General features: G+C 57.9%; 23 protein-coding genes across 23 annotated transcripts; 9 read left to right on the top strand and 14 right to left on the bottom strand.

The window, feature by feature from the left end:
- Positions 1-2611: 2611 nt before the first annotated feature.
- Positions 2612-4879, bottom strand: CGCA056_v008596 (Sterol uptake control protein 2; the record flags this gene model as incomplete). The annotated part of the gene is made up of 6 exons (XM_037323843.1): positions 2612-2903; positions 3027-4003; positions 4055-4091; positions 4145-4372; positions 4424-4723; positions 4770-4879. 6 exons carry the CDS (start codon positions 4877-4879, stop codon positions 2612-2614), a joined length of 1944 nt encoding a protein of 647 aa, XP_037178219.1.
- Positions 4880-12806: 7927 nt separating this feature from the next.
- On the bottom strand, positions 12807-13154 carry CGCA056_v008595 (uncharacterized protein; the record flags this gene model as incomplete). Its single annotated transcript, XM_037323842.1, has 1 exon — positions 12807-13154. One exon carries the CDS (start codon positions 13152-13154, stop codon positions 12807-12809), a length of 348 nt encoding a protein of 115 aa, XP_037178216.1.
- A 9870-nt stretch (positions 13155-23024) lies between these two features.
- ssh4 lies at positions 23025-24602 on the bottom strand (the record flags this gene model as incomplete). Its single annotated transcript, XM_037323841.1, has 3 exons — positions 23025-23929; positions 23985-24290; positions 24347-24602. The coding sequence occupies 3 exons, from the start codon at positions 24600-24602 to the stop codon at positions 23025-23027; spliced, it is 1467 nt and encodes a 488-aa protein (XP_037178217.1).
- A 4741-nt stretch (positions 24603-29343) lies between these two features.
- Positions 29344-29769, top strand: CGCA056_v008593 (uncharacterized protein; the record flags this gene model as incomplete). Its single annotated transcript, XM_037323840.1, has 1 exon — positions 29344-29769. The coding sequence occupies one exon, from the start codon at positions 29344-29346 to the stop codon at positions 29767-29769; it is 426 nt and encodes a 141-aa protein (XP_037178214.1).
- An 861-nt stretch (positions 29770-30630) lies between these two features.
- On the bottom strand, positions 30631-32810 carry CGCA056_v008592 (uncharacterized protein; the record flags this gene model as incomplete). Its single annotated transcript, XM_037323839.1, has 2 exons — positions 30631-32478; positions 32526-32810. 2 exons carry the CDS (start codon positions 32808-32810, stop codon positions 30631-30633), a joined length of 2133 nt encoding a protein of 710 aa, XP_037178215.1.
- Positions 32811-33322: 512 nt separating this feature from the next.
- CGCA056_v008591 (uncharacterized protein) lies at positions 33323-34477 on the bottom strand (the record flags this gene model as incomplete). The annotated part of the gene is made up of 1 exon (XM_037323838.1): positions 33323-34477. The coding sequence occupies one exon, from the start codon at positions 34475-34477 to the stop codon at positions 33323-33325; it is 1155 nt and encodes a 384-aa protein (XP_037178212.1).
- An 822-nt stretch (positions 34478-35299) lies between these two features.
- CGCA056_v008590 (Phosphatidylserine decarboxylase proenzyme 1) lies at positions 35300-36859 on the top strand (the record flags this gene model as incomplete). The annotated part of the gene is made up of 2 exons (XM_037323837.1): positions 35300-35730; positions 35779-36859. 2 exons carry the CDS (start codon positions 35300-35302, stop codon positions 36857-36859), a joined length of 1512 nt encoding a protein of 503 aa, XP_037178213.1.
- Positions 36860-37147: 288 nt separating this feature from the next.
- Positions 37148-37759, bottom strand: HBN1-1 (putative nitroreductase HBN1; the record flags this gene model as incomplete). The annotated part of the gene is made up of 1 exon (XM_037323836.1): positions 37148-37759. One exon carries the CDS (start codon positions 37757-37759, stop codon positions 37148-37150), a length of 612 nt encoding a protein of 203 aa, XP_037177551.1.
- A 2615-nt stretch (positions 37760-40374) lies between these two features.
- Positions 40375-42225, bottom strand: CGCA056_v008588 (putative FAD-binding protein; the record flags this gene model as incomplete). Its single annotated transcript, XM_037323835.1, has 1 exon — positions 40375-42225. One exon carries the CDS (start codon positions 42223-42225, stop codon positions 40375-40377), a length of 1851 nt encoding a protein of 616 aa, XP_037177550.1.
- A 6798-nt stretch (positions 42226-49023) lies between these two features.
- CGCA056_v008587 (uncharacterized protein) lies at positions 49024-49519 on the top strand (the record flags this gene model as incomplete). The annotated part of the gene is made up of 3 exons (XM_037323834.1): positions 49024-49053; positions 49158-49414; positions 49480-49519. The coding sequence occupies 3 exons, from the start codon at positions 49024-49026 to the stop codon at positions 49517-49519; spliced, it is 327 nt and encodes a 108-aa protein (XP_037177553.1).
- A 2527-nt stretch (positions 49520-52046) lies between these two features.
- CGCA056_v008586 (Cytochrome P450 monooxygenase ATR2) lies at positions 52047-53719 on the top strand (the record flags this gene model as incomplete). The annotated part of the gene is made up of 4 exons (XM_037323833.1): positions 52047-52253; positions 52305-52590; positions 52643-53248; positions 53298-53719. The coding sequence occupies 4 exons, from the start codon at positions 52047-52049 to the stop codon at positions 53717-53719; spliced, it is 1521 nt and encodes a 506-aa protein (XP_037177552.1).
- Positions 53720-55876: 2157 nt separating this feature from the next.
- Positions 55877-57979, bottom strand: CGCA056_v008585 (uncharacterized protein; the record flags this gene model as incomplete). Its single annotated transcript, XM_037323832.1, has 1 exon — positions 55877-57979. The coding sequence occupies one exon, from the start codon at positions 57977-57979 to the stop codon at positions 55877-55879; it is 2103 nt and encodes a 700-aa protein (XP_037177555.1).
- Positions 57980-59577: 1598 nt separating this feature from the next.
- Positions 59578-61204, top strand: CGCA056_v008584 (uncharacterized protein; the record flags this gene model as incomplete). Its single annotated transcript, XM_037323831.1, has 9 exons — positions 59578-59704; positions 59749-59925; positions 59971-60141; positions 60188-60250; positions 60296-60406; positions 60452-60559; positions 60607-60647; positions 60692-60852; positions 60898-61204. The coding sequence occupies 9 exons, from the start codon at positions 59578-59580 to the stop codon at positions 61202-61204; spliced, it is 1266 nt and encodes a 421-aa protein (XP_037177554.1).
- Positions 61205-61803: 599 nt separating this feature from the next.
- On the top strand, positions 61804-62703 carry rhlG-4 (Rhamnolipids biosynthesis 3-oxoacyl-[acyl-carrier-protein] reductase; the record flags this gene model as incomplete). The annotated part of the gene is made up of 2 exons (XM_037323830.1): positions 61804-61910; positions 61956-62703. 2 exons carry the CDS (start codon positions 61804-61806, stop codon positions 62701-62703), a joined length of 855 nt encoding a protein of 284 aa, XP_037177557.1.
- A 60-nt stretch (positions 62704-62763) lies between these two features.
- CGCA056_v008582 (Carnosine N-methyltransferase) lies at positions 62764-64025 on the bottom strand (the record flags this gene model as incomplete). Its single annotated transcript, XM_037323829.1, has 2 exons — positions 62764-63886; positions 63934-64025. The coding sequence occupies 2 exons, from the start codon at positions 64023-64025 to the stop codon at positions 62764-62766; spliced, it is 1215 nt and encodes a 404-aa protein (XP_037177556.1).
- Positions 64026-64585: 560 nt separating this feature from the next.
- On the bottom strand, positions 64586-65776 carry CGCA056_v008581 (uncharacterized protein; the record flags this gene model as incomplete). The annotated part of the gene is made up of 1 exon (XM_037323828.1): positions 64586-65776. One exon carries the CDS (start codon positions 65774-65776, stop codon positions 64586-64588), a length of 1191 nt encoding a protein of 396 aa, XP_037177559.1.
- Positions 65777-67404: 1628 nt separating this feature from the next.
- CGCA056_v008580 (uncharacterized protein) lies at positions 67405-69186 on the bottom strand (the record flags this gene model as incomplete). The annotated part of the gene is made up of 1 exon (XM_037323827.1): positions 67405-69186. One exon carries the CDS (start codon positions 69184-69186, stop codon positions 67405-67407), a length of 1782 nt encoding a protein of 593 aa, XP_037177558.1.
- Positions 69187-72499: 3313 nt separating this feature from the next.
- On the bottom strand, positions 72500-73390 carry CGCA056_v008579 (uncharacterized protein; the record flags this gene model as incomplete). The annotated part of the gene is made up of 1 exon (XM_037323826.1): positions 72500-73390. The coding sequence occupies one exon, from the start codon at positions 73388-73390 to the stop codon at positions 72500-72502; it is 891 nt and encodes a 296-aa protein (XP_037178197.1).
- Positions 73391-75275: 1885 nt separating this feature from the next.
- Positions 75276-75986, top strand: CGCA056_v008578 (uncharacterized protein; the record flags this gene model as incomplete). The annotated part of the gene is made up of 1 exon (XM_037323825.1): positions 75276-75986. The coding sequence occupies one exon, from the start codon at positions 75276-75278 to the stop codon at positions 75984-75986; it is 711 nt and encodes a 236-aa protein (XP_037178198.1).
- A 1774-nt stretch (positions 75987-77760) lies between these two features.
- On the top strand, positions 77761-83191 carry CGCA056_v008577 (uncharacterized protein; the record flags this gene model as incomplete). Its single annotated transcript, XM_037323824.1, has 2 exons — positions 77761-80718; positions 80762-83191. The coding sequence occupies 2 exons, from the start codon at positions 77761-77763 to the stop codon at positions 83189-83191; spliced, it is 5388 nt and encodes a 1795-aa protein (XP_037178194.1).
- Positions 83192-92833: 9642 nt separating this feature from the next.
- CGCA056_v008576 (putative xanthine/uracil permease) lies at positions 92834-95006 on the bottom strand (the record flags this gene model as incomplete). The annotated part of the gene is made up of 8 exons (XM_037323823.1): positions 92834-93161; positions 93206-93811; positions 93854-93963; positions 94009-94366; positions 94412-94505; positions 94549-94645; positions 94691-94780; positions 94827-95006. The coding sequence occupies 8 exons, from the start codon at positions 95004-95006 to the stop codon at positions 92834-92836; spliced, it is 1863 nt and encodes a 620-aa protein (XP_037178426.1).
- Positions 95007-99138: 4132 nt separating this feature from the next.
- CGCA056_v008575 (uncharacterized protein) lies at positions 99139-101132 on the top strand (the record flags this gene model as incomplete). Its single annotated transcript, XM_037323822.1, has 4 exons — positions 99139-99526; positions 99583-99865; positions 99908-100401; positions 100447-101132. The coding sequence occupies 4 exons, from the start codon at positions 99139-99141 to the stop codon at positions 101130-101132; spliced, it is 1851 nt and encodes a 616-aa protein (XP_037178195.1).
- A 2365-nt stretch (positions 101133-103497) lies between these two features.
- GCR1-1 (G-protein coupled receptor 1) lies at positions 103498-104935 on the bottom strand (the record flags this gene model as incomplete). Its single annotated transcript, XM_037323821.1, has 3 exons — positions 103498-104302; positions 104350-104616; positions 104661-104935. 3 exons carry the CDS (start codon positions 104933-104935, stop codon positions 103498-103500), a joined length of 1347 nt encoding a protein of 448 aa, XP_037178196.1.
- Positions 104936-105332: the final 397 nt, after the last annotated feature.

The following is a 105332-nucleotide window of genomic DNA, read 5'->3' as shown; positions in this document are numbered from 1 at the left end:
GATTGCGATCATCGACGCAATGTCAAGCACGCCACCGGCAGTGTCTGATCAGAGGTTATGTGAGCTGGACTCGCGGCATCTTGGCCTGAGATTATTGTCAACGAATGTCCATAGAAAGATGGACGACATGGTCAACAACATCTGTCCTGTCTTACCAAGCTCCTAGAACGTTTCCGTAGACCTTCATTGATGCTCTTGACTATTCAAAGTATCGTAGGATCGATACAATACAGTTTTGCACAGAAACAACAATTCTGTGCTTTTGATATCTTGAAACTGCTGGGGCCAGCCGACTTAAGTCCATTGGCACAATTTAGGAGCGCTCACGATTATCATTCAGCCGAGTTGGTTAGAGTCACAGTCAGTGTTCTCCCGCATTTTCGCTTGATTGGTAGCATCGTATACGCAACAGACCGCCTGAGGTTCTGGCAAAGTACAGTCCCGTCTTCAGCTTCATTCATAAGCCAGAGCGTAACAATGGCTGGGATTTATATGAACCGTCAATTGACTCAGACGATGATCAGTTGTCGAGTTGTGGAACAGAGCCTCTGATCTCACAGGCACGAGCTAGCTTATAGGTTCTTCATCCAGCAATTACTATGTTGCTACCGAGTGGCACCAGATACTTTGAAGCAGCCTTGACAGCGATCAGACGGCAGCGCGGACAGATTCAAAGCTCTCTCGACATCACTCGCCAGATCCATCAATATCCCGAGTCTGCTCAAGACACAACTATAGGCATAGCGTAACGTCTCAGTTGCCTCTCCTGGGCCACTTCAGTCATCTTCTAGCACTTCTTCTGACTTATTGACAGTTTATACACCAGGCTTCAAACCGAGACCATCAACAAACCGCAAGACTCCTGAATTTGGGGCGAACGGAAGAGGCAAGATATGGAAACACCACACAAGCAGGCTGTGGATGCGACCCATCAAATACCTGAACGCAAGTCGACTCTAAAAGCATGTGAACGCTTACTTTTATAATAGCAACAAGCTCGATCCACGATTTCAATGAGGCTTCAGACAATACTCCAAGCTGTTCGTTGCCGCTCGGTATAAGAATATTCGAAAGTGCGCTTAGAAAAAGACTGGAAGAGAAATGCAACTTCAATATTTCATGTAACGATTTGACAGCTGTCGAGAAACGTACCTGCTGGAGAGCCAGAGTGCCAATCATACTCCTTGGCCTGGTTCTGAAAAACCACAAGCTTCCACAATACCACAGTCATTGATACCATCTTGAGAGTATCATTCCCAAATACCGAGCAAGAGCAGAAATGAAAACACGCCAAAGGCCTCACCTCCAACACCCGCAAAGCCTCGAATCAACCTACCTGCCCAAAACCAAGACAAACAAACACAAATACAAACGACCACGCGGTATCCAAGACACGCCAACCGCCTCGCCTCGCCACAAAAATTCAACCCGCGCCCCCCATCCCGCATCCCGTCCGCACCTACCAACCCCCCACCAACCCTCAGCTCCCCCGCCTCACCAGCAGGTCATATGCAAAACCACCTCAACCAATATCGCGAGACGCCAAAAAGCAAGCTCGTCCACGGCAAAACCCTGCCGTCGATCCCTCAACGTGGCAATCCAGACTTGGCTTCGCTTAGCCGCATCCAAAAGACGCCGCACTATGGTGACAGTGTCGGTAGATCTGATTAGGGAAAAGAAACGACTGACCCTCACCAGCTGAGATCTAGCAGGGACATCGTCACGTCGAAAATTGGCCGGCAAAAGCAATGGGGGCTTCCCCAACAATTCGACATTCACACAGGTCACAGGCGAATCAAAATGTAACGTTTTGTTTTTGCGCGTCGTCAATTGAGTATATTCTTTCCACCCACACAGCCCGCTCGAGGGGGCGCGCATAGAGCCATGTAACTCATTACAATCCAACTCCCATCCGCACAGTTGCTGATCCCTTTGCTTGCTCCTCTCTCAAAATTCATTAATTCCAAACACTTTGCTTTCAGCGCGCGCACAGGTCCTGCGAGGCAAGCCTGCCTCGTAACAAACAAATAACAGTGCTATAAAAATCATTTCAAACCCAACGCCGCCTAATGCAGTTCGTGGTGCGGTGACCACGGAATTCCCTTGTTTGGTTCCCGTAAAACGCCGAGGTAGATTGTGTTGTGTTGAGCGTCGAACACGTGAAACAGTCGCTATGCAGTTTGGATTGCGGCCAATGTAATCCGTAAGGAGTGTCTTTTTCTTCCGTCTCTTCCCTTCTATAATCCGGAATGCTTTTTTGGATCGTAACGTCATGATAAGGAGTGTGATGCAGTGGGGTATCATCCGATGCCGGTAAGGAACGTCTAAGGTTGTCGGTATGTGTTGTGTGTCGAGGGGGGTATCTTGGATTAAGGAGTGTAGTCGTATATTAATGTGATTGATCGTCCGTGGTTGATAAAAAGGAATGTCGTGGGGCGCGAGTCGAGACTAGCTCGGGCTCGCAGCGGCCGGGCTTTTGATGTCTTCAAGGAGCGTGGTGTACATTGGCGTCTGTGTCGATGCAGAAGCAGGAATTAAAGGTGTTTCAAAATCAAGGGTCCCAAGCGATGGTGTTGAAAAAGAACTGGTCAAGATGGAGGGGGGAGCGGAGCTATAGCTCTCGCTCCTTGCCCTTCTCGGACTTGATGTGGACAGTCGGCGTCGATCCCAGCCATTGGTTGCGTGGCGGGAAGGGTGCGCTGACGGACCGCGGCGACTCCGTGACTGAGGACGACGGGGTGTGTCGGTGGCGCAGAGGCAGGTTGGGAGGGATGGGTGACTCGGGGAGCGGGAGCATGCCGAATTGTTCCGGGTTGAGGAAGGGCGAGGGGGGCACCGTGTGCGAAGACGATGCCAGGAGGTGCTGGTCCTCGGGCGGCGGGTATGTCGGTGTGGTTGGCATCCTGAGCGGCGGTCAATCCGGAGTTCTTTCATGCGAGTTGTTGTGCCGCAGTGGTTATCGAGGGTGCCATGGAGAGAGGGCAGGGCCTGTTTAAGTCCACAAGGGCTGGGTGGGAGAGACGAACCCGACGCCAAGTTGGTTGTTGACCGCGGGCATACCGCTCATGTCGAAACGCTGCTCATAGCCGTAGTCCTCGTTGTCGCTGTACACGATGGAGCCCTCAAAGGTCGAGGAGGCCGGGCTGTAGCCGCCGTAGTTGGGGCTGGGGATGTTGAGGTACTGCGAGTGCACAAAGGGAGACGACAACACCAGCGGCGACATGTTGTTGGGAGGCGCGGCGGCAGTCTCGGGCATCATCAGGGACTCGGTGCTGTAGCTGAAGGCCTGGGTGCCGTACGGCATGTACGAATCGGTGACGGGCGGCAGGGGCACGGGCTCGTTCAGGTAGAAGTTGGGAGGGTTGAACTGAGGGAACGAGGGTGTGCGTGCAGGCTGCGTCCAGCCCATCCTGTGGCGGAACTCGTTGACAGTGTCGATGGGGAACTCCATGAGCGTGAGGGGGGTCTGGAGGTCGCCGTCTACGGTGCCGGAGATGTTGATGGACAAGAGGCGGCGGGCAATCTCCTCGACGGGGCCGATGGACAGGCTGCCAAAGTAGGCGGCGCCAATGTCGGGGAACAGACGCTCCGTCACGAGGGCCACGGTGTAGAAGTGAGCAATGACGACCAGTGCCGTGGGCGATCCGCCCGTTCGCTTGAGCAGCATCACGGGCAGCCAGAAAAGCCAGTTGCGCAGGGGGCTGAGGCGTTCAAACTGCTGGCTGATGGACAAGCCGGTGTTGAACTTGCGGGCGCCCTTGACGAAGCTGACCAACTGCTGGATCATCTTGACGTGGCTCTCCTCCTTGTTGTGCTTCAGGTGAATCTCCAACTTTTGCAGCTGCTGCAGCGTCTTGGTGAAGGCCTCGGTGTCCTCCTTGCGGGGCTGGCTCGGCTTGTGATCCGGGCTGGGCGAGCCGGGCGCGGTTGGGAAGGTGCAGCTTTCGGCAATGAAGTCGCCGAACTGGGAGGTGTGCTTCCATGGGTCCATGGCCTCGATGACCTGTGACGGGTTAGCATCTTGAAGCCTCGCGCTGTTGTGTGGGTGGCTTACCGATGAGGTTCCTTGCATGAGCTGGGTCCAGCTTTTCCTGTCAAGGTGTGTTAGCGCGCTGCGGGCGGCTAGGTGCATAGTATTGCCTACCAATCCGTAGCTTGCCACGAGAGAACCAGCGAGGCGGCCAAGACGGCGTCCGACGTTTCGTGGCCGAAGGTGCTGATGGCCTCCTGCAGGCCGTTCATGGCGAGGCCGCGGTGCTCGGTACCCATGTTGCCGACCAGAGGACAGTCGGTGAGGAAGGCAATGTGCATGGCCGCGAAGCCCAGGAGAGCATGCATGACATAGCTGTGAGTGACTCCGATTTTGATGATGCTGTTTAAAATTAGCAAAGCTAACGGATAGGTGCATCTGTCAGGAACTCACGTTGGCATCTGGCGGGTCCAGATGGTGAAGCCGTTGTAGTCGAAGACGGCCAACTCATCACAGATCTTTGCAACGTGGTAGATCAACCTGAGATCCTCGACCGAGTAGCACTGAGGATTCGGCTCAGGGTAGATGCCCAGGTTGGGGAAGGGGAAGATGCCGGCGCGCTGCCACTGTGCGATGGCGGCCTCGATCTCGGGGGTCCACATGAGATCGGGCTTGTCGGGGGTTGTCGACCTGTCCTCGGGGATGGGCATGTCGTTGTAGGGGCAGCGAATCTTGTGCTTGGTGCAGTTGCGGCTGGTTCACGTTAGTATCGTACGGGACGGGTTTCCGGCAGACATACCATTGAGGAAAGTTCTCATCACATCTGATGTGGCGGCGCTTGCAAGTATCACAGCCCTTGCGGGACTTGGTGTGACTGCGGCGAGGAGGACCACCTCCGGGACCGGCCATTGTGAGCGAGTTGAACGAAAGAACTGAGACGTCAGCCAGGCTCAAGCCGCAGGAGTCAGAGGTAACCAACAAGAAGGCACACGGCTTGAACCGTGTGGAAGCGAGTGTAGTGTCGTTACCGGGGAGCGAAGCTGCCCAGACAGAATTATACCGCAATGAAGTGAGGCACAACCCGACGGAAAGCCGGATGTGTAAAGCAACTGACAGGAGCGTCAGATGTTGAGTGGCAGAAGTTTGCAAAGAATGCCCGAGTACTCGATATCGACTCTTGGCGGGTTCCTCTCTCTTTCTGGTCGTGGGTCCTTTTCTTCGAGCGGATTCTTCGGTCTCTTTTTCCCAGTTCCTGATACTAGTAGCGATCGTAGTTGCGCGGGTTTTTGCGATTTCCCAGTTCCGTCTCTGAATCCTCTTTTTTCCGTAAAGCGAGTGTCGTTGATCAAAAGACCAGTGGTTTAGTTGCGAAGCATTGACTGGTTGTGGTTGTAAGCCGGGAGGTGGGCGGTTTGGCTAGCGTTCCCGAGGGATGAGGCTGAAATGACCAGGGTTGATGATGTAGCTTCGAAGCTGGGGGGCGTGTTGGTTCTTGGAGGGTTATAGTGTCCTTTTCTCTCTCGAGTATCTGGTGGAAAAGGCCAAGGGTGGTTTGTTGATGTTGTTGGAGGAGGGGGGAGGGCTTTGAGATTTGGAGGATGGATGAGATTGTTGGAAAATGGAAGAAAAACAAAAAGCGCGAAAGCGAATGACAGGAGTCAACGAGGACTTCCTAAAGGTGAGAGTTAGGAAAAAGCGAATGTGGTTGAGGGCGGCACGAGCAGCTCAACGAGGCTGATATTTGATAGATGTTGTGGTGTAGGCTGAAGGGGGAGACAAAAAGGGCGGTAGTAGATGGGCTGGGGGACCGAATCAGTTAAATAATTCCATGTTCCAAGAAGAGGCCGCAGCAGATGCAGGAGGAGGGATGGGGACGTGTGGACTGGGGGAGACTTTGGCACCACACAGCACGGCCGTGGAAATGGCACAGGCACAGGCAGACGAGGCACTGACTGGACAGGCTCAGACTCAGGCAGAGGGAAGGGAAGGGAAGGGCGGCAGGACAGGACAGGACAGGCCAGGACACACACCCAGCTGCACCTGCTGCACCTGCACCTCCTGTCCTCCAGTCCTCCAGTCCTCCAGTCGAGCAGGTGCCACTGTCCACACCCGGTTCGCCCTAATCGGGTAAGACAGAGCCGCCGGGTGGGAAAGACGGGGGTAGGCGGGTGGTAAAGGTGTGGACAGGCAGGGGGGCGTGGTGCTTGCTGGTGTCCAATGTACATCTCCATGGAGCCAGGAAGGAAAAGCAAGGAGGATGGATGGGGGAGAGAGAGAGAGAGAGAGGGCCACGAGAGCGTAGACTGTGCATCCGCCAGACAGCCACCAGCCAGCATTACAAGCGGTGCAGGTGCAGGTGTGTGTGCGTATGTCTCTAGGATCAGTATCCTATGCTTCCGCAGAGCATGCCATGCTTGTTTGTCTTGTTGCCTGTCCTCGTCCTCGTCCTCGTCTTCGTCCTGTGCCTCCGGTGCCCTCGCTCTCTGTCTCTGGAACATGCAGAACCTACCGTGGTGACTTTCGGCTTGTGCAGTGGTGGTAGTGTAGTGGTGGGTGGGCTGTGGAGGAGAGGGGAGGGACCGCCCGTGCTGGGATCGTTGCTAGGTTTCCTCCGTACGTACCGGGTGCTAACGGGGATGGCTTTTGAGAACGGCCAGTTCCTCAGTGCTTCGCTTCTGCTGCAAAGCGAAGCGTGACAGAGGCCGAGTGCCGCAGCAAAGCAACAGTGACAGATTCAACTCTGCCAGGACCGCTACTCTTCAGACAGGGTTCTTTGCGCGGGATATGACACACTGGCCTGGCTGGGGTGAGGCCTGTACCGACGGGTCTGGTGTGGTCGGCGGGAATCGCGCGGAGCTTCTTCTGCTTTCTGAAGGAGGAGCACCAGGAATCGTGATGCTGCTGATGGGATGGGATGAGATGGGACACCTTGAATGGTGCCGGGGGACTGTGTGTGATATGAGCAGGGGTCTTGAACATGGGAAGCCAGAGAAAGACTTACACAAGGTGACGTGAAGAGGTGTGTGTACCTGTGTGTGTGTGTGTGTAGTTTGTGTGGTGGTGTGTAGTGTGCGTGTGTGCATGCAGTGTGTGTGTCTGTACTTTAATGCATGAGGATTGGGGATAATAAGGTATTGGTAAGAATGGGGAAGACGGCGACTGGCGGACGAGGATGGGACGGGATAGAAAAACAACAAGGGAGGCAAAGATACGTATCGACCAAGAGGACATCGACGTCGAGCATCAAACATCAGACAAGGCCGTACCGAGAGACTGCCCGTGATGTGCTGCTGTTTGACGTCGTTTCTCAATCTTCTGCTCGGCGTCTCTGTCATTCAGTCAGCAAAAGATGGTGTCTGCACATCTCATCTGGAATAGCGGCACAATTCTGCTGCCAGTCCAATCCCCGTTCATCCGCCCGCCCAACCCAACTCTACCTAAAAAGAGGCAGAATTAAAAATAGGTTTCAACCTGGCCCCTCCTCCCGTGGGTGAGCCGGCTTCTTGGGCCCCAACCAAAGACGGCCGCCAGAGAGAAGAAAAAAACTGCTTAGCAGAGGCTAACGCAGAGAGAGGGAGAGACCGGGGGCCGGGGCGAAGAGCCACTTGCCAGCGGAGACAATCGTTGACCGACTCACATTCGAGGACTGACTGCTAGTGCAGAAAGCGGGTGACCTCTTTGGGTGCCTCACCTCACCCTCGAGAGACTTCTCCCCACGCGTGATGGGGCTAGTACATGTATGGCCTGGTGACATGTCGGAATGGCCTCCCATGGCCTGTGCCTGGCACGCCTCTTTCGCCTTTCTTCCTCCTCACTCCCCTCCATCAAACCACTGGGAGTCTTTCGACGAGAGTGCTGCGCCTCACGTTTCTGCTCGCGCTGCTTGTTCCAAACTTTGACGACAGAAACACGCTCAACAGCCAGGAGAGTCCGCACCACCCGGCGACTTTCTAGTGCGTTCCTCTGCTATGCCCTTCACAGCTAGCCTTGCGCGAGGTGGCTGGTTGGTGTTTGTCCGTCCACAGGGCACCGTTGCCTCTGTTACCTCTCTGCCCTGGGAGCCCGCGGGCTACCTACCCTATGGAGTCGGTACCGAGAGATGCCTGTAGTTCGCGGCTGTTTCGTTACTCTTTCTTCCCTTCCCTCCCCCGCTACCGACCCATGATCGCATCACCGCATCGCGCCGCTGATGCCTTGCCATGCCACGCTCTTCATGCCGCTCCGTATAGCTTCTATTCTCGATGTTCGTTTCCTGCCCGTTTGCGCCGGAGCTGAAAGAGACAAGCCCCCTCCCCCCGACTCGGAGAATAGGGGCCAACGGTCAATCTTGTCCTGATCCAGTCAGTCCAATGCCACGCTGCCGGCAGGGAGCTAGTCACAACACAATCGAGGCGAAGCAATCACCAGTCAGCGACTCTGCGTCTCTGCTCGTCTGTGCCTCTGTCCGTGCCGGTGACTTTGTGTGCCATGCCGAGCCAGTCATGGTTCATGGGTGTCGTTGCCATCCCATCCCATCTTTCTGTCTCTTGTCTATCCGCCCCTGCGCCTGGCTCATGCAAACATGCCCGTGCTCTCCTTCTCGTGCAACCCGTCCATTCAGCGGATGACAGAGCACCGCTCACCGTCCTGTCCTAAACACACCAGCGTCAGCTTCATGCGTGCGTACGTTCGTTCTCTGGCAGCAGCCGTGGCATCCTTCAGCGAAAAGGCAATATTTGGCAGAGTCCCGTCGTCAGACGATCGGAACCCGGGCGGCAGCTCTCATCCGCTGCTTTTTTCGTCCGTCCCAACTGCTGCTGCTGCTGCTCGGCAATATCGATGAATGACATTCAGAATTAAGGGGCATTAGACTCCAAATGTCCAAGATGACAATCCCCATACCTCACTGTAAGCTTCAACTTTGAATCGCGCGGGTGTAAATCTCTCCGTGGCCCCATCTGTCGGATGGGCCTCTCTCGTCAAGCTGTGACTAAGGTCATCTCCATTGGACCTTGTTCGGTCGACCACCGCTTCTCCTTGGCCTTGCCTTAGGTAATGGTGAAGACACAACAGAGTTGCGGGGCCTATAGCATGAAAATAGGTAGTAGGCGGGAGCTATCGCTCTCTCTCAAAGGTCGACGAGAGAGCACTGCCCAGAGTAACAATCCATTGCATTCGGTACTCGCCCCCTTGCCTCGGCCTGCATCCGACTAGCCCCCCGAGGGCTGAAAATGAGTACCTCTTGTTTTTTTTCTGCCCGGCGTTGATTCGGTCAGAGCCCGACCGGGACCTGGAAACCTGGAGAGCGACATCGTCATGTGGACATGTTCATCTTTGTCGCCCCTGGCCGTCCTGCACCTGTTGGTGTGGTGACATGCAGAGAACCCTACACAAAGGTTCCATCATCTTGGCCCATTGCCGCACTTGAAGCGGTTCTCTCCGTGTGTGCGCCCACAGCGAGAGTGGCCCCTCTCTCCATTCCCAACGACACCCGATATTTTGCTCGCTGATGTGCTGCCCGCCCTATGACCCCAACTGGGCGGCCCTAGCACTGGGTCCAACAAATAGCCTCCCGACATGGGTGCTGTCTGCTGTTCTCTCAGCCCTTGACTGCTCTGAGGAAGAATTACAAAAAATTCATGAGCCCAAACCGTGCCGACAGAAACTCGATCCTCCCGAAGTCGCACACGCAATCGTCTCAACTTGGATGACGACTCCAGAGTCTCGGCCGCAGCCGCGTCGTCGTTGTCGTCCTCGCCCTTCTCGTGGCTGACAGAAAAGAGAGTTGAGCTGCAAAACTTCTCATCATGCCATGTCCTTGAGCTTCTCGCAACAGCTGAGATGCTCGACTCTCGACTCTCGGCTGCTGCCCCGCCCCGGCCCCTGTCTGTAGAAAACCAACCTTTCCCATCCCCACCGGATGAGGAAGGACCCTGTTCCCATTTCCAGCCCACTAGAACGACGAGCGAACGTTATGCGGTCATGGATCATGGGCATCCGTGCGCTTCCTCCCCCTTGGGCATCCCATCACTCATGCGGGCCTTTGCCCCGTGGCAGGCTAGGCCGAAGAAGGCGAGAGAGATGCGATGCGGCGGGCGATGAAAAAGTTGAGCGCGCTGCACGCAGCGTGCCAGCCCAGCAAGTGGAGACCGTCCTGAAGGCGAAGCTCTCCCACTCGACCAGTGTGTGAGCTTCTCCGAGACCAAACCCGCGACACCAGAAACGGCCGGCGCTGCCAACCGACCTGACGGCCACTCAAGACATGTTTTCAAGCCTCTGTCCATGGCCCGTGGCGTCCGAGCTTTCGAACCACAGCACTCACACAAGTGCCGACCTCTTGTGAAGATTCACCGTCCACGGTATGGATCTGCTGCTGCCGCTGCCAAAACAAACCATCAATAGAAGCTTGTGGTTTGTGCTCTGCTTGAATCAATGACACGGCATGCAACCATTTGCCGTGCAACGGTTGGGGGCATGTCATCTCCCTTTGTTATTTCTCCGACTCGCGTGCCATCCTGGTAATCCGCAATAATAGCATCAATCTGTTGTCCGTAGTCCGTCCAGATGCACTGCGGTATTCGTACAGTCTTCTTTGCCCCTGAGGCTGAGAGAGAGATCCCCATCGGCAGGAATTCCGACACACTTCAGTTGAATCCCGGAGGCAGCCGACGTGCCGCAAACCTTGGGAGGGCCGTCCGGTCGGATCTTGGAGCCAAGGTTTGAGGTTATTGCTCTTTGTCATAGCCATTCCGTCCGAAGGTCTCTTGCAAAATGCTTTCACGATGTGGTCCGCTAACCTGGAGCTTTTACCTCGGTGCATCATTAGCGCAGCTCTGCCCTGTCCGCGGTTGCATATCGCGCAGCGAGTCAGAGCTGGTTGGACGGTGGAGAAGGCTAATTCAAAGACACAAAACGTTAAATTCCATCACCCCGGCAAAACAAGATGCGATGCTTTCGCCTTTCGTCTCAAGTAGATAGCAATTTGTTGGGGGATCTCTGTCTCTCCCGGATTGCCTTGTTGCATTTCCTCCGAAGGGCTTTGGAACCCGTCCCCCCGTTTTCCCTCCTCATTCTGCCCTGTGTCTGGGTTCAGCAACGGGTCGCTGCTTTTCCAAGGGTCTCTTGGCTTGTCGGTGTTGTTTGAACGTGCCTCCTAGCATTCTGCAAGGGGCTGGGAGATCGGAGTTGCAGGGCTCCTTTCTGATTCTGGTTGGCTGAAACAACAGTTTCTCGTGTCCATTTTTGGCCTCTCTGCCGGGGGTACCAGCCATACCCATGTGCTTCTTTTCCAGCCCTGGGGAAGCAACTGACGGGAGCGGGAGCCCATCAGAGCCAGCCTTCCCGAACCGTCGACAGATTGTCATCTCAGATGTCCGTCACAAACCACGAGGCAGCCGGTGCTACGGAGCTAGCGCGGGCGCGACAAATCAACGTCGTCCCGCCGGCGGACTGACGGTTGAGCGGCGGTGGCTGTACTGACGTCCAGCGCGCGTAAGGGCCGCCTGTTTCTGGCCCGCGTGAGGTCTCTCTCTTTGTGCCTGACCGCCCTCACATGTCCCCTGCCGACCCTGTTCAATTTGTCAGGGATGGCCTTTCATGACGCCAGGCGCCATGGACAGCGCACCAAGAAATGTTTGACATGGGAGTCCAGTCATTTCCTGCGCAGCGGTGTGAAGAGACGATAATATTCCGACGATGTATCGCGAGTGGGCACGCCTTATTGCGCTGGGGAGCGGGCCCAGGTGGCGAGTGGGATATTGGAAACAGAGCGTATCTTGCTGCAGATCTTGAGCAGAATCGAGTCAAGGCGAGAGCCCTACGTGTTGATCACGAGTGGAATCGAGTCAAGTTTAGAAGCCTTGCGTGTTGATCGCAAGGAGAATGGAGTCGAAACCACAGCCCTATCTGATGAATCCGAGAAGGGGTCGAGTCAAGCGGAGAGCCTCATCTGTCGACATGCTCCGTCTCCTTTTTTTGTCCTCATCATACCTTGCGGCAAATTGTACCTCGGCCTCATCTGTTGATACGAAGCTCGAGCAGGTCGAGTCGAGCCTTGTCGTTGATCCGCAATGCAGGAACGAACACGTCCGTCAGGAACGAGAGCACGCCGTTGCAGGTACGAATACCGCACGTCTCAGGAACGAGTACGGACGCATCGTCGTCGTCGCATGAACATGCAGAGGTCGGCGGTACAGAGCTGAGGTGTGCATTATTCTGACATCAACCACTCGGCCCGTCTGCGTCAGTCGGTCCAAACGGGGCTGTGAGCAGCACGGCGTCACGATACTTTTTCCCTCCTCGCCCGACGACTCGATGGAAGTCGCTGTGTGTCTCAGTCCATTGGCCGGCGAATGACGGCATGCGGCCTGAGGCTCTCTGAGGTGAGCGCCTCAACCATTATCCATGCGAGGTCATCACCGCCATGCCGGATAGGGCAAGGCGGGATTCTATTCTTAAATAACCTTCTTTGCCTGTTGTCTGCGAAAACTCGGTCAATTACACCGCGGACTTTTGTCTTGTCTCCTCGGTCGCCGGGACAAGTCGTCGACGGCTCTCAGGGTCCAATCTCACTTTGGATAACGGCATATGGTAAGCTGGGGCCACAAAACTTTTTTTTGTTTCTCTCGCTCTCGGTACAGAGCGTGCGGCGCAGACGGTCGCCCATGGCTGAGGGAACGCAACGTTCCATACTCTATCTTACTGATGGGCCAGCATGGTTGCCATTTGGGCTGTTATGCGAGACGGCTCGCTTGCTGCCTACGCCGTCGCTCACTCCGTCTTGACCGATCGACGGTAGCCGGTGCTTTGATTTGGGCGCGAGAGAGCTGCCCACGCTTAGGACGTGTCAAAGTCTCGACTAAAGGGCGACGGGTTCAAATCGAAATCGGGCCTGCAGATAGCTGATCTGACATGTCTCCACCTCGGCCGTCACGGCGAACTGGTAGAAATTTCTCAGCGCGGGCTGATCGCTGTGTGCTATGCTGAAGGCGCGACGGCCATTGGCTGCGCTGGCGACTGGGCAAAAGGGAAACCCTGTGCGCATCATTGACCCGCATATGTACGTTGAACGTTGTGCGAGGGAGCCGCCGCGGCCGAACGCGGTGAGGAGGGCATGGGGGTCCCAGGTGAGAGAGATCTGCCCGACAATCCATACGCGCGCGGCGCCGTCTCTGTTGCCGTCACCGTGGCCGTCGCCATCGACCATCTCGCGCACAAGTATTTTCCCACTCTTTTTGTGGTTTGGCCCATCATTCCGTGGGCGCTCTGGTGCGGCTACCGGAGCACGCGAGGCTCGTCCTCAGGTCTGTGGGTTACTTCATTCGCCACGAACTAACGGAGTCTCGGGTTCATCTTGTCTCCAGGCGAAGCACAGCAGGTCGGTTGCCGACGACATGGCATGGCGCGGGAGTCGATAGACAACTGACGGGCTGGAGGCGGTGAAAAGTAAATTATCGAGCTACCGCAGTGTCGACGATAACGCAGATTGGACATGGAGTGATCAGCCACAGATGCAGCAGCAGAGTCACAGACGGACGCATGGGCATGCAGGTTGCAAGCCTCAAGCGTTGCTAATCGGCAGGCGGGCCAAGATGATTTGCCTGGTATGGCGCATGACCTCGAGATGCTGGGTATTTTTTTTCCCGCCTCGTACGGTTGGGGGGAGAGCCCAGGAGCTGCTCTGTGCTCGTTGCCAGGGGTCTCCAAAGTTCGCTCCGCGTCGAGAACAATTCTCGGTGCGGAGAAGATGCAACTCTGCGCGCACTTTTGCTGATGAGGTAGTTTATCCGCTGCTGGACAAAGCAGGGGGAGGCATGTTTTGACAGCCCTGGGGATTTTTGATCTTTGGCAAGTGTCAGTGACCGTGTCAGTGTCCAATCGGCCGAGAGAACTGGAGGGCTAACCTCGTCGCTCTCCCTGCCGGCCGGGACCACGACCCATGAGACTGGCAGCATGAAGCACCAATCAATGGCCTCATGGGAAAAGTTGGCAAGCGAGCTGTGCGAATTTCGCTAGGTCCCGCAAGCGCAACCACAAGCGGCGGGTTATGGACAAATTATGGTGCAAATTGGTGGCAGGTGGCAGGCGTGCTGTCCCGTCGTCTGGGGCGCTGGGCTTCTGGAAACACTGTGAAATGCAGGGCCGTCCATCTCCACCGCGCTTTTGACGGCACACCGGGCACAATCGGCAGGGGAGGCGTCGGAGTTCCACCGCTTGGCGGAGCGAAGGAATGGAGAGGGAGACCAGCGACGGGGGGCCGTATCAACGTCCTGAGTGGTCGGTTTGCGGTGCGGGTGACGGTGATGGGCGGCGGTTGGTTGTTGGCCTGTTCCACGAGTACCTGTCGAAAGAATTGACTTTTTTTTCCTTCTGCTGTTGGTACCAGTCGGTACAGCATTTGTTTGGTACCTTTCCAGGTTGTCCGAGATGTTGTGCATAAGGTATCGACGTGAAGCCCAGGGCGACGGTGCCGGCGGCGGCGGCGGCCACTCCTGTCGCCTCGACAGATATGCTTCTGCGCCGTTACCTGTGCCGTTGTTTGTTAGCAGTCACCAGCCACCACCACCAAGACCAGGACCAAGACCCAAGACCAGGCCCAAGAAACGTGAAGCCCACACCACTGACTAGCAGCAGAAGCGAAGCGAAGCGAAGCCGAGGAGCCAAAATCAACGCCGAGGCACGGCAGAGGTCGGCGGTTTGGCGCTGGTGTTAGGTAAGATTCGCTTGGCCCATCGTCCCATCATGACGTCTGGTCTTTGGTTCTTTGACATGCGGGTTGGAGATGGAATCATAGGTCGTGTGCCGGACGCTAATGAGCCGCGGGGGAAAGGGCTGCTTGCTGGATGTCAGTGTCTGTCTGTAAGGGTAGACGAACAAAAGATGGCTGCCCGTTGCCCGGGTCTTGGCCTCATTCGTCCAAGTTGGACTCCTAGATGGAAAGGTAACGTACCAAGAAGGTTGTGTCCTTCCTACGACCAGAGACTGCACCTCGAATGGTGCCGCAGGCCCAAAGGTGGTTAGTCCCGCCCGTCCCCAGCGTGGGAAGGTACATAGTAAGGTAGGTAGGTTCCTCCCTGCCTGAGTAGGCACGGAGCAGGCACCTTACCTAAGGCAGGTAGGTCCAGGTAGCGGTAGCTAAGGTAGGTAGGATAAAGCCGATTTGCCGAGCCCCAGCTTCCCTTCTTTTTCCTTCGAAAGAAAAAACGTATGGATACTTTGTAATGGCAATAAGCGGAAAGCTGCCGACCCCTGATTGGCTTCTACCGAAGGTGCACCCCGGTCATGGCTGCCTGTCGTGAGCTATTATTAGAAGCACCCCGGTTGCCTCATTGGGACGGGCTAGCCAGTAGTGGCCGGTCGGCGATGGGTCCCCGGGCAGGAACAGGTGAGAGTCGAGTGCACCTGCCGCACCTGCCACCTGCTGGCTGCTTTTTTACCTCACAGCCCTTACCTGGCTCGGTCTGGCGCCAGATGGGAAGCTGCGCTTAACCTTCTCTTTCCAGCCTCTGTCCAGTGACCAGTCCCTTTTTTGACGTGCCGGAAACCAAGCAACGCCAACTGCAACCTCACTTGGGAAGGGAGAAGCGATGTCATGCTCTTTAGAGCAAGCCTTGGTGCTTGACAACGTCCAAGCCGACAACACATCCGTACGGATACCTACTACCCAGGGAGGTAACTAGGTAAGTAATCAACCAGACAAGGCTCACGATGCTAGGCCCAGGCTACGGATACCAACACATCTCCGGTAGTCGAGGGGACCGAATCCGAGATCCACCGTCAACCTCCTCTCTCACAGCTCTCTCTCTCAACGCCGCTCACTCCACCACCCTTCTTTCATGATCCATCTCCATCTCGCCCCTTCATCCAGCTCCATCTGCTGCTCGCAACCCCCGGGCGCCGTTGCCAAGCCCCGGCCCATGTGACAGCTTTTGTCGACGCCTCGGAGGTCATCGCCGTTTGAATCCGCGACCTCAACGTTGGATCCGCTGATGGACACCCCGATGTCTCCAGCCCGCCCACTTGTCTCCGTGGGCCGTCGACCCCCCGACCGCCCATCCTCGTCCTTATCCCCATTCCCTGGGCACTATCATGTCGTTAACCTCGGCCTCGCGCAGCTATGCGAACTCCTCCTCCAGCCCCCTTCCCTCCCTTCCCTCGACGACCGTTCTCGCTGGAGCCACCATCATCGGCTGCCTGCATGCATCCTATGCGCTGCGAGACAGAGGCTGAGAAAGCCGGCCACCTTCTCGACGACCATTCGCAGAAGCTTTCGATACTGACCCGTGACTAGGGCTTGCACAGTTCACGACATGACAAGTGCTGCGAGCTAATGGCCACCAGCTGCTGCCCTCGTGGAACGGCCAACGAACCACGCCCACCGCTTGGCGCCTAAATTTGCCCTCAACGTCTGTTATGATATGATCCGGCTTGGATCGACGCTGTGTCTCTCTGACTCGACCCTGCCGGGCCATATTATCCCTCATTATCGACACTGTACTCGCCGCAACTAAACCTCACGCCGTCTGCTTTTCCGTTACCCACCGGCTCCATGGGCTATCGCAGGACAGGCGCACCCCGCGGCCATCGACACACCCGTCTCTCGCCTCGAGCCTCCCACCCTCGCTCGCCCTTCTGCTGCTGGACGCCAACTCCCTCTCCCCAACACGCACTAGTCGGGGGTTGCCCTGCCCGCCGTCACCCTGTTGCCTCCACGTGCTGGGCAGCTAAGGCGGGCTCTCTGTTGGCTCTGCGAGCAGCGTAAAGTCGCTCCGTGCCCGACTTCAAGGGGGGCCCCTGCTTCCGGTTCCAAGATCTTCGCCGCGCGCAAAAAAAGTTCCTGATGTTTTTGTCGGACGACATTCCCATCTGCACCTCCTCGAGAGCAGCAGCAGCTTGTCACGGCATCCGCCATCCGCCAATCGTCCTGCGACAGACCAGCGCCCAGTGAACCCCACCTTTTTTGTTACCCTGCCTTGTCCCCCTTTGGGTCTCTGCGTCCCGACCGGAACGCTTAGCCCGATCTCGCGGCGGCTTCTTGCACCCAAGACTCTAGATCATCAGCAACGTTGTACCGCCGCTGCAGTGCCACAGATGTCCAACACTGGGAGGAGAGCTGAGAGGCAGGCAGAGCATTCAGCGCTCAAACTCTTCAGCACGCCTCGTCCACCGCTCGCCGGCCATGTGTGTGCGGTGTGTGTCTGCTGCTGTCGCTAGCATCCACAGCTGCGAGTCCTGCATGCCCCGAGCCCAAGATTGGCGAGATCATCGTTCATCATGATTGCGACGGCAGACGGGTGAAGCCATATGGTGAGACGAGTTCAGAAGCCCGATCCTTGAAATGCATGGCCCGTCTCCGATAAAGTACGGATCTTCTCTCTGCCTGCCCAGACTGGTGGTGGAAGCCGTCCCTCGGTGATGATCAAAATTGATCGTGATCTCTCAGCTCGCGACGTGCCGCCGCTGCCAGACGTCTGAGAATACCGATATTGGGCTTGCTCAACGCACGTCACGCTGTCACCGCAGCGGAACCCCGTCGGGTGTAATTCACAGAGGGATACACAATTTCCAGCATCTCGGACCGGTGCCTAAACCGAGCCCTATGCCCTGATTCGACGTGCCCAGAGCTTGATGCAGTTAAAGTTCCGCCGATAGGGACCAACCGTTTGCCACCGCGGGCCTGTCGTGCCGTCTCCAGAACTCTCGCTAGTGTTTGATGGGCGTGACGGACAGCCCGGTGAGAATCCGCAGTGGCGTGAACACCTCTCGCGCGTCCTCGCGGCTCGCCTGTTCAGGAGAAGCGCACTGTTAGAGGGTCGTTATGCTTCCCCGTCGACGATGCCGGGACATGCCAACTCAAGATTCAGATCCAGTGCTATTTCCATCGCCAAAATGGGGGTGTGTGTTGTACTGCCAAAGTATGTGTGGGTGGGTGGGATGGCATGATCCCCCTCCGTCATATCAAAGACGGGCAACACACACCTGCCGGGTGATGAGGCTTGCCAACGGCGTTGCGGTGTGGCGCATTACTAAGGCCATCTTCTGTCAACCGCACCAACCATGCTGTTGACACCGCCACAAGTCTTGCCAGTTTGTGCCAAACTATCGGACAAGTGGTAAACTTTGTGTCCTGAGACGCTCTACTCTGATGGGCGGGATGTCGTTGCCTACGCGCGCATAAACAACACACCCCATTATTCTTCTAGGTGACCCCGAGTCAGTTGACCGACCGCATCCGAGAGTCTGGGTCAGCAAACAGCACCGGCATCATCCATCGAGACAGAGGGGAGGCTGTAAGGCTTCGCCGACGATGACACACGGCCCCGGCGCATCCCGTTATTCTTCCTGGCCTGCTGCGGAAACGCGGGCGGCGGCAAAGGGGCCATGAACCCGGCGGGATGGATCTAGACGCGGATGGACGCGGGGGTCTCCCGTCGTCGACATCGGATTGAACGCGCTTCCAGCCCTTGGCGCTCGTGCCCCGGATCGCGAGAGGGCTGAATCTGAAATCTGAATCGCGCGGGATAGCAGGATTTGGGATTGTCAGACATGGACCGTCCGTCATTCCTTTCGGACGCAGACGCCGAGATCCAGGGGCTGGCGTAATTGCAAATGATTGAGCAGAAAGAGAATGATGAAGAAAAAAGTCTATGTGAAATTGCCGCCGCCCGGCGTGGCTGACGTTGTCTGCAATGCAGTACTCGTTCGACGCTGATGACTGTAGAGCGGCAAAAGGGGGAGAGGGGCAGCTCTAGCTCCCGCGGAATTCCGTCGCAGCGGAAATACAGTTTTCAGTCAGCGCTCTCGCTTTCGAGAACCACATGAGGCGAGGAGGATCTGTAATGGCAGTCAGCGTCGTGGCCGGTCAGAAGCCATTCCGGCAGGCGAAGCGTGCGTCTTGCCTGCCCGCCCGCCTGTCAAAGTAAAGTGCCAAAAGAAGTGAAATTGAGATCAGCGTTCCATTTGGAGGCTTGAGGTTCTTGGGCTGGAACTAAGTTTCAACTTTCTCTTGTTCGTCGGACGTTGTGCTTGTTCGGCCCCGAGTACCCCGTCGTGGGCCCGCTGCGTGGTGGGTGCGGCTGATAGGCACGCAGAGTTGGGGGCACAGCAACAACAGCTCAAATCCCCGATGGCACAATTGGCTAGCGCGTCAGACTGTTAATCTGGAGGTTGGTGGTTCGAGCCCACCTCGGGGAGATTCAGTGGTTAAAATCCACCATGCCTTGAGCGGTTGTTTTTTGGATTTTTTTTGGTAAATGAAGTTTTTTCTTTCTTTCAGGTTTCAACTTTCCTGTGGGAGAGCTTCTTTAGGTGCAGGTTATGATTATCTGTGCAACTTCCAAGGACTGCATGCAGCATGAATGCCGACTAGTTATTGCGGCTTGTATATTTCAAGCCAACCTCACGATCAGAAAAATAGGCGCTGGACAGCGACTCGCAGGAAAATATTTTGGCTATTCCTAGCAACTCAGGTCAATTGCTTTCAATAGTCAATCAACTTGCAGATGGAAAAGACTTGTTGCGCTGAAACTCAAAACGCCCAAAGACTCAGGGAACTAACCAGGCATAGCTCGACTCTTCTGACAAGTACCCTCTACAACTTCCTCAAGTACTGTCAACATCTTGTCAAATCTTTTGAAAGGGCTTACTTAGTCTCAATCTTAGCAAGCCCGGATGAAACTCTGAGTCGTCGTTGCCTACGCACTTTCGCAACTGTTAGGGGACGCGTGCTGCAGACATATTTCACAGACATATGCAGGACTAGCAAAAAATGCAGCCTGCGGATTCACCGAAACTGCTTTGAACTCTTTACTCAGTTCAAATATAGCTGGATGCACCGCAGCGGGCAGTCTCATTGACTGCAGCCGATGCAGCAAGCCAGATCAACGCAACACGCAGTCCATTTGCCCAAAACTTGCGTCCAGTTGACCGGCTCTGGATCTGAGGCACCATGCATGTGTTTAGGCAACAGAGTCTTCGAACATGGGCAGTAGCGGCGTGGCCTGGCTTTGACCGGCTGGCTTCTCTAAAGACACACTGGGCGAGGAGCACAATAAGGAGGCTTCAGGCAGGAATCTCGATGTGCCCTGGCTGGATCGCTGCCTTACCGTCGTCTCCGAGGATCATGACCAAGGTCCAACAACTAGACTGACCGCAGAGACCAACGAACCTTGGTCTTCTTCGTACGTGATTATGGATAAACTGCTGACAATGCATTCGCCTCTATGCACGATATTGATCAAGAAGTCCATATCCCAATGTTTCGGCCCCAGAGCCGCTGTTCTTTCATTATCATATGGAAGTTCGCGAAGTGTCGTTGCTTTAAGATGCCGATTGACTCAGTTCAATATTGATATTCCATCATCCATGGTAGGAGGCTATGAAGCGTGGCACAGCGGCAAATATTGCGGTAGCAGACGGGAGGCGGCCTTGACACAAAATGCCAAAATTGACACGCCATCCCAATTGCTGGTTGTGGCATGTCGTGTCAGCTAGAGACACGTCCCCTATGCAACTTTCCTTCTGCCGCCTGCCGCCGCAATTACTCGTCGCCAATATTGGCCCTGAGGTATGGATGGAGGTCTCCCCTGCCCGATACAATAGCAACAGGCGTTGCATACGCATGAGGGCTGCTTACGGCGCTGGCAGGTCATGTCTAGTTGGAACAAGTCACGGTGCGTTATCCGATACCTCTTTTTTTGATTTTCAAAAGAACGACCGGCCAGGGACACAGAGGCATGGGGGCACATCTACACCCTCAAAATGACTGGCATGCCAGCGACTTCCAGACCTCAGGATTGAGAAAGTACGCCCGGAGAGCCAGCCCACACCGAACGCAAGGCGGCTTGAGGCGTTTGCAAGATGGCGCCAGAGCAGTTGACCGAGAGAACTGAACCTTCCGGCAGACGTTACTTCGGGGCGTCTCCCACGTTGAGTTTGGCTTGAGCAACCCACGAGGCAGCTTTGAGTTCGTTCCCGCTTGGATGATATGGTGCGCCATGGCAGCATTCTGATGGCTACGCTCATAGAGGTTCAGAGGTTGCCTTGCGCCAATGCGAACATCTCAATGACATTCAGAGGCGCAGCCCACAGGCCCACCACCTTGATATCTCGACAAGAGATTGCCGCGCGGGTAACGCCTCGGCACTTGTCGCACTCTCGACACCCATCCGCATCACCGCCTGATGAAACTCGACCAAGCTACGGTAGGTCCGCCGTCATGCCCAGAGAGGTTATGCCCAGCTGGTTGTCTGCCAGGCAGATAGGTCACCTTTCTTCCAGAGAGTTCCAAAAGTCACACGCACACAAGGTTGTTAGCCGATAGCCTAACGACGCCGACCGGCATACAACCACGGCGCGTAGCTGATCGTGCTACCAAGGGATGAGAAGGATACATGACGGATATGATGAGCAAATTTCGAGTCCACCCAGGCTTTCACAATAGCGGGAAACGTATCCAGGGGCATACATGATAATACATGTGCCATCCACCGAGCACATAGATGACCTTTGGCCGTCCTCAGGTCTCAAAGCAAATGCAACTCATCGTCTCTGTGGTCGAACAGTTCGAGTCGTGGCTTTCAGGGAACCCCGAAGTCCCCCGAGTTGTCGTTCCGTTCTCGTTGTCGCTTCAGATGTGGAGTGCACAAACTCACTCAACTGATAGATCCACCGCATTTCATGGACATGGGCTGATGAATTGATGAGGCTCTATGTGATGAAGTTCATTTACGAAAATAACAACAGACAGGGAGTATAAGAGACTCATAATATACACACGCATATCCGCGCAGCCTAACAGTATATTGCATTAACCCTACTATGTGACATTTTCGTAGACGAGCTGCGAAACTTTCTCAACATACCCCCATACAATTGACTGGCTGTGTTCTACTGAGAAGGGGATATTGTGAAAGTTTCATAGCTCAACTGGTAAGGGAATTCACAATATCTCAAGGAACCGAAGGGGGACACTGCTGCCTTTGGCATTGTTATTTTTTATTTACTAGTATGATATCCAGACCTCCTTGACGTTCAGTTGAGATACTTTCACTCCTGTAAAAGTCAAAGTCAACTGCCCGTCAACGACATTAGTTTCACTCAAGAATCATTGAATCTGTCCTGAACCTCCGCGAAGTCCAGTCGCGGTCGGATAACTTTGCAACCCGTCCCACCCACGGCCATGGCCAGCCCCTAGGTCCTCGGAGTAAACGCATAAAAACCAAGCAAAACGACCAAACCAGGTTCTCTCATCACCTTACTCTAGACCACATGTTGATCCGCTCATACTGACGTCTGCACTCAACTTCGTTACATGTCTGAACGGCCTCATTCCTCGATTGATGGTCCAGACTTCACATTTAAGAATATTCGCCCTCCCCTGGCCCCAGGTTGCATGCGCACTCGCTACGTCATCGTTGGTCGAAGAACGGTCTCGTGAGCCAAGTCGGGAGGGTGGGAATGTAAGCTTACTCGTCTGCGTACCGTAGCTTCCCCTCGAACCCCCCGCTGTTCTTCAACACCAATAAGCTGTCGTGCAACACAACACCACCAAGCCCCAGCGATACACACCGCGTAATGACAGACCGCACTGGTATATTGATGCAGATATCTGTGTACATAGTCCACACGCCTTGGCTGCAGACTTTCGACGCCTACTTTTTGGTTCTTTCATACAATCGGAGCGGAACAGAAGGTGGGAGCAAACGCACCAGTCTGAACAAAAGAGAGTAGATGCGTCAATTCGATGCGGGTTAGGTCCAAAGGTATCATGACGCTCGCGGCCGGACCAACCTCCTTAAAAAGTCCCTCCCCTCCCTTTCCCAGTATTTCCCTTTCAACGCGCGCAGTAAAAAGAAAAAGAAAAAAGGCCACACGCAGCGTCCCATTCTATTCCAAAATGCCAAACTCCAAGATCGCCAGGCTCGGCAGTGTCCCGAACCACACATTATCACGGCCTGGAACCGCTTACAAACTCCGTGCCCCGGCAACGGCCGCAGGTTCGGTTGCCGCCTGGGCTCGTAATGCTTCGGGGGGTGTCTTTGGTATCACATCGTCCTGCCCAGCAGACTAAAAAATTTCATTGCGCGCTCTGCGACCTCGACCGGTTGCCGTGCCGGCTGGGCCGTGGAGTGCTGTTCCCCTCCCGCCCGGCGCCGGCGCGCACCGCGTCGGTGTAGCTGGGTATCGGGGGGTGCGAAGGGCCCGCCGCTGATGCCACCGTCGCGCCACGGCTCCGGTTGAGCACGCGGATGAGGGGCGTGTTCTCGCTGTCCGTGCTGTTCCGGCGGCTTCCGGCCTCCGAGGAATCAGGACTCGTGTACTCGGGGGGAGGATTCAGGGCGTCTTGAAGCCCAAGCCCTACGACGCTTTCCCCTTCGTGCCCGGGGTTGCTGCCGCTCGGCTCGCCGCCCTCATCGTTGGGCACGAAGTGCGTCAGGGAGATGTCAGTCGGGCTTCTCACGGGACCGGGGCTCCTCGGTGGTAGTACTCTGAAGTTTCCGCTCCTTGTGCGTCCATGCTGAGGACCCAGTCCACTCTGCGAGTACGACTGCGACTGCGTGTGCCCCCGCTGCTGCGTAATGCTGCCCGTGTAGCCGTCCTTGCGCCCGGCCTCGAGCAGGATGTCGCCCTGCTCGGAGCCGTACGGCGGAGGCGGCGCGAGGCTGCCGGTCATGGGGGCGAGGCCCCACTTCTTGACGTTGGCCTCGATGAAGACGAAGCCGGCCTGGCCAAAGTTGACGTGGATGATGCAGGGGCCGTTGGCGCCGACGGCGGGGAAGAAGTTTTGCGACTTGACACCGTGAACGACGTCCTCCAGTTTCTTACCGTTGCGGGTGAAGAAAATGGTGCCCGTCCGCGGGCGGTAGCCGACGCCAATGACGTCGCCCTGGACGTACTGCGGTGCGTAGGGCGTCGCGTTGAAGGGCTGGTTGCACCGGCGCTGGCCCGTCGACAGATATGCGGCGGAGTGTTTGTGGAAGCCTAGACAGTTAGTGCGTGCGGGAGAGGCGGAGAAGCAGGGACGGGTCAGGCGTACCGGGTAATCTGAACAACGGGTACGGCTTGGTGGCCATGCCGATGCTGATCAATGTGTTTTCGGGCTTGTCGTAAATCTTGGCCTCCCAGTAGTAGACTTCGTTCTGCTTCGGGACGGGCAGGTTGCTCATGACGGTGCATTCGGAGTCGAAGAACTCAATCTCGGTGCGGGCCTCGACGAAGCAGTTGGCGATTTCGAGCTCGGGCTCAAACTCCCAGGCGGAGACGCCCTTTTCTTGGATGGCGAGGTACTGGGACAGCGAAATGTCTGTCTGGACGGAGTCGGGCGGGTTCGCGTTAATGAATGCTGCGGGCTGGTCAGTGGTCTGTCTGCGGATGGCGCGGCAGGTGTTGGGTAGTTACCCTTTGCTCTCAAATACTCGGTCCGCTGCATGTCGTCCATGGACTCGAGGGCCTCGGCCTCTTCCCTGGCGAAGGCCTGCTCATCGTCGTACTCGCCGGGGCGTCCGATGCGATCGAGAAAGATGCGACCGCTGGCTGTGTATCTGAAGAAGTAGATGACGAGGAAGATGACGGCGATAAGGACGGCGGAGCCAAAGGAGGACAGCAGCCCGATGACGACGCCATTAAGGGCCGACGACGGTGTTGTCGGAGCCATGACGGGCAGGCGGGCGGCGGTCGTCGAGTCAATCCGGTCGGTCGGTTGGTCGGGTGAGGGATTGGAATCGGTCGATCGAGAGGAGGGACGGCTGGCGTCACCGCCGCGAAAGCAGCATTCGGGGGGGGGGGGGGGGGGTGGACTCGGCTGGCGGGTGCGAAGAGGAAGAGAAGGCGCGATAACAAACAGGTGGCGTGAGAAGGGAAGGAAAGTCGACGTCGACGGACGCAAGGGTTGAAAGCGAAGGCGAAGGAGAGGGAGAGATGCGGATTGAATCGGGATCGAAGTGGCTAGGTGAGGTAGGATGGGTCAGACGAGCTGGTCGTCGATGTCGCCGCGGCGGTGGTGGTGGTGGAGGTCGTTGTTGGGCGGTTGCGTGCCGCTAACAGCAGGGCACCTTGAGAGCGGTGCGTGCAGCAGAGCAGTGCAGATGGCTGGCGGTGGTGGTAGGTCTAAGGTACGGATAGGTAGGCGGCAGGTAGTGGTGGTGGTACACAGGCTCCGACTGTCCCAAGTCGCAGGTTGATGGGGCCTGGGGGTGACCAGGTGCTCTTTGGAGTTTGGGTGCCTCCCGTCTTGTTTGTGGCGGGTCCTCAGCTGAGATCGGACTCTGGGCGCTGTGCGGCGCAGTGGCCTGGTCTGGTCCCGTATCCGCAAGGTGAGGTGCAGGCAAGGTACGGCAAGGCAAGGCAAGGTATCCGTAAGGTTAGTGTAGATAAGGCGGCGCGAGGCGAGGCGGAGGAAGGACTAATAAGAGGTGGACAGGGCGGGTATCGATATGCTATGCCTATGCAGGATGGACGGCGTGCAGACAGAACAGTAGTCTGTCGATGGGATGAATCGAGGGAGAGGGGAAGGCGGACAGAAAAAAATAACGTCGTGAGGGCCGTGGACCAAGGTCGGCCGTTGACGTTGATGCAGCGCAGCAGCAGCTAATGCGTCGGTGTGCGTGTGCGGTGTGTGGTGTTGGACTGCGAGGGGCGTCGGCGGGAGGAGGAGGTGGAGGAAGGGAGGGGAAGAAAGATGATGACAGGATGAAAAAAGCAATCAAGATACAAGCAAGGGGCGACACACACTCAGCGCACGGCGGCACAACTAGAGAAGCGACTGATGGGTTGCAAGTTGCGCGATGCTCGGAGAAAAAAAGGACAAAAGATGGAGAGGAACATTGAGAGAAAGTCGTCGTCAGTTCCAAGAGCGACGGCGGCGACGGCGACAGCGCTGGTACAGGATTTCCCTGGAGATGTACGGCGCAGTTCTCTGTACACAGCAAGGCACGGCAAGGTACATGGTCATGGGCAGCGAACTGTTAGAGGATCGCGTCTGCATTCGGTGTCGCATTCTAACGGGTGGCGGGGGCCATTCCCGTACTGCGGAGACGCCGCGCCCAGTCGTCGCCCGTCGTCCGCTGCGGTGCCCAGTTCCTGCAAAGTACCTAAGGTATCATACCCATGGTACAGGCCAAAGATGACGCTGACTGACGGGTCCCAGCTCCAGCTTTCCAGGCCCGCGCAGCACGCGGTAGGCTCCCCTTCCCCCTCGCGACCTGGGGCAGACCTGGGCCAGGTACATGGCCATGCACGTAATGCCACCGCGGACGGGAAGTACCTTGAGGACAAGAGACAGGAACGGACTCTGACAACTCACCTCACCTTTGCATTGGAGCTGCTGCACAGCACATTGGACCATCCACCGAAGAGAGAGCCCGACCCCCGACCCCGACTCACCTCGACCCGTTGACCTGCAGCAATGCCATGGCCTCCGGAATCTGCGCATCCTTCTGGGTCGATGGGTCGCTGGGTCGCTGGAAGCACCGGAGACGGACGGGGCCATGTTGCCATGCTACATGCTACTGTGCTGCGTACCCGCGCCGCCAGAAAAAGTGACGGAATCAGCCAACGGTCAGTGTGTCACTCCCGGTGCCGAGTGTCAACATCCCGGGCAGCGTCGTTTTTTCCCATTCCTGTCGTCGCGTGCCCAGCAATCCTCGACCCTCCTACACTACAAGTTACCCCTCCGCCACCACTCCTCTTGTCGCAGGGTGCCATCTGTCTGTCTGTCTTCATTGTTCGACTCCAACCATCGACCATAAGCCATGCCGCCTCCGTCGATCCGAAGCCTTCGACAGCCCCTTTTTCAGCCATGGCATCCCGGCTAGCAATCAGCGAACAAGACAAGCCCTCCCAGGCACCCACGCGGCGAACGCATAACCACCGCCCGGACGGTCAAGCCTTAGCCCAGGTTGCCTAGGTAGGTAGGTACCTTACCTACCTTACTTGGGAAGTGGTAGGGCCAAGGGCAAAAGGGACGACCGAGTTGCTGTGTGCTTGTCAGGAGTGGCTGGCAGCCCCGGCGCAGCCCACTACCTTAGTTTCATCGGACAGAGGGCGAGGCACTTTTCGCATTGGGTTTCATGCTCTGGCCGTCTTTGTTCCCAAAGAGTTCCCTCGTCGTCTCGAAGCCGCCCGTGCTCAGCCGCAACCCCCCCCCCCCCCCCCCCCCCTTTTTTTTCTTTTCCAGTGTCTTGAACGTTGGTTGTCCCATCTGTCCAATAATGCCCCGTCGCCTTTGTTTTCGTGAGAGACACGCCGCGTGCCTGGCCGGCCGGTCTCATCGTCCAGTCAGAGCCGCCCCCTATTGCCATTGTCATGCCTTCCATGCCTTTCCTTTCAGGAACGTTATGCAACGGCTGCAGCAACTCAAGGCATTCTGCATTCCTCGCCCGCATCCCCATCCGGCCCGGAATCGTCCAAGCTGCTGCTCTATCGGTCCACGGCACCCCCATTCCAACATCCGTGGTCGTTGTCGGGTCCGGCCAACGTCGAAGCCATCATCTAGGATGCAAATGGTCAAGATGCGGCGCCGTCGCCAAAATACGGATAGGTCCCCCGTCAGTGCTTCATCGCCATGGATCCCGCCCGGGCTTTTCCCTCCTGTCAAGTTGTCAAACCGCCCCCTCCCCCCCTCGACGGCGCCCGCGAACGGCGACGGCGCACTGTCGCTAATCGGAAAGGCGAGCGGGCGGGCGGGCGCCCATCTGTGATGCTACACTCTTTTTCGTTGCGTTGCGCGTGAAGAACCCCGCCCATAAGGCACCCCTGCAGTTTCCCACTTTACGGGAGATCGCCGGCCGGCATCTGGAGGGTCTCCACACCGGAGCCGGCCCCCGCTCCCGATCACGACGCCGGTCTCTTTTTGTGCACGGTGAATTTGCAACTCCACCCGACGGCGACGACTGCGTGTGACACACTTTTTTTTTTTCCACACAGGCTTTTCCACACAGGGGAGTGGAGATACAGCAGCAAGGTGTATATGGACGGCATGCGAACTGTTGTGGCGGCCAAAAAAAAAAAAAAAAAAAAAAAAACATGACAGATGAGCGAAACTGGGCTTGACTTCACTCCGGCCCCGTAATCACCACTTCAGCCTTCGTACCGACGCCGCCCAAGTCCAGAAGGGTTTTTTGCTTGTATTTCCCGTTTGTTGGAGTTGCTCACTCGGGTTGCTCACTTGGGTTGCCCACTCAGGTTGAATCACCCCCACGAGCAAACCAGATCTGTGTTTTCGGTGACTGGGAGACCGGTAGATAGAAATCATTGAGTGCCGTTGCATTTCTGAACTCAAGTTGTCGTGACGTACTCCAGTCAGATACATTATTCACTAGAACGAGACCTTCATTCTTTCTACCCCCATACTAACCAAGCAAGCCGTGGTGTCCTCTCCCGCAGACTGCCAGAAATCCATCCGTTCTACGCACACAAACAATGCCTCGCTCATAGTCATTGTTTCCGGCAAGTATATATCCAGCTCGCTGCGTCCTGGCAGGATTTTTCCCCCTTTACCCAACTCGACAGGCTTGAAGGTAACACTCCAGTTGACCAGCCAGCCATAACTGACCAAGTCTGCTTCGTTTCTGCTTTTGCTTTCTTCCTTCTTTGCGAGTTTTTCACATTAAAGGTAAGCTTTCTGTTTCATTTTTCTTCCACTCAGTCTCTGCCAAGTCCGCTGCGTCTTGAGAGTGTCTTCTTTCCAGAGTCACCAGTCTCAAAGGCAAGCTTCTTATTTCCTTATTTCTTTTAACCAACTACTGTCACTTGTATACCCAGCCCGCTAGGAAACGTCTTCTTCCTCACCTTTCCACACGCGTTTTTGTCTGACACGTACATTCAGTCCGCAGCAGACAGCCAGGATGAACACACAGCAGGGCCCCTGGACACAGCAGCCGGGCTCTTGGGTACAGCCGGGCCCTTGGGCACAGCAGAGCATCTGGCTACAGCAGGGTTCTTGGCCAGAACAGAGCTGGTCACCGCCGGGTTGGACATCGCCGAGCTGGGCACCACCGGTTTGGCAACAGGTGCCTGTAAAATGCCTCGCCCACGGTCAATCAATGTGTCTTCCCTGCCAACAGTGGGTTCTTTGTACCAGCCGGTCACCTCCCGTCCCGCAAATCATCACGGGTGGTCTCCTCCACGCAGTAAACCAGAGGCCAACATGTCGGCACTACATCAATTACTGCTGCGAGAGGCCGGATAACTGTGACTTCCCCCACAGACACATTCGGCGCTCGCCAGCACCTTCTGAGAAAGACATCTGCAGGCACTGGTACAACAACAAGAGCCGATTGAGTAGGTGTGGGTACGGCGTGGAAGAGTGTGATTTCCACCACCCTTACAGAAAGCCAAATGAACGTCGTCTCCCCCTTGGCTCCTTTACGTGGAGGGGAACAACATACACCCCGACGATGGTGCCGCTAGGCTTCTCACCCCCGGTCAGCTATACCCAGGCCAGCTATACCCAGGCCAGCTATACCCAGGCCAGCTCTCCCGAGCCCGCGGCCTCCAGCACCGTCTCGCAACCCGAGCGCTGGAGCCAACAATGCCCGCTCCTGGACAAATGCCCGGGCTTCGAAAAGAGCTGTCCCCATAGGCACAGCATCATTGCCTACGGCACCCGCCAGCCAGAGGCCGCCGATGACCGCGCAGTTGGCGATAGCAGCCAGGCAGCCCAGGATGACGCCAGCGACAGCGAAGCTGGTCAATCCGCTGAAGAAGACCAAGACGACAGCGATGACGACAGCCAATACGAAAAGCCACCAAGTCGTGGTTGCTGGTCAGACGTCAGTGAAGAGGAAAGACCAAGTCTTCGGCGTACACGGTCAATGGAGTAGTTGCTCCCGCCGGCGGAAAAGATGACGAGATCGCTGACCAGGGGAGAAAGAGGATAACTTGGACGGGACACACAGTACGATATGGATTTCTTCGAGCCCGGATTTAGGACACAGGAGCAGGCGGTCGTTTCGAGGGCATCTGCAGTTACTAGAATGCAGCACCGGTTTTCTTTGGGCACTGTTTTGGGCTATTAGTTTAGGATACCCGGCAGCCATACTGGCCATGCCTCCTTTTACTTGTATTTGTCGATTTACGCGGTGTTCGATGGCACATCATGGAGATAGCACCATCACGGCATTACTTGGCCGGAAATAAAATGAATTCATCAACTCCTCTTCTGTGTAAGCCCCGTGCCATGAACCAAGCACAATCATCGAGATGCCATGAAACAAGTGGCGTGAACCACCACCGTCGAGCAAGTGCCACCAGGCACCGCACAACCTCCTCCACGCCTGCAGCCCTACAGAACGCCACCTCCGCAGCAGAGTTTTCGCATCGGATACGAGAAATCGCGCAGACGGAAAGGTGCAGCTCCTGCGTGGGGGCAGGCCGCAGAGGTGCAGAGTGGCTTACACTCAAGGTCTGCCTGGCAGCGCCCATAGGGCCTGGATGAGCAGACGGCTGTTCACGGGTCGGGCAGGGAAGTGCTACGGGAAATCCAGGAGGTCTTTAAATGAATAATACATCACTAAGAAGCAGATGCCTAACAAAGAAGACTTGTTGATGATCTAAAAAGATGCATGTGTTGATTCCCGATGCCAACGCTCTACACCCGACTCCGTGCGAAAGGAATGCTCGCGGCATCCACTGGGTAATCTGTATTTTACAACGGTACTCGCTTCATCCTCGCAGCTTCATCCTCACAGCGCCACCAACGGCTGCTGCTGCTGTTCCTCCTGTCGCTGCTCACCATGATTTTGTTGTGCCTCGCTGGTTCCGTTCTCTGTTTCATTCCGTGTCTCAGCCGTCTCCTCATTTTGGGCTTCCGTGTTCTCGGCGTTTGCTGCTGCCTCCGCGGCGGCTGCTCCGGCTGCCTCTGCCTCCTCCCTCCGCTGACGCTCGGCGCGAGCCTCAGCTTCAAGGTGGGCAATGTGGCGTTCTGCAACGCCTGGAGCGATGCTGGCAAGGAAGAGCAGGCCCGCTCTTTCGAGCCGACGCACCTGATCCATGAGCCAGTTGCCGTTGTCGTGTCTGCGCTGGTCCACCAGTCTGGCAGCTGCGCGTGCTGGGTCGGGGCGGCCGTCTGCGCCAATGATGGCGTCTCTGGCTCGCACCGGCTCGTTGGGCTGATTCGGCGCAGCCAGGGGGATCAGATTCTCCATATGACGTCTGACCGGGCCCACGGCCTGGTCGAAGAAGCCGTTGAGCAGCCCCGTGTTGAGGACAAAGATGCTAAAGGCGATGAAGACGACCGTGAACCATCTCGACCAGCTGGCGTTGGGCGACGTAAACCACCACACAAAGAGACCAAGTCTAACGATGAGCCAAAAGTGCGGCCACACCTGCGCAATCAGCGGGGCGATGCCGGGGTTGTTGGGATGCGCCGGCACGGCGGCAATGGGAGGCTGTCCCTGGGGATGAACCTCCGGCTGCGGCGGCGCCTGGACGGGGTCTGCAGGTTGAGCAGGCTGGTGCTCGTCCTGCTGCGCTTGAGGCGTGGCGAAGGTCGGCCACGCAACGTGCTGGGGCCGGCCTCTCATTCTGGCGAGGGCCGACGCCGTCTGGTGGAAGGTTGAAATCGGCTGGTACGGCATTCTAGTTGTAGGGGTATAGTACGTCTCTAAATTGTTGTTGATAAGAACGGCACGCGGGCCCTGGGGAGAATTCAAAATGTAGACCTCGGGGCCGCTTGGTGCTTGGCGCTGCACAGAGTGTCCGCTGCCGCCGCTGACGGACCGCGCGGTAGGGTCGGGCGTGGCCCGTCTGCTGCTAGCCCTGGAGCCCGGGGGATAGAAGGGGGTGGTGACGCCGACGGAGCCGTTGGCGAGGGACGTTCCCGAAGCACTCCTCTGCATGGCGTTGGTCATGGCAAGCGTCGCCTGGCCGGCGTCGGCGCCTCGCAAGATGTTCTGGACCTCTGACGCTGACAGCGGCGTCGTGCCGGGCTGCCCGTGAACGTTGAGCGTGCCGCCGAGAAGCGTCTCGTTGACGGTCACGCGGTACGGCTGGCCGTTCGGCATGACGCCCTCCCTGACGTAGGTATGCGTGTCTGGGTTCGCCGGGCTGACCCGGCCGCGCGTCGGGTCGGCAGGGTTCGCCGGCGCGTTGGGGTCACCGATGCCGTGCAGACCGAGAGACGCCCGGAGGGACTGGTTGTGGTTGATTTGCTGGTTCATCTGCTGGTTGGCCATGGCTCTGTTCATGGCCTCTCGCTGCAGCCCGTTCATCCACGCCGCCATGCTCTGGTGCTGCTGCGCCTGCATCTGCTGGATCTGCTGCAGGGACAGGTTTGAGGGTATCTGCGAGGGTGTCGGGAAAGGCAGGGGGTTCGACGTCGGGGGCATTGGGGTGCGCCTGGTGAAGGCCGCCGCCGTTGGCTGACTGCCATGCGGGTGCGCGTGGCCGGGGTTCACGGGGACGTGGAACTGGGCGATCGGCGGCGCCGGGCTCGAGCCGCGAGCCAGGGCCGGTGTTGGTGTCGTCGAGCGGTGCGTCTCCGCGACGTCTCGGAGAACCAGGTGGATGGTCTGCTGGTCGGTGTTGCGAATCTACTCGGTCAGCATCGCGCACAGCGTCAGCAGGTGGGCCAGCTTACGACTTCCTCGCCGATGACGTTCAACAGAGTGTCGCCGTCCTGCGACAGGGGCCGTCCCCGATAGATCAATCGCTGCTGGGCGTCGGTCGGCTTCAGAGGCAGAGCCTGGCGGATCCTCTCCTTGACCTGGCGGACGGTCGTCGAGGCCGGGAGGCTTGGGAATACCAGGGGCCGGCCGGAGCTCGCGGCGGTCGACGGTGACAGGACCTGCAGGTTTACGGACAGGTGGTCGGAAGCGGCCTCTGGCGCAGGCTGCGCGGTCGAAGACGAGGCTTCAGACGCCATGTTGACGTCCTATCGGTCATGCCACGCAAAGCGCAGCGCGGCAGCTCGGTCGAAGCGCTGTGATTGTCGGCGGGAGAGGTCCGGTGTGGTTGCGCGCGAGGACACGATTCTCATGTCACCGTGCCGTTGGTACTGGAAATTTAGGACATGTGTTGCCCTCCGAATGCAGACGGCAGGAGGTAGGTAGCTCAGGTACAGGACCCGCTGGCCTCACTAGGACGGGGTACGTACCCGGTCCCTGGGCGCCGGAAAGCCCGACCCATGCGTGCCTGCCCCAAATGGGGAACGGTGACAGTTGGATTATGTAACGCGGATGAGATGCATCTCACCATGAGGCCCAATCGTTTGCATGTCACTCACGTCGGGGTGTTTGTTGTGAAGCATAAGTCCATTTGATGAAGCTACTCTAAGTGTACTGTGATCCTTGGCTTCATCCTCATTTTCGCCTGACCCTGAATTCATCTTTCTGTCTGCCCCGTCTCATCAACGGCCTCACTTCGAACCCACATGATTCATGACAACTTCCCTCCCTCGCTCGCGTGCTCCCACTCTTTGAGGAGCCAACGCACGCCGTAGCAGTGCTTGACGTGCTCAGCAAAGTCCGTCTTCGCGTACGGCCTGGAGGCTGCGGCTTCCAAGACAATGTGAAAGTACTGGTTCCCTCGCAGCTCCGGTGGTATCAGGTGCTCCGGCACCGGCGGCATCGTGTTGAAACATGCGTTGCTCAGCTCCACGCATCCTTTGCAAAAGTGCCCGTGGTCAGCGCCAGAGCCGGAGACGAAGGGCATCATAATAGCCGCCATGCCCTCGAAAGCGTCCTCGACTCTGTAGGAAAACATCGGCACCGAGTGCTGCAGCTTGTGTGGCAGCCTGCCAAGCAGATTCAGGTCACAGCCGGGCGGTCCCAGCCTGAGGTGATACACGTCCCAGATGAAGTCATCCTCGTCGGTATCCATCGTGAGCATCGGCATCAGCTCGGCCAGCTTCTCCTCTGAGGAGTCGTGGATCCGAAGCGCCAGTTGCTTGAGATGCTTCACGCTGACCAGCCGGAGTGGCTTTGACCAGGTTTTTGACGTCCAATATCCATAGTCTCCCGGGAGAGTATGCATGACGGGAATTTCGCTCAATTGCTCACCAGTGAGAGAGAAGCACCTCCGCGCCAGGCTTTCCGTCGTCATCAGGAACGAGCGATTCAGCATCAGGCACGACTCGCAGACCCTCTCGCAGGTAGGCAGATACAGAAAGTCGCCAAACTGGAAGCATGAGGCGCATCTTTTCGACCTGAGCACACATCGCAGGGACGATGCCGGGTGATGACGGATGAGATTGGTCTTTGCGAGACCGACCAAGACGCCCGGCGCGTGCTGCATCATGTCCGCAAAAGCCGGCAGGCCTTCGACGGTGTCCTTGGCTTTCCTCGAGGTGCGGAGCAGACGTGAGAGTGATCGGAAGTCGAGTTGCTCCATGAAGAGAAGCAAGAGCTCTGTGGGGAAGCAGTCAAGCGTTCCGAGGCTTGAGTGACGGGACCCCAAGGGTAATGTCGACGGTCTCGCGGTTGTGTCTCGCTCATCGAATTGGATGCAGTGGATTTTCTTGATGTTCTCATGGTGATCGAGCTGTCTGATGGTCTGCTCCGAGAGCGCCAGAGGAAGAGTCTCGCAAGCCATTGTAAGAGCGGGTGAAGTGTGAAGGTTGATTGGTGAGTGCGAATGCGGATGTTGAGAGGTCCTTAAGTTGTCAGTTGGTTTACACACCAATGGATTTATCGGAAAGGTACCCCAGATCTGATCAATCAAGTCTTCGCTCTCATCCGAACGGGATCTTGGACAGTTTTACGATGCGAGTGGCAGCAAAAGGGGCAGAAGAAATTTGTGCCATCTAGATAGATTGATGGCGCAGCACGAACGCTCAGAAAGGAGCCAGACCAGGAAGACGCAGGAAGAGGGACCCTTGCACGCAGCTAAGTGATGGATTTTTCAGCTGGCAACAAGACAGCCTCACAAATGCCATTGCCAAGTCAAATTCGCTAGTTTTCTTGATATTTCTTTTCCTCGAGTCCCTTGACAAATAATTCTTCATGTTTTACACTGCCTTACGAGCTGAGGTCTTGGGGACTCGTAGCCACGTTCATGCTCAAGTCATAGGTTCGTGAACATTTACCCGTGGGAAAGGACGAAAACTCAATTGAATCCATTAATTAACACATAATCTTCAATTGAGCCATTTCGAACTACAATTCTTTTTTCTTCTTCTTTCACCACAGGGATACGTCGAATAATTTCATGGTGTTGAAGTTCATTTTATGCACACTTCCCAAAACAGACTAGCGCCTTGACATGGTTCGCGCTGCGTCATGCCACAGCTAAAGCTCTACTCGCAAGATCTCAGCAGAAGCCTCGCCGCCCGCCCCAGCGATTTATCGTCCCGCAAACCCGGCAGAGGCTCGCGGTTCGAACCCTCTCGACCTGATTGAGGCTTCCCAACACAAGATGGCCACGCTGTACGCGCGACCGAGCCAGCTGCGGGCCAACCTCCTCCACGGGCCCTTCTCCTCGACCCGTTTCTTCTCCCAACACCACCACCGCCCGCGCTTCTCCGACCGCCTACGGTTCGCCCTCAAAAACTCCAAAGTGCAGTGGTACCAGATCCCCGTGGGGGTCGGCATCGGCTTCCTGGGTCTCGTCCAGTTCTACAAGGTTTCGTCGCGCGACCGAGAGAGCCAGGAGAGGAGCGAGGTCCAGGATGCGCCACCCAAGAAGCGCGCAAAGATCAGGCCAGACGGCCCATGGCAGGTCCAGGTCATGTCGACGCTGCCCCTCAAGGCCATCTCGCGGCTCTGGGGCCGCTTCAACGAGCTGACAATCCCATACTACCTCCGCGTCCCCGGTTTCAAGCTCTACTCCTGGGTTTTCGGCGTCAAGTGAGTCGAGATTGCCGCCGTGAGAGGACGCTGCTAACCCTTCGACAGCCTGAACGAAGTCGCCGAGCCCGACCTCCACGTATACCCGAACCTCGCCTCCTTCTTCTACCGCACCCTGAAGCCCGGCGCCCGCCCCCTCGACCCGAACTCCCACGCCCTGCTATCCCCGTCCGACGGCAAGGTCCTGCAGTTTGGCCAGATCCAGGGCGGCGACATTGAGCAGGTCAAGGGCATGACGTACAGCGTCGACGCGCTCCTCGGAAAGAACACCCCCAGCTCCAGCGTTGCCAGCGGATGGACCACGCCCCAGGAGGCCGAGCAGAACGTCTCGTCGGAGGAGGACCTGGTCAAGACGGACGAGGAGTTTGCCCGCGTGAATGGCATCTCCTACACCGTGCCCAGCCTGCTGTCCGGCGCCGCCATGTCCCAGCGGGTCGGCTCCCTCAAGGACGAGGCCGCCGGGCCCCCCTCGCCGTCTGCCGTCTCCGAGGTCCGCGCCGACCTCGCCCTCGGCGAGAAGCCCTGGTACCAACTGCTGTCCCCCGAGAACAAGACCTCCCTCTACTACGCCGTCATTTACCTCGCCCCCGGGGACTACCACCGCTTCCACTCCCCAACGAACTGGGTCGTCGAGCGCCGCCGCCACTTCGCCGGCGAGCTCTACAGCGTCTCCCCCTACCTGCAGCGCACACTGCCCGGCCTCTTCACCCTCAACGAGCGCGTCGTCCTGCTCGGCCGCTGGCGCTACGGCTTCTTCAGCTACGTCCCCGTCGGCGCCACCAACGTCGGCTCCATCAAGGTCAACTTCGACCGCGAGCTGCGCACCAACAGCCTGACCACCGACACGGCCGCCGACCGCGCCGCCGAGGACGCCGCCAAGCGCGGCGAGCCGTACCTCGGTTTCGCCGAGGCCACCTACGCGTCCGCGAGCAGGGTCCTCGGCGGCCACGCGCTGCGCAGAGGAGAGGAGATGGGCGGCTTCCAGCTCGGCAGCACGATTGTGCTGGTGTTTGAGGCGCCCACGGAGGGCAAGACGGCAGAGGGCAAGAGCAGCGGCTGGAGATGGGCCGTCGAAAAGGGCCACGCGGTCAAGATGGGCCAGGCGTTGGGATACATTGACGAAGAATAAATGTCTAAAAGGCGGATGTAAACATATATAACGACATGTCAAATGATACAACACAATTGATACAGATCTAACGGAATGTGTGGCGTCGCGAAGGAATTGGATCCCGGGGGTTGTCAGATGCTTATTTCAGCCACACGGTTTCAATTGGTCGCGCAAAATCGCAGATGCAAGTGTAATCATCCAATGCGTAAATTCGTTAATCGCGCTAATCTATAAACCAAGCGGCCGCTTGTGTAACTCCGCCGAATGCTGCTGTATCTTTTACTTGCACCGTCTGTCTATGCACATCTAAGAGCTGAAGGTCTTGAAGATCTCCTCAATGGGCTTGAAGTCCTTGGGGCCGGCGTCGCCGGTCTTGCCGCCAAAGACGAGCTGGGCGTTGAGCTTCCAGCTGGCGGGGACCTTCCACTCGGCGGCGACCTGCTGGTCGACGAGGGGGTTGTAGTGCTGGAGGTTGGCGCCGAGGCCCTCGGCCTCGAGGGCGGTCCAGAGGACGAACTGGAGCATGGCGTCGGACTGGGTGGCCCAGCCGGGGAAGCGGTCGGCGTAGAGCTGGAACTTCTCCTGCATGCCGTTGACGACGTCCTGGTCCTCGAAGAAGAGGACGGAGCCGGCGGCGCCCTTGAACATGGCCATCTTGCCCGCGGTGCCCTCCCACTGGTCGGCGGGGACGATGGCCTTGAGGACGCCGGTGGCGATGTCCCAGAACTTCTCGTGCTCGGCGCCGTGGAGGACGACAACGCGGTTAGACTGGGAGTTGAAGGAGGAGGGCACGTTGGCGAGGGCCGTCTTGACGATCTCGTCGATGCGCTCCTTGGAGATGGGCAGGTCCTTGGAGAGGGGGTAGTAGGTGCGGCGGGCCTTGACGGCGTCGAGGAAGGCGTTGGCGTTGCCGGACATTTTGAAGGTGGTTCGGGTGGTGGAAAAGGGTCTTGAGGATGTGGTTGTGGTGGTGAAGAGTGGACGAGCGAGTCTGCGAGTTGCTTGGAATGCTGTTCGGCTGATGGAGATCATGATTCTTGCCTATTCATGAGAAGAGAGGAAGGCCTGCTTGGTTATATACTGCGACCTGAGCTGCTGCTGCCACCTGTTTTCCGGACCGTCTCAGAAACCATTGGAAACCCCCCACATCGACAGCGCAGCAACCAGCATGAGAGCTCCAAGATGGCGGGGTTCTACCGCATTGGATCCTACCTAGGCAAACTTGGCTCCATTCTCCAGCCGGGCCTTCAGGCGTCCCGATCATCAGACGGGGAACCTTAGACGGAACTGGGACCCCCATCGCGGGACTGCCGCCCATGACTGGCGGCTTTGCATTGCGCTCGGGCGCGCGGTATCGGGAAGCGTGCCTGGGCATGGAGGCTGGCCGCTGAGCAAATGGTGTGGTAATCAGGGATTCGATTACCAATGGCAGAGCAAGCACGCAAAGCACGCAAAGCACAATCGATAACGTGCTCCTGCCCCGTCAGAGAGTGTCTCTCTGGCGGCGGATCTTTTTTCGACAGCTGCAGCGGCGCTGAAGAAGACGATCCGTGTCGGTTCCTGCCGCTTGGCTTGTTTGGGCAAGGCGGCGATGACAAAGCGGGCAGACCGCGGCTGACATCATTCTTTTGGCGGGGTACCTGCTCGTTTCCTCAGAGGTAGCATCTGTATTCTTCAGCTCACCTTACTCGCCATCGGCCGAGTTTCGGTACAGAAACTCTACCGATTCATTCTTGAGTTCTCTGTTCAAACCCGGCTAAAAAGCAAAAGCGGATGGTTAAGCGACGAACAGAAAGAATGGCCCGGCTGGGCGACCGCGCGGGATTGCGAAACCACTGTGTAGTGCGCACCCACGAAAATTCTAGAAGGGTGCCCCGGCCCCCAACACCCCTCGCTGGGCGGTGAGGGTACCACCACACCTTCAGTCATCCATCAATCAGCTTCCACGCCTCCAACCTCCCGCCAGATCTCAAGCGCCAATACTGATGGCAGACCCTACACTACCTTGGCCATGCGCAGCGGCTGCTGCACCACTATTCTGGATGTCCCGCTGCAATAAGCACCCTAATGAACCCACCCACTGGGAGCTCGTTGCTTGGGCGACCTGACCCTCACGATCATCGAATGATGCCCGCGGCCGCCAGCCTTTCGGGCGGTGTGAACTTGTGCCGCGCAGAATGTCTCCCGTGCTGTCTCCCGCGCGGCTCGGAAACGTCAGAGCGACCCGACGACCTTGCCTGCATTCACAAAGACGAGCCGCATGCTTACATATCTGCAGGTGCCGCCGTCTGAAGGATATGTAATCGTACCGCGCGATTCAATCCTCAGCGCATCGCTCCTCTCGTCAAGCTCCCCTCCCCTCCGCGCGCGCGCAGTCTCCTTTGGGCAGGGAACGGTGGCGCTCGATGACTGGCAGCTGAATAAGCTCCCGCGCGGGACAATCCACCACACCTGAGCCCAGCGCCCACATCTCGATGGCGCCGGTCGTGCTGTGGCCATGGACCCACAGCTGGCTTCTGTTGGCGGCCATAGCCGGAATCAGTGATCGGAGGGGGCGCGGGTTGAGTTCCGATTCGGAATTATAATCGTTTCCCGCCGGAATTGCAATAACGGGACGACGAACTCGGTCCGAAGGCCGTCTGATGTCGACGCCGGAGCACTCCAGCGGCCGGTAACCAAGAGGGCCTTGGACGGAGACACCCCGTTGGTCAACCACGTTTGAAGCCGGCGTCCGGAGTGTGGAATGCCAGCGTGCGCTCCCGGTCTTGGCGCCGGTCACGAGGCTTCACGATCCGGAACACGGCCTGTGGGACGACCAGACGGCCGGTCTTCCGGATGGGTGTGATTGGAGTGCGGCCTCGGTGTAGGAGTCGGCGCCGGCACACCTAGGCTAATCCCACCGGCCGGCAGTGCTCACCAATTTCGGTGATGATGCTGAGCCCGACACAGCGTATGTCCGCGACGCGTAGTACTAGTGACAATTCACCGAAGGATGCCTCAGCCACGACGGTTGATGAAGCCGTTCCAAGTAAACTCCGAGGCCGGCTACTTATTCACGTGAATCACGCATGACATGTGCACCAGCGTCGCTTAAGAACCAGTCATGATACTACATATGTACTCAGCGCTAAGCATCAACGCCTGATCCAACGAATGCTTGCCAGTGGCCCAGGGCCGTCTTAGATGCAACCCATAGCCAGTAACCCCGTGTAAAACCCCTGTCTCGCAACAGTACAAGTCTTGCCGAACAAAAATCAACCCACCCGAAACGCCGTCTAGGTGCTTTTTCCCGCGTGGTATGTTAACCCCCCATGCTCTCGTGTTTTATTTTTCGTCGCCAGGCGCGGCTGGATGCTTTTAACATCTTACGTCCGATGACCGAAGCCGTTCCCCGAAAAAGCCGAGTCCGCGGCACAGCAGTGATCGACCGCGTCAGCAGTCAGGCGCCCCCATTCATAAACCGCTTGCCCCCCGAGTCACACTATTCGGGACATGCGGGCACTGCGTCTGCATATAAAGGTTGCGGCCCCGCCCTACCACGTCTCGGCGATGTACTGGCCGGCCTCCTTCTTCAGCTCCCAGTACTTCTTGGCCTCCTCCCGCTCCAGGTTGCCCTTCTGCATGGCCACGTCGACGAGCGCATCCTCGACGCCCTCGCCCATGCCCCTGGAGCTGCCGCAGACAAAGACACGACCGTCGACGGCGTTGGCAATGTACCAGACGAGGTCCGCCTGGTTGCGCACCTCCTCCTGGACGTAGCGGCTCTCACCGCGACGGCTCTGCACGACACGCTTGACCTCGTCTTCGTGCACACCCCACTCGCCGCTGTAGATCTCATCGACGAGCGAGTCTCGGATGCCCTGGAGCACCCAGACCTTGTTGGCGCAGTTGGCCGTCTTCAGACGACGCTGCACGAAGCCCCTGAAGGGCGCGATGCCGACACCGGCGCCAATGAGCAGCATGGGGCCGTCGGACACGAACTGCTTCGCGAGCGGGTTGGCCATGAGGCCCTTGAACATGGGAATGTACACCTCGGGCGTCTCGCCGGCGGCCTTGGCCTTGAGCCATCTCTGGGCCTGGCGCTCAAAGAAGCCGGAGCCGATACCGGTGCGGAGACCGCGACGCCAGTCAGCAGTCTCATGAACCGTGACGGCAATCTCGATCAGCCGGTGGACCTTGCCGTCGCGCGTCTTATAGGCGTCGTGCGGGTCGTTGGAGAGCGAGTAGAAGCGGGGCATCAGAGGGTTCAGGACCGACAGCAGCAGGTCCAGGGGCGGGTGCGAGCTGGGGAATGCGTTCAAGAGCTGGGACAGGGAGACATGCGGGCCGGTGCGGAAATCGCAAAAGACGCCCTGGCCCTCGGCGGCGCAGAGGTAGGTCAGAAGCTTCTTCTCGTTGGGGTCTGCGGCGTACTCGGCCAGGATGCGGAGGAGCTGCTTGGTCGGGGGGTACGACTGGATGTCGGAGCACCAGGTAAGCAGGTCACGGCGGGTCGTGGCCATCTCGCGGGCCTGGTCGTCGCCCCAGACGGTCGGCCAGCGGCCCCGGGTCGTCTTCATGAGCACCGGCTTGTCGCGGATGAAACGGGGAATCATCAGGGCATCAAAGACGTCATCGACACAGGCCTTGTCGTTGGGAGCCATCACACCGATAGCGCCGCCGACTCTGAAGTCCATGTCCTCCTCGCCGGGATAGCTTGTGATGTCGAGGTCGAAGTGGTAGGTGCGCTTCTCGGCGCCGGGCTTGGTCAGCTCGCGGGTCGAGTCGATGCGGGCGGCGTAGACATGGTAGGGCGGGTGCGGCTGCACGAACTTGGGCGGCTCCCTCGTTGTGTCGATGCCATCGAGGGTAAAGTCCTTGAACTTGCTCTGCAGGGTGGCGAGGTCGTCCTTGGGGGCGTCAGCACCCAGAGAGATTGCCGAGTCTGTTGGCGAGGGCACGTTGACGGTGGACCTCGGTACTGGCTCGAAGAAGACGGTCTGCTCGGGCATCTCGGCAATGTTGGTAAGGGTCGTAGGGATCTCGCCAATCTTGAGCGCGAGAGACTTGTATGCGTCATTGTCGGGGAAGGTGATGGCCTCGTACTCGACGCCCTCCTTCTTCTTGCCCAGCTTCATGCAGCAGCCGCCTCCGCAACATCTCTGGATCAGCTCGGCGGTGGACTCGCCGGTGATGCGCTGGATGTCTGCAGGGCTTTGAGCAATGAGGCGTGTAGAAGCGCGTCGTCTGCGGGGAGGCTGAGGCTCTTCATCTTGATCCTCTGACTCCTCGGAGTAGGTAAGCGAGGGGGCAGCCGAGGGCGCAGAAGGCTCCTCGGGAATGCAGCCGCTGGTGGAGCCAAGCAATGACGAGGCCATGGCAGTGGTGGCCATTGTGCTGTGCATCGCGAATGTGTTGTGGTTGTGCTTGTTCAAGTGGCGGATGTGACGACCTACGTGACTGTGGTGTGCGACAGGGGGGTTGGAGATTTTCGCGTGGAGGATGGCGTAAAGTGGTCGCGAGCGGTGGTAGTGGTGGTAGGATCGGGGGGCGGATAGTCAGTAGTTATTTAGCATGCTGTGGCAGCGTGGGTGTGTGTGTGTGTGTTGACGTTTTCATGCAGTGCGTGCGTGCTTGGTGACTGAAACCGGTGGGTGAATTCTTGATCAGATAAGTTTGATCAGATAAGCGGAAATTTGTTGTTATATCAGCGAGGGGAAGGGAAAGGAGGGAAAGGTTGATTCAGGTGGGAGGGAAGGAAATAGATGTAAGGTTTTGGAGGCGTGGAGGGCGATGAGGTAAAAACGGAGAGGGCCCGTCTCTGGCCTGGAAAAGAAAAAGGCCCTTGAATTTGTCGATCTCGAGCCGAGGACGTCGTAGCTCCTCGTACCCGTACAATACTAAGTTGATTATGATTTTTCTTGCCTTTTTGCTACGCAGCTGGTATTTTTCTTGCAGCGACGAGGAGGCAGAATGCAGGCAATGGGCATCGGCAAGGCGACGGAGGGGGCAGCAAGGAAAAATGACAGTCGAAAAGTCTCCGTTTTTGGGCAGACTGGGGACCCTGGAGTGCCCCAGTTAGGCCTAGCCGCCACCGGCGTCGACGAGCGGACGATAGTACCGTGACCCTTGACTGGCCGCAGCCGGACAGTGTCCTGATCTTTGGAGGGACACTGTCTGTCCCCGAGCACCTTCGGGGGCTTCTTTCAGCGTCCACAACGCTGTGTCGGTAGACTTTTTGGGGCTTCTTGGCGGCGGTGGGAGTGGGCCGCCGGCTACCATGCATCGGGCTGGGCTGGATTAGTGGGCACTTATGACACCAACGACCTGGCATGATGACCAAGGGATTCGCCGAGTTGTCTGATGTATTACACGAGCACAAAAAGCAATACGGCAGGCTGAATATGGCCCGCCGCATTCCAGCACAGGCGCCATCGTCAGCATTTGTCTGTGCTGTGTCACAGTTATCAATCGCATCGCATCAGTGCGTGTCTTGCCTTTGCTTGGAAAGGTGAAGGTGCAAGGAGCATGAGGGGCCAGGACGACGTGTCCGATGTCGCTTCCATGCCAGTGATAGAGCTGGCTACTGCGTCAAGTTGGGCAGTCATGCTCCTGCTGCTCCTGCTTCCGTAGACGACTGCCATATCAGCTGCCGCAGCCACTGCCATCCGTCACTGCCACAAATAACCTAAACCACGGACTATGGCAAGTGCATTGGATCGGTGCTCCTATCTTTTCTCCTTCCACATTCCGATCCGCTCCTTCCACCCCACCTCTCCCCTTTTCAGGGCAACTTACCCGCGCCTCATTGCCCCTTTGCCGGCTGTTCTTGCCCGGGCAGCTCCTGCTCACAGTGCAGAAACCAGCCGGGCGTGCCCTTCCCCCATTCTCGAAAGCCAACCGAGGCGTTCTTGCCCTGAGCCGGCGCCCGGGAAGAATTAGAGTCACTGTGAGGTGCCTTCCACACCCACATTTGTTGAGGTGAGCAGTCAGTCACTGCTGCTGCACCGCAGTGGACTCGTCCCGCACCGCTGGAAAATGCGACGACTGGCATCTCGCGAAATCCAACATCCGGCACCAACACGGTGAACAAGCGTGTGGGGTTCTGCCATCACCAGATGCGCTAGACTTCAACATGCTGCACTCCGGGTTCGCTGACCATTGAGACGACCCCCATTTCGCCATTCCCCCTCTCAATCACGCTCTCCACGATGCTCTGCCTGCCATCTGCCGCCGCCATCTCAGTCGTGCAGCCGCTACGCACGATGAGGTGGCCGCATCCATGATCCTCCACCTCATGTCTAACGAATACGCCCTAATTCAGCTCCGCCCGAGGAGCAGGAGCACTCCATCGACTGTCAATGGGACAGGGGAAGAGGAGCTCCGTCTTGCGTCTTCTTTTACCGTCCCCAGCGTTATTACGCTATCGCAACGTCGCCGGCATATCAACATGCCCTACGTACCACGCTACGCACTCCCAATCTATACCGTACAGTGTGGCCCAGCACGTTGGATCAGCCACCCCGACGTCGTGTGCTCCCTCGGTTGCAGACGGTACGGTTCGTCCGGGACAGCGGCCCCCCCGACTTTTCCCATGGGCTCAGCCCCGTGTGTCGACGAGGCCACGGCTAATGAAGCAATCTCTCTCCGCGCACCACGCTCGTTCGATGACACGGCACTGACAAAAATAACAGATCAATATCCTATTCATGCTCCCTCACCGCTCACCGAGCATCAAACGATAAACACAAGCATAACCAGTTGCCGGGAAATCTCTTCCACTGTCAGACCACTACCCGACCCATTAGCCGTTGAGTCGCCACTGGATTCCGTCACTTTCCACCCCCGATCCAGACCCTGGACACTGTCTCGCACACTGTCTTCCGATGCCAGTCGCGCAGTGGATCTCCGTCTGATGCGTGCCAATTGTTGCGCATCAACCGTCATTCCACAGCCCAGCCCAAGCACCTTTGACGGCAGTGTTGGCGCACCGCTGACGAAAGAAACCCTCGGAATGCGACACTGCACAACCGCGGAAGGATTGGGGGAAATTCGCCGGTTCGCGCAGAACGGCTGCTTGGTACGGATACCCAGCCCGCGACCGAACCGAGCAATTCCGTCCTCGACCCTCCACGTGCCCTTTGCTGCTCCAGTCCTGCTCCAGCGCCGCTCCGCTCAGCACCCGTATCTCGAAAGTGGACGGCAGCTGCCCCTCTTGCAGGCTCGGCTCCGTCGGTGTCCTCCGCCGTCCGCTGCCGTGATAAGCTACCCGCGCGTCACGCATCCACGTCACAATCCCTTCGTTAAGCGCATACGGCATCCGCTGCCAACACAAACATCACACGCCAATCGAGTGGCCGCTCCAGACCGAGGATCGCCGCAAACAGGTCCAATTGCCAAACGGAATGCCGACCCTGCCGTCCGATCCCTGTCCGTGACCTTCGTCTAATCACACTGTCTACTCAGGTTTGACTTTCTTTTGGTCTCTGGTCAAACACGAAGCCACAATCTTATCGCCCGTTTATCAATCTCATCAAATCAATCGCATCTAATCTGATTTCATCTCCGACACCGGTCACACCGCAACTCCCTGAAGCCACGTCAATCCTCCCAACGCAAACGCCAAACCTGAGATTCTGGGCCTGTCGTGGCCAGGACCCGCTCGTGTCTCCTTACGCCAAGTCACTGTCGCATCCTCATTTCTACGCGTTTGTCGACGCCGGCCTGGGCTAGCTGCTCCACAAGACGGTTCGCGGCCCAGCGACACGGCATGGGCAAGCATGGGTTCGATCTGATAACTTTATTCGCTTGTCTCTCATCAAACTGATTGCCCGATCAACGCCTCGCTACTACGGCCACCCACCCAACCGCTCACCTGATCGGAAAGCAAGTTTCCACCGTAGCCCTGTCTCACGCGCCCAACCACATTTCGCCGGCTCGCAGTCCTGCTTCCCCGGTGCCCCAACTGGGCTTCAGACTTTGGAATAGAATCTTGTTTGCGGTTGCAGTGGGAGCTGAAAATTTTCAAATGACAGCCAGAACTGTCGTCGGGCATATCGCTTCTAGTCGACGTCAGCCGCATACCTTCAATCGACGTTCCCGTGCTCCCAATGCCGGTCTGCAGCGTCGTTGCTTTTCTCGCGCCCAAGACCGCATTCGAAAGCGCCTGCTGTGTAGCCATCACGTCAAGTTGATCCCAACAATCAGACCCCTGAAATCATCGGGCTTCCCTGTCCGCCCCAGCATCCTCGTCTTCACACGTGAAGCTTCCTCCAGACAGCCCACCGGTCCGTCGATCTCTCACAGTGCAAAGAAGCGCCACTTGACTCTCCACACCGATGGGAAAGCCGCTGTGAAAAGCACGCATTCCTGCGTTTCCGGGGACGTTGTCATAGCTGCCGGTCTATAAAGCCCCCTAGCTCGAACCAAGTCTGGCTTTATTGCGACCGCTGCCCGGTCATTTCGGGTCGCTTCCGGGACCGCTTGTCTGGACTCACAAGATGCCAGCCTTCCTCTTCCAGCCACTTGGTTGAAACAGGCTGTCGTCAAGCCCCTGGCTCGCAATCATTTCGACACGTCTGGAGAGCTTCTGGAAGCCGGAGAACCGAGATGACGGTCGCATTCGTCGATCTGGCCTTCCCATGTACCGCAGGCGTCCTCCGTCCATCGACCGATCAAACTCGGACCGAGCAGCTCGGGATTCGCTATAGGCTCGGCGAAACGATTAGATTACTGCGCTGGCGGTGCTGGTTAGCAGATGTTAGCCCGGCGATGCGTCCGTGGCACGCTGCTCGAAGAAATGTTGCAACTGGCAAACGGATCAGTTCGTTGATGGCTGTAATTCCAGTTCCAATGCCGCCGGTTGGTTGTATAGCATGGGGAAAGGAGGCATCTTGCGCCGCCCCATCATATGCCGAAGCAACCGCTGTTCGATTCGCCGCGTACCACGGCGCCAATCTGGCTTCATGTGTGAAAGGAGTTGCATTGATACAGCAAGTACCAATGGTTGCTGAGACCAGCAAGCAAAAACAAGCACCCCTCGCCATACACTGGCATGGAAGCTCGGGCTTCTTCGTCTACGACCTTCCTCGATTTATGTACTGCCTCGCATTTCCGAAGAAGAGACGGAATTGCGAGTCAACATATGCACGTCGAAAGTCAAGCCTGACTAACGGAACGCAGAGAAAAAGCAAGCACGTCGAAATTCTCGGAATAACAGCTGCAGGGTGGTATGATGCTTTTGCGCCATCCAGACCTGCATAGGTTAGTTACATCCCGTTCGTCTAGAGTCATCAGCACTTGTGTTCATCAAAAGTCGTTGATGTGTTGATACGGCCGAGCTGCCGACCCGAGCCATTCCGATGAGGGACTCCCGGGCCGCGGCCAAGTTGTCAAGTGGCGGTTGAACGAAAAGAAGGCACTCAATTCAGCAGTCGGGAATTGATGCTCCGGTCGTTGGCGTGCCCATGCGTCACCACCACACGCCAGCCGCAGGACATTGTGAGGACATGTCCAAAACCATTTCATCTGCTCAGGTCGACAGCCCTGTCTTTGAACAGTCACGGAGGCCATGCGAGTGCAGGGCGGCCGGAAACCGAAGATGGCTGCGATCCAGGAATAGCACCCTTCAAAGACGCGCGTCCCCGCATTCTACGCGGCAGCCGGATCGTCTGGAGGCACGAGAACAGCAGATAATTCTCCGACAGTGAGGAGATTTGCGTTTTGCTCAATGGTCGAGCTGGCCCGTGTCGTAGAAACCCTTTCCAGCCGTCCCAAAGAGCGGTGGTTCTCTTCCCGCATTGGTTCCCGCAGTCAGGGTCTCACGGGTCTCGCGACGCACCATCGTGGGCCACGAGTCGGTGAGTTTTTGACACGAGCGTCGAAGAAGGTTTCCTCGATCACGTTTTGTTCTTTGGAACCACACACAAAACTGCCAGTAGGCATTGACTGTCTCGACGGCGCGTCGAGGCCTCTGTTTTGAGACGGCACGACGCGGTCACAAGCTTCGGAACCCAGTCTCAAGTTTAACCAAGCCATCGGGTATTGTTTCCACCCGCAACAGCTCGGTCCCAGTCAGCTCGTCCCCCGAGTCAGGCCCGGAAGGCGCCCGAATATCAAAAAAGAACAACGCAAATCATGAGACGGACCTCACGCCCACGACGCCGTCAAAAAGCTGGACGATCAGGGAATCGAACCCTGGACCACTCACATGCTAAGCGAGTATTATACCACTAAACCAATCGCCCATAGGATGATCTAGCTCGGACTTGAACCGGAGACCTTCAGTGTACCAGGCGAGGGCATTCAGAGAAGCGCTCGACCTGTTAGACTGACGTGATAACCAACTACACCACCAAACCGGTTGTCGTTGAAGGCCTCGTGGGCAGGGAACCACTAAGGGCAGCGCATCGCGAGCTAGGCGGTGGGCGGAGCGGATGGGTGGGGTCCAGGGTCCAGGGCTAACGTCGAGATCCAGATGGCTGGGAGAGAAGACGGCCGAACTCGAGTCTGAAGAGAAATCGCAAGTTGAGTTGTCTCTGCTCTTGTGCCATACCTGCAGGAGGCTGACTCGGCCATGTCCAGACCTCGACAGCTCGTCAAAGAGGTTGCAAAGACAGTCGTCTTGCACGACTAATGACACGGGCGATGTGGGCAAGAAGTGGAGGGAGGCATTATATCGCTCACTGCGTCCGGCAACTGCCGAAGATCATGGCGGACATAGCTCAGTTGGGAGAGCGTCAGACTGAAGCGGATCACGATCCGAGAAACTTCATTCAATCAATCTGAAGGTCGTGTGTTCAATCCACACTGGCCGCATTTTCGTCTTTTGCCAAACGCGCATTCTCTTTTGGAGCATTCGTTGTGGGGCCAAGACGTTTTTGTCAAACGCCGTTTCTGGAAACATTTCCTGGGCGTGCGTGCGTGCGGCTCAATCACCTGCGGCAACGTCACGGCCGCTGTTTTGATACCGGGCCATACCATTCCTGTGGCTGAGCCGCATCGAATAAACAAACCAGTTGGATGGCGACAGACGAGGCGACGCGAGGCTGGTTTATTTTTGTGCTGTGCCGTCATCAACCTGCGTCACCAGCGAATCAACATTGCTCGTCCGGTTACGTAGCCGATACTTGGGATCGGGTTCAGATGCAAAAGTTCAGGTGTGTTCGTTTGGATTTCCATTTGAAGGAAAGGCGCACAATGCCATGTCCAGAAGGCATCCCCCAACGAGTCCGGTCAGTGCCCTCCACAAACATCAGCCCAAGTCGCGCATTGTAGCAGTGAAGCCGCGAGACAATGTCTATCGGAGACTGTTGCGGGCCATCTGACCAAGGCGCAGGACGGACCGACGGCGGCCGAACCGCTTCTTGTTTTCAGATCCAAACCGTTTGCCAGTTACATCGCAGGTCGTTGGTCGGCACTTGAGACTGCGAAAGAAATCCCACGGGGTTTTGTGCACGCACTCCTCCTCGGAGCCGACGACGGCACCGCTCCCGCCTTTGGGGGGCTCAAATGTGTAACTGCAACAAGCTTCTCGCCGGATGCCGTCTTGGCGGAGAGAGACCCGCATGGTCATGGGGAGCTGCAGCATAATAGGTGAGCATGTTTTTTGACGCCCATCACTCGACGACGGCCCCGACGGTCCTGAAGCGGGGTTCCAGGAGAACCAGAACGACGACCAGGGTCAGGCCGCCTCCCTGACGTGGACTGCGTGTAGTACGCGCTCAAGGTTGCGGGAGCCAGGCTCCTAGCGTGTAGATTACCGTGAAGATCCATTCGATTCCTCATTGTTTGGAGAGGGAGGGCGGCATGCACACGCGGCCACCAGCGCAAACCGCCTGGCCTGAAGTCCGGTAGCAGGTGGGCAGGCCACTGTGCATCGCCATCCCTGCGGCTCGTTGCTGCAGCGGCGGCGGGCAGTTGCTAGAACACATGGATGGAACGAGCCGGCGACGATGACAGGCAAGCAAACAGCTAAGCATTGCGGGTTGTCGTTTAATCCTGCCTTGCGGAGGGTGACCCATGTGCCTATTCTTGGACATCATCTTGGCAGGCCATGCGTTTCTCTTGGAAGCCGAGGGCAGCGAGGCATTGGATAATGTTGCTCCTGCTGGCGTACTCAGGAGCACGGGGACTTTGAGGTGCAGGTTTGATCAGTCGCAGGGAATGGGGATGACGACGGCGCCCATCCAAGGCCCTCCTAACCCCTCCAGGGCGGATGGAGACAGCGACGCCCATGCCCATGGCGGCCGCAACGACAGCCCAGCGGCAGGTTCCGAGACGCAGGGCTGTTGATATGTCGTGGGATGCTTGATGTCGTTTGTACGGCAGCGAAGGCGTCTGGGGAGCGGCTCAGGCGAAATCCTTGGGCCGCGAGAGATGTCGGACTCTTTTGTTTAGAGTTTAGAACTTGGCTTGCAGCAAGATCTATAGGCTGGTTCATTATCGAGTGTGCGAATCTCGGGTTTGCCAGAGACGTTGCGTTGCATTGGTGGGAGGGGGGGTCAGAAGGAACAGGACCAGGGCAGATCCGAGGGAAAGGAGGTCCGCGCAAGCATCGAAGAAGCTTACTGTGAAGCGTATAGTTGGTTCCTGGGAGTCGTGGGCGGCGCTTCGAGAAGGTGGGTTGAGGTCAGAAGATGGTCGGAGATGGGATGAATGTGGAGGAGTTGCGCTACACTAACAATTTCTGGCGCGTCTCGGCCAGTAAGCGAGCCGAGAAAGCCCCTGTCGGGCCAGCATCCGTGCCAGAAGGGGCAGGTGGGGAAGGTACACTAAGGTATCCCGTTGGCCGCGATGAGGCTGAAGGATACTGGGGGGTAGGTACTGTAGGGGCTCTCTCTCGCCCCTGGGATAGGGATTACCTAAGACGCCTGTCTGAGACGTCGGTACCTCGCATTTTGGTTACAGAATACCTTATCTTGATCTTGATCTTATTCGATCACTTATTCCACCTACCTTGCTTGACGGAGGAGACCAACAACGGCTGGCAAAATGACCCTATGCGGATGATTCAACTGCGCCTAATTGCCACAGCGCAATGACGGCTAATCAAAACATCCGCATCAACAGCAGCAACATGAACATGTTTGGGACTCTTTTTCTCTTTCGAGGCACGGGGTGGGCAGCAAGCTAAAAATCCGGAGGTGGCTGCTCCCGAACGACTCCTGTTGACCATCCATGTTTCAGATGCGCCTGGCAAGTCCGCGAAACCGCCAGAGACGCCCAAGGAAGCAGAAGTCGATCACGTCCCAGTCGGTCCAAACTCCCAAACCCTCCAGATTTCACCCAGCGTGCCCGGCCCAGGCGCAAGGTCAAGCTTAGCGGTCCCTGCCTTTGTCCTGGGTCCTCCAGGTCACAGGTCGCCAGGCCGCCGCCCCGATGGATACCGATGGGAGGAGGTCGGGAATGGCTTGCGTAGCGTCCTGCGCTGCTGTCGGGAAGGAAGCGGGAAGGCCTGCTTTGCGTTGCATGTCGTCTGTGTTTCTGGTGTGTGCACTTGCGCGCGCCGCCGTTGCTGCTGATGCAGGGTACACACTGCGATGCAAACAGGCACGCGCAGACAAGCATCGATTTCCGACTTTTATCCTTTTTTACCCCTTCCCTCTTTTTGTCTTTGGTTCGTTTTTTGCTCCTTGGGTTTTACTTTTTATCATTGTAGAGTCCCGTCCCTTTGCACCGTCACTCTCATCTGGGCTACTGATTTCTTCCTGGACCACGGGTAGCACGACGGACAAGGTCAACAACGCTCAGCAAACCGAACTCGACGACGACGCTGGACGACGCTTGCGAGACAGACAGAGAAAAAGAGACGGGGACGACGGACGGGCAACGCGGCCACAGGAACTCGGAATCCCGACTTGGACAGCCGTCATTCGTCCTTTTTGACTTTTCCCACTTCCTGGAGCCGCCAACCTTGACGCCATCGCATCGTCGACCCTCCGCAGGGCCTGGCCGGGTACTCTTGGATTCTAATGGCCAATGTCTTGGAGGCATACCTAAGTCGTCGCCATACTTCCCTCTCCGCCCCGGGAAGTCTCCATCAGCAGACGACTCTCATTGCGACCTGATCTCGATCCGAGTTCGACTTTACCGCCTCGCTGGCGTTGTACCTTTTTTTTTTTTTTTCTGGTCGTGTTGGCGTGTTGGATTGATACCCAGCTAGATTTGCTTTTGAGGATTGCTTTCTTTCCCTTCATCCAGCATTCCGATGAATCAGTCAACCACAATGTCGTCGATGCCCATGGAGCTCAACCTGCCCCAGGTGGTGCCGGGGGGCAAGCACATCAGCTACTACGTCGCCATCAGCGCGATGCTGGTGGTCGCGTGGCTGCTGCAATCGCGCAAGCAGAAGCTGCCCATTCCGTTCTACAAGGCGGCAAAGACCAAGTGGATGTTTGACGCGGAGACGTTGATTCGCGACAGCTATGGCAAGGTGAGGCTCTTCGATTGGGCTGGCGGTGATCATGGCTGACTGTGCACTTAGTTCCGCGATACCGTCTACCAGATCAAGGCGACAGAAGGCCTGCAGGTCCTCATCCCCGCGCGACTCATCGGCGAGCTGAGAAGCCTGCCAGAAGAAGTGCTCAGCGCGACGGAGGCCGTTGACGAGGCCATGCTGAGTCGGTACACCAACTTCACGCTGGGCCCCCACGCGGATCTGCTGTCGACTCTGGTCCGATGCAAGCTCTCGCAGAATCTGGCCAGGCTCGTGCCACAGCTCAAGGGCGAGCTCGAGTACGTCGTCGCCACCGAGTTTCCCGACTGCAAGGGTATGTCGTGCTCCAAACCTTGTGTGCCACGGTTCGTGCTAACCGACCTTAGACTGGACGCCGGTTAAGTTCCAGCCCTTTGCGCTGCGAGCCATCGCACGGATCAGCGGCCGGGCGTTTGTGGGATCTGACATCAACCGCCAAGAGAAGTGGATGGACATTAGCATCAACTTTGCCATCCACGTCTTTGTCGCCGTGGTCAAGATGCAGCTCTTCCCGGAGTGGGCGCGGCCCGTCGGGCAGTACATGGTGTCGGAGCTGCGGCAGATCACCAAGGACATCGACCTCGCGAGCAACATGCTGAAGCCCGTCATCGAGGAGCGGCTGCGGGATCTGGAGATGCCCAGCTGTGAACAGACCCCCGACGACTTGATCCAGTGGCTGGTAGAATCGCTGCCTGCAGAGGAGAAGACGGATATCAGGTCCCAGGCGCACCTGCAGCTCATCCTCGCGGCGGCGTCGATCCACACGACGAACAATCTCGTCACCGACTGCATCTACGACCTCGCAGCCAACCCCGATGCGCAAGAGATGCTTCGCGAGGAGGCGCGGCAGGTGCTGGAGGTCGAGCACGGGTGGGCGAGGAAAGAAAGCATGGCCAAGCTGAAGAAGCTGGACAGCTTTATGAAGGAGACCCAGCGCCTCGCCGGCAACATCAGTGAGTGGCAGTTTTGTTGTTATTGGTGCACCAGACTAACATGTCGCAGCCTCCTTCATCCGCAAGGTCATCAAGCCGATCGACCTGTCCGACGGCACCCACCTGCCCTCGGGCACCAAGCTGCTGGCACCGCAGGCCGGCATCTCGCACGATGAGCGATACTTTGAGAACCCAGACACGTTCGACGCGCTGCGCTTCTACAAACTACGACAGAAGTCCGACGAGGACGCAAACAGGTGGCAGTTCACCAGCATCAGCGATACCAACATGAACTTTGGCGCCGGCAAGCACGCATGTCCGGGCCGCTTCTTCGCAGGGAACGAGATCAAGATGATCCTGGCGTATTTCCTGCTCAACTACGACATCAAGCTCAAGGACGGCGAGACGAGGCCGAAGCCCATGGTCATGGTAATGAGCAAGTCGCCGGATCCCAACGCGGAGATTCTGTTTAGGCGACGGACGGTGGCGTAAGGGTGGACGAACAACAAAGGATAAACCAATCTCTACGGAGGAGACGGTAATTAAAAAAACTACACATACGAACCATGGACAGTATTCCGTGCACACAGACACACACACATCTTTCCGGCGTCGGGGCCTGGAGCTCCTGGGTCTTGGATAGGCTAATTGGAGGCTACTACCCATGGAGGAGATACCACTGTATATTAACCACAACACACATACCATATCTAGTCACGCCAAAAAGGCGACATTAGAGGCGCGAGCGGTTGTTTAGTGCGCGTTGGCCTATGGGCGAATACATGAGTTGCATTTCATCGCGGCAATGTGGTGCAGACGGGAGGATGTCTCGCGGTGGATCATAAGCCGCGATTTCCGCGGCTCAGTCATCAAGCCTTGTTGGCTAAGTGGTATAGCGCCTCACTAGTAATGAGGAGATCGGGTGTTCGATTCACCCACGAGGCAACAGCCAGGAGCATCTCCAACCGGCCGACGATTTCTTTTTGCGAACATACGATGCATTCTTTTTGGTGTTCTCATCTCACGAGAACCAAAGCTTGTTTCATTTTGACTCCCTGAGCTAAAAACTGCCTTTTAGAGTTAAGCAAGCCGCTGCCGCGCGTTTCCCCACCTCTCTCGCACGTTTCAAAAAGCTTCACAGCAATCGCGTCTTGCTTCAAACCACACGCTCACCGCCCCAAGCCAAGCCACTCCCGGCTAGGTTGCCGTACAACTTGCGGCAGGCTCTGCAATACCGATTCTCGTAAGGAAAAGCGCTTTGCTGGCAGCGAGCAAGCTAGCTGACCCGCTTGATCGGTTCGTAGGGCTGGGGCGAGCGATACAAGGCATTCTAGCTTGCCGGGGGACCCCGTCTGCATCGTGAACATGCCTCTTTCCCTGATCCTGGGTGCGACTGCCTCGACGAGAACCAAATTGTTGGCCGCCACGAAGGGATACGATTGCGCTCAATTCAAGCAAAACAGCTGGGCCTCTTTCTCAACTCGCGGAGGGGAAAGCTGTCCCTCACAAAATCAGGCTGAGCATCACCAACAAACCCGTGAACACACACATCATGACAACATATCTCACCCCCCATCCTCGATGCAGCGCAACCACGGCGCGAGCCTGCCTATCCGTCGGTCCTTGCCGTCGGCACAGATGACTCCCAACGTGGCACCACCGCCGGCGCCCTCCCGCCCGTCGTCGACGCAAGCGATCTCACATTGGAATTCCGACGGCAGGTTTTGACCGCTATGGAATTGTACATGCTGCTCTCTTCAGCCCTATGGCCTTTTGATTCGCCACATCCCACAAGGCAACCGTCGGCGGCACCTCCGTCAGCCGCCGCCGCTTCTGAAATTCCAAAGAAAGACACCACTGTTTACAGCGTCTGGTTGGCCAAGTTCCGCGACGTAGTTGTTGTGTGGCGCTGGCCCATCAATCGTTTCGCCATGGTTGCAACCCGCTTCTCTGGCTGGGGGGAAGACCATCGCGCTATTCGCCAACAGAGAGAAACACCAACGAAAGGAAGGAAAAAAAAAAAAAGGCGAAACCAAATTGCAACCCCGCGCGAGCATGCATACAATTCCCAAATCCCCATGCAGCCGAGCGGGACCTTGTGCGCGTCTGAAATCACATGCTGCGCTCCTCACCCTTTACAGACGCAGGTGCATTAGCCTCGAAGCCGATAGCGAACTTGTACCCGATACCTGTCACTGCTGCCAGCACCTCTGCTCCGCCGTTCTCGCGAGTCGCCATGGCTCGTCCCGAGCAAGTGTGGGGATTCTTTTTAGGATCCCGCGCCGCGCTAGGCGGGTGGTGTTGAGTGCTAGAACACGAGCCGAAACGGCTTCTAGCTTCGCGCGGCACGGTGCTAATTAGCACGACGTTTCCCGTGAACCGGTGGGCACGCATTGTGAACAGTCCCCATGTATTTCATAATATCAACACAAAAATGCAAGCCAATCCTGCGACGCAACGGAGTCCGCTACCACGTAACCAGTCTGAAAGGGGGTATCAAAAAGCCGCCTGATGGTTGAAAAGGACATGAAAACCAGATGCGTCCAACCCGAACAACTCTACCGATGCCGTTCTGTGTCCGCCATCGTGCTGAGACACACGCTTGCCAATAAACCAAAGTAAACCTAGTCGCTCGCTAACAAAGTAATTTCAATAGACTTCCATCTGTCGGCCCCGCGTGTCTGACAACGCCTGTTCCTCCTCGTCTAGGACCGGCGTCTGCGAGGTTGATGATGCCGGGGGGCTTTCGACGACTTCTGCGGACACGTCGCGAGTGAGGCCCTGCGCGGGAGATGCCATGTCACTGCCGGTGAGCGGCCCGATAAAGTCGTCGCGAGACTTGACAGCGCCGTCCCGCCACCAGTGGAAGAGGACGTCCTGCTGCCATCGGTGTCGGTTCTCGATCCGCAGCCGGTGCTCGTGCACAAACGTCGTGTACAGGAACTCAACGGCAAGGGGCGACGTTCTCAGCTGATCCAGAAGCCACCGGGTGACAAAATCCGCCTTGTCGTCTCCCTTGAACTCGCTCATCAGTCTGGAAATGGCATACTCCTTTTGGGCCGCGTGCAACTGCCGCTTCTTGGTGGGGTCGTTCGCCGGAAGCCTCACGGCCCGCCTCAGGTTGCCGAGAGCCGTGAGAGGTTCCGGGCGGAGCAGGTAGTCGGGGCAGGACAGGAGCTCCGGGAACCGCGGGTGTGCGACGCTCCCCGTCTTGGTTCCCAGGTCGTCGAGGGACATGTCCTCGCCAATGTCAGGGTCGAGGGCGTACGCTATCCGGAAAGAGGGATGCTTCTTCATCGCGCCGTTCTCCTCGCAGATTTGCTTCAGTCGTTTCACCTCCTCCGCCAGGCGGTCGACATTCTCCCGTTTCTCGCGTTCTTCGCTGGGGTAGCCGTCAATGAACTCAATCTCGTGCGCGTTCGGCCGTTTGCCTGCAGTCTTCTTGACCTCAATGCCGTACGCGTACTGGTCGTGGATGAGAATCAGGTCGCCGTACTCGTCTTTGGCGTTTTCCAGATCTCCGATGGCGGATACGAGGTCCTGCCACAGCGGGTGAGCCTCCTCTGTGGGCCCATGGCGGGATATGCCCATCAAGTCGTACGGCATGCTCGACTGCTCCGCGAGCTCGTCGTCGTCTGAATCCTCCATTTCGAATTCCTGCCCCGCGCTCGTGCTGCCGGCGGCCAAGATGCTGAAGAAGCGTGTCTCAATGTTGATGAGATCTTCCTCCTGCTCGTTTAGACTGACCTCGAGATTTTCGTAGTCCGACTCGAAGAAATGGTAGTCGGTGCGCAGTTTCTGCATGTCGGCGAATCTCTTGTCCAGGGTGTCGTCCAACGTGCCCAGCGTGCTCCGCCGACCCCTGATGAGGATGGGGCGCAGCATGTTCATGAACGCGTTATCGGCTTCGTCTTTCCTCCGACGCAGCTCGCGGAGATGTCTGCGCCTGCTAGCCATCTCCTGCTTGATGCCGTAGACTCTCTGACGACGCTCCTTCATGAGAACCCACAGATGCTGCACGCCGTCATCCCCTGACGAGATGGTCGATGCTACAGACGATGCGTCCGACTCCAAGCTGGGAACGGGGCTGCGAGAGTGCGCGAGGCGCGAGACCTTGTTCGTGATGACGTCTGTGATTTTCCTCCGGTCCCTCTCCACGGCCTTGCGTGACTGGACGGTGGGCATGAGAGGAGGAAAGGCCGTCCGGTTCTGCTGATCAAAGTAGTCGTCAGACTCGTCGGAGCTGGCCCCAGAGTCCGAGGTGATGGGCTGCTGCCATATTTCTGTAGACAGCAACAGGGGCGGCGATGATGGCATGGTGCCGGCCAGGGGTTTCTTTCGCCGTGCCATGGGCGGCGGAGGCGGCGGCGGCGGTGGTGGACGGGGATGTGTGATGTTTGCTGGCCGGCTCCCAGGGGGCGGTGGTGGTGGAGGCGGAGGAGGTTTTGGCATGTTGGAATTTGGACCGGCGTCGCGAGGCGGAGGACGCGGGCCGGGCGCTCTGAACCGGCCGTCATCGCGGCGGTGAGAGGAGACAAGACCAGATCGCGCCGGCGGAGTGAGCGAGTGTTCCACGATGCTGTCCGATTGCAGAGACGGACGTGATGGTGGTGGCGATGGCGGGCTCAGGTCGAGCGCGGCGACACCTCTCGTGGGTGTCGTGTCAGATGACCTGTCATTCTCGCCGGATGGGCCATGCCCCGACGGGCTCGATGGTAAGGACTGACGGTCGGGGGAGTCTGCGGCAGCCATGAGGACGGGCTAAGGTGCGTACTGATCGTGATATTGTTCCATTATCTGCCATCGCCTTGGGACACCGCAGCGACGACGAGTGTGACGGAGGTCCGAGGCGACGATATCTCCAGGAGCTGGAGAAGGATCAGTCGACGACGCGTGGGTTTGTGCCCTTGACTGAATAAGTGAAGCGAGCGAGCCAGCGAGAGCGGCTCTGTTCGTTTGCAGGAGCCTTCGTTCCCCCGGCAAGGACGCGCTGCACAGCTGCTGCTACTCGCACTGCGAATGCTTTCCTCCCTGCGGACGTGCGGCAGGCTGGCTGGCTAATTTGAGATGCATGCCGCGGGAACACAACGTGTGCAATCCGGGATGGCCGCTGACCGAGCATCAGACAACCCAGCAACGCTGTGCTGGTAAAGACTGGACTGCATCAGCAGCACCAGCACCAGCATCAGCACAGCACCTGGCACCGTACCCGGGACACCACACGTTCTCGGTAGACGGATCCACCTGCCTCGCGGGCACTAGCCGTCTCTCCCCCTGGCGATGGGTGTGTCAGTAGCTCTGCTAATCGCTTGCTGCCGTGGGGGGGTCCCGTCCCAGTCTCGGCGGTCCACCGGCTGGTGGACACAGGTGACAGTGGACGTGAAGAGTCACTAGCAGCGCGGGGTTTATCGACATCAACCCGCCTCGCTACTGGTGGGAATGGGCCACACCACTTCCACTTCTGCACCAGCAATAGACGCACCCGCACGAGAACCACAGCCTGCTCTCTGTCGTCTGCATTTTGCCATTTCCTCCTCTGCAAGTACCTGGTACCCAAATTACATCTCACGCTGCTTACAACCTGCCAGTGGCCCTGCCCGCCTTCGGGCCTTCATACAGAGGGGATGCGCAGGCCCCAGTCGTCCGCACGACACAGCGCCAGGGGTGTCACTCTAGTCTCTCCTCTGTCTGTCTCCTCTCCTACCAGTCCCTTCTGAGACCACCTCATGGCGACAAGAGCTGGCGTCTATTTCGCTACGTGCTGCTCCACGTCGAGTGGGAAAGCGGATAGCGGGATGGAGAGCCATGCTCTTATCAAGGGTTAGAGCCGGAAAGATATGGCAGACGTGCCGTTCCACACCCTCTCTCTCGTTGTTCCGTTCTGTTCTCCTCCGTCCGTCTTCCATCTCTCTTTCTCTTCTGACTCAAGCTTGGGATCACCAACCCTCCGGCTTGGGACTGACGACCGAGGAGTGCTATGCAAGGCAACGCAATGCAGGACTTTTGCTGCTGAGATCCTATCCCACCACCACCCCCTTCTCTCTCGCCAGTCTTCGCCAGTCACAGCTCTCCGGATACGTCACGCGTTCCTGCGCAGCTGCTGCCACCAATTAAGCCCGCGGCCTGCTGCATTTATCCTCCATACGGCCCCGACATCTCAGGCCCGACTTGCCTATCGACGTCTGATTGTCTCTTCTCTCTGCATTGCGGCTCAACTGGCCCTTTCATCAGGACCCGTTCCCTCCCCCGAGTCCCGAACCCGACTTGCTGTGGACTCTTTCCCCCCTCCCCCCCGGATCGGCACTTTTCACTAGCGGGACACACATAAAGTGTAGACCCGCGATGCCACTATGCCGAAGCATAGCTCCTCCAGTAAACACAAGTCGAAGCACGATGGCGGCGGTGGTAGCCCCTGGAGTGACTGGGTGTGGTCGGCCGAGTATTCAAAGTACTACTGCTACCGCATGAAGCGGAATGGTGAGTGGGAACTTTGGTGTTGTAGCAAAATCTGACAGTCACAGGCGAGACCGAGTACAAGTGGGACGAGGGGGCGTCGAGTGCCCAGCCTCAGGACGAGGCCGCACCTCGCCAGCAGGCCGAGATAGACATACAGCATGGCCTGGACGACTTGTCCTTGTCAGACACTCCCGATAGCGGTTATGGCTATGCGTACGGGTCACAGGCTGGGAGTAGTCATGGTGAGTCTGCTGGCCGCGTGTTGCTACCCGGCTAACGCAACGCAGATACGACGAAGAGGAGCAAACGCTCAAAAGACCAGCCGACTGAGTATGCCGAAGCCGAGCCCGACCCTTCAGGCGATCCACCCCCAACTCCCGATGAGGTTCCGCCTCTAGACCCTTTCTTCGGCGCGCAACAGGAGACCACACAATCAGTCTACGAAGCAGAGTCAGAGCGTAAGAGAACCATTGAGATTGAAGCACAAACGCTAAGCCCGTACAGCACTTGCTACTGATACAAACACGGCATACTCGACAGACTATGCGCAAACCGATGCCTACCAGGGTATGCCCACTGCATCCACATCGCAAGCCGTGCTAACAATCCCAGGCGATCCCCAACAGGACTTTGCACCGGAGGAGATTGAGGCCATGCGAGCGAGCGACTCCCACAACTTCGGCTACGCGAATGAAGGTGAATCGTCTATCGATTCGGGATACGGTATGGCAACGCCCTCGATTTGGTAGCTGTGGCTGACACGAACAGGGGCCTACTCGCCGGAGGAGGACGACGATGGTACGGTCACGCCAAAAGCGTTGGGGGGGCCTGTCGGTGCCCAAGAGCTCGCCGCCTATGGCGAGAGATTGGATCCTCGTACGTGCCTATAGTCGTGACCCGTAGTTCGCACTAACAATCAACAGGCTACAGAGTCGAACCGTCGAGCAAGTTTAAGCCTGGAGCAGTGAGTAGTCCGATATCCCCGTGCTTCTCGCGCTGACATGGTAGATCTTCAAAATCGTGTGGTCCGAACCTCGAGGTAGCACAGCGCAAGCGGCACCGACCATGTCGGACAAGCAGTCAATGAAGGATCCGTGGGGCGGCCACTTCCACGTCGGACCTCGACGGTTCATCGTGGTCGCAACCGACGAGGGCCACTCGACCTGCGTGTGAGCAGACCTGTTTCCACACCATGACATTCACTGACAAGTCAGGCCGATTCTCACGTACGGAGGCAGAGGCTGCAGAAAGAGCGGCGTGAAGCCCCTCAAACACGGCGTCATCCACGAGCGGAACCGCAGCGCCTACAAGCTCCCGAGAGAACCGGAACTCGGATTCCCCCCGGTGAAAGCCAGGCTCAACATTGAGGGCGAGCGGCTTTCGAAAGAGTCGCGCGTCAACTACGCAAAACTCACCACGATTGAACACAACATCAAGGTTTTCTTCATCGGCAGCATCGTAAAGGATGAAATCCCCACAATCAGGGCGAATGTCGACTACTGCTGGGAGCAAAAGTTGTAAGGGATCTCAGTGATCCTGGGTTCGACGGAACCCGACGTTTCAGCCGCCACAGCTATAAGCGATTGTGGCAGTATATTACGTTGTCGTCGAGGGTGATTGCCCTTCGACGACCTGAGTCTTCTGAAGGCTATTCTACGTTGCATCTCATGTTGCATCTTACGGATGACGATTTATGACATTCAAGGATTTATTCGCCGCGATTTCGACGGCAACACAAAACAGCACCAGCACCGGCATGGAGACAGACCATGGGAGACTGTGTCCGGATCTCTTTTACATTTACGTATCGCATCTAGTACCAAATTGCCAATATCAATGACGAATGTCGCTGCGCCTCAATACCCTTGTCATCGGTGCCTTACAGCAAACTGCTGAAATTCTGCACATTGAAAAGCCAAAATGCCAATTACAAAAGCTTCACCCCACGTTCAGGTGTGGGTCGGTGAATCCGGGGCTAGCTCAGAGCTCAAGCCGAGGCTCGGTAACCCGCCCCCGCAAACGTCACCGACCGGGGGGTCCGCGCGTTGCAGCTCCGGGTTATTAATCCCGACCTCCCCTTTCAATTTCACTTTGTTATTGTTGTTCATTCAAACGCAAAAATGGCCGAAGCTCAATTGGAAGATTTCCCGTCCCTCTTCTCGCTCAAGGGCAAGGTCGCCGTCGTGACGGGCGGTTCCCGCGGCCTCGGCCTGCACGCCGCTTCAGCGTACGTCTAGCTCCCTGCGCCGATTGACTCTGCTAACAAACACAGCTTCCTGCAGGCTGGAGCTTCCAAGGTCTTCATCTCCTCCCGCAAGGCCGACGCGTGCGAGGAGGCCTGCAAGGCCCTCAACACCCTCCCGAACCGCAGCCCCGGCGCCGTTGCCATTCCCGTCCCCGCCGACGCGGCCTCGATCAAGGGCGTCGAGCACCTGCTTGCCGAGGTCAAGAAACACACCGACAAGGTCGACATTCTGTTTGCTAATGCGGGCGCCACCTGGGGACAAGCGTTCGACTCGCACCCCGACGACGCGTTCGCCAAGGTCATGGACCTCAACGTCAAGGGCGTCTTCAACACCATCCGCCTCTTCGCCCCGCTGCTCGAGAAGGCGGGCAACACGAGCGACCCGGCGCGTGTCATCATCACGGCCTCGGTCGCCGGCCTCGGCATCGGCACGCTCGGCAAGCAGGGCACGTACGGGTACAGCGCGAGCAAGGCGGCGGTCATCCACCTCGGCAGGAACCTGGCCCTGGAGCTGGCGCCGCGACACATCACCGTCAACTCCATCGCACCCGGCTTCTTCCCCAGCAAGATGTCAAACGGCCTGCTGAAGATTGCCGGCGGCGCCGACAAGATCGGCAAGGGCAACCCCATGGGACGGCTCGGCAAGCCGGAGGACATTGCAGGCGCCGTGGTCTACCTCGCCAGCCGCGCCGGGTCCCACGTGAACGGCGAGGTCATCGCGATTGACGGAGGGTCGCTGTGGCAGCGTGGGGAGCTGAACGTGTCCAAATTGTAGAACAGTAACAATGTGTATTACGATGCCCGTCTATGATGCTATTCGCTGTGACAGAAGATGCTACCGCGGCTTGCGGGCCACCCAGAAACTCGCCCGGTACGTCGTCGACAACATGCTCTCGCGGTCGTGGATGTAGGGCGCCTCGATGCCCGTCTCGCGGCGCTCGACGACGAACCCGACCCTTTCCACCAGCGCCATGACCTCGTCGTCGCTCAGCTCGAAGCTGCCGGGGTCGGCAATGCCCGACGAGTTGTTGTAGTCGTGCTCCCCGTCGCCGTCCGTGTCTTTGCCGTGGTTCCCGGGAGCGTTGTTCTCAAAGTGCCACAGCAGGGGCCCAAAGTTGATGAGCACGCCCCCGGGCCGTAGGCAGTGGTGGATGGTCTCGAGGTAGCGTATCAGATTCGGCGCGGTGTCGAGGAAGAAGACGGTCGCCACCGCGTCGTAGGCGCCCGCGTGCTCGGCGTCGGCGTACAGGCAGAGAAAGTCGGCCGCGCACATGCTCATGGAACCGACCGACGGGCCCGCGGCCGCGAGCGCGGAGGCCGGGTGGATGTCGGGGATCGCGCAGCTCCTCAGGTGGTTCGTCCGCGTGCGGTGGTTGGAGAAGGAGTGCACCCAAGGGTAGACTGTGTGCTGCCCCGGCCCGGTCGTGCAGTTCAGAATGTACGAGGAGGCGAGCAGCTGGTGGTAGGAGATCTCGTTGCCCTCCGCGTCGTGGCCCGCGCGGCACAGCTCGAACACTAGACGGCCCAGGCCTGCGCCCGGGACGAGCACCTTCAGCGGGGCGGCGGCGGCGTCTTGGCGCTCGCGAGCGACGGCGTCCAGCACGGGGCCGTAGCACGCGCGGCGCTCCTCCGCACCGTCGGCCGACCAGTCGCGGAAGAACTGGCGCAGGGTGCTCCGGGCCTTGTCGGTGTCGTTGTGCTTGGCCACGCCCACCCACTCGTCGGGCATCCTGGGCTCGCCGCTGCCAGGGTCTACAGCACCGCAGGACCGCAGCCCGTTCTGCGCAATCGCCCTCGCGAGCTCCGCGTTGGTGTCGATGGCCTCATCCGTGCGCTCCAGCGTGTCCAAGAAGTTGAAGGGAGGGGCCGCCAGCATCTGCCAGTGGGCCTGGGGCAGCGCGTAGAACGACTGCCTCCTCAGGTGAGTGACGTTGAAGTGAGCCACCTTGGCATATTGGCTGCGCGTGTCAGTCTGCGGTCACCAAAGAAACACGACCACACTCACAGAAACGAGTCCAGGGCACAAAAGATGACCTTGGTCTCCTCCGGGTCCTCCATGGTGCTCTCCATGCCGTTCCATTGCTCGTCGTCGGCCATTTTGACGCGGGTGGTCGGGTCCTCAACACGCTCGTCAGTTCTGAGTTTTCGGCGGGCGGCCGCGGTGCAAGGAGGGGCAGTCGGGGCTGCTGTGGCGGCGACAGGGCGCTCCGCTCCGCCCAAGTCCTGGAGAACAACATACTTTTGGTTTTCTTCGTCGGGCGACCGGGGCTTCCTCCTTGGGGTGAATGGAGGGGCTTATCGCGACATCATGGTATCCGGTGTTTTCACCAGCAGCAGCGACTGCCCCGACAGCGGCGCATCGCACTCACCTGGGGACGCGGGGCTAGAACGGCCCCCGCCATTACCAATCGGGTCCCCAGAAGATCTTTACACTGTGCTCGCACGGTCACAGCGTGACTTCGACCTCACCTCAACATCACCTCCCAGCACACCGAATGAATGACAATTTGTTTGTATACGTCCGACAATACCATGAGTCGTTTATCCGTCAATCTACATGAACGCGTGCTAACCTACATAGTCCCAGTCCTCATTATCAATCCCAACGCCAAGAGTTGCAATGCTCGCCAATCAATTTGTCCTCCCATCCAGTCCTTTCAGTGATCACGGTGACGACGGGCGTGTCTCTTCTTCCGTCTCTCGTCTGCGTACTCGCTGCTCACAGCGCTCTGGCTGCTCAGCCCGGGGATGACGTGGTGGTACGACTTGTTGCCGTAGTCGCTCTCGACGGCGCTGGTAATGTCGCTCTCGGTCCAGGCGCCGGGGACGCTGGGCTCCGGCTCCTCCTGCGGCGGCGGCAGAGCGTATCCGCGGGTGGCCTGGTCCTCGGCGATCGTGCTGGCGCGCTGGAAGCTGAAGTCACGTCTGGAGCTGCCGGCTGAGCGGCCCTTCTCCTGCAGCCTCTTGGCCTCGGCGCGGATGCGCTGGCGCTCACGCTCCTCGTTGCGGTCTGCCGTGCTGTACACCTTGCGAATGCCGCCCTTGGTCGGGGTCGACGTGGGCGTCGTCTCGCGGTTCGACAGCAGGTTGGATGACACGGACGACTCAGTGGGGTTGGTAGAGCCGTCCCACTCGGACGACTCCGACTCCTTGTTCATGCCGCCGACGCGGGCAGGCCTCTCGTGGCGGTACGACCTCAGGTGCTGCTTGGCCTCACGCTCCGCCTCTTCATCGATGAGGACGCTGGCCTCGTCGTTGTTCCGGCGGGATCGCTTCTCGCTGTGGCGTCCCTCCTTCTTCTCCCTACGCCGCTTCTCCTTCTTGCGTTCACGCTTCTCGCGGGCGGCGATGTCGCTCGCGCCCGCAGTGATGCCCGACAGCGTGGTGCCCGAGATGCTGGTCTGGTTATCGTCGTAGTCCTTGTACACGCTGCCGCCCCCGAGCTTTGTCGACTTGGTGGCGTTGGACAGGATGGTGCCGTTGGGTCCCTTGCGGCGCAGGACGGTCGACTTGTAGTCGTCCCAGTCGTCCTCCTTGAAGTAGAAGCCGCCGTTCTTGGCCCAGAAAAAGAACCAGATGCCGGTGACGACAAAGGCCGCACCGATCAGGCCGAATAGCACAAAAATGGCCGTGTTGTTGATGTCGCCGGGGCTTGTGACGCCGCTCTTGGGGTCTTCCTTCGCCGGCGTGCCGTCACGGGCGGCGAGGATGGATCTGGCGACGAGGGGGCCGACGGCCGGGTCGAACCCTCTCGCCGTGATGTCTGCCGTCTGCGGAAGGCTCGAGAGCCCGCCCGAGATGACGGAGCGGGCGTGCTGCGCCAGGCCGTTGACGACGGCCGGAGCCATGGTGTCGATATTCGGTGACGATGGATGGTGCAAAGGTGGGATTCGATATCGGTGAGACAATCTCGTGGTGTTGATGGAATGCTAAGCCCACTCTTCAGATTGAAGGCGAAGGGCAGGAAAATCAGATTGCGGATGGATGGGGAAGAGTGCAGAGAAGAGTTGCCTGGCCACCTGCGTGGTGGATGGTTGTTCCTATAGAAACCAAAAATCATGTGGCTGGGATACGTACAACTGAGGTGGTTGGTGGGGGGAGTATGCCAACCGGGGTCCAGCACGGGTTTCCCTGCTTCCTCTTTTTTGGATTTTGCCAGTGAGTCCCTCTCATTGGGTGCTGACCTGATTTAGCAGGGTTTTTTTCTGCATCCCGCTTCCTCGAGTTCATCTGCTGTCACCATCCCCCAATGACGTCGCGAGTCAATAGACCGGCGCGTTGCCCAGCAACCGCACCACCCAATCACCACCGTCCACGAACCTTCCATTTCCGTCGTCCCGTCACAGAAACCATCCCAGCAAACGGCAAACGGCGCAACGGGCGGCGGATCCCGCTCCCGCACGGAACTAAATGTTTGAGCCCCGTCCGCGCAGTCAACTCAGACATCGTCGCTTCACACACCGCAGGCCGCCAAAAAGAGACCTACGCCCTATTCCTGTGCCGTTTCAAGTCTGTGTCACGTCCGCCAGCGCCAACTACAGCACGCTGACGGGCTCTGCAAACCCCTGCGGATAAGCTCGGCCAACACGTTCACCCCTTCTCATTGGACCTGAAAGCCAAAAGAGATGACAGGCGCAAAACTCTGAGGCATCCCGCGAATGCTGCTCGTCGATCGGACTGCCTGGAACGGAAACTGATCGCCCTCCCTCGTGGGATGGAGGGCGTGCGTCTACGACCTGACCGGACTGGCGGGCACATCACGGGACAATTGGACCATCAGAGCGGTTACTGTTCCAACTTTTCATTTCAATTGCGGCCTATATGGCTCAGCCATGCTAGGGGTATCTGTCTCGCCGCTCAAAGGGCGAGTCATCCGCAACACCTATCCGTATCCTTTTTTCCCCCAACCGGGCCACCCTTCGCGGGCCGCCACTACAAAATGGTATCCTCCAAATGATCTAGAAGCGAATCCCGATGATGGCCATGACAATTTCCCACATGCCACCCTCCCTGATAGCGCAGGAAGTGCGAACTTCCCGGATTGTCCATACAGGTTGTCTATCAACGTGTCCGACTCGTACGCCGTGCTGAAAATGCGACACACTGCTCCGCCCCGACACGCGGTCAGGGCGAGTAGTGTCGCAGGCACGACAGCCATCACCCGGGGGTAGCCAAGAGAGGCCTCTACTCCGCGTATGCCCAGAAAGGAAGAAAAACATTGACCCATTATCGCGTCCCAGCATACAAATTCCATACGTCCTCGAGGCTCCCTGTCTGAGCCTGCATATACATGATTCGTTCAAATGGTATAAGAAATGCAAATAGAAAGGTGGTAACAATGGGGAGACGAGCGTCAACCTCGTCAACCTCAATGCAGAGAAGAGAAGCAATCGTATCGATACAATGCAAAACGCTCGCTTCAATGAAATCGTAGGAAACTCCATCGCTTCGTCAACTTCGTCGTCATCGTGGCCGCTCAAAAGAAGGGCGGCCTGGCCTGCGGAGCATAGCTGTAGTCGCTGACCTGGCTGCGGTTCCACGAGTCGGCGCGGGCGCGGATGGGCAGCGGGCGTGAGTCCCTGCGGCTCGGGCGGTCGTCCGAGTAGACGGTGCTGGCCCGGTCGCTGCCGCCGTTGCGGCTCGGCTGGGTGATGTTGATCTCGCCGCCATCCTGGCACTGGATCTCGGCACCGCCAATCTTGAGAACGGCGCTGCCGGTAACCTTGATGGTGACGTCCTCGCTCTCGATAGCCGAGGACCGCGTGGTCCGCGTCGTGGCGCTCTGTCGGTACTCGCTGTCGTCGCGGCTCTCGCTGCTGCCGCTGGACCGGCTGCTCTTGCTCTGCTTGGCCTTGAGGGCAGCGGCGGTCAGAGGCGCCGTGGGGCCGCCGCTGACGCCGTTCTGGTACGCCATGGCAGCGTGCTGGGCCTCGGCCATCTTGTGCTCCGAGTAGCTGCCGACCTTTGGCTCCGGGTAGCTGTCGGCGGCGGCCATGTACGAGTGACGGCGGGTGCGGCCCGCAGGCTCAATGGAGTAGCCCTCACGGCTGTATGCGCTGGAGCGCCGACGATGGGCGCGAGGGCGGTCCACGACACCGTCGTCGTATTCGTAGTGCACGACCTGCTGGTAAAGAGAATCTTCGTCGTCAAAGGCGTCAGAGTCGTAGCTGGTGTGTGCAATCTGGCGTGGGGGCGGCATCTTGGGGGCCGGCTTCTGGCGGGGTGGGCCCTTGACAGCCTGCCGGGTCGGCTGGCCTGTCTTTGGGCGCGGCGGCGGCGGCATGAGCTGTCGGGGATCGTCCCTGGGCTGCCGGGGATCGCCCTCGGCCGGGCGGATCTTGACCGACCGCCGCCTGGGCATCTGCTCCTTCTCGTACGGGTCATGCTCGTACGAGTCCGAGATGGAGCGATGGCCCATGGCGGACGAGGGTCTCTGGAAGCGCTGGGCGAGGTGGGTCTGTCCGGGTGCCGGCTGGGGAGGCCCTGCATGATGAGGGGGTGGTGCATGGTGAGGCGGTGGGAAGTAGTCGCTTGCCGAAGACGGCGGCGCGGGGTACGGCATCCCGCCAGGCTGGGCCCATTCCTGCGGATGAGCATAGGGCATGCCCGGTGTGAAGGGGGACTGCTGAGGCATCGGCGGCAGCGGCTGCATCGGCGATGGGGCCATCGGAGAGGGGGCGTACGGCGACGGGGCGTTCTGAGCATACCAGCGCTCATTCGCCGGGGGCGGCCGGGTGCCTTGTCCGTAGTAGCTGTTGGGTCGGTTCGACATGCCTCTCGGGCGGTGTGCCTGTGCCGGCTGGATGCCATACTGCGAGGAGTCGTCTTCGAAGCGCGGCCTCCGGTACTCGTCAGGCTGTTGCGTGTGGACGACCGGGGCCGTCTTGACGCTCTTCACCGGGGGCCGGACGGCAGGCTTCTTGGGCCTCTCCTGTTCGCGGCGGTCGACAGGCCTCTGTTCGTCCTTCTTCCTTCGACGGCGCTCCTCCCCGCTCCTCTCGTTGACCCTTTCGTGTCTCTGGCGCTCATACTTGGCCGTCGTGGGGTCGTTGACGGTGTCGTCCGAGTCGGTCAGACCTGGGTCCTGGATGGATGTTCTTCTCATCTTCTTTTCCTTGGGTCGGGGTCTGGCAACGTTGGCCGTGTGCTTTTGGGGGCTGCTGGGTGCAACCGAACGGGCGTACGTCCTCTCAGCGCCCTCGAGAGCGGAGCCGGCGTCGTCTTCAGCGTCTTGTACGTAGGCAACTTTGCCTGCCATAGCGGTGGGATCAGATGGCTGGTGAATGTGTGTTTGCTCGCAGTCGAGCGACTAGTGTGTAGAGGCAAATGAGCCTCGGAGGAGGCGTGTGCAATCGTGAGTGTGTTGCGAGTTCTTGGAGAGCAGTGAGTTGGTGGGAACAGTGTGCGTGGGAGCGGGAACTTTTTTGTACAGAGGGCGAGGGAGGCGGACGGTGGGGATCCGGAAGGGGATGCGACCACTATCTGATGGAGGGAGGGCCCGTATTTGTGGGTATGAGAATCGACCGGGATGGGGTGTGAAATTGGGCGTGATGCGTTCGTTGGTGTGGTGTCGAACGGAGCACTGTATTGCTGTCGATCGTCAGAAGAGGCGATGTGGTCTGTTGAAACGCACAAAAATACGGACTGGACGCTTGGGCGGGCTGGACGAGACCAACATCTTATTACTTTTGCTTGTTGTGCACCGTTCCGTGCCATGCTACGGCTGCTGAGCGAGCGAGCGAGAGAGAGAGAGAGAGAGAGAGGGAGACAGACAGAGCAAGAGGAATCGCTCGGAGGGAGGAGGCGTGTGCGCAGCCGAACAATTCTTTTTGAGGGGGATAAAAATGCAGAGGCCAATCGTGGGGTCGGTGGTGCTGGCAGGGGACGTGGAGGGGCGTGTTCGCAGCAAAAAAAGGACCTGACAGCAGATGATGTCGCTGGTTGCCCGGGGTGCTCTGCCGCCGTCCAGTGTCACTCCAATGGCCGGCCAGCGTGGTCGATAGCCCGAGGGCAGGTGTGGCTGTGGTTGCGAGCTCGTCGCCGGCTTTGAAATCGGATCCCGAGGACCGTGTTTCGTGGTGACGATGCCCGCGATGTGCAGTGTACGACGAGCATTGGCAGCTGGGACGGCATTCAAGCGAGGCCCAGTTGGTCTGGAGACCAGGGCAATTCGCCGTCAACCTCCCTTGCCCCGTGTCCCAGCCCTGGCAGGATGGGATTCTTGGGCTCATGGACAGAAATGGAACGGTCCCAGATAGCGAGCTAAGACAATAGCCTCAGCTTCACCGCGTGGGAGCAAGGAAGCTCAGTTGGCGTGCTGGCGTCGTCGTCGTCTGGCCTCTGCTGCTGGCTGGCTGTCGTTCTCTGACGGGACCAGGGAATCCTCGACACCGCAATTGACCGCAAAGTTGGGAAAATGGGCGGCCCCTGGCTTTGGTGCTTGTGTTGGCGCCGGTGCAAATCGCCGCCGCTTCGAGTCAGAGCGCCAGAACGCACTCAGGCCCAACTGTGGAGAAGCTTGTCTTTCGTTTCTTCCCGTCCGCGACCGTTGCAGTGGATTACCTGGACGGCCTGGGTGATCGGGGGCCCTGTCAGCCAGGGTTATCTTGCGCCACCAACTATCACTGAAATCCAAACCACAGGCGCAGACGTTTTGTGCGCGCTCGTGAGTCAATTGTGTGCTGTTATCCCGAGGTTCGAGCATCGAAATCTCCAACAGCACATCCGCCTCGCAGGGGGGTGAGGGCATGGAGCCTGCCTCCCTCGGGCTTCGTTTTTGTGGCTGGGAGTCTCCGCGTGCGCGGGAGATCCACCTCCAGGGCCAAACCAGACGGGGGGTGCCACTCAAGATGACGGAGCATGTGTGGTGCGTTGTGCCCTTTTCGGTTGAAATTTTCAGTCTGCGTGCTGATTTCATGCCCGACCCTGCAACAGGCTTGGCCTTTGGGTATCAACAGTCAAAGATGCTGACAGACAGGAGCCGGCATCCAATCGTTTACCGCGCCTTCACCTATTTGAAGACATCTGGCTAAATCGGGTTTTGTCGTCAACGTTTGTGTCTCGTCGACTTGTGGGCACGAAAAAAACCTCAGCGTCAGCATAGATGAATGGTGCGCGACCCAGGCTGAGCACTGGTGCGAACAAACGGTTGCCTTCAGCGCTGGCAGAGTCTGCACACAATGCAGGCTCTGGAGGCCAGCACACTAGGCCGCTCCGGAGAGCCCAATCATGACGCGACCCACCCGGCCTGGAATGCAGTCTCCTGCAAACCGGGCCCGCTGCTTCGTCTCATAGGGCGGATCCGGGTCGGCAATGGGAGTCATCGGTCCATCTCCCTTCTGCGGATGGCTTCGCTCTTGCCCAGCAGGGTCTGGCTCCGCGCACCACGATGTGAGATGGCATCACACTGCTGGATGCTGCGCTGCGGCCAGGGCCAGATCCATCCTTGCGCTTTGTGTAGCCGTAATGTTTCGCCCGGGCGTGTTCGAGATTTGTTGCCCGTTGGCAGGACCGCAACGGATCGGCATCGTTGCAGTTGATGCGGTGCTTTCGGACACTGCCACGGTTGCTACTGTGCGCTTCCCATTGGCCGTCGTCTCCCGGTGTGGTCTCGAACAGCCACCGGCCTCCCGTCTGATTGGCGGGGTCCGATTCGGGCTCAAGAGCACACGCCGTCTGCGAATGTCTCTTGAACGTGCCGTTGGGAGAGACACTGCGGAGATGTTCAGTCTCTGCCGTACAGGACAACCAGGCCCATGGGTGAACCGGTGGATTGAGAAGATGGCGTTGCGCTCCATTCGTGTTGCACATCACTGCGCGTTTCTCCCGCATGCTCCTCAACAGTGGCCCCGGCCTGTTTGCCCGCCTAGCGCGAGGACATGCCGGAACGGGAACGACTGAGGCCCTCCCGGAGCCTCTCATGGCTGCGTGGCTGTCGAATGCAAGTGGTCGTGTCGAGGGTGGAGCCCAGCCATCTGAGCACGAACGAGCCGGGGGAGGGGAATCCGGAGACTCTACATTCTCGGCCGTCGCTGTTGAGAACGCTGTCGATATCAACGTCGGCGTAAGCATGAGCTCCCCAGATCTGATGCACGCCATGGGTGCATAGTTGGGCAATCGCAGGGCAATCGTAGACCTCGAGATGCACAGTGCTGTCCCTCGAGGAATGGACTCAATTGTCTAGATTTCGGGGCGGACGGATCGACGGCGATTGCTGGCTGTGGAGCGCAGGCGCGACACCACACCGGAACCACACCGCCTTTTCGCTCGAGGCATATTCGCTCGACGCCACTATCAAAAGCGTCCCGGCGCCACAGGTAACGTATTCTGCCGGAACGGTCTCATTCTCGACTTGAGATGAACAGAGGCCGGCGCGGGAGTCTTCGGGAGGGCGCGTTTGTCAGCTCGCGACTTGTGTGGCCGCTGTCTTGAGGTTTGCAGTTTTAATATTGGCAGCGTCCAACATGCTAGTCATGCAGGAGTCTCGGAGGATCGGGCAGTCTAGATCTGCTAGGTTTGTGATACCCAGATTGCGTGGCATCGCACTCAGGCCACGCCTCCCCCGATACTGATCAAAAGCTGGCTGGCCGTAGCACGGGAATTTCCACATCCGCGACGACAGGCCTGTGATCGGATAAGTAGACGTCATCGTCAAATTTGTTCGACAGCACGCCAAACGTCCTCACGGTGGCCGGGCTTGGATCTTGTACGAACAAAAAGTCGATTCTCGACGGCGTCTCGTTCGGCTCTTCAAACGAGGTGTAGGTGATTTCGTTTCCGTATCGTTTCTCCTTTGGCACTCTGGCGGACACGTCAACCATGCCCGAGTCTGGTGAGACCATGGTCTTGTATGCGTTGTCTTCTGGCGTGCTGTTGAAGTCGCCTGCAAGGAGGACTGTGGTGGGTGGCTTTCCGTTGGCGCCTTTGCTCCAGTCGCGGGCAATCTTGAGGAGGAGCTTGGCGCTCTCCTCCCGCGCCTTGACGCCGATGTGGTCAAAGTGGGTGCTCATAACAACCACTCTCGCGTCGGTCTGCTTGTCGACAAACTCGCCGACGGTGACGATGCGGTTGAGGACGGCATCCCATCCTCTGGAGGGCTTGCCCGGGGTCTTGCTCAGCCATAGTGTCTCGTTGCGCTCACACTGCCAGCGATTGACTTGGTAAAAGACGGGGGAAAACTCTCCCGCTCGCTTACCATCGTCCCGGCCGACTCCGATGTGTGCCCATCCCGGGCCGAGCCATGATTGGATCTCTTGGAGCTGGGAGTAGAGCACCTCCTGGAGGCAGATGAAGGCAGACTCGTGACCAGCTGTGATGAAGTCCAGCTGGTTGATGAGCTTGGGACCGCGAAAGCTCCACGGCTTCTCCTTTGGTGTCGGACTCTTGGTGGCGTACCGGACGTTCTGGGTGACCATCCGCAGCAACATGGAGGAGGACGCCGTGGATGGAAGCTGGACGAGCATGCTGGAATTTTTTGTTGAAAGCGTGTTTGACCTAGCGATCACAGTGGTATTAAATGGATCTGATGTAGTCAAAAGAACCTCTGAAGTTGGAACACGGTTGAAGCTTCGGATGGCATAAAGCAGGCATCCTCCTTCCCCAGACCGTTGAGTGGGTCACGTGGCGAATCCATGAGGGGAGGAGTGGCCCAAGCTTCACGCCCACATTCTTCGTCCGTCCGGGGCACCGCGCAGCTGCTCCGTGCTCCCCCACCCGAAAGCATCCAGCTGAGCCACCTCCATTGCGAGAAATGACCCCTCACAGCCATTGCTACCTCTCCCGGGCTGGGCTCTTATCCGGGCAGCCGGCTGATGATGCCTCCGCGTCCCAGTCTGCCTGCATCTGCTGTGTGCCAATGAGGCCGCAAACCCGGCTGCCCCTCATTTGATGGTGCAGACTACGGCGGTGCCCTCTTACGTGGGACGTAAGCAGGGATATCATCTCACTTGCGACTGGTTGCTTGTCACTGAATGCAATCAGGGAACACTTGTGTCACCCGATACTAAAGCGTATTTGCGCGGCAGGCTGATGTCGGCGCGGAGACTCCACAGACCGGTCACGTTCGATCACGGCCCGTAGCCGGAAGTCCCACCACGGGTCGTGATTCAGCTTTCCATGGGATGGCAGCGGTTCGAGTCCAAGGACGTTCGTCCGGCCTTGTCAAATCCAAGTCATGACGCAATATGTACACAGTCGGCAAGGCACCTGACTTGACGTCGAGACAAACTTGAGCTGCTTCGTCTCGACTAGTCGTCGTCTGTGTTGCCGTCTGGGGTTTCCACAGTTCGCATCTCGTTGTTCCCAGAGAAAAGAGCGGCCGTGTCTGACTGCATCCATCTCGCAGCGGTTCATGCACCCTGGCGATCCTCTCGCGGCTGAGAATGGCTGACTCCTTTCTTCATACGAGAACGAGGCAGCTCTGAATTGCTGCACATCCAGTGAGGCCGCGCGAGTCGACTCAAATGCGCCACCGCGAGGCGTCATGCAAGGTACGCCAGTCGCCCCGACAAGCGTGGGAGGTTGACCAAAACTTGCTCCTCGCGCAGGCTAGCGAATTCCTGTCTTGCGCATTCCTTGCTGCACTTTCCAACCCCGATCAGACGGGAGACCTAGTGCCAGTATTCGGCAGCGTCGGTTGGCTGTGGTGGGCAGAAACAGTCATCTGCCTGACTCGGCCTCCAACAGAAATGTGTAGTGGTTGCCTGCCGGCCTGTCTCAGCTTATTCATAAGCCGCGATAGTCGCACCTGACAGCACCCTCACGGACCAGCGCGAAGTAACCAAAATGCCGGATTTCTGACATTCCAACCTGAGTTGCGACAGAACACGGATGCAACTGGGCTCAGCTTACCACCACTTTTGGACGCGCACCTCCTCTTATGGCGCTGCACTGCTCTTTAGGTCGGCCGTGGCGGCTACAGAGTCACGCCCTCGCAGGCCTCCTCCACGTGGGGGTTGGCGGTGGCTGGCTGCCCCGCGATTTTGAGACCTCAGCGCCGGACCATTCACGCTGGTGACCACCTTCTCCAGGCCATACAAGGCACATCTGGGCTGGCCGACATGACTGAGCCGAATCACCAGCCAGCCGTGATCCTTGTCGGTGTGGGAGGCTCAGGTGTGGTGGGAAGCCAGGCAGGTCGGCCAGCGTCCGCCTCGTCGAGGCTGTGATGCGGCTATAAGTACGAGCCGTCGCCTCGACCAGCTGTCCGTCACGTTTCACCACATCGCGTTACGTGCTGTACGCGGATTACTCTCGTCGCTTTCGTTTGGTGCCACACTTGAGCCGGCCAGGCCGGCGAGGGCTCTCAGTCGCCTGCATATCAACAACGCCCAAGCGGCAACATTCACAATGCCTCACACCCCAAACTCACCAAGCCTGCGGGATTCCTGGCCGCCTACCCAGGTGCGCCTGATGCCGACGACGCCCAAAGATTACCCCACCCTCGACGACATTGACGAGGACCCCCTCACCTATTTTCTCACGCCGGCGCCCGACTTGGAGGAGGACGAAGACGTCGACATGATGGATTTCGATGCCGGGATCGAGGACAGCAGCCCCCGCGAGATTGTACGCAGCGTCAGCCCGTCAAGCCTCGACGGGTTGGACAAGGCCAAGGGCCGCAAGTCGCCGCCTGTACCCGACCTGTCGGACTTGGCGACGCCAGAGGACGACGAAGAAGACTACATCCGCTTTGCGCCACAAGGCTTTTGCGTCCCGTTCAGCCTGCGGGACTTCACCATCGACGGCGTCAAGTCTAAGCGGCCAAAGACGCATCCGGACGCCCTGTTGTCGCCGAGCCGGGGCCGGACACCGGTGCGTCCCGCCGGGCGGGGCCGCCAGCAAAGCGTGTCTTTCCGCCACCGGCAGCAGCACGTCTGGCGCGAGCCCAGCCCGGACGTGTGGTCGATTGAGGAGGAGACGGAGGAGGAGCTGCTGAGCGAGCTGGGCAGCAGCATCGGCGCTGTCAGCGACATGGAGGAGGACGCAGACATGGGCAAAGACGTAGAGGCTGCAAAGCCAAAGAAGAAGGTCCGGTTTCTGTTGCCCTCCAAGGAGTGAGCAACACCACAGCATTACACGGCGTTAATCCATTTTGGTCATCTGCATTGGGTGGTGGCATTTTCCTTTGGTATACGTCCTCGGGCAGGGCAGGGTCGCATGGATGGGAGTTTGTACAATACCCGTCATTCTGGATGGTAATCTGGCATTCCGGTATTATTTAGGTGCATAATTGACACGCCGCCGCCGGCGATAACCCTGATCTGCGTTTTCCTGTTGGTGGTGTGCTGCGAGTGATGTGAACCATGCAGAAGATGCCAGAGACGGCGACGGTCTCTCCAGCGCCTGGGCGATCTCGATCCAGCCCACGCGACGCGGCCTCAACTGGGCCAACGTCTCCGAGGGCCCGCCTCGTGCAAGGGGCGCGAGGGCTCGTGATGCGACGCTGATAGTGCAGCGTCTGAGACAATGTCTGGTACCGAGTTGATGGTGAGGTGGAAGCTTGAAAGTCAACATTGACAAACTGGGTTATTGGACGTGCTTGCTGGGATTTCGTAGCGTGTTTGTGTTGTTATCGTCAGCGCAGCGGGACAAGGTTCGGGATGGGCGGGGCACAGGATATCAAACGTGACTGGGATGCCCGCTGTTGCAGTGACGGCGAGGTCATCTGGGAGAGGTCCGGCCGAGATGCGCATGAAGATGGGTTGCTCTGGGTGCCGTCTGGCGGCCTGCTTCTCGTCGTACGCCAAGCATGGGTGCACTCGCCGGGAATGTTGGCAGACATGTCCAGCGACGACATCAAAAGGGAAACAAAACCCCGAGATCCGATCTGTAGCGAGAGGCCGTCCTGCTGGAGTCCGAGATTGACGAGCTGAGGTGGGAAATGATGGTCGATGCGGGCTGTCAAAAGCACCCCTCCCAAGCAAGGCTAACCGCAGAGACGGAGGACGCCAAAAACAATGACAGGCCAGGCGGAGGGATCCTTGTAATGATCCCCCCCCCCCCCCCCCCCCTCCGTCCCGAAGCCTCTCGTCTTGTTTTCGCAAAGCGCTGCACCGTCTTCCCTGGCAGCCACCGCGAGGCCTGGGCCACCGGCCGCAACGGCGGCGGCTGATTGGGCGTCGGCATGGATGTCCGTGCTTCAGGCCGTCAACTCTACTCTGCTGATAGTCTGATAGCGCCTCATCTCAAGGCAAGGAAGGTGCTGACTGACCCACCCGCAGCGGTTTGTTTATGTCTAAGCTCCGGCGTCAACATCCACTGGTTACTCCGGCAGTGCCAGCTCAACGACGGGGGTCCATTGGGCTGGCCTGCTCGTCAGAAATCAATCTTCGTCGACCGGACTCACTGCACCACCTTCGATACATTACTCTCTCTCTGTCTGCCCTGTGCGTGCAATCCGGCCGCCTACACAACGGGATTGTCATCGGTCTGCCCTCTCATGCATTCTCGCTGCACATAGTGTCTTGCCTCTGGGAGCTGACTGGCTGTTGATCCGCTGCGGCCTACACTCCGGCCTACTCTTTTTTGCCCTTCGCCTACTCACCTTGACTCACCGTCACTCGTTCAGATACGCCGGTGACTGCTCTTCTTCCTACGTACTTTAATCGTCCACTTCCACCGCGCGAGACTGTCTAGCTTTGCGGCAGCATGCAGCTCACCCACGCCTGTCACTCCCACGCCATCTGAAGACGGGACGCACTTGTACGACGCTCCAATCCGCCGCGAAGCTTCTCTAACAGACTTCAGACCATGTCTCCTAAACCCCCCGACGAGAAAGAAACGGCCGACGTCGACGCCTCGAGCAAGCCCTCCACCCCAAAGAACGAAAACAATGCGCCGTCAACTCCCCGCAAGGCTGCAGCGGCCGGTGCCGCCGCCCGCCGCCGCCGCTCCGACGACACCGAAGAGCGCCCCGGCCCGCCCCCGCGCCAACACGACGAAGAAGCCGCCAGAGCCGCCGACACTTCTCGCCGACTTTCTCAGAGGGCGCCCGTCGCCGCAGAGGCTCGCGGCCGAGCGCAAGCGCAGGATGAGTCTGGACGCCGTCAAGGCCGAGATGAGAGCGGAGATGCGTCAGGCGGCCGTGGCAAAGGTACAACAGCCCGGCGGCGTCAGGGACCGGGTGAACAAATGGCAAAAGGCGAACGCCGCCGCCATGGCATCAGGCGACCCCATGGCCACCCCGAGCGAGCCCACAGAGATTGCCTTCCCGAGCGAGACCGAGAGCGTCACGGAGGAGGATCGCGTGCGAATCAAGCTGCGGCAGAAGCGACGGTCAGCGCCCAAGATTGAGGTCCACAACGATGCGGCCGAAGAAAAGGAGGAGAGCGTGGAGGACCTCCCCAGTGGAGCAAAGGCACCCCCCAAGAAGCGGGTGGTCAGCGACGACCATTGGATGGCCAAGAAGAACAAGAAAAGCCCGCAACCCAAGAAAGACGCGAGCCCAAGCCCGATACCAAAGGATTTCGTGCAAAAAACACCAATACAGGCACCGGTCGCCAGAAAGATTCAGGACTGGGCCATGAAGGTCGAGCTGCCGGATCCGCCGTCGGTCAAACACAGGGCGTCCAAGTCGACGGGCTCGTTGGACGGCGGCAAGATTCAGGAAAGACTTCGAGAGCTTCAGGAGAGGCAGGCGACGCCCAAGAAGCCAAAGGCAGACACCGACGGGATCCGGGTTACGCCATTACGGAAGAAGCTGGAAGATGACGGCATCCGGGTCAGACCGCTCAAGACGCCATCGGAGGGGTCAGGGGCGCAGACGCCAAAGCCCACAAAGTCGAGAGATCGCAGCCGCGGGGCGAGCTCGCGGAATGGCTCGGATCACATCGTGGTGGTTGAAGAGGATGACGAAACGGATATGATCCAGGTAATCGAGGAACTTGAAAGTCACCTTCGGACGCCGACAAGGAAACCGTCAAAGTCGAGAAAGACCAGCCACAAGAAGAAGCCGCCGCCAGCGTCCGAAAAGTCGTGGGTCAGCACCTCAGACCCTGCAATCAAGCCGGGCCAGGACGAGTCGGATCTTGCGCCGACGTCGGTCACGAGCGCACCGGGCGCGAAGCCGCTCGAGGATATCCCCTTTGGTTTCTCTGCGTTCAGCGAGCTGGACCTCCCGCTGGAGCGCGGCAAGACGAGGAAGAAGGCGCAGCGCAACAACAGCTTCAAGGCGGCAGACGTGCTGAAGAAGGTGGTCAACGAGGGCAAGAAGATTCTGCACGACGCCGTCGAGCCCCCAAAACAGCCCGTCGCGAACCAGCCACCGAGTATCGAGAAGTGGCTCAACGGGACGGTCGACCCGTTTGTGGACCAGCCCAAGGAGGAGCCCAAGAAAGCGTCCGAGAAGAAGCCTGAAGAGCATCCCGAAAGTCGCAAACGGTCGGCCGAGCCGAAGAGGAGGTCATCGGCCCAGACCAAGACTGAGCTCTCCGAGGCGACCGACCTTACCCAGACGACACAGACGACCGACACCACGCAGACGACGGAGACGACGCAGACAACAGACTCCACACAGACGTATACAGAACTATCTACCGAACTATCGACCGATCTATCAACCGACCTCTCCACCGACCTGTCGACAGACTTGACTGCGTCGACGGAGAACGACGAGAACGTGGCCCCCACGGAGGGAAAGACGAAGGACGGCAAGCTCAAGGCGACGCCGACATCCGCAGGGCTGCGGAGGAGGGTCGCCACAAGGGGATCGATTTCACCCGTCAAGTCGGTGAAGAAGCCGTTCCGTGAGATTCTGAAGGAAGCATTCAGGGGAGAGTCAAGCGGCCACCAGACTCCTCCAACGAAGTACATTAGCGAGGAGGAGAGGCCGCAGGCCCAGGAGGAGCCCGACGATTACGACGACGAGGAGGATGACTGGAGAACCCAACGCCGACGCTCCTCTGGCTCCGGCCGATCATACAGCGAACGCACGTACTCGGACGAGTCTTCGTACCGGGAGGACAGGTCGCCCACGCCACGACGGAAGCCACCAACGACTGGCGTGCACGAATTGTCCACCATCCTCGGCTCTGCGGACACGTACAGCAACTACGAATCCGACATGACCTCCCAACTATCAGAAACCACCGTGACGCAGGGCACCGCGACAGACCTCACGCGGAGGAGGAGCAGCAGGTCAGGTCTCAAGAGGAGACTCACAAAGCATTCCGATCTCGTGTCGGTCCTGTCTCTGCCTGACGATAGCCAAGTGCCCGGCAGCTACAAGAGCGTCAGGTCGCGGCCGAGCGTCAGGAAAGCCGCCAACCGCCAGAACACAGTCACCAACAACGATCTGCTAAAGGAGTTCATCGACGACGAGAACTTGTACCAGAGGGAGCTCAAGACGCTGGTGGACGGTGTGATTCCCGTCCTGCTCTCGACCGTCCTCAACAACTCGGGCAGCACCGTCGGCCTCTTTGGCCCGGAATCGCCCAGCCGCAAGGCGAACAACATGTCAAAGTCGGTCGTCAACATGGGTGTCGCTTTGGAGAAGCTCAAAACCGCCCACAAGCGGGCGTCCCACACGGACATCAACCGCCTGATCTCGTGGCTGCAGGCAACCTCGCCCATCTACGACAGCTACCTGGACTCGTGGCGACTGGGCTTCCAGGATTTGATCGTCAACCTGGCCCCCGCCGCCGACCGCCTCGACGACGAGGATTCTCTCATCAACGCGCTCCCGCGCAACGCCGACGGCGACGTCGTTAACGAAGACGGAGAACGAGTCGACGTTGCGCACCTGCTGAAGCGCCCCCTTCTTCGCGTGCGGACTTTGGCGAAGTTGACAAAGGTATGACCGCCGATGCGTTAACGAACGAAGCTAACCGCAGCAGGGCCTCCACGCCGCCTTCGGCTCGTATGACACTCTCGCGCTGGTGGGCGACTATGACGCGCTGCAAGACAAGGCCCGCCGCCGGCACAAGGAAGAGTCGGCCCGCCTGGCGGACGAGGATGCCATCAACACGGACACGACTAGGATCCGCGACCTCCGCACACTCGCACCCATGGAGTCAATCAAGATCGATCCCAAGCGGCAAGTCAACGCCAAGGACCTCTTCTCCCTCAGCCTGACGCACTCCAACGGCCAGCGACTCGAGTGCCAGGTTGAGCTCGTTCACCGCGATCTCCCGGGTGCCCACAACGACAAGGGCGACCTCCTCATCCGCGAGACCGGGTCGGGCCGCCGCACGTGGCTCCTCTTCCCCCCGATGCCCATGACGGTGATCTCTGCGCGTCGGGGCGACGCACGATTCGAGCTCGTCTTGATGGTCCAGGGCACCCACAACGGCAGGCAGTGGTACGAGCTGCTCAGTCTCGTCACCGACAACGACGACCAGGTGGCGGACTGGCTCGGCATCGTCGGAACCACGCCCGTGCCGCCAAAGGAGCGCCTCCCTGCTGTGGAAGAAGTCCCAGAGTCCCCAACCCGGATGGACGTGCCAGTTGGTGGCCAGCTGTACGGTCGTGACTCCCCCGAGCCTCTCACGCCGAAACGGACAACTCCCAGCCGCTACCACAACCGCAGCACGCCCCCGCGCAGCCCGTCCCCCGAGCGAACGCCTACCCAAGAGTCTTACGAGGACCACAGGCATCGGGCGCCCAACAGCACCCCCTACCGCGAAGACGGCGCGCCGCCGCCCCCGATCCATCGCTCGCTCAGCCCCAAGTCGCAGCTGCTGCTGCCCCCGGTCGACCTCCAGACTCCTCGCATGAAGCGACGCGGCTCGTCGCCCCTGAAGCACGAGTACCTGCCGTCGGAAGAGTCGTCCGACACGGCTGATTCATTCACCGAGACGTCCGAGAGCGAGACGGAATCAGACTGGGAGTCGTCCGAGGACGAGTTCGACGACGACATTCCCGAGACCGAGATCGGCTTCAGCATTAGAGAGCCCGAGCCAGAGCCGTACCGGGAGGTTGAGCGTGAGCGTCCGGCGCCCAAGCCTTACCATCTGGACAGAGAGCCCGAGCCGTACGAGGAGGCTGAGGAGGAGCCATACCAAGAGCCCGAGTCGGAATTGGGGCCGCTCCCTCGCACGTTCAACGACAACTTTGCCCAAGAGTCCATGGTCTCCTCCGTATGCAGCCTCACGCCGTCCAACTCCGCCTCCCAGGCCGGCCTCCACGGCCGCAAGACGTCCGAAAGCTACTCCAAGTACATTGCGTCCATCTCGTACTGGAACGAAAAGAAGGGCCAGTGGAGGGACATCTCCGTCGAGCCCTGCTCCATCCAGGTCGCGGCCGGCGTCATCGAGGCCTTCTCCCTGGTCATCAGCCCCGGCAGCAACCCCGACCTGCCTCTCCTCTCGCTCGAGCTCACCCCCCTCGTGCTCCTCCGCCAGTCCACCGTCGTCGATCTCGAGATTCGCTCGGCTGTCAAGGACAACTGCAAGAACAAGAGCATCGGCGGCGGCAACTTCCGCTTCCGCTGCCCGTCCAGCACGGAATGCTTCAACCTCTACATGGCCGTCCACCACGCGCGCCTCAACAACCAGAAGTTCATCCAGCTCGAGAACGAGGCGCGCTACAAGTCGTTTGGCGAGCGGCCGTCCGAGGAAAGCGAAGACACGAGCAGCCGCCGCCGCAGCTGGTTCGGACGAAAGAACAGCTACCGCGCGTCGACCCGCGCCCCGTCCCAGTCCCAAGACGGCAGCACGCCCTCCTCGAGCCTCTCGGCCTCCAGCTTCCTCAAACGCCTCACCGGCACCGGCACGTTCAACATTGCCAGGTCGTCCATCGACAAGCAGCACCCCTTCTCCGGCAACAACAGCCTCTACACGTCCGACTCCTCCTCGTACGGCTACCCCCGCTCGCCGTCCATCAGCATGTACTCGTCCTCCGGCCGCAGCCCCCCGTCGTCCGACATGAAGATCCGCCTGCACCTGCTCGTCACCTCGACCAAGTGGGAGGACTACGGCAACTGCATCCTGCAGGTCCGCCGCCCGCCGCCCGGCTGGCACCAGGACCTCCGCGCCAACCACGGCCTCGAGAAGCGCGTCACCGTCACGACGATGCCCAAGAAGGACAAGCCCCGCATCGTGCTCGACGCCGTCCTCGGCAGCGGCTGCTTCACCCCCATGGGCAGCAGAGGCATCGTGTGCGGCATCTGGGAGGAGCTCCGCGACGAGCGCGGCGAGATCGGCGTAGCCCCAAAGACCGGCGGCGCCTCCGGCTCCGTGAAAAAGTGGTGCTTCCAGTGCGCCAGCGTGTCGGAAGCCTCGTGGGTGCTCAGGCTCGTCCACCAGGAGGTGGAGCTGCGAGACTAAATTCTTTCTGCTTTTTTTCTCTACTTTTTGTGATTCCCCACGAGCCGCGCCGGCTCCGTTCTTGCATGCCGGGCTACGGCCTGGCTTTTGGGTGGCATAGCGTTATGGTGTTGGGACCATGGGAGGGTGGATATACAAGGGTCATGATACCGAAGTCCATTTGTGTTCAATAGTGTATAGAAATTCGATTTGCCGTCATTTGAGAGAAGGGTCGCCCGTTCAACGCAGGCCTTGTATTGTCGAAAGGTGTAGTGATTCTCAACAACCAGGAATCTGGCGCAGTGGGTTAACCCACAACTACTTGCAGATGAGACTCATCGCCCTACGCAGCAGTGTGCCAGTTCGAATGTAGACTGCAATTCCTTTTTTATTTTTATTTTTCTTATTTTTTCACTTGGAGGATGTGACTCGTGAAGCGCTCTTGTGAGACTGATCGCCAGTCGGTAGTGCGCCAGTTTGATTGTAGACTACGTACGCTCTTTCTGAACTATTAATAGTTGCAAGCTTCGCGGGATTACAGGCCAGCATCGCGATATCTAGCATCTCGTTAATAGAAATGGGTTATCTTTAGTGCTGAGGCCAGAGATATCTAAAACTTAATACTGAAAGACAACAGGGTAGCACTTACTGCTATAAGTATTGATCTCTTCCGCTCGAGCTTCAAATTTTGGGATTATACATCCACATTTCTATCGCCTACGCCAACACCACTAAAACCACCAGTACTGCGGCTAATAATGATAGAAATGTCCAAGAACGAAGAGATCAGCACATCAAACTTTTTGACGTCACAACGGCGGCTCATATTATTGACCGCAACGTGGGCGACGTTATTCTTAACGTCATTTGCGGAGAACCCGAGACTGATTTTGGACACGTGGATAGTTCTGGGAACGGATTGATGATGCCCTGGTGGCACAAGAAGACATGGGACAACGCAAAGTTCGTCATAGTGCCGGTCGATGATGATGCGAACGAATTTCAAGTCGTCGTTCTCCACGAGCACGCACAATCATTGTTCGAAATCTGTAACCTGGGGCAAAGGCTGAACGGTCGCCGATTGAAGTTTCACAGTAATTTCCGGCCGGACAAGAAGTACCTGTACTTCAGGCTTCTCACGACACTCCTGCAGAGACAGCGCTTCAAGGTGCCGGATGCAGTTTTCGATAGGGCAAAGCTGGACCAGGCCGCGCGCGCACTTTGGGCAGGCCCGGGATTGTACCTCAAGGCTTCAGCTCTGTACAAGATGCTGTCCTGCCAAGTAGGAAATCTGACAGAGGCTGCGGCAATGCAACTATGGGGCTTGGAAAGACCGCCGGCCGAGCTTGACGAAGAGTAGAAGCGGGTGACGAGCGCTATGGCATCCAAGATTGTGGCATACACGGTGGACGTCTTTCATGCACCGGCACAGCGAAGTGTCTGCTATCAGTGCAAAAGGCCGTTTGATAACAAGTCTCTAGATGACGACGGCAAGTAATGCTATTACAGCGACGACTATGGCTACTACGGTAGTAGCGACGATAATACTCACAGTCGCGGCTACATTCCAGTCGACGTGCAAGCAGACATTGAGGGAAACGACACTCACAAGCTTCGCGCCTTCATAGAAAGCTCAAGTCGACAGACAGACGGAACCAATTAGATACATCACTTGGAGCGAAATGGCTGGCAGTTGAGGCATTGAATACAAAGCAGTAGATAATGCATCTACCTACTTATGCTAGTGCGTATGGATGTGTGAGTAAGGGGAGGCTTATCCATATACCTAGTGCAGGATAACCATGAGGTGCAGAGGCGGCTGTGTTAGCAGCCGTCGGCTGCTGCGATCTGGTCAGCAAACTTCGATCAACTCACGGACCGGGCGAGATTTACCTGGCTCTGCCCGTTTGGGACGAAGAACTGTCCTGGCTGACCCTTATTCGTCGTTGGGGCGCCTGCGGAGTGGCTTTGGAAACCTGGTTGATGATACATCATTCAATGAAAGCTTTTGCGTTGTGGCTACGGCTTGGTTGATGATGTTGTGAAGAGGAAGAAAGGAGGAGAAAGCTCTCGATAATCGAAGACGTGTGGGAAAAATAATAATCAAACGAGCAAACTCTTCGTCTTCGAGAGCGAGCTCGCTTAATATTCCTGGAAGATTGACCTAAGGTAGGGTAAGGGGCGGCGGCGTTAGGTAAGGTACCTGACCTGGGTGCCTGATGCAGGTACCGGCGCCATCAGACCGGCGTCGTGGCCCAGATCGACGCTACTGCACTCGCTTATCTGACAGCCCTACAGCACAGACCATCAGTTCGTCGCACACCCGCGTCCCACGCTCCACCGGGCTTGAACTCAATTCAACTCTTACTCAAGTCATTACTCAACTCAACTCTTCCAACGCACATTCATCATCCAGAGAGCGAAAAGTCAGCTTCTGAAAGTGGTCAGTATAGCCCTTTGAAAAAATTCCCTTCTGTTCCCCTTTCTTGCAGGATTTCGGCTACGATTGTCCAAAGTGCTAATTTTCATGATACCTACCAGACAATGCACCATCCCAGCGATCCAAACGCGGGGCATCAGCCACCGCGCAACGCCACGGCGCCCAAACCGAACGTCGAGTTTGGTCGTTTGACGATCAACTTGAGTAACGACCTCAACAGCCCGTTCCAGATTCTGAACCCCAGGCAAGGCATCGCCACAATCGACAGCTTGACAAGAACTGTCGGCGCATGCCACGGCCCGCGGGCGCAGGCTCACGCAATGCTCGACAAGGTTCTGGACCAGACCAAGGGCGACATTGTGACCTTCATGTACAGCATCTTGCCGACGGCAAGCACCGAGGCCGACAGTCAGCAGATCGCGCGACAACAGACCGTCAAGGTCGAGCAACCCCCGTCACTGCCGCTTCGAGACACCTACCAACCCAACACGAGTATGCCCCTGCAGCCCACTTACCAGCCTCAGGGTCCAGTATACGACGTTCACGACGTGAACATGCCGTATTCGCAACCCCAGGGCCCAGGGCACCCGACCGCCATGGGCATGCCACTCGGTTACAATCTTCAGGCGCCCTCATACCCAGGCACCACCATCCCGCCGTACTACCATGCCCATGCCCATGCCCAACCCCAGGCTCTGCAACCCAAGGCCCCGCTCCAGCCGCAGCGCACACGAGAGTCTGATTACCGGCACCATCCTGGGTACCGGTCTGAGTCCGAGTCTGACTCCGACTACGACACAGCTCTCTCCCGGTCCCAAATCGAGCATCAGCGCAAGCCACAGCCCCCGCTCCAGGGATCACCACGCCCACACGTCGACGGCGTGAACATGCCCGGCACGCAAAGTCAAGGCCATTCCGCCGGCCAGAGACCCTCGACAGAAATCTGCAGGTTGGGCCTCGAAGTGCCTAAGGACAGCATCGAGACCGACGACCAACGGAATGTCAGAGCCCCATCGATCCGTCTGAAGCGAGAGTCTAGCGAGGCTCTAGGCCGTAACCAGCCTCCACTGTCCTGCTGGGATCATCATGAAGATCACCGCCCGCACAATCCGCCCCATGGTCGCCCTTCGCGTCACCGCTCCCACGGACAGTACCGGCACAATCCTTTGTCTGTTCCGCCTGCGCGTCGACCCCAGGCTCGAACTGACACGTCTCCCTCACTCCCGAAAAAGACGAAGCCCAACAAGGATACCCATCCGCTTCTGGGCCAGGATGAGTGGACGAAAAGGGACGGTGAAAATCGCGACCTCACTTGCGGCAATTGCGGTCTTCGGGGCCATATCCTGCTCGACTGTCTGTGGCCCGACCAAGATGGATGGATCCAGGGGTGCCCCCTCTGCAACTCCAAGGAGCATCATCTCGAAAGGTGTGACCGTACGCAACGGTTGACTGAGCGCGACATGTTTGACATTTTAGTGTTGCGACGTGCGAACAAGCCGCCTCTCAAGACAACTGAGGCATGGATTGACTGGGTCGTACTTGCTCTCGAAAGACGCTGGATCAAAAATACCTACACGGGCTTCCCCAACATGGCCGATGTATGCAGGAGGATAGTGAGGAGCTTGGATGGCCGCAAGCAATGGGTCGGTTACGACTACAGCAACGACACCAAGTTGCAACGCACGAAATCGTGGAGAGATAAGGTCACGGCGGGGGAAATCATCCTGAGGGATGAGTTACGCTATGAGTACTGGGGGGCATAGGACTAGAACGGGACAGGACGAGGCCGACGGCTGGATGATATGGTTCACGTGTAATAGATGGGGAGTAATTGAAAGAGTACTGTTCTTTGAATTTCTGTGACGTCGTGCTTGTGTGGTATGCGCAAACTGATTGTAAAGTTCGTCGTAGGCTAAACGGTTTAGCCTTGATGTAATGTCAACCATAAGAGCCCCTAGATCAAAGCTACAAAAGGGAAAGAGCTAAGAGCAAAAAAGAAGAAGAAAAAAACTGCAGTCTGCATTTGATTCAGCATACTACTGAATATGGCGATGGGTCTCATCTTCTAGTAGGCGTGGGCTAACCCACCAAGGCAAACAATCGTTGTTGAGAATAGAGATCTACGAAACCTATGAGGCCGGCGGCCACCAGATGACTTCAGCTTAAAAAAAGAATCCTACGTATAGACGAAACCTCTAAAGCCTGCCTAAGGTAAGACGGCGTGCGGCATTGAAAATCTGCTTTTCATTTTATCCCGCTCAACTGAGCAAGTGCCATCGTCTACAACCTACAGAATTTTCGCTTCACTTTCTCCTTTCCCTTTCACCCCACATCAACGCAACCAAATACGCTCGATTTTCGTTTCTTCAATACCTAGCAAAAACAATCGACATGGCGGAGCCTCATTCTGACTCCGCCGAGGCTGACGCTGAATCAACCGAGCAGGAGCGTGACACCGCGCAGCGCAACCTGGAGAGGGCGACCAAAGAAAAGGACGAGGAGAGAGCGCGAGACGCTGCCGAGATACAGCGTCTCACTGCTGACAAGGGCAATCTCCAGGGGAGGCTGACGAATGCCCTGCGAGACTACCACCAGCAAGAGATCAATCAGCTGGTCAAGGAGACCGTGACCGCCTTCTGGGAGACGCGGGCCAAAGAGAACGAGACCAAGGCCGGCACGCTACAGCGGCAGCTTGAAGAGGCCCGAAAAGACGCGACCACGCTCGCGTCTGACAAGGACGGCGAAATCTCGAGGCTGTCGAAGGAAAAGGCAGACCTGGACGAAACGCTCAAGAACGAGACGACCAGGCTACAAGACAGCATTGACACCCTGATAAGAGAGAACAAAACGCTCAGCTCGTCCAAGGGATTCGTGGAGGGAAGGCTGCAGACGGTCCGCGAGAAACTCTCGCGAGTCGAGGCGGAGAAGAAGGACGTGGATCAGAAATTGAGCGACGCAAACGACGACGCCCGGGGGCTGAACAGAGAGCTGGACGGCAAGACCAATGCCCTCGAGAAGGCCAACGATAAGGCCGAAACGCTCAGCAAAAGGCTCAGCGAGACCACGAGCTTGCTGGAAAAGACCAGGGAGAAGAATGCCGAGGACGAGCGGGCCATCACGCATCTCAACAAGGAGAAAGAGAAGGCCGACGACTCCATCAATTCCGCCACCATAGACATTGGGAAATACAAGGACGATATCAAGGGGCTGAATAATGCCATTGAGAAGTACAAGGAAAGGATCGTCGACAAAGACAACGCCATCACCGAATACAAGCGCAGGATCAGCGACCACGAGACCGAGATCCGCAGCCTGGAGAACGACAAAGCCGCCGCCGCTGAGACCAACGCGTCGCTCCGCCAGGACAACGTGACAGCCAACAACACGCTGGAGGATACAAAGGCGGGGGTTGAGCGCCTCCGGGATCAGGCCAAGCAGGCCCAGCAGGGTCAAGCCGCGGCGGAAGCTCAGATGAAGGCACTCAAAACCGAGTACCGAATCTCCAGAGAGAGGCTCGTCCTGTTCTTATCGCTAGGCGGCCGAGACGACGTCTGGGAGCCGCTGCTTGAACAAATCAGCGCACACCGGCCAGAGGTGCCGACCAGCGCGTACGAAGCGTGGCGCGTCTTGGAGACATGGGGCGAGTCGGCCAAGGACTAGGACTTCTCGAACATCGACCTTCCCCACGTCACCATCGCCCTGTTCTCGACTCTCGACGAAGACGATTGGGACATGGGCCGCTTTTCGGGGCTGTTGCGGCGGCTCGCCGAGTGCCTCTCCAATGCCGACAGCGTGTCTACCGGGGTGATGCGCCTGCTGGCCGGAAAGTGCTACGAGAGAGCAGACAAGCTGGATTCCGTTCCGCGGATCGCTGTCAGGACCCAGGTCAATGCCGTGGCCGACGTGCTGGCAAACCGGTGGCCCAGTCTCGCGGACCTGGCATTGACAAAAGGCATTTTCTACCGCGTGAAGCAGCTCACAGCAGCCAACCTGGACATCAAATGGAAGGACTGCAGGGCCCTCCTCGTCCAACGTGGCGGAGAGACATTCTGGATCATCAAGAATCTGGAGTGGACCATGGGTCTTGTCTGGAAGGTGTCATCCAGAGAGATGTGGTTCGTCGAGAAGACATGCGTCAAGCAGATCGGCCTCGATATCAGGCTCAATGCTCCCACGGAGTCGCAGTCTATCGAGTTTGATATGTCCGAATACGACGCTTTGGAGTTTTGGATGCACTTTGGTTGGGCGAAGATCCAGGCGCAGGAGGCTCAGGGATCGCAAGAGAGCGACGAAGCGTAAGGATAGTTATGAATAGAGAGACTGCCTAAATTCTACCTGTGTGCTTGGTGACTTTGTTGATCAGTCGTAGACAAGATGATAAATGGCGATGGACGACAATGGAGGCGATGACCAGCGATAACGACGACCTCACCAAGTAGGCAGAGATAGTATGGCAAGGGCCATATCTGTTGGAGATGAAGTTTAGTGTCTCAATTGCGATTTCATTAACATCTACCGAACGACCCGAGCAAGACAGCGTGGGAAAGTTCTTCCACTGTGTTGAAGAACTTCGCAAGACTGAGCGTCATTACGGGAAGGGGAAGAATGCGCTCACTCTTACTGTCTTCTGCAATTAGCAGCCTCCATTCGATGCTCCCCTGAACCCATTCAGTCAGCCGTCGCCGCCTCAGACATGCGAATAGGCCTTTATGCCCAAGACTGCCCTTTCCGCCAGGATGGGCTGCCCGGAGACGGAAAGCTGTTCGCCATTATCACGTCAATGACAACACCGAGACGAGTAGACAGTCACACTCACTACAAGACCGCCTAATTTTCCTGTGTCTGCGCGGCTACATTTCCTATGCACTTGATTACTCCTATGGAAAGCGATAGTAATAATAGTGACGATGAGGAAGAAAATAATAGAAGTTGTAATAAGGATAGAAGCGACGATGATAATAGAGGACGACGACGACGTCGTCGATGACGAAGACGACGATAAAGTGATTAGAGTATAGCCACAAGAAGGTCACCGCGGGGGAAATCATCCTGAGAGATGAGTTGCGCTATGAGTGCTAGGGGTAAGGGACCAGAACGGGGCAGGACGAGGCCGACGGCTGGATTATATAGTTCACGTACAACTTGAGGGATGAGTTACGCTATGAGTGCTGGGGGTAAGGGACCAGAACGGGGTAGGACGAGGCCGACGGCTGGATTACATAGTTCACGTGCAATAGATAGAGAGGAATTGAAAGAGTACTGTGAACATGAATGCTCACTTCTTCGGTGACCTTTGGACATTCTGAATCTGCGTATACGTGACGGAACGGGACTCTAACGGCGGCTTCGATTCTTCAGTAAATAACTTCTAAGCTGAAACATAACCCAAATCAACTCCCCAGGTAGTTCTCTGTTCATCATCTGCGTAGAAATTATGAATGTTGCAAACACACGGGGCAGTCAGTTAAGGAGCCTATCTAGGTTCTCCAGCTAAACTACGCTCCCTGGCGGATCCAACGTCCAGTGCGAGGACGACCCGCGTAGATTGGTCTGAGCATCATCACCAGCGTATTGTGAGCAGAATACCTCAGCGCAGCCCTTTACCAGCTCAGTAGGCAGCCCAAGTCTTCAACAACCAGGAATCTGGCGCAGTGGGTTAACCCACAGCTCAGTGCCAGATGAGACTCATCGCCTAGCGTCAGTAGCGTGCCAGTTCGAATGCAGACTGCGATTCTTTTTGCTTCCTTTTTGCTGCTTTGAAGTGAACAACAGTCATTCCACAGAAACTGTGGGCTTTTATCAACTTCCCTTATTAGCGAACTTTGGAGGCGAGGTCTGCCATCTGGGCTCACTCTTACATCGACTTATCCCACGAATCCACATCACATGCACACCCTTCATGCCCACCAAACATAAACATCAATTCATCCATCACTGGTATCATTCAGCCCATCATCTCCTCGTCCTCATCACCGCCGCCGCCCATCTTCCGGCGCAGTCTCACAGCGTCCTCGTCCCGCTTCCTCCTCTCGAGACCCTCCTTGATCCACGCATCGTACTCGGCATCGCCCTTGTCAATCTTTTGCGCGACGACGCCCTTGAGAACCTCGCCCGCGAAGCCCACAAAGTTGTGCCGGCGGAGGGCGTTCTCGAAGCGCCAGTTGCGGCGCTTCTCGTTCTCGCGCTCGAGCGTCTCGGCGTCGCCAATCTCGCGCGCGGCGATGCGGGGGTCGCGCACCATGGCGAGCACGTTGAAGCGGATCTCGGAGCTGGCGTAGGTGAGGACGCGCTCCTGCAGGATCTGCATGACCTTGGCGGGGAAATTATCGGTGTCGCAGGGGCCGTGGGAGATGGGGGCGGGCTGCAGGCCGTCGAGCTCGTACAGCTTGCCGTTGATGGGGGTGTATGCGATGAAGTGGAAGGCGTCCTCGGCCTCGCCCGTCTTTTGCGTCTCGTCGACAAAGGGACTGCTCTTGGCGAAGCTGTTGTGGACGTCGCGGATGAGGTCCGAGTTGCTGAGGGCCTCGCCGCGGAACTCGGGCGGCAGCACCATGGTAAAGTCGCGGAACTCTGTGAGCTTGTCGCCGATCTCGACGTCGGCCGTCTTGTTGAGGACGACGCTCAGGAGGGCTTGCGTGCCGCAGGCGTTCTGGATGGTTTGCTGGGCAAAGAAGATTTGTTCGGCGGCATCGCGGTCGAAGGATTCGGGCGCACGCGCGGGCAGGCCTTCGGACGGGTAGCGGAAGAGGAAGATGATGCCGTAGACGGGCTGGAGAGGGGCCAGCTCGTCGGGGGAGAGCGTGAGGAGCTCCTCAAACTGGACGCCTTTGACGCCGAGGTTCTCGAGGAGGTAGGTGAAGACACCCTGGGCGGTTAGCTGGGTCGTCAAGAAGGACGTCGTTCACATACTGCGTCGGACTCGACTGCAGGAGTTAGCTGGGTTGGGTATCAGAGGCGGTGTCCTTACTCGTGTTCCATCCACTCATCTTGACGGTTGTTGAGGCTTGGAGTGAAGGACGATTGAATTTCCAGGCAAGCACAGTTGACGTAGGAGCTTGGGTGGGTCGCTGTTGCTTCAGTGGGGCGGACCGGGGGTCAAAGATCCGCCGAATGCTTATCGCATGGGCTTATCGGTACAAACAGACGTGATATATCAATCATTTGCTATCTACAACTAATGTCCATGATCCGTTGTGCAATTAAAATAACCCTCGACAGATAAATCATTGCACAGAGCGCGGTGTGACGGCGCGCTGTGGGATAGTCACCATTGCGACACCCTCCTTCTGGTCCGACGAATCCAGGCGCGAGCTCGTCCGGAACGAGCTCTCATGGTCGGGGTCTTGCATGTTGAACGAACGCTTACTGTCGGCATCTGCATGGCCGAAGCAGCCTTGAGCGCGTACAGCGCGTACGAACCAGGGCTGCTTGCCAGAGCCCTTCCAAGACCAGTATTCCTTCATGTCATACTCACGAGGCTCCAGCCTGCCGCCAGAGAGCCAAACAGTCAGAGCGATGAGGCCGTTGAGGACGGTGTACACAAAGACGCCCCTGGTCATGTTAGCAGTGAGCCGCAGACGGTTTGGGAGACTTACGCAATGAGACCGTAGGCCACGCTGTAGGAGAAGGGGATAAAGGTCATCACCACAAACGAAGGAAGCACGTCGCCGATGTAGCGCCAGTTGATCTGTGTGATTTGGCGAATCATCATGCAGCCAACCAAAACGAGCGTGCAGCCGGTTGCCCAAGGAGGAATGGAGGCGAAGACGGGGGCGAAAAAGATGGAGATCAGAAAGCAGAGTCCCGTGGTCATGGCCGTCAGACCGGTGCGACCACCCTCGGCGATGCCCGCGCCGCTCTCGATGAAGGCGGTGACGGGCGAGCAGCCGAACAGAGCACCGATGGAGATGCACGCAGCGTCGCAGCAGTAGGCGATGGTGGACCGAGGGAAGTCGCCGTCCTTGGGGTCGACAACGCCGCAGAAGCGAACCATGGAGTAGAGAGTGGCCGTGGCGTCAATGATGTCGACGTACAGAAAGGTGAAGAGAGCCAGGGCGAACTGCGAGCCATTCTTGGCGACGTCCCAGTCGAGAGCATTCAGAGTGTTCCGGATGGGATGGAACGAGACGACGTTCTTGAAAAAGTCGAAGCGAGCGTCGCCCTCCTCGGTGTAGGGGAAGTAGGTGATGGCGGTGTTGCGACTGACGGGTCAGCCAGATTCAAGCACGGAATGGACAACTTACGGCCACGAGAGAATGGACACCAGGGCGATGCCGATGATGAGGGCGTACTTGACGCGGAACGACATGAGGTAGGCTGTGACGACGCCGCCAGCAAAAATGGCAGTCCACATCTATAGTCGTCAGCTACACCTCTTGTTTCGTGCGGGGCTCCTCACCTTGGGACTTGACATGAGCCCTCCCTTGCACATTTGCGACGCAGGGTCAATCATTTCGATCGGGCATCCGGCAATGGCCAGAGGGGTGGCTTTCCAGCCGCCCGTGATGGCACCGATGCCGGTCGAGTACGAAAGGCCAATCTCCGTGAGGAAGAACCCGATGCCGACTCCGGTTGCCGTCTTGATCGTTGCGGGGATGAGCTTGACGAGCCATTGACGCATTCCGGTGAGGGCAAGGAAGATGAAGATGAGACCCTCGACAAAGACTGCCGTCAGGGCGACCGAGTACGGGATGTTGCCGGAGCCGTTGGGGCCGACGACTTGGAAGGCGAAGTAGGCGTTGAGGCCCATGCCGGGACTGGAAACGTTAGTCGGTGTCTAGCGTGCGTGCGAGGCCACTTACGCCAAGGCCACGGGCAGGTTGGTGAAGAAGCCAAAGACGAAGCTGGCAAGGCCGGCGATTGCGGCCGTCGCAGTGATCAGATCTCGTCGAACGTCTGAAAGATTAGCAGAGTTCGAGGCTCGGACGCAGTCACTCACCCTCCTTGCACGCCTTGTAGGCGTCAATGGTATCGCAGTCAGCCCTGTTTTCCAGGTCGCAGACGCAATTACCACCGGTCTGCGAGAGTATGATGGCCTGTCTCGTCAGCAAAAGTCTTGGAGGGCGCAAGGCCACACTCACGTTGACTGCAATGATGTATGCCATGGTCGCGAACGTAGTGGCTCCGGCGCGAATTTCCCGTAGGAACGACGAGTCGGGGATCTCCTTAGGCTGCTGACGGTTAGCACCCGCATCCCCAGCGACGGAAGACACCTACGTGACCGCTCCCTTCCAATCTGAAAATTCGTCCAAAGGTAGAAGACGAAATCGTCTTGTCGAAGCGATCGACAGCCTTCCACATGCCGCGGAACTTGGGATGGCCGCGGCGGACGGGGGATCCAACGGGCGGTTCAGCTTCCAAACGCTCCATGTTGGAGTGTGTAGACATGTTGCTCATGGTGGAAGAAGGAGAGTCGGTGGGCGAGCAGCCAGTCGACTCGGGAAAGGAGAGGAAGAGAAGAGGAGGTGGTGACACAAGACTCTGTACAGAACAAGGTTCTGATGTCTTGAACGTGTGCGAGGTGAAAAGAAAGAGGCCGCGATCGAGGCGAAAAGGAGAGGCAGGCGGCGGGTGTTGAATCTTGGGGGAGCAGCGCTGCACCGTTGAAAAGAAAAAAAAGGAGCGTTGATGAGGCGATCGGGAAAGGGCAACAGTGGCAGGAACAGAAATATCCTTGTTTCGTCTACGGCGATCCCCTGGCAACTGGGCAACAGCGCCGGTGAAAGAAGGTGTGTCAGTGTTTCTTTTCCCATGCAGCGCCAATGCCGCGTGGAGGTGGGGACGGGAGAGAAGGTCCAGGCCGCCACACTGGCGGCTACCTTATCCAGCTGTCCACGTTCTGGCAGGTGCTAGCTTACTTGTCCGGAAGCCCGCCGTTGACCACCTGAGGTAAGAAAGCCTCCTTTGGCTCGATAAGGGGACGTCTGGAGGCGTGAAGCTGATTGCCGTCAAAGGAAGCAACCGCTTGAATGGGAGAGGGGCTCAGCGCCACTGCCCAAACGGGGAGAGGAAGGCACGATGACAACCACCGACCTGGAAAGCCCACCAGAACGGCGCCTGCCCTAATCGGCTGCTATCGCCAACTTCTCCTTGAACTCGCACGCCACTCCTACCGGATATCGCTCTCGTACGAGAGGTCAGGCGTCGGGAGAGCGACAACAGGTCGACTCTGGACGAACTCCATCTGTGCGCGACGCCTCCAAACCTTCCCTCAGCCATTGCCTTAAACATACGCCAGGCCTGATTAGCAGCGACGCTCGGGCTGCTGCCGACGAACGAGCCAGCATCCGAACCTGGCCTCGACCTCGTTAATACAAACTCTATTTTGAGTGGTGTGTTCGAGATAACCTCACATCAACTCACTCGCTGGGCAGGTCGAAGCCGTCGCATCCCAAAGTTCCTCCAGCTGACCTCTTCACCTCAACCGGCATCGCGCTGACGTCTACTAAGCAATAGCGGCATCCGCGCAGGCAGGCGAAAGACAGACGATCAATTTCCTGCAGGTTGCCGTGTCGTGTTAGACAGCGCAAGCGAAACATGTCTTGAAGCTCCTTGATAGGACCGCCAAGGCAGGCCATCGGTACTATGCGTTTTATGCGGGAAATTTGTCGCCTACCGAGATTGGGCCTCCTTTTCTTGCGTCAGACACTCGCAATGTTCCATCTGTTCCCGGCTGACCTTGCCTGTCCTACAGTTGTCCGTCGTCGGCCAGTCTTCTCGCGAACCCTCAAGACATGCACGTCGCACCTTCTCATGCACTGCTACGCATACATAAACCGCTCTTTTCCTCGCTCTCCGGAAGCACCATCACGACGCCAAAGTTTAACGGGTTGGGCCTGCTCCACGTGGTTATCGTCTTTGTAAGCTCGCCTGCCCGTGTTGGACGTCGGGCAACACTACCAATTGAGGCGTCAAACTTGTCGTCGACTGTTGCCATATCGTACCTGCTGCTCCCCAAACCAGACAAGTGCGAGGTGCGCGGATAAAGGCCAGGAACTGTTGGGCTTTGTTGGAAAAAGAAACGAACATCATGTTTGCTTTCTACGTTGTCGTCGTCCGCAAACTTGCTCAAACAGGTTAGGCCAGCCGCAAAAGTGCCTGGCCCGGTGAGGGTGCAAGCAGTTGCTGTGCATTGATCACTCGGTGGCTTATCTGGCTTGGCCGAACGACACATCACTGAGTTGTGACTGGCGTGCTGGACACCCTCCCAGGACAAGCCCCGCAAGGCCCCTGACACGGGCTGCTCATTAGCGGTGCCAGCTCTCTGGGATATTGAAACCTGACCATTCACGCCTGCTTTGACGCCCCAAGATGGATCCTGACCCCTGGGGCTCAGGGGGATAGCCCTGCCCCGGATTGCCGTTCCCTTGCAGATCCGCCGCCCACCATGCTCGACCAGATCCTGGCGGCCGTCATGACCTGCTTCTCACTCCATCTCGCTCGACCACTCGCATTCGACGCCGACGCACCTCGTCACCCTTCCAGCTAGCCTCGCTGCGCCACCATGCTTGTCACCTTGCTGGTCGAGTCTGGAATCCATCCCGAAGCCAGCATCTGGCATCCAGCGACCAGCGGATGCTAGTCATCGGCATGGGCGACGGCTACCTCCCGCAAAACGGTCAGTCGGGACCGATGAGATGGAACGCATGATTGACTGCTACTGTTGCTGGCCAAAGACTGCGCCTGTCAATAGGTTTGGTGCGACGGTGTCCTGCCAGTCCGACCGCGGGCTTGAATCGACGGGGCACAATGGGATGAGAAGGCAGCTTGCAGCTGTCTGGTGTGGTGCCATGGCAATTTGCAGAGATCGAGCAAACATTCATCCGTAACTTGATCGCGTAGTAAGATCAGCTCAACTCAGCTCGCGAGCTAGGGTAGTCGTCTCGTCCAACAGCCGAGTCGAATCCAACCAGACGGCTAGCGCTAGCAAGTTAGCAGCTCGTCCACAGCTGGAACGGACTTGTCGATAGTCACCGCCCAGTGGAATGATGTGAGCCATCTCTGCCATGTGGTAGACGACCGATCTCGCGCCGGTGCAGTTGCTGAAAGGTTCCGGCACGCCGGTGCAGGTCCACATGGCACCTTATCAGTGACCCAACCTGCGTGCCATGGCCGGCATGCCAAGGGCATTGTCAATGAATCAGGAGACGAATGCGCAAAGGACTCGGAGGGGCATCAATCAGGACAATCAGCAAGCGCAATAAAAGCCTCACTAACAACACCATCGCCGGGGCTGTCGGCACCAACACTCTGCGCCGGCACCAACTGCTGCCGGCTCCCACACACTGCTGTGCTCGGTGCCACAGCCCTGGCGCACGATTGTGACGAACTCCGGCTGGGACGTCCTGGCTAGTCGTTGAGGAATAAGCAACGCAAAGCAGACGGATTGAGACAATGGAAAAACAGTGAGCGATGAAGGCCCAATGATGGTGTCCCAGATGGACGGGCGTCCAGGGACATGGCCGGCCGAACGCCACAAAATCTCAGATGACTGCATGTTCTATCGGCGAGGGACCAGGAGCCTGCTTCGTGTTAGTCCCCATTCGATATATGGCCAGGCGGCGAGGGAGGGGAGCACAAATTGATGATGGAGCTGGATCTGCACCGGGTCGGCCTGGGACCCGGCCATGACATGACACCGTACATAATGACGCGGTCGCGCACGATCACACACTGTCGCCGACCCTGGTTTGAGAGACTGTGATTATTTGTCCCAATGCCTTTTGTAGGAGCGTCGTCCCCAGAGCTCCCGCCGCCAGTGTCTCCTCACCTCTGGCACTCTCAGGCTGGCCCGACAGATGGAGGTAGGCTGCGCGTTGACGACCTGTACACAAGCCAGAGAACACGACGCGCTGCGACGGCACGCACGGAATCGAGTATCGAGTGCAGCTGCCAGAACGACTGGCGACGGGTAGGAACGACTACCGCATGCTGACTGTCAAACTGCCATCCCCATCAGCCCTTTCGCACTGGTACCTGAATCGGTGCGCGCGCGTGTCCCTTTGATACACTAGCGGCGTTTCTCTTCCCGCAACTCCTGCCTCTTGGGCCTGTCGTTCCTGCCTTCGTCTCGAATCCCTCTTTTTTATATTTTTTTTTATTAAGCACCTCTCGCAGACGATAGCTTCCCTTTTGTTGTTTTCTTCAGTTCCGCCGACGCTCGTCATCTCGGTTCCTTGCATCGCTCTGTTCTACCTTGGCAGTCCTCCTCGACGATTCGGGCACCCGGGCGTCTCGGCTGTTTTACCTGCCAACCTGCGACTTCCTAACGCCGACTGCAACTGTATCTTAACTTCATCTTCACCACCCAATTCCACGCCCACCATCAGACGAACGACTCCCGGTCCTCCTCGGTGCTAAAACACTATCCACGTCTTGTTTTTCCGAATTTCGGGCATGAGACCATTCACCGGGCGCCACCTGCATCTCCGAGTCTCGAATCGTCCTCTCGTCCACTTATATCCAGCATTGCTACCGCCATCACCCTTTCTTTCGTCACTCCCGTCTTCTCGAAAACCCACCGCCCGCCATGTGGGAGGTTGTCTGGACAGACCCCGATAGGGAGTCTAGGAAAGAGCATCGCGACCGCAAGGCCACCGAGCGAGAGCAAAAGGAAAAGTCTCGCGCAGCTAGAAGCTCCATGTCCACCCGCAGCTCATCGTCCTCCGACAACAAGCCGTTCAGTTTCTTCGGATCCAGGAGTCTTAAGAAGACGTTTACCCCGTCCACCAAATCATCGGCTCTAAAGGCGCCAAGTATCGACAGCACGCGCAGAGGCTCGCTGCTGTGTGCAGGCTCGGAGCCGCCCCCGTCGGAGCTACCCTGCAGCCCAGTCACAACGGTTGCCACGGCGGATCGCACTTATATACCCGACCATTTCATCGAGGACTCGCAGAGCTCTCCGAGCTCCAACAGAGGTACTTGCGTACGCATCGTCAGCCTTGCCACAGCTCACTGATACCAGGTTTCATAGATTCCGTGTTTTCAAAATGGACAGACAATTCAAAATGGACAGAGCCCTCGTTGGCGGTCCCGTGTTCGCCATGCACCGCGTCCGTGGCCGAGTCGTCGGCCGCCAAAGCCTCCCACTACGTGCAGACCCTTGGGCCCACGTCGTTCATCACCAAAAGCACCGAGGTGACCATCCTCCCCCGGACCACCGAGAACGAGTTGGCCGGCATGGTCTCCCATGTCACCATAACGGCAGAGCCTGTCAAAGAGGAGCCGCCGACGCCGCCGCGGTCTCCAGCCATACAGTAAGTGCACCGTCCTTTCGGGGAGCCTCGCTAACCAGTCAGACCGCAAACGCCCGCTTTCGTGGACAGCCCCGTCAACCTCTTTCCGGGACAGCCCACGCCGAGGCAATCCCTCCGCCGTGTGCCATCGTGGACTACCTCCTTCAAGCCCAACAACCCAGACGCCTGGAAACCACCCGACGCCTGGGACTGCTCTCCTGCCGAGGTGCGGACGCCCATGATGGACGACGTCATTGAGGAAACGCCAGAGCTCGAAACCGGACTCTCCCTGTCGATGGACCTTAACGGGATGCAGCGCGAGGTGAGGCGGATGGCCGCCGCCAGCTCCAGCATACGTCTGCTGCGGTTGAAGGAGGTCTGGGGCGACACGAACGACGCCAGTCTTTACAAGGAGCTGGAGATGGAAAAGAAGCGGTGGATGCTTTCGTCCCTGCACAACATGGATAAACCAATGGACACGGACCAGACGCGAAACGCCCCCAACAAGATCACGCCGGCCAAGGCAAGAAAGGTTCTTGCTCTCTATGAGACGCAAGGTGAGTGTCCGTCGCCTGTACGAGAGACCAGACTAACGCCTCCAGCAACCACTTCGTACCTGGCAGCTGTCCACTTCAACAAGCAGGTCTACCACCTCTCGTCATCTCCTCTGTCCCACACCCTGTTCCCCAACATTCATCCGGTCCTTGCCCCGGCCATCTCTCCGTCGGCCTTCCCCGTTGCCTCGTCGCTCTTTGGCGCGGTGTACTCTCTCGGCCTCCCGGCGCTGCTCCCCTCGCCCGAGGTGCCCGGTCTCTTGAAGAACGTCCACCGCTGCCTTGCCCAGGGAGGCACGTTCCACCTCACACTCATTGACCCCCTCCCCGTCACAAGCACTCTGGGCCCACGCATGCGCTCCTGGATCGAAGACAACCTCATCTTCAACCTGGAAAAGAACTTTCGCTGCATGAACCCGAGCAAGCTGTTCCCTCTCTGGCTGGCAGACGCTTCCCTCCGTGCTGAAGGCAGTACCATCACCACCGTGAAGTTCTTCGCCATCCCGCCCACCGACAAGCCGGACACGGCGACGACCGACTCTGAGCAGCTCGCGGAGAAAGCCATCAAGCAGGAGCTCCGCAGCCTGGTCGGACGCATGCTCTGGAAAGAGGTGTGGGGACAGTTCATCACGGCCGACAGGTGGTGGTGGGAGCACCCCGACATTGCGGAGGAGTGCGACCAGCTCAAGACCTCGTGGGAGTACAGCATCATCGAGGCAGTCAAGGATGCGTGATTGTCTGCAAACAAAAAACACTTGGAGGAGCAAATGTTTTCTCATTTGGCGTTGGAGGGCCACATTTCTTTCTCAATACCCAAGAGGGCCATGCGCCGCTCGCCTCACGTTGCTCGGGGTCGGCAGATCCGCCGGGACGTGGTGTGAAATCATGTTCGCCGTTGTACTGTACTCGCATTTATCGGGTTTCTTGGGGACTGGGCAGAGGTACAGGTTTACGGGACTGAGCTACTTTTTCACCTTGGAATCAATCGTTGGACTGGCTATGGCTATGTAAGCGCAGGTTAGAATGGGCTACAATACCGTAATGGTAAATGTCGTGTGGTGCGCGGACATGCAGTTAGAGTTTGTGTTCATCATGTTTCTGATGAGTCCGGATCGGTCGGTGGTCGAACTGGCACCCTGCTCGCCATAGGATCCCGACTTGGACGATCCCATCGGACCCCACGTCAACGGCAACGTGATCCCTGCCCCCCCGCACAATCCACTCGTCCCTTATGATGAGGCGATTGTCATCGGTTCGCGTCCACGGCAAGGCATCGACAAGAATCGGTGGTGCCAGGTGCCATGAATGCAGTGAAGCGGTTGCGGAAGGGAAGTCGTGCGACGGCGACCCCGGGCGCAGGGTGCCTTGTTATGCTGTACGCGTGCCTGTCCTGGCGCTTTGGCCCTTGCAGACGGATTGGCAGGCGTTGGCGATGCATTCACAGTATGGATTCAGCAGTCACAATACAGGACAATACGATCCTGCGCGCTTTGACCTGCGCCCCAACCGGCGTGAGGCTCCAGCCACAACCGCTGCAGACGGTGAGAAGTGACTGACTGACCGTCCAAGACACGCGCGTTCCGGCCGGGGTGTTGGGCAGTCGCCGCGCCGTAACGGTCAAGTCGGGAGGCTGTAGTTCGATGCCACCGTGTCATTCGTGCCTGCGGTTGGGGATGGGAAGAACGGCATGAGACGACGCACAAACCACGGCTGGTGGACGGTGACCGGTTGCATCCAATGCGACCTCGACAGACGCCTGCCGCAGTTGGAGCCGGTTCGTGTCGGACCTGTCCTGTTGGAGGGCATTTGACAGCTGCTGTGCCGTCGCCGGGTAATTAAACAAAAGCTGGGATGGTGTGTCGGACGAGTCTGGATGCAGAGCGAGTCAGCGCTGCACAGCAATGATTTTTGGTTTCCGTCTCCAGATTGTAATCTGCCTGCAAACCCCCTTTGCAGTCTTCGTTTCTTACGGTCGTTGTCTCTAGCCGAGTACCCGTCCGTGAAGTCAATGACGCACACTCGGTCGAGTGAAAAGCAATGCTTGTCGCCTGGTGAAACGGATCGCCAGGAGCAGACAATGTTTCCATGGACGGTGCTTTGTTCTCGTGTTGGAACAATGCTCGCACTTGTTTTGGCAGAGATCTTCGTCGCGGCATTCCCTGGTTGAGCCCGTCGGCAGGGCTCGAGGAAGAGCACACGCGTAAGGATCAGAAGCCTGTCAATCCGCTGCGTGACGGACAACAGGGACAGAGTCTGCTACATATCCGGCCGTCAATGAGGTGCACGAACCAAACAACTTTTTAAAAAAAAAAAAATTTGTCCCCGTCTTGACTCGCAGTTTATGAAGCAGCGGGGCCGGAAAAAGCTTGACGTTGGTTTGCACTCAAGCCAAGACGCTGGACAAGCAGAGGTGGAAGCTTTTCTCTGGCAATCTTGGGAGCAGCAGTGGAGCGACGACCGCGCTGGGCTGGAGCGTGGCTTGCCCTGCAGCCTATCCCTGTCTGGGGCATAGGGGCGACCCTGCGAGGTGCATCCATGGATATTTCGTCTTGGAACCTCTCAATCTATTAAATCTTTCCCTTGGCTTCAGGACGGCGAAAAAAAACACACATCCCCCTTGGCAGACGCGGCGCCACAGAAAAACGCTCCTTGCAGCCGTCGGAGCAGACGGCAAGGGGTTCTCTCTGTCCGCCGCTTCATGCTCGATTCGCTAGAACGTTGCTCACAGACCGTCCATCGCCGATCATGGTGCATCTGCAGCGAGCACCGCCCGCGCGCTACTGAGGCAGACGAGACGAACAAATGGGCAGAGTTAGACTTTCGGGAGGAACGAACCGTTGGGATAAGCAGGAACACGGGCTGATCTCGAGACAGCACGTGGGAGTGGCGTGTTTGGTCTCGCGCCACCTGGGCTAAATACTTCACGCAGGGCCGATTTTGCAAAGGACGTAAATGGTGGTAGTATATTCGTGACAAATAATCTGGGACAAAAGAAACTAGTGCCGCCAACTCCAACAAAAATCGTGAAATGGTGCAAAATCATGTCTGCTGGTGAAACCGGGTATCTTCCACAAACGCTCATCCTTTCAATTGCATATCTCATGACCGCGAGGCCTGGTCGTTGGAGCAGGGTCGGCTGTTCGTGAGCTCCGTGATGCTTTCGCTCTCGTACGTCTTGTTCCTGCGATTAGGGCTCGGAATTTTGAACTGGTCGCTGTGGCGGAAGCTGCCGACAAGCTCCGTGACGTCTGGCCGCCGGGACGCATACCGAATGTCGGTCCAGAGGGTCTTGCAGGCCTTCCACGACGTCACCACGTAGATCAAGGCGTTCCAGAATCCCTGGAGGGGCAGGACGAAGGCGCTCATGAAGGCGAGCGGCGTCGATGACTCTTTTGCGTGGATGACCGAGTACACGCGGTTGGCGCTCGACGGGACCCAGGTGATGAGGATGACGGTGAAGAAGAGGATGGAGCACTTGGTGTACGACCAAGCGGCGTTGTTGACCTCGTAGTTGCGTCGCCTGGCCGAGTTCACCGGGCGCTGGGCGGGGTTGGCTTCGATGGTGATGCTCTCTGCTGGGAGAACGGCGTCGCCGTGAGACTCGCGGCGTTCGTGGTGGTTGGCAGAGATGCTGACAGAGTAAGCGGCGTCGGGCATGCGCGGCATCGATCCAGCGTCTGATCCATCACGCCTTGCCATCGACCCAAGCCCGACGGAGCCGCTGGGCTGCTCAATCGTTTCCGACGTGACGTACACCTCGGTGGTTTTCATCGAAGTGAGGGCATCATGAAAGGAGTTGAGATGGTCCGGATCGGAAGAGCTAAAGTTGTGAAGCTGCTTGCGCTTCTGGTAGATTTCGCGGCCCGCTCGGATGTAGATGAAGAACGTGATTAATATCGCGATCCTGGAAATGTGAGTGGTAGTCCTGTGCACCAGAGAGAACAAACATACCAAACAGGTCCGTAAAACGTCAGGATGCGCCAGATTTCCCAATCCGGCGTCACCCAGCACCAGAGGGTTGCGTTTCCGTACACCCTCTGGCCCTGCCCATTGGTAACAAAGACGTAGGTCAAAGCCGGGACAAAGGGGATGCCGTAGCATGAGATGAGGTACGGGATCTCCATCTTGCGGAGTCTCTCGGCGTCGAACTTGAAGTAAAAGGTCAGGTAGACGTTGATGGCCATGGTCAGCGTCCAAAATGCATCGGCTGGCATGAACCTGCGGTCGTTAGCCAAGTCTCGAAAGGCGGGAGGCGGCTCTACATCTGGATCAGAAACGCCTGAAGCTGGCAGCCCGGCGACAATGGCGACTCAATGTATGACCTCGCCATAAGTGTACCGACGTTGGTCATCATGTTGCCAAACGACGCAAAGAAGACGAGGCGGTTGATTGGCTTGTGGAACGCTCTCGACGAGCAGAACGTGACGATGATGAAGACGCATCCCAGCAGCGAAAATACCGAACACGTACGTTCAATAATGCTGAGAAGATCGAGGTCGCCTTTGTCCAGGCTGACTTTCTCTTCTGGTTGATCCATCTTGTTGTTCAAAGTGTGCAGAGGTGTTCCGAGTCTCGTATCAATACCAGTACGGTCGGGCGGAGGTCGTCGTCTGGGGACCGTGAATATCGGATGGGCCAATCCTCAAGTATCCGTTCTCCTCCGCGTGAAAGGAATGTGTCGAGGCCGACTCGAGTCGACTTCCTGTTTGAGACGTGCAGGCTCCTGACCAGGATGATCTACGGGTGAGCACAAGCGAGTGGTGTCGACTGTCCGAACCAACATGATCTGAAGGAGGAAAAGAGACAGAACAAGACGGGCCGGGCATTGATGAAGAGTCGGCAAAATGTAGGAATAAGGAGCAGAGCCAGTCATCGACTCGTCGGGGCGCCGCAAGCCTGGACTGTCGCATGGCTTGGGCAGGGGTGATGGAGGG

This window comes from Colletotrichum aenigma, assembly GCF_013390185.1.
Source record: "Colletotrichum aenigma strain Cg56 chromosome Unknown KSG_Cg56_contig05, whole genome shotgun sequence".
Classification (NCBI taxonomy): Eukaryota; Fungi; Ascomycota; class Sordariomycetes; order Glomerellales; family Glomerellaceae; genus Colletotrichum; species Colletotrichum aenigma.
The sequence above is the reverse complement of the archived record's forward strand: the minus strand, read 5'-3'. Positions and strand labels throughout refer to the sequence as shown.